The 142,106-nt window shown below is 50.8% G+C and overlaps 1 protein-coding gene and 3 long non-coding RNA genes across 21 annotated transcripts in view; 2 read left to right on the forward strand and 2 right to left on the reverse strand.

Annotated features, from left to right (window-relative positions):
• Positions 1-27,187: 27,187 nt before the first annotated feature.
• Positions 27,188-48,797, reverse strand: Gm30015. Of its 8 annotated transcripts, none has more exons than XR_001779140.2 (6): positions 47,231-48,797; positions 44,341-44,433; positions 33,959-34,171; positions 28,641-28,710; positions 27,480-27,574; positions 27,188-27,371 (listed from the first exon to the last, which is right to left on the reverse strand). It is a non-coding gene; the product is annotated as a predicted gene, 30015 (long non-coding RNA). The 8 variants fall into 8 exon arrangements; XR_001779139.2 differs by lacking the exon at positions 27,480-27,574 and adding an exon at positions 31,230-31,412; XR_379325.4 differs by lacking the exon at positions 27,480-27,574.
• On the forward strand, positions 47,422-117,808 carry Nectin1 (nectin cell adhesion molecule 1). 3 transcript variants are annotated; one of them, XM_030244477.1, is made up of 9 exons: positions 47,422-47,480; positions 48,378-48,425; positions 52,760-52,935; positions 53,381-55,069; positions 101,384-101,734; positions 102,224-102,526; positions 102,795-102,912; positions 104,437-104,588; positions 113,819-117,808. In XM_030244477.1, the coding sequence occupies exons 4-9, from the start codon at positions 54,991-54,993 to the stop codon at positions 114,361-114,363; spliced, it is 1,548 nt and encodes a 515-aa protein (XP_030100337.1). In that variant the 5' UTR covers positions 47,422-47,480; positions 48,378-48,425; positions 52,760-52,935; positions 53,381-54,990; the 3' UTR covers positions 114,364-117,808. The 3 variants fall into 3 exon arrangements, with proteins under 3 accessions (XP_030100337.1, XP_030100338.1, NP_067399.2); XM_030244478.1 differs by lacking the exon at positions 48,378-48,425 and having other exon boundaries at positions 47,459-47,480; NM_021424.3 differs by lacking the exons at positions 47,422-47,480; positions 48,378-48,425; positions 52,760-52,935 and having other exon boundaries at positions 54,301-55,069.
• Positions 49,206-101,342, reverse strand: Gm46108. 9 transcript variants are annotated; one of them, XR_001779136.2, is made up of 4 exons: positions 94,520-101,342; positions 89,086-89,166; positions 55,663-88,039; positions 49,206-50,005 (listed from the first exon to the last, which is right to left on the reverse strand). It is a non-coding gene; the product is annotated as a predicted gene, 46108 (long non-coding RNA). The 9 variants fall into 9 exon arrangements; XR_003948147.1 differs by having other exon boundaries at positions 55,663-87,105; positions 87,699-89,166; XR_003948146.1 differs by having other exon boundaries at positions 55,663-87,109; positions 87,699-89,166.
• A 22,509-nt stretch (positions 117,809-140,317) lies between the features above and the next one.
• Positions 140,318-142,106, forward strand: part of Gm3898 — a 2,699-nt gene continuing 910 nt past the window's right edge. The window contains exons 1-2 of the long non-coding RNA XR_001779344.1: positions 140,318-140,455; positions 141,716-141,791. This is a non-coding gene — a long non-coding RNA (predicted gene 3898). The remainder of the gene's footprint in view (positions 140,456-141,715; positions 141,792-142,106) is intronic.

Consider the following 142,106-nt stretch of genomic DNA (forward strand, 5'->3'; position numbering starts at 1 on the left):
TTCTGTAATCCCAGCACTTGGTAAGTGGAGGCAGGGAGAATCAGAGGTTCAAGGTTATCCGCAGTCAAGTTCTAAGCCACCTTGAACTACATGAGACCCTGTCTCAAGAGAAAAACAAACCAAACCAAAACAAAACAAAACACAGGGCTTGGGGCTGGGGTGATGGCTCAGGTGTAAAGTGTCTGGTGCATAAATGTGAGTTTGGATCCACAGCACCACATAAAAAGCCAAGCATACCTGTGATCCCTACGCTGGGAAGGAAGAAACAGGGAATGCTGAAGCCTGCTGGCCAGCCATTCTAGCCAAATCAGTGAGCTCTAGGATCAGTGAGAGAAATCATCTCAAAAAGCAAGGTAGATAACAACAGGGGAAACCCATAATGTCAGCCTCTCCCATGTACACACTCACATTAGATAGATCAAACAGACAGTCAGACAGTCAGATAGATACATAGATACATACATCGATAGATAGGTTGACTGGTAGATAGATACATCGATAGATAGATAGATAGATAGATAGATAGATAGATAGATAGATAGATAGATAGATACATACATACATACATACATACATACATACATACATACGTAGGTAGGTACATAGATAGATAGATAGATAGATAGATAGATAGATAGATAGATAGATAGATAGATAGATAGATAGATAGATACATAGTGTACTGGCTAGTTTTGTGGCTGGAGTTATCACAGAGAAAGGAGCTTCAGTTGGGAGAAATGCCTCTACAAAATCCAGCTGTAAGGCATTTTCTCAATTAGTGATCAAGGGGGGAAGGGCCCCTTGTGGGTGGGACCATCACTAGGCCGGTAGTCTTGGGTTCTATAAGAGAGCAGGCTGAGCAAGCCAGTGGAAGCAAGCCAGTAAAGAACATCTCTCCATGGCCTCTGTAGCAGTTCCTTCTTCCTGACCTGCTTGAGTTCCAGGCCTGACTTCCTTAGTGATGAACAGCAATGTGGAAATGTAAGCTGAATAAACCCTTTCCTCCCAACTGCTTCTTGGTCATGATGTTTGTGCAGGAATAGAAACCCTGACCAAGACACATAGATACATAGGTACATAGTTGCATAGATACATACATACATAGATACATAGATAGATACATAGAAAGATACATAGATAGATACATATATAGTTTGGTTTTTTTTTTTTTTTAAGAAATAGAAGCCTTCAGAAAATAGGGCCTTTAGAAAGACCCTTGTGCCATCAAATCCCCAAATACGTGGACAGCCCTTCTGCTTTTGCCCTTGCTGCTTGCAAAGAGCATTGACATAATGGGTTTACCTTCTCCCTAGCCTCCAGGGTCCCCCAACCCACTCTGCAGGAAGGCAGCAAAGAGCAGAGGGTCTGGGTGAAGGGGAGGCCGAGCCCTAGGCTCTCATCAGATGCCTTTCTAGTATTTTTAGCACTGCAATCAAAAGCTGGGTCCGCCTCTGGATCAACTCAGGCATCCTAGGCTGAGCAGGGCTGTTAAAAATGGAATGAATGGGGCACACTGCAATCAGCGGTGGCAGTCCCGGCAGGGCAGCAGCTGTGGCACTGGAAGCTCTTGGCCCTTGAGTCAGGCAAGGGAAGAGGTGCAGTCTCTTCAGAGGGCACTGGCCTCTGAACTTGGCTGTCCCCACACCCACAGCGTGTCCAGGCACAGAACCTATGCTCCAACAGCACCTGCACCCTGCTGCCTCCCTGGAGACTGCTGTGGTGGTCATCTCTGGGCATTTGGCATAAGGTGATGGCAGAGGTTGGCACTACCACAGCTGGGGCAAGTGGATAGAATGGGACTTGTCTTGCCCATTTGAAAAAGGAACTGCCTCTCAGCCCCTCCACCGTCCCCATTCTTCTATTCTAGAAGGGAACAATGTTCTATTGAGTACATCCTGAAGGACTGGGTAAGGAGGCACAAAGTATGCCAAGGGCCAGCTTGCCATGTTGAGACCCAGGAGTCTCAGGGTAAAGCCATTTCTGCCACTCTGTGACAGCTTTGGAGCCGCGGGCAAATCACTCTCCTACTCTGGCCTCCGTGGCTTTCTCTGAAAAATGACAAGGCCAGACTGGAGTACAGACATGACAGATTCTCTAAGTCAGCAGGAGGCTGAGGTTAGAGTGACGGATGCTTGTGGTTGGGGCGGGGGACAGTCCCAGGTCAGAACCCTGCCAGCATTGTCGGGATTGAGCATGGCCTTCAAGAGTAACGGCCCTAGGTGGCCACTCTCAAAGCAGGAGGCTATGATCAGAGGATGGTTTGCCAGCCAGGAGGCAAAACGGCTTGGTGGAGTGAGGGAGGACAAGAAGATAGACAAGGGGCACAGGCCTGTGGAGTCGGCTAAGCAGAAAATACACCAAGGGCCCAGCTTCATTTCAGAAATGTTGGAACAGAAAGTGATCAGATACTGGGCACCAGGTGACCCAGCCAGACTTATGAGTCCAGGCCTGTATCCTTGGCTCTGCTCTGTATTCCAGCTCATTCTAGTGATGCCCTGGTTACCCAGATGGGCCCTCCATCTCACAGACAGTCTGTCAGACTCTGCAGCCACCCACCACACTGCCTGAAAGAGGCAGTCACTAGTGGAATGTGTAGAATTCATGTATGAGCATAAATCTGCATCACCCTGCCTCAGCACAGGGCTCAGCCTGCTGGAATGATCCCTTAAGCATCCTGCTTTGCTGTCTGTCCAAGAACTGTCGGTGCTTCCAGCAGGGTAGCTGTAGGTCTGACCAGATGGACACCTGGGAAGTCTCCTTAAAGGGTTATTCCTCTTGCCCAGCCTCCCTGAACCCTCTGCACCCATGCCAACCTAGTGTCTTCCTAACTATATTGTCTCAGACGAGGGTGCCCCATGTCTGATCGGCCCTGCAGATGTTCAGCAGCTGGTAGAGTCCCGGCCAAGCACGTGAAGACCCTGCTGCCTTCCTTGTCGGGGAGGAGCACTCAGCTCACACTGACTGTCTAGCCGCCCTGCAGGCACCACAATCATCCACCTAGAACACTGAGGAGGAGCCACATTGGCACCCACACCCACACGTGCAATGCTGGCATATGGCAGCGGCATGCACGTCACGGCAGGTGGGTAGGTGATGCAGCTAGAGTTTCCTCAACACCTCAGAAGGTGGGTTGCAAACTGCTGTCTGACAGTGATGGGCCTCACAGTCTGCTGCACGCAAGGAGCCTTATCCAGTTCTGTAGAGGGCTGGGCTAAGCTGGCCGAGGAGACAGACACCATAGCTTCTCAGCCTGGGAAACCTGGCCATGCTTCTGGATCTAACAGCTGAACTCAACTCTCTCATGACAGTGGGTCTGTTAGTGTGGCCATAGGCATGGCTCACTCTGACTTTGGATGGCTTTGTTTTAACATGCAAAGCTTTCCAAAAAGCTGCTATCAGGAGAAGACCCAGAGAGTCAGGTTGGGATATCTGAGAGTGAAGAGGAGGGTGTATAAAAAAAGAGAGCGAGGCCCTATCCAAAAAGAAGGCAACATTCAACAGGAAGAAGTCTACACCCCATGCCAGGGAAGTACTTCAAAGCAAAAGGCAGGACATGGACAGTCCCAGGGGGATAGATGTCAAGGGGTGGCAGGACAAGAACACTAGCAGGAAAGAGGGGTACTGAGTATTTACTCTCACCTGCTAAGACCTGAGGGGGGCCCCCAGGTTCCTCAGAATCAGATTTCCAGTGGGATGGGATTAGAACCTGAGGCCTTTGGAAGATGGCTCAGTCATGAGTGTGTGCTTTCATAGACAGGATTGCATCAGTGTCCTTATAAAAACCACAGTAGAGCTGCCAAGGTGGCTCAGTGGGCAAGGGTGTTTGCTGCACAACCTTGTGATCCAAGTTCGACTCCCCAGACCCACATAAAGGTAGAAAGAGAGAACTAAGTCCATAGAGTTGTTCTCTAACGTCCAGCCACACTTGTATCTTGACATGTACACACACACACACACACACACACACACAAACCCGCACATGTTCACGCACTCACATGCACACATGCATGCACACCCGTGCGCATGTACATACATCACCATAACCACCACCACTGCCATCACCACCAGTAGCAGCAGCACTAATAATAATACTAATTAAAAACAAAAAAACTATAGAGCTGCCTACCCTTTCACCATGCGATCCTATAGCAAGGTAATGGCTATCTGGAACCTCTGGAATGAGCCTTCGTCATATGTTAAACTTACTGGTACCTTGAACTTGTGCTTGGCAGCCTCAAGGATTGTAAGAAGTAAACCTCTGCTGTTGGCAAGCTTCTTTGCCTCGGGTATTTTGCTATATCAGCCTGAGGGGGAGAGAACTGCCATCCCCCTTCCCAGATTAGACAACTGAGACTCAGGGAAATTGAGTAATGGAAGTCAGATTCCCATGTATCCACTAAGAGCAAACACAAAGACAGCCCCCCTCAGACAACCCCAAAGAGCTGGCAGGCAGACACGTGTGGTTCTATATGTTGAGAGTTGTTCCACCTGGGCTACCCTTCTCGGATGTGAAATACCTGTAAAGTGGCCATGCCTTAGGCAACTAGCCCCTGGTGTAGAAGCATCTTCCAAAACTGTAGTACTACCACAATTAGAGTGTCCTAGACCCTGAAGTTTATACAAGGTCCATGCATCATGCCTGGTCTACTCAGGATAATGCCAGTGGAACACCCAGCTATGTGGGTGAACACCTCCCCAATGTCTAGTTTCTTTTTGTTTAAATCTGTATTTATTTTTATGTATATGGCTGTTTGCCTGCATATATGCATGTATACTACGTGCATGCAGTGCTCAAAGAGGCCAGAAGGGGGCATTAGATTCCCTAAAACTGGAGTTACGGGTGGTAGAGTGGAAGAGGGTACTGAGAACTGAATGTGGGTCTTCTGGAAGAACACTGAAAGCTCTTAATCCCTGAGCTTGCGAGTTTGTGAGCTTGCTCACTCGCTCACTCTCTGTGTCTTTGTCTCTCGCTCTCTCTGTCTCTCTCTGTATGTGTCTCTGTCTCTGTGTCTCTGTCTCTCTCTCTCTGTCTCTCTGTCTCTCTCTACCACTCTGTCTCTGTCTCTGTGTGTCTCTCTGTCTCTCTCTCTCCAGCCCCAAGTCCCAGCTTCTTACCTACAAAGGGAAGAGATTGGGCTCGGTGGTTCCTCAACCTGCCCACTTCTGATTCTAAGATTCCAGAAAGGATGAAACTCTGGTCAGCAGCTCCACCTCTGACTTCAGTCTCAGCTGTTTTCATGGTCATCTTAGTGTCCCCCAGTGCTTCAAGGGGGTTGGTGTGTCTGTTCCTCCCTGGTGGTATCACTCTAGCTGAACTGCAGTATCAGGAGACATTCCACAGACCTGAGTCAGGTGGGGGGAGGCCCATGGCTCAGAGCATGAACCTAGGTAGTCTCTAGATTAAGCAGGGCTACTGTGGTTCTCAGAAGCCAGGGTGAGAGACTGCCTGCATCTGGGGAAGGCTCACTGTAATGCTGGAAGCCACAGCCTCGCAGATAGCAAGAAGGAAGAACATGTTTGCTGTGAACCCAGAGGACAGGTCCAGCATTTGGGACAGGAGAAGGTAGTCAAACAGGCAGGTCACATGGACATCCCATCATATAGACTCATAGGGGACAGAGGCACAAATAATGACCCACAAGCACTGAAAGACCTTCTAGTCAAGGCAAAGGAAAGCTGCAAACCTTCAAGGCTAAAAACAAAATCCAAAAGCTGATCCAGCTCCTTGCCATGTCTGAGTCAAGAGGCCATGGCCAGCCTAGTGAAGTCTACAGTAGCCTCTTATACAGTAGCCCATGGCCACACCTGCAGAAGGTACTAAGCAGAGAGAGCATCCTACACTAACATGAAAACCCAGAACCTCCAAAAGACCTGGGCAATGGGGCTCTCCCATCATAGCAGACAGAGAGGAAGAGACAATGCCATTCCAAGTCTGATTTCAACTGCATGGGTACAGAAAAGAGCAGAACTCGCCTCTCGGAGACATGTGGAAAATAGATTCAGGATGTTACTAAAAACCAACCTGACCTAAAGAGCTAATGAGGCCGCCGGTGACAAGACAGGGGTACCCAGGCCTGGGCAGTACCCACAGAGGAAGAGTGTCCCAGTGGAGGAGGTCAAAGCCTCAAGCTCTGAAGCTTTCTGCTCGGTCCTGGGTCTGCCATCATAAAATAGATAATGACAAGCAAGACGGCCGGCTGCTCAGGAAAACCGTTGGAGCCTCTGGGGAGGCACTGAAGGTGCTGCACGCAAGCATTTACTACTGCAAACACATTTGCGGCTGTGTCCCCAGCCTCCAGCATGGCTACTCTCATACTCCATCCTCTTGATGATGCCGACACTGTCATCAGCCCCCTGAGACGTAGGTAGTAACAGGATTATCAAGACGCAGAAGCTTAAAGGTCTTATTCAAGGTCGTCCTACTAACAAGCTGTGCAGCAGTGTCCATGTCCCCCTCTGTGGTGCTGTTTGCAGAGTTCTCTAGTCTCCCACTTTCTACACCCCTCCTCTGTATCCTATTGCATTTGTTCTAACCCTTAATTCTTTTCAGAAATTTCCTCTGTGCCTATTTGCATTTCCCCCAATCAACCTATGTCTTCTTCAACAAGAGAGTGAGAGCCTTCTATGTGTCTTCAGACTCTCCCAATCTACTTAGCCTGTTGGTACTGGACTGAATTAAGGGATAAAACTGCATGATGGGAAAAGACATCCTTTTAAAAAAGAAAACAAGCTTCAGGTTCAAGGAGAGACCCTGCCCCAAAAGAAATAAGGCAGATATTGGTAGAAAAAGATACCCAAAACTCTCCTGAGGCCTCTGCACATACAAGTACAGGTGCATGTACCTGCATACATGCATGTATATATCATACATACATACACCACACACACAGGAATATATGAGCCCTTGTTACCCCCAACAATGGAGAACTCAGTAGTATTGCAAGTGCCCTTTCTATCTGTGAGTAGGCAGTTCTATTGGAATGAGAGCTTCCCAACAGCGTAGGGCACGCTGTGGGAGCAGGGAGAGGGAGGCGTGATACAAGGCAAGTGTTGGCCATATAGGCTGAGATCTGTTATGCAAAAGAAATATAGCACCTTCTATTTGTGGGAAAGCTGAGATAACAGGTTAGAGCCTTCTGTGTTATAGAGAGGAAGCAAAAGTAACCCCCACCTCCTTAGGGGAGCAGGCACCAGAAGCACTGAGCACCAGTCCAGCTGGTGGGATCACTCCATCCCAGGGAAGCCCAGGAGGGATGGAGCACGAGTCTGGATGTTGGTTCGCTGGGCTCTCTTACCTAGTGACACAGCACTGGGGCATGCAATGACACTTTCTGTCACATGTATTCACCGGCTGCTGTACTCTGCCTTGTGTTAGTGGGACAGATGCCTTGCATGGCATGGCGCTCTCCCGATGGTGCTGCTGATGACTGGGGATCATATTTGCTCAATACTAAAGCAGTTTAAATGCACTGTGCAGCCCACACAGACACCTGGGGCACTACCAAAGGAGAGGAGCTGTCACGTGTGTATCATAGGTATGGCAAGAATGCAAATGTCTTATTCAAACTTTTAAATATTTATCATACATTGACTAATTTTAATATTTTGGGCTAAGTAAAATATACTATAAAGGTTTGTAGGAATCTTTAAAGTATGGTGTGTCGGTCAGTGTTCTGTTGTGACGTAATACCCGAGAGTAGCAAAGTTAAAGGCAGAAAAGCTGCCTTGAGCTCACAACTTTGGAGGTCTTACTCCCTGGTTTCCTCAGTTACCCAGAAGTCATTGCTTCTGGGCCTCCTAATGGTGAGGCAGGACATCACATCCATCACATCGACAGCCTGTGGTAGGGCATTCCAGTGGACATGAGAGGGAAGAAGGGAGAGAAAAAGAGATGAGTTGAGCCAGAGGAAGGGAGGGAAGGGGAAGGAAAATGGGGAAGAGGAAAAGATCCTTCAAGGGCACATCCCAAAGATCCACCCCCACCCCCAGCATCCTTCACCACCTCCTATAATTTCCAGTGTCTCCCCATTGTCCATTCAACTTGGGAGCCATCAGTGTATTAATCTATTGATGAAGCCAGAGGCTTCATGATCTCATCACTTCCCCCAAAGTCCCACCTCTGGGCACTGCTGCACTGTGTGCCAAGCCTTTGACAGGTGAGTCTCTGATGGACTATTCAGATCCATAGCAGAATACAAGGCCCCCAACATAGAACCGAGACACACATACATCCACCAAACAATGCCCCTAAGTATGGGGTCCAGGCAGTCAGCACCCTGGGAATTTAGGACAGTAGGAAACAGGGAAATGGCCGTGGGAAAGCCTTGAAGAATGGACCAGGGGAAATCAAGAAAAGAGCACATATGATGTGGGGTAGGGGTGAGGTACATTAAGGATGCTGGGGAAGGTGGTTCCTGTAAGAACAGGGTGGAAGGGGGAGAGGTACCACAGAGGCCCCGGCTTTATCCCAACTAGTTCCTAATCCAAACTTCCCTCTCAGTGGCAGTCTCCTCAGCCCTAATCAATAATTAACTATTGAGAACATTCACCCAGGGCCAGGCATTGTCGTATTTGTTGAGGACACAGTAGTGAATAAGAATGCCCCAGTTCCTGTCCTCAAGAAACTCACAGCAGGGAAGACCAGACAGCAGAAACTCACAGCGGGCAGAAGATCAGAGCAGGACTCATAGACCACAGGCAGTCCCCGCTACTGCTGTCCAGGGGTCCTTCCTGAAGGACACTCTGATCCCAGGACGCTTCCTGTTTACTGATCAGTCACAGGAAGTCAAGACTTCTCCCTCTGCTAAATTCCAGTCTACCAGGGAGCCTGGGGCCCATCCCCTTAAATACCTCCCATCATGCCTCAGAGTTTCTGAGCAGCTCTGAGCTTTGCACTGGTGTGGGCCTAGTGGTGGCACCAATGAGCATCACGGGCCTCCCTCCCTTCCCAGGCCTGGGCTGGACTCTGTCCGTGGTGCTGAAATTGCTGCTTTGTCTGCCTAGGAAAAGAGCAGATTTCTTGTTGGTACCCAGCTTTAAACTCGATGTGGCCATGATATTTCTCTGCATTCTCAGACCTACCTGACTCTCTGAAGGACCAAGTTGTAGAGAACAGAAAAATTGGAGCTGTGACAGCCCCTTCTCAACCTTCCATCCTGGGCTGGAGTCAGTCATCGGAGGCAGAAAAATAACCCTGAGGCCCCTGATTCAGACTGTCACCCACTTACATGACTCTTAGGTGACCGGGCAATCTGAGAGCAGATGAAGAGCCTGAGCTGTGTACCACAGGTCAGAAATTGGGCACCATTAGCATGACAGCCAGGCTCATTCTGCAGTCCTCCCTGACCCCACCCACATACACACACGTACAGGACACAATGAAACGAGTGCACGTTGTGTAGAGTCGCCTCAGTGTCCGAAGCTCTGCCACACAGTGGCCCTGGCCATTCTAGTCACCGGGAACTACAGGCTCAGTCTCTCTCAGTGGGGAGGCTGGGCAGAGCTGCTCAGAAGTGCGTGATGGGAAAGACCATCCTCGTGGTTGAAGCTTCTTCTTCCCTAGAGAGCTGACCTGCCGCCATGACAGCAAGGGACCAGCAGCTGGGTATGAGAGGCCTCAAGGAAGAAGCTGGAGAGGCTACCTCTGTGTGACCTTGAGGAAGTCATTTCCAGAGAGGTCCTCACACTTCCAGTTAAGTGAGAGATGGTGAAGGACTCCGACACTCCTCTTTATGAGCTAAGCATGCAGACAGCGTACACATTGGAAGCACAGGAGCCACATGTGTGTCTGGCTACAGGAAACCAGCCTGGCACTGCCCTCTATGGGGACATGGGAAGAACACAGTCCAGTTCCCCCTGCATCCAAGCACACCCTACAGCCTCTTTCTATATGTGCTGGCAAATGAGAATAAATAAAAGAGCCTGGCACAGTGCCTGGTCCACAGCAGCTACCCCACAGGGCCCGATTCCTCCCCTCCCCCTTGCCCTTGAACGTTTATCTCTCTCCTTAGGGAATGGTGGAGACAAGCAAGCAAGCAAGCCGGAAGAGGAGGGGCAGAACAAGGTCAGGAAGGCTGGGAGAGCGTGAGGGACCACAGCTGCCATCATTAATCACCTTCCCTGGAAACCTACATCTTGTGAATCCGCATCTGTGATACTGATAAAGGATGCTGGAGGGATGGAGATGGCACAGTCCTGGCTAGGATGGATGGGAGGGGGAAGGAGTGGGCAAGGGAAAGTCCTGCAATCAGGACTAATCTCAGTTGTATACACACACTCATACACACTCGTACACATACACACTTACACATGGGCAGACACACCAACGTTGCCATGGTGCAGATTGTGGAGCCCCCTCCTCCTGCTGTCACCCCATCTGTGTTCACACCGCATCCCCCTCTGTCTCATCCCCAGAGCCAACCAGGACAGGCAAGGCAACTGCTGATTAATAATTTACACATTAAGAGTGCAGTGAAGCCGGTCCCGTTAGAGGGGCGGGGACTCTGTAATGAGGCAAACTGGTATTGCAGAAAGTGCCTGAAATGGGCTAGGTTACATCTGCCCCTCCCAGTCCTCATCCGAGACCTGCTTGCAGGCAGTGGGCTGGTTTTAGTAAACCTTGCTACCAACCAACTGTGTGACCTTGCATAGCTCCCATGCCCTCTCTGAGTCTCAGATCTGTCATCTGTGCAGTGCCTGGATTAGATTACAGTATCCCCAAAGCCCCTTCTGGCTCCAAAAGTCTGTGGCTTTCTGGTTCTATAAGCTATTTGCATGTCCCAGCAGATGGCTAACAGCAACAGTCATTGGCTGAGCGGGTTCCCACCAATTCTCTGTAAGAAATGAGCATATACAGCAAATGCTCTTTTTGGTTCGGATCCATGCTACAGTCACTGTTTATAATGAAAACTCTGAATTAGCAACTGTTGTCATTATAAGGAAGGAAAGGAGAGTAGGGCAGAACAGAATCACAGGTGGCTCTTCATAATCCTGGTTCCACTAATAGGAAATAGGAACTAGCACCCACCACTAAACACTCTAGCCTCTCTCTCTCTCTCTCTCTCTCTCTCTCTCTCTCTCTCTCTCCCTCCCTTCGCCCCTTCCCCCTCTCTGCATGAAGTTAAATATTGTGAAATCAGAACTCTGAGACAGCCCCCAAGTTCTCTGTTCTCTCATTTCTGTAAATACATACAAATAATACTGGTATATGTTATATATAATATTATTATCTTCCTTGTATAAAATGCAGGAAAAGAATTATGAATATTATAGGGTCAAATTTGAGGTCTCAAATCAATTGACTTTGAGTTCCTTAAGGACGTTTGATTGACATTTACTCTGGGTGGGCCTGTTTAAATAGGCGATGGCTTCTAAAACCGGAACTGAACCTTCTTGACAGTGGAGCCAGGTTCTCCCGGCCACCGGGATGAAATGAGCTGCCACAGGAGAGTTCCTGTGGTTGCTGAGCAGCAGGAAGTTGTGATCACCACTGGGGCTGAGAAAGGCCCTGGGATGGCAGCCTTCAAGAGAGGAAGACTTCCATCCTTGACAATAGGACCTGAATCCTGCCAACAGCTACATATGCGCTTGGTAAGACTCTGAGCAGACATCCTCGCTGAATTAAGCTCAGACTCATGAGTAGCTGCTTTGGGATGGTAACATACTTACTTGTTGGTTTTAGCTGCTATATTCCTTTGTGGTCACTTGTGACTTAGTACTAGAAACACAAATATAGCTACCAGCCAAATAAAAATGGCACACAAAGAACATCTTCTAATAAAAACGTGCCTGAGTCCTTCTCTGAAGCCACAAACAAGTAGCCTGCCCCCTCTACCATTGGGGAGTTACCCTCCCCTTAAGCCCATCATGAAAACCATGGCACAAAACAAGGAGCCACTGTACTGAGGAGAATCTCCTCTTTTGACTTGAGGGCAGTGACATCTGTCCAGCCCACAACCAAAACAGGATGGCAGAGACTACCCCAGGAGATAAGTGCCCTTCCATTTGCCCTGGCCAATGTGGTAATGACAGACAAGTTGACTCTATCAGCTTCCAGGCCAATTGACAGTCAAGCCATGAAATATGTCACTGGGAAAGTGCCCCACCCCTGGCCCCACAGCAGTGCACCTTGGCACCTGGTTCAGAAATCCCACACCCTCTCTCCTCCCATGCTCTTCTTCCTGCCCTCCCTCTCTGCCTGGGTACCAGTCCTCTCTTCTGTGCTGCCACATCCTCCTTACTACAGCAGAAGCTTCATCCAGCATGACACTGTGGGCAGAGAGGGCAGCCACCAGCTGAGGCTTTGGAACTCACAGTACCAGTCCCCTGGGGACAAAAAAGAGCTGAGCCCTGTGTCTTTTACTCCAATGCCACCCCCCCACACACACACACACACAGACACACTGCCTCCCAGCCCCATCCAGGCATCCCAGCCTCCTCTCAGGCACCCCAGCTCTTTCCTAGCTCCTTCCCTGATTTGCACAAGCTGTGAGTGAGCAGAGACTGCTTCCACAGAGGACTATATCCAATGGCAATCTCCTGGGCCTCAAGACTCTCTGCCCTTATCCTCTGAATATGCTAAAAGGGCTGCTATGCCCAATTCCTGGGAGACACAGACATGCCTTTACCCTGGAAATAACCCAACCTCCCTCCTTTCCTGTTTCTGGTACATTTGCTTTCCCAACTTCTCAAAGAACCAGGCAGGAAAAAAGGAATGGAGCTAGTAAGGTTTCTAGGACCTTCTCCAAGGGCATCCTCTGCAGTGTGTGTGTCTTAAGAACTGAGGAACTCTACTTGCCACTTGAGAAAGCAGCACCAAAGGTAGGCGAGTGTGCATAAGCCACTGACCTTATGCACAGCTTGCCCTGGGGATTCTTGGCTTTGTTTGTGCTTGCCTGCAAGTGGTCCATCCTTGGGGCTGGGGGGGTCTGAATACTCAGGTCTCACCCCTGCCTCCAGTGTTTCTAGGTCCATTCATCCCAGACATCACCTTCCTATGTTCACACAGACTGAGTCAGTCATCTCCAGAAACCTCAGGAAGATACTCATCAAAAGCACCCAAGGAGCTTGGGAAGGGTGAGGAGTCTGGGCTTCTTTGGTAAGTTCTTCAAGTGAGTGTCATTCACGCTCAGTTTTGAGAACCCTGACTAGTTCCTCTGCTGCATTATTTTTTTTTTTTACTGTCCTATCAAGTAAACACTAACCCCAGAAAACCTGTGTAAGGGGCTGGAGAAATGGTTCAGTTGGTAAAGTGCCCTCTGAGGTCCTGAGTCTTAATCCCTAAGCTCCCCGGTCAAAGCTAGCATTGCATTTGTAACCTCAGAGCCAGAGAGTGGAGATAAGAGGAGCTCATTTGGCTGAATTGGTGAGCTTCAGTTTCAATGAGAGACTCTGTCTCAATAGAGAAATAAAGGAAGACATCTGATGTCAACATTTGCAGGAGCACATAGGTGCACACTCGAGTATGCTTATACACTGTGGTGGTTTGAATAGGCTTGGCCCCCGTAGATTCATGTGCATTAGTACTCTGCCATAGGAAATGGCACTATTAGGAGGTGTGGTCTTGTTGGAGTGGGTGTGGCCTTATTGGAGTGGGTGTGGCCTTGTTAGAGTGGGTAGGGACTTGTTGGAGTAGGTGTGGTCTTGTTGGAGCAAATATATCACTACCGGGGTGGGCTTTGAGGTCTCATATGTAAGCTCAAGCAAGCTCTGCCCAGTGCAGAAGGTAATCTCCTAGCTGCCTGCAAAAGACAGTCTTTTCCTAGCTGCCTTCAGATCAAGATATAGAACTTTCGACTCCTCCAGCACCATGTCTGCCTACACGCTGCTATGCTTCCTGCTATGATGATAATGGACTGAACATCTGAAATTGTAAGCCAGCCCCAATTAAATGTTTGCCTTTAAGAGTTTCGTGGTTGGGTGGGCAGGGGAGTGGGGGTGGGTGGATATGGGGGACTTTTGGTATAGCATTAGAAATGTAAATGAGTTAAATACCTAATAAAAAATGGAAAAAAAAAAAAAGAGTTTCGTGGTCATGGTGTCTTTTCACAGCAATAAAACCTGAACTAAGACATGCACATACACACACAAAGAAAATTATGTAGGAATTATTGCATCATGTACTTGACCCACCTACTAGATTATGAAGTACTGAGAGGTTTGCTTCATCTCTCTGAGCCTCAGTTTCCACAGGTATAAAATGGGAACTTTATGTCACAGTATTCTTTATGGTTGTTTTTTGGTTTTGGGGGGTTGTTTTGGTTTGTTTTGATTTGTCTGTTTGAGGTAGAACCTTCCTATGTAGTCCAGTCTAGCTTCAAGAAACAATGTTCCTGCCTCACTCTCCTAGGTACTTGGATTACAGCTATGCAACACCATGTCCAGCATGTTGTAATATTCTTGTAAAGATTAAGATAACATCCAAGGTCAAGGATTTGCTCAGATGCAGTGCCATTATTAACAACACCATATTTAATGATGAAATTCTGACCGATCTTCACCTCTGCTCTCATCACCTCTGTCCGACATCATCCCTGGAAGTTCAAACCAATGCAATAAAGCACGAAAAAAGGAGAGAAAGGTACTTGAGAGTGGGAAACATGAAGCAAGCTCACATTTATTCATAAATGAGAGAATCTTATACACACACACTCTAATAGAATCTACAAAATGAATAAGCAAGCCAGGTAAGGTTATGGGCTACAAGCTGAGAATAGAGATCAAATGCATTTTGCTATCAACCAGTTGGAAATTTAAACCTTAAAAAGTAATATATTTTGCAATGTATGAAATATTAATTAGGGATAAATCTGACCCATGGTATACAATAAGGATGCAGGGGAGAGCTACAAATATTAGTAGAAGAAATGAAAGAAAGGGCTGGAGAGATGGCTCAGTGGTTAAGAGCACTGACTGCTTTTCCAGAGGTCCTCAATTCAAATCCCAGCAGCCACATGGTGGCTCACAACCATCTGTAATGGGATCTGACACCTCTTCGGGTGTATGAGAAGACAGCTATGGTGTACTTACATACATAAAATAAATACATCTTTAAAAAGGGAAAAAAGAGAAATGGAAGAAGATGTAAATAACTTGGAGATATGTGTCAATGAACCAAAAGGCTCATTATGACTAGGATGTCAATTCTATCTACATTGATCAACCAATTCAATGCCATCCTGATTGAGACACCAACAGTCTTGTTTTTTAAGTCAAAATCATCATGCATATTCTAAGATTTATTTGGAAATACAAAAGCTTTAGGCAAACCAAAAAGTTTGAAAATGAATAAAACTGAAGTACTCTCATGATCTGATTTAAGGCTTATCATAAAGCCACAGGTGTTGTGATATTGCCGTTCCAGTAGCAAGAAAAATAAATAGGTCACCAAACAGAACACACAGAACAGGATGCCCATGACTGGTCAGCTGCGATTTTTTTATAGGTTTAAAAGAGTGGGGAGGACGCCTATCCATATTACAAACCATACACTCAAAATACAAAATTATGTTAATAACCAGATGAAAAACAACAATCCAGCTTGAAATGCACAGTGAACTTCGATGTAAGATTATACAGTTCTTGGGGGAAAACACTCACGACCAATGGATTAGGCAAACATTTCTTAGATATAACACCGAGGACATAGTCATGAAAGAAGAAATCGATCAGTTAGGCCTCAAGAAAATTTAGAATTTCCAGAGTTGGAAAGACGCATGTGAAGAGAGTGCTAAGGCGACCAGACACTGGAAGGAAGCATTCGCAAATCACAAAGCTGATAAAGGACTTGTATTCAGAACATAAACAAGCACTCGGTGGTAAGAAAATAACCCAATTAAGACGGAAGACACAAAATATTTGAACAGCTCACCAAAGAAGCTATATGGCAAAAAAAAAAAAAAAAAAAAAAAAAAGAACATGAAAAGATCCTTAGCATTATTAGTCACCAGGGGACTGCAAATTAAAATCATAATGAGGGACTGTGACACAGTTATTAGAATCACTAAAACTAAAAAGACTGACTATGTTGATTCTAATGGAGGCTGTGGAGGAACAGGACTTATCCAGACATAGTGAGCTGGGAGCATACAGTAATACAGTCACTAGGAAGAGAATCCAAGCTGTTTCTTTTTCTGTGTTGCTGGAGGTTTCGGGGAGTCTCACTATGTAGACCAGGCTGGTCTTGAAATAACAAAGATTTGCTTCCTGAGTGAGCTGAGCGTGGGGATTAAAGGCATGTACCAACACACCTAGGAGGGGAAAGGTTTGGTTTTGTGTGTTTGCCTTTGTTTCTGAGCTGGGGATTGAATCCAGGGTCTCACATATGCTAGACCAGTGCTCAACTACAGGGTGCTCGAAGGGACAAAAGGATCCAGAGAGATGTAGGATGGTTGGTTGTTGTTTGTTTTCTGTTTGTTTGCTGGGGGTTGGGGGAAAGGCAGCGTGTGTGCGTGCTGGGCTAAAACCTAAGGCTGCATGCTCAGGAGGCAAGCGCCCTACCACTGAGCTGACCCCTAGCCTCTTCGTACACTGCCTTGATCGGAGTATGTTTCACAGAGTCAAAACACATCCAAATGAACAGGTGACGTGTATGTGGTTTCTAATGTCAGTTACATCTTAGCAAAGCTATGCCTGCTCAGTATCATGATTGAATAAGTGTCTCAAGGCTACTCCATGTTAGCCACCAGGGAAGGCCACTCTGAGGAAGCAGAGTCACTTAAATCACACACACACACACACACACACACACACACACACACACACACACACACACTATTGCTTGTGTTTTAAATGCTCTGTTCCTAGTTTGCAGAGCCATTTTGAAGGCTACAGATCTTTTAGGAGGTGATGTCTACCTGGAAGAAGCAGGTTGCTAGGGTCTAGCTTTAAGATTCCACTCACCCCTGGTTCCTACCTAGTCTTCTGTCTCCAGTTCACCAAGAGATGAGGCACCTCCACTGCATACTGCTGCCGCTATGAACCTGCTCGACCTATGTATTCCCTGCTCTGATGGACTAAAATCCCCCCCAAAACTGTGAACCAAAATGACCGTTCTTTCCTTTCGGCTGCTTCTCGCAGGAATTTTGTCAGAGCAATCAGGAAAAAAAAAAAAAGCTAATATCATGATGTTAAGCCCGTCTGATTGACAGGAAGCCACTCAAGAGAAGTCTGGGAATAGCATCCCAAGCAGAATCAACCATAAATACAGGGCCTCACTAAGAGGCATGTTGTACTGGGAGAGTTGTTGTGGGTCACAGAGGCCACGGAGGCAGAGTGGCTCCAGGTCAGGGAAGGATCTGCAGGCCTGGCAGGGAGTCTGGGCTTTACTCCAGGTAAGTGGGTAGGTATCATCCAACAGAGAGGCACAATCTGATTCCTGTTGATTTGTTGCTTCTAATCATCCAACGCTGTGCCAAGGGCATGCATTATCTGTTAGGAATAAAATGTATATTGAAAACAAGATTAGCTTCACTGTCATGTGGAGACTGGGTTGCAAATGAGTAAGAGTGGAAGCTTGAAGCCCCGAGATAACTATAGCTGGTACAACACTAAAAAGGCTTAGGAAGGAAACCATCAGGTCAAGGCTAGATGGGCTTCAAAGGGGCCTAAGAAGACTGAGATGGGGAAGACCAAGAGGGGATGGGAGGGAAGAACAGAGCAGAGATGATGACTAAAGACTGGGCAGAACTCCTGCCTAGCAAGCCTAAGGGCCTGGGTCTGATGCCTAATGTGAAGTCAGGGACTTGGTTATCCCTGGGAATGACACTGGGACCACAAAGGCAGCAGTGAAATGGAAAGGTGCCTTTAAGACTGATGTAGAGGTGGGGTCCAGACTACACACTATCGATGGATGCTGGTGGGTAGAAACAGGCTCCAAAGCTGGCTGTTGAGTTTATCCAAGCACCTGGCCCTCAGGACATGCAGTCCACTGACGTCCCTAGACTCTCTCATTGCTCCCTCCTCAGGGTATCTAGAGCACCCAGTCACTCCCTGGAGTCGCTTTGGCTTGTGTCACTATGGTTGGCTATGTCTCAGGCTCCGTCTCTAGGCTGAAGATCTCTTCTTCCTACTCTGGTGCCTTGAAGCCGAGCAGCTGCTCTGCCAGTTGTGGTGACTCACACCTTTTATCCCAGCATTGTGAAGGCAGGGGCAGGCACAACTCTGTAAACTTGAGGCCAGCTGCTCATGTAGTGAGTTCCAGGACAGCCAGGGCTATGTAGAGAGGCATTGTTTCATGAAACAAGGAGAAAAAAAAATGATGTCTGGGGAGATAGTTGTCAGTAAAGCTTCTGCCACACAGCATGAGGACCTGAACTCATAGCCCTGGAGCCCAGGGAAAAGCCACGGGTGGGAATGAGCATTTAGAATGTGGGTTGGGGAGGCAGAGGAAGCTGTGACTGGAGCTCACTGATCAATCAAGCCTGTCAACTCAGTAAGAGACCTGTCTCAAAGAATAAGGTCTCAGGGAGCGATAAAGAAAGACATCCCTGAGCCAGGCGTGGTGGTGCACGTACAGAATGAGTTCCAGCACAGCCAGGGCTATACAGAGAAACCCTGTCTCGAAAAAAAAGCCACCCCCACCCCCAGAAAAAGAAAAGAGAAGAAAAGAAAAGAAAGATATCCCTGGCTTCCACATGCATGAATACACGCACACACATGTGCATGAACATCACACACACACATACACACACATATACACCCACATATTTACATACTCACATACACACATGTGCATGAGCACCAGCATGTCCACACATATATACAGACTCACCCATACATACATACTCATGTGCATGAACACCATCATATCAATACACACATGTGCATGACCACCTGCGTGTTCATATACATACACACACATATACACACATGTACGTGAGCACTAGCATGTCCACAATATACACACATATGCACACTCACACATTCATATACACTCACACACACATACACATTCACACACACACATGTCATGAGAACTAGCATGTCCATACACATACACGCACACGCACACACACACATGCACACACAATGAATAGCTGAGTACACAGCTCACAAGCACTGGACAAAGAAGCCTCTTCGCTTGCCTTGGCCGTGGCATCAGGTCTTCTGCACCACCCTACATCACCCTCCCCTTCACTACTATGCCCCACTGTAGCAGGCTCCAGCTGTCACCACCAAAAACTGCAACTACATGGCCAGCATGCTGGCCAGTCAGCACTAGCTGCCCCTGCCAGCAGGCCCTGACCTAGTTTGGTGCTGGCAGAGGCTGATGATGTCATCAGTGAAGCTCCAGGCTGGGGCTTGTGGGTTAGACTTTGAGGCTGGCTTTAATTCTGAATGCCAACAACCTGGGCAGAGTGCTACCCAGGGATGTCACAGAGAGATGAGGACAGAGGTCAGCACTGGGAGTGGAGATAACAGCTCTCTGGAGGCCCTATTCTCCTGTTGGGAGGGTCAGTATCAGTTTTTAAACACCCTTGAGGCATCTGGACTATATGGTCTAAACCCCAAATTCCGCATCATACAGGAGCTGGGGGGTAGGAACAGGATACAAGGATTTCCAAGGCATGTCTCCAATGTCCCTGGTCTTTAATGAGTGTGTTAATTCAGCAGTTTCGGCCATGCTGGCACGGAGCTGCTGCTGCTGAGGGTACAGGTGATTAAGATATTGTCTCAACGCTCAGTGGCTCCCTGTCAGGAGTCTGAGAGAAACATCAAGCGTCCAAAACACTATGAATAATTGTGAACATGGAAACACAGCTGTGACCAATTGTGTGGCAAGCTCACTGGGCTCAGAGACCAGCGGAGGTTTCACAGAGGGGTGTATCTTGAGAGATGAAGCATGAAGCACGGTGGGGAGGACTTTCCAAGTGCAAACAGGTTGCCATCAGTGGTGTCAGTGCAGACCAAGACTGTGTCTGGTGTCTGAGGCTGCTGGATCCACAGACACGAGAGTGTGGGGGAGGGGAAGGCAGGCACAGAGAACAAAACTGAACTTGACCCGCATGGGTGGCAGTGCTACGCTCACAGGCTAAGATGACATCCTATCAGTGGTGAGGACCTAGTGAGGAATTGGAAGCCAGGAAAGGTTTGGACAGCTTGGAGTTTAGGCACCCTGGTAGGTTTAATGGCAGTGAGGAAGGTCAGATTGCAGACACACAGTCATTGGAAACCTGTTGGTGACAGTGATGGTGTCTGGGGTCCTTGCCAGGCAGGTGGGAAGGCCTCATGAGGAGGGTGGGTGCAGCTATCAGATGACAGCAAAGGCTATTTGCCCCCACTCCTCATGCCTCTGCTTCTACTGCCAGCCTCTCCAAACCACCATCACCACCAATGGCTTTTATCCCAATGTATGGCTCTGTGTATCTGTGTATCTCTCCTCTCACCCTGGCATTCCCACCTAACACTAGGGAGATACAGATGGGCTGCCGGTGAATGAGGCAGAGGGACATAAGGGACACAGGCAGTCTCCACTTTAGCCAGGAGAGCCTAAAGCTTTCACCCACTCTTCAACCGCCCTTCCATTGGACGGCATCTGTGAGATGAGCCCAATGGGAGAAGGATCAAGTCCCTAAGCCCTGAGCTCTTCACCAACCACAAAGTGATAGCCTGCTCCCTGAGAAGCCAGATAAGACTGGCGAGGGATCAAGATGTCCCCAAGTTGGGCACTCAGCTGCTATTAAGTGGCCTTAACTGTCTCCCCAGGGTCAAGAGTGGCACTGAGCACTCTTGAACGGGATTGAACGGGACAAGGGAAGGGCTGACCAGCTGATCTCCTGGCTGGAGGGAGAAGGCCCTCAGTGCCATTTAATGCAGTGTGACACCAGGGCCCCCTGGCAGCACAATATTCCATGTCATGGAAATCAAGTCTGACATCTCCTCCCTGCTGCCCCAGCGTGTGTCTTCCCAACCATGTCTACTCCAGAACCTCAGGGGTCAGGGTCAAACAAGGGAGGGACTCAAAGCCCCACCCTTGTCACCATGGGCTATATAGCAGGAGCCAGCTGCACTGTAGTGGCTCTGGTGGGCAGAAGGGCAGCCCTGGAAGGGCAAGAAGGAGACAGCTCCATGGGGAAACCAGAAACAAAGACAGACAGTTGGACACCTACAGAAAACCTAGTGGTAAAGAGATCAGAGCCTAGCTGGGCATGGCAACTCTGGAAGGCTAAGGCAGGAGGATTGCCATGAGTTTGAAGCCAGCCTGGTCTACAGATCAAGACCTTTTGGGAGGGGGGTAGGTATGCTGGAACAGTCCCTTTGAGTAAGTCACTTCATCTCTCCAAAAGTCAATATCTACATCTAAAAAAGTCTGGGGAGGGTGTTAGTATTCCTATCAATATAGTATTTGTTTAGTTTTTGCTGTTGGTTTTTGTCTTGTGTTGTTTAGGAAAAGAGGGCATTTGTTGAAAAGAAAATCCAAACAAAGACCAGGTTCTGGCAAGATGAAGCCAGATCTTATATCAGTACAAGCTACTAGGGAATGGGAGGGTAGTGGAGCTAAGCAGCAAAGCTCGACCTCCCTTCCAGTGGGCAGAGGCGATGGTGAAGGCCTGGCCTGGCTTATCCTGTCTTCAGGGAGTATTTGGGGATCAGAACTCTGCCGGTGCACCCACTCAATCCTTATGAACTTGCCTTTGCCATCTTGTTCAGGCCTCTTAACCAAAGAAGACAGAAAATAGTGAGTGGTTACCCTAGGGCCACAAAACACCCATTGACCCCACGGACCACTTTGACCTGTATGGGAACTGCCTTGCAAGCTACATTGTATCAGTGGAACTAATGGCAAAACAGCTCCCTTGTCTCCCCCAGGAACAGCACCTGCAGGTCCCAGCCTCACAACGCTACTCGGGTTAATGACCTCCTTTAGTTCTCCCCAGGACCCAGTGCTGGAGGTACCGAACCACGCTCCATGTGTCAGGTGCAGAAACAAAGACTCCGAGCCTTCAGCTACTTTAAAAATTCATGCAGCCCTGTGGGAGCAGAGCTCTGAGCACTGGCTGGTCCTCCAGACCCTTGAAGGTCCTCACAGCCGTGCGTATGCCTCAATGTTACAGGCCAAAAAACCATGAGGATGGTGGAGCAGGAACAGAGGGGGTCTTCAGGAATGAGTATCAGCTGGCTGTTGTCTGCTGGGATCAATGATGACCACAACCTGACACTGACAGTCAGCATCTCATGAGCACCTGCTGTATACATCTCCTGAGCACCTGCTCTATACACGGGGGCCAGGGGTGCTGATGCTGGAGGAAAGGCACACTGAGAGCCTCAAGGTGAAGACAGAATTGCACTTTTGTCACCATTGTAGTGTATCAAATTCAGGTACTGTTTCACAGGTGAGGAAGCTGAGCTTCAAAGAGGATTTTAGAGCAGAGGAGGCAGTTTTCTGTGATGTCTTAAGCCTCATAGTCCATGTCTGTGTTTATATATAGTGTGCTGCCAGTCGATAGTTGTTGGGTTTTTTTTTTAAGGATTTCTTTTTTTTAACATTTTGTTTATTTGGGGGACCTTGGAGTTCATTTGGAGAGAAGAGGGTGACTTGTAAGAGTTGGTTCTCTCCTTCTACCACGTGGGGTCTGGGGATCAATCTAAGCCAACCGGGGTAGGGGCTGCAGCAAGTACCTTCACCTGCTAAGGGATCTTGCTGGCCCTCTTTCTTTCTTTTATTCTCCACTGCAGTTCTTAAAAAAAAAAAAAAAAAAAAAAAGACACAATGGATGCATGTATCAAAACATCACGTTGTACCCCTGCATATGTACAATTATTACCTGTCAATTAAGAGCTCATTTTACATGAAGCTGGGAAGAGAACTCAATAAAGAACTCAATCTGAGTACTTTAAACGCAAGAAAGCCAGGTGTAGCTGTGTGTTTATAATCGCAGTACAGGGCTGCAGGAGGTCATGGACAGGCAGACCCCTGAGCTTTGCTGGACAGACATTCTGGCCTACTTGGGAAGTCCTATAATAAGGTGGGTAACACCTGAGGAATGACAGCTAGGGTTGTCCTCTGGCCTCCACACGGGCGTGCATACATGTGCACATGCACCTGCTCACACACAAGTGTATACACACACACACACACAAAGAATTTAACTATTCTCAGTTTGAGGGTCACATAAGACAGGCTGTCAATAGGTGGAATTTGGTCCACAGCTACAGTTTGTCGGCCTCGGTTCTGGTGAGTCAAGCAACCAATTGCTTCCTGAGCTGATGTTCATCCAACTAACCAATTGAGACTCCAAGCCTGCTCTGTTAGGAGTCTGTGTTGAGACCTGGAGGTACTTACTATATAGTTCATGTCCTGGGGGCGGGGGTGCCTACAGCACTGGGGAAAACTGACAGGTAAGGACATACTCAGTGCATGCTGGGAAGTGATTCAGGACAGGGTGACCAGAGGCAGAAAGGGTTTGTTGTTGTTGTTGTTGTTGTTGTTGTTGTTGTTGTTGTTTTGGTTTGTTGGTTGGTTGGCTGGTTTTGGTTTTGGTTTTGATTTTGGTTTTGGTTTTTTGTGTGTGTGTGTGTGCATCTCCTATGTGCCCCAGGCTGAGGATGAAGATGGGCATTTGAATCTCTCCCTACTTGCTTACATCTGCCCCCTCCCACGATGAGTGTGCTTCATAAGGATAATAACCTGTAACCCTTTTAGATCATTCCACACAGGTACCCACAATGCCTCGCAAGAACAAGTGCAATCACACTGGAGGTGGGGCAGCTGGTGAGAGCTGCTGAGGGACCTGTGGTGCCCTGGCAATTGCCACCCAACCCCCTCACCCTCACTCTTACCCTCACCCTCATCCCCACCCTGGCTACTCTACTGATTCACCCAGCGCCAGATAATCACACCCCAGTTGAGCACGCTTAATTGAGCCCCAGCTAGCCACATCCTCTGAGTGAGAGGAAAAGTCAAGACTCTAGTTGCATTCAGAGCCAGAAGGAGCTGAGTGGCCCTCTGCTCTGCAAGGAGACATGCCCTGGGCACCAGCTGGGAACCTTCCAGAAAGAAGAAAAACAGGTTTTCAGACCTCACACAGGCCCTGCTTGGAGAGTTTTGCTTATCATCTTAAATCTCCGGGTACCAAACATTCTGCTACCTCCCCTTTGAAAATGAGGAAACCAAGGTCACACAGCTAAGGAGAGGAATTGAAGGACTCTCCTTTTTCTATTTTGCATTGCCATCAAGAAGGAGTGCTCAAGCCAGGCAGTGGTGGTGCACGCCTTTAATCCCAGCACTTGGGAGGGAGGCAGAGGCAGGCAGATTTCTGAGATCAAGGCCAGCCTGATCTACAGAGTGAGTTCCAGGACAGCCAGGGCTACAAAGAGAAACCCTGTCTCGAAACCACCCTCCCCAAAAAAAGAAGGAGTGCTCAGAGAAGGGAAAGGTAGTGTGTCCTGAGCTCCCTGCCCAGTAACCTGGGCTCATCTAGGTAGCAAGTCCCATCCTCACTCACACCCAGAGGTACCACAGCATTTTCATGGCATTTCATCTTCATATTGTATCCCTATATGCCAGGCCCTGAAGACATGAGTCAGAGAGAGCCCCTTCCTCCCACAGGGAACTGAGAAATCAGGAAACAAAGGAACACATACTCTAGACTGTTAAGACACACTGGTACCCTGGAGAAGCAGAAGGTATGATGTATCTACGTGTACCAGCTGCCAGGGCTTCCTGCCCTGGGCTTCCCCTTCGGTCTATAATCCTGTGCTTGTTGTTATGGTTATGACAGCTCATCACACACTAGACTGTGCACTCCACAGTGTCACTAAGCAGATATGAAACCTGGTATAAGCTAGTGCCTAAGCAGTAATCTGAAGTGAGTGAGTGAGTGAGTGAGTGAGTGAGTGAGTGAGTGAGTGAATGGCTGAACCATAATTCCCACCCCCCAGGAGCCTGACATTTAGGAGGAAAAATTGAGATATGCATAAACTCTTACAATCTGTGTGTTGAATGCCACAAGAACAAAGAAGTAGATGGTGCGTAGGGGAAGAGAAAGGGGCCCATTCCCTCCCAGGGAAGTTGGGCCAGGCATCTTGGAGAGGGAGATGCTGTGGCCATACCTTGAGAGCATCCTATGGCCATGAGGAATGGGGATCCATGAGCTGATAGAACAACCCTCACAAAGATAAGGATATATGACTTCACCTCTGAGCTCTGTCAAAGAGACTCTGTATGACTTTATGAGGCTGGATTACAGGCCAGGGTGTGAAGGGGAAGCAAGGAGCCACAGCTAGAGATGGTGGAGGAGAGGATCTGGGACCGTTCACAGATCTTCCTGCTATGACAGAGGACAGACCTGACTCCCAGACAACTGGAATTCCTGGAGGGATTTAAGCAAAGAGATACATTTCTTCTCTGTGTTAGAAAATGGCCCTGCAGGGATGAGAAAGAAGGGCTGGGAGAAGAGAAGCTCTGGCAGCAGGGCCATTAGGAGAGCCAGAGGCGAACAGAGAGGTGTAGGAGTGGGGACCGTGGAGATCAGCGAGTACCAGAGGCAGGCCAAGAGTGAGAGGAGAGGGACCGAAGCAAGTGACCGTTGGCTGTGAATGAGGAAAGAGGTCACGAAAGCTCTCAGAGCCTCAGTCCATTCTATTAAAACGAGGATAAGATGAACTACCCAGCAGTGTCATTGTGAGCATTAATGGAGGGAGACTAAAAGGCCAGAACAGGATCTGGCAGGCAGAGACAGCTTTTCCTCTCTGCACCTTGCTGTGTCTTTGTGCCACATCTTAGACTACTGGGCTTTTAATATATATGTATTACTATATATGCTATATCACAAGAATACACAGGACGTACAACTTACCACCACAGAGTGCACAGCTCCACAAGACTCAATGCCCGAGGTTGTGCAGACATCACCATCCGTCTCCAAAATCATGTTCATACTGCAAACCGAAAATCTGTACCTGGTGACTCCAATATTTCCCTTTTCCCCAGCTCTGACGCTGTGATTTTTGTTTTTTGTGTTGTTGTTTGTTTGTTTGTTTGTTTGTTTTTGGTTTTTCGAGACAGAGTTTCTCTGTATAGCCCTGGCTGTCCTGGAACTCACTCTGTAGACCAGGCTGGCCTCGAACTCAGAAATCCACCTGCCTCTGCCTCCCGAGTGCTGGGATTAAAGGCATACGCCACCACGCCCGGCTGACGCTGTGATTTTTAAGTCCTGAAGTATTTCACATGAGTGGAATCGTACAGAATTTGTCCTTCCATGCCTGGCTTATTTTACTTAGCAAATCCTCCTGAAGCTTATGCCTATTGTAGCCTATGCCATACTCCCATTCCTTGACATGTATGGTGGCTCATATCTTAGGAGGTTGAGACTGGAGAATTGCCATAACTACCAGGCCAGCTTGGGCTTCAGAGTATCCTGTCTCAGATAGATAGATAGATAGATAGATAGATAGATAGATAGATAGATAGATAGATAGATGGATGGATGGATGGATGGATGGATGGGTGGGTGGGTGGGTGGGTGGGTGGGTGGGTGGTGGATGGATGCATGGATGGATGCATGGATGGATGCATGGATGGATGCATGGATGGATGGACAGACAGACAAACAGACAGAGACTTTTAGAAGTGTGGATAGAATTCCTTTGGTTGTTCCCACATCCCATATTTTACATGTCTATTTATCTCATAGTAGTCAGGTGAAATATGGATTACTTCCACACGTTAGCTACTATTTCCACTAAGGACATGAGTGTACAGTAAGTTTTGATGACTCTGTTTTCTGTTTTTAAAAATATATACCCAGAAGTGGAATTGCAAGATCATGTGATGGTTCTATGTTTAACTTCGTGCGGTGCCACCACAGTGCTTTCCAGCTGCACCATTTCCCATCCCCACTACCAGCTATGTAAGGGCTTCATTAACACTTACTGTGGTCTGACCTTTGCTAGGAAGTTATCCTAGGGCATGTGAGATGGGCCAGCTTACAGTTTTCCAGCAGGGAGCAGGGCCAGGCTCACAGGGAATGAATGAGCTGTCCCAAGATGGGAAGGCAGGGTCTGGAGGCCTGTGAGGGCTCCTACCAGGGGCAGGCGGCCGCATCAGAGGGGCTAGGGGTCCCCAGCAGATCGAGCCCACTCAAAGCTGAAAGTTCACGTACAATCTGTTTCTGAAGGGGTCACACAGCATGTATACTTATTTACCCCACCCCCAAGGCCACTGACAAATCAGAAACCACTCAAAGCATTTCAAGCAGATGGATTTAATTGGTGGACTCAATTCTGTCTGATGACAGAGAGGTAGGGAGCCCATATTAGCCACATAGAAAACTGTTTCCTTCCTGGGGCTGGAACTGGGGAATGTTGTAAGTAGAGCTCAACACAGAGATGACCAGGAAGAACATGGAGCCACTGTAGTCAACCAGGGAGAACTGGAATATGAGAGGAGGGGCTTATTGGCAGAAGCCAAGGAGGAGAGGCAGATGCTGTAGAAATACAGCCCCATGGAGACAAAGATCTAGGCTTCTCTCTCTACCCACCTTCTTCCAGTGCCTTTAACTGACTGGACTCATCCAGAAGCCAGAAGGTAAGAGAGTCTGGGGAGTGAAGCTTCCTTGGGTCATACAAACCAGAGCTGGGAAGAGCAGGATATGATCAGGAAGCAGATGATGGGCACATTCATTCATCCTTCCATCCATGCTCCCATTTGCTGACCATCAACAAGCAGTGGGATTTAAATGCAGAAGGATGCCGGATCCTGCCCTCAGAGAGCTTGGGATCCAGCAGAACTAGGACTGTATCTCTCTCACATCATTCACTCACAGCTGGCCAGAGGCATCTGTTCACCCAGCCTGGAGGCAGGAACCCCGTGGAGCTATGGAGTAGCAGGTAGGGCAGGGGCTGGAAGCTTGCAGGGTACCAAGAGGCTGGGGAATTGGGAAGGGCAAGCTGCTCAGCTGCTGAGCCTCCTCCCCAGGTGAAAGCCCGGCTCAGAATGTAATGACTCTAAAAAGGAAAGAAACCCCCGAAATCCCACTGTTTGTCTTTGGAACCTGGGAAGTGCTGGGGTAATGAACATGAAACGCAGAGGCTGCTCAGAAGCTGCCTTTGAAACCTTGCAGGCAGGCTTTGGCTTTGTCAGGGAGCAGCCTTCCTTTTCAAAGCCTCCTGGCTCCAAGCTACCCTCTCCTCCCTCATCCCTAGCCGGCACTGGCTAATTAACTGGAGATGTTAAATGTTTCCTGGCTCTATGAGAGAGAAGTCCGTGTTTTTCTGTGGGCCTGGTAGCAGGGCCTCTACTACCACTGTACCCCAAGAACACTCCCCTCTTCACTGTGCTCAGACTAAGTCCCTCCCTGTGCCCAGCTGTTCCCCAGTGTACCCTCTTACCGACTGTACTGAAACACGCTTCTGTTCTCCTAAATGTGCCCCTTCCCAGAAGCCAGACTTATCATATGTGACACATATGTATCATATGTGACTCGATGAGGAGTCACAGTCTAAGTCTCCACTCCAACTGAGCTCTTGTGCACAGCCATCCTTGAATGACCGGGCCTGGAAGTATCCCTCAGCATAACTGAAGCAAAACATCTCCAAACATACCCACCGCTGAATTCTCTTACTGACTCGGGGAGCAGAGAGGTGTGTGACAACCCCACCCCCACCCCAGCCTTGCCTCTCCCGTATCACAGGTGGGCTACCTGGCATTGCAGCTTGTCCATGATGCCACATGATAACCTTGAGCTTTGCTCTCTAGGCGTCAGGTGTCATCTGTAAAGAGAAGCCGGAGAACTGTACCAACCAAGCCCATTGGCTCTCAAATGGGCCTTACCCCCACCATTCTGACTCAGTAGGTCTGAAAGAAATCCCTTAAGTCTCACTGTTTGTCTTCGGAACCTGGAAAGTCTAGTGTAATGAACATGAAATCTGCATTCCGTCCCCAGTTCACTACGTAGTCCTGGCTGGCCTTGAACTTCTGCCTGTCTCCCGAGTCCTGGGATCACAGCTTTCCATCTTTTACGCTATCATGTCTGGCCTAAGAATCTGCATTTCTAATATGGCACCTGGTGCTGAGGCTTCTGCTGAGGAAACTATGATAAAGAGCTTGTGAGAGGGGAGAATGGTGAGGGTTGGTAGGTGGGTTTGAGTTGTTTTGTCAGAATAAGGTGTGTTTACAGGAAGCTCAAGCAGGAGCTTGTAGCTATGTAGCTGGCAGAGACTGGGCAGGGCTCACCTTGCCATCATTGTCATGGCTTTTGTGGGTTTGCTTGCCTTCATGTCTAAGCAAGACTTAATCACCATCGAGTGTCCAAGCTGGAAGAAGTTTGGAAACCGATCAACCCCAAGAAAGGTCAGGTAAGTCCCTTACTGGTGAGCCCCCTCCAGAAACATCCCGGGGTCCAGCTGGGCTAGGCAGTGCCCTGTCTACATGCAAGGGAGGAAATATATAAACATGTGTGACGTCTGTGTGTACAAGAAAGTCACTGAGAGAGTTTTGATCAGAATGACCAGGGCAAATTGAATGACAGACGAATTTGAATAAAAGAAGTCTTCTCACGGCTAAATACAGTGGATCACACCCTTAATCCCAGGGCTATACAGAGAAACCCTGTCTCGAAAAACCAAAGAAGAGGAAGAGGAAGAGGAAGAGGAAGAGGAAGAGGAAGAGGAAGAGGAAGTCATTTCCCCAACCCTCAAAGTTTCATAGTTCTGGACCCTCAGTTCCAAGCCCCAAACTCTAGGGCCTAAAGGATCTAATAAAAAGGCAGGGATTCCTCTACTACTAGAACCAGGGTTTCCTGCTGCCTGGGTCAGGATCTGCCTCAGCTCTACACAGATGTCAAAGGCGCTCCCACACACCACAGTGACATCAGCTGAAATGAATGGAGCATCGTGGCAAAGAGACAAAAATTTCACAGAAAAGAATCCAAAGCAGACAAATCCCTTCCAGCCATGCTGTCCCCACCCACGTCGCCATACCCTGTCCAGCTGCTCCTAGGGATGCCACTTCTGGGACAGAGCCTGCCCTACTTGCAGTCAGGCTTGAGAGTGGCCCAAGAGTCACAGGGATTTCAAGGTCAATACCAGACCTGACAAGCCTCCTCAGCAGTCTGAGCCCACTGGGAAATCTGGAGGCAGGAGGCAAGAGAGAGAGACAACAGAGAACACACCCAGGCCCTTAAGATGATAAGGTTCTCCAGAGCCAAGAACTCTGTGGACTAGATGGAAAGACCAGCAAACAGCAGCCAAGAAGTTGTGTGTGTGTGTGTGTGTGTGTGTGTGTGTGTGTGTGTGCTTATCAAACTGTATGAAAATATTTGTGGGAACCCAAGAAAGGCTAGCAGAGAATTCCACAGGCCAAGGAAAATACACACAGACTAGGTATGCACATACATGTGTTCACGCATGTGTACAAATACATGGACAATCACACACATGGACATACAGATACACATATGTATTCATGAGCACACACACACACAAACACACACAGGCTGTGCTGTGTAGGTGGTACCAGGAACAAGAAAAGCAAGTAAAAAGCCAAGAGTTGAACTGCTGTCAGAGTGAGCCAAGAACAGACTTGTTTGTGTCTGTGACAGCAGGCTGTGACAGCAGAGGACAGAGCATGCCTGTGCATGTGGACCACATGGGTATGTGCCTCAGGAACCTGTGGCTGCCCCTGCAGGCAGTAGCCTACAGTGTACTCTGACACTTGTGAGGGTCAGACACTTGCAGCCAGAGTCTCCTTCACTGGGGACCTAACTCACAGCCCCTGTCAGTGACTACTCAACCCAGGGTGCTCCTTACCCCTCGACTTCTTCCTCCTTAGGCACTAATATGACCATCCCCAACTCTGGGACAAGTCTCTCTGTTCTGGGGGACAGCCATGGCATCCAATCCAGTACAATAACCACTAAACCAAATGCATGTCCTGATCCCATCAGCCTCATGTGACTAAATTCAAATAATAATATTTGTATCCCTCTCCCCTACTCCTCCTTCTCTTGTTCCTCTTCTTCTCCTTCCTCATCCACTCCTTCTCTCCTCTCCTCCTCCTTCTTTTTAAAAGATGAATAGATATTTTTTGTAGGAGATTAAATGAGATAATGAGATAAAGAATGTGAAGCCCCTGGCATTGCACCAACTACAAAGCAAACACTTCCTCTTCGGCCTCTAATTCACTCTCCCAGGAGTAAATTGGTCAAAACTCCCAGGGACTTCCCAAGTCACACCACCTGCCTGAAACTGGAGGTGACCTTAGAAGCCATGTGTTCTAGGTCCCACCTCACCAAGTTGTAAATGTAGACTCTCATTCCTGGAGAGGCCTGTGCATTGACACTGGAGCAGAGATCAGCATACAGACTGCTGCCTCATCTTGAGGTCAGTCTTAGCATTCGGCCTTCAGCCAGCAAAAGGTCAGAGCAGGGAGCTTCCAAGGTTGGCTCCCTTTGGCTTGGAGATGACAGTGAACTCTGGAGATGGAAGTGAGGGGTCAGAGATCAGAAAAAAAAAGAAAAAAAAAAAAAAGACTCTGTGGGATAAAGCCCTGCCCCTCTCAGGAGTCAGTCAGCTCTGCACTGGTCCAGGTCCCCTCCATCTCCTGCCCCTACCTTGCTCCCCACCACAGCTGTGACCCACAGGACCCACACAGTGCTAAGGCTAGCAGGTCTGTGCTGGGACTTGTCCTTCCCTTGAGCAAGCGTCCCAGGAAAGAGAAGAAGGAACGCTGGGAAGTTAGCAGAGATCTTGTTTCTTCTTGTGTCTGCCACACCCTGTATGGGAGGTTTCTGAGAGGAATAGGTACACAAGCCAGGAGCGATGAGGCTGGCCCCTCGCTCCACACTGGCCTAGAACTCACTATGTAGTGCAGGCTGGCATCAAACATGCAGCAATCCTCCTGCCTCAGCCTCCCAAGTACAGGGATTATAGCCATAAACCGTCACATATTGTGGCATGAGGTTAAATTTGATAGAGACCTGTGAAGTGCTTAGAGTATCAGATGGTGCAAAACAAAAGTTAGGTAAGTACTAGCTGCGAGTGTTATTTATTCAGTTATCAAACAAACAAACAAAAGTCCTGGGTTCATCTGCCAGGTGTGCTGCCATGGGAAGGATGCTGGAGAGGAAAGCCAGGGCCTCTAGCATGCCAAGGAAACACTCTACACTGACCTCCATCCCAACTCAGTCTCTCAGTAATCATGTAAAAACTGCATAGATAACAAATCGAGATGCAGATAAAGAACAGAGCAAAAAAATTTTTAAAGTAAAATAATTAATTTTTTTAATTTAAAAAATAAAAATAAAATAAAACAAAATAAAAGGGGCTGGAGAGATGGCTCAGTGGTTAAGAGCACTGACTGCTCTTCCAGAGGTCCTGAGTTCAATTCCCAGCAACCACATGGTGGCTCACAACCATCTGTAATGGGTTGTGATGCCCTCTTCTGGTGTGTCTGAAGACAGCTACAGTGTACTCATATACATAAAATAAATGAATAATTCTTTTTTGTTTGTTTGTTTGTTTGTTTTGTTTTTCGAAACAGGGTTTCTCTGTATAGCTCCGGCTGTCCTGGAACTCACTTTGTAGACCAGGCTGGCCTCGAACTCAGAAATCTGCCTGCCTCTGCCTCCAGAGTGCTGGGATTAAAGGCGTGCACCACCATGTCTGGCTCAAATGAATAATTCTAAAAAAGAAGGAGGAGGGGGGAGGGTGAGGGGGAAGGGGGAGGAAGAGGAGGGGGAGGAGGAGGAAGAGGAGGAGGAGGAGGAGGAGGAGAAGAAGAAGAAGAAGAAGAAGAAGAACAACAACAACAACAACAACAACAACACAACAACAAAGCACTTTCAGGGCCTTTAACAGGACACCAGATGAGCCCACAAAGTCAGACCAGGCTCTCTAGAAGGGACAAGTCCCACACATCTCCACTGAGTCTGCACATCTGTGTGCTTATCAGAATCCACAGGACATAAGGTGGTCAAACCCCAGCTATGACCTGCTGATCTAGCCAAGGCCCATGCAACTCAATGAACTGAGATCTCACCTCAGCTGCTACTACTACACTTTGGAGTCCCAGGGCAGCAGAGCTGGTGGTTTTGGGCAGAGTGGAGGAGTGGGGGCTTGGGGGAGATGTGAGGCAGAACCAGGCAAGCTTCCTGCTTCCAGGATTCCCCTTGTCCAGTTGTAAGAGGGTCCTCTTCCTGCGGACTTCCTGTACCAACTGACCTCCTTGTGAGTCAGGGCTGTTTATCTCCCACTGTCCCAGGCCAATGCCCCATCAGGAGGAAAAAAATCAGTGTGTTCTGCAAGGTGTGTTACTGTTTCTCATTACAGTTACTGTCTCCACGTTGTCAATGAAAAAATGGGCTCAGAAAAGTGTAATCACTTTGCCAAGGTCACAGCTGAGACAGGAATCCTCTAGGTATACAACAAACCCTGCAATCTTCTTTCCTTTTAAAAAAAATTGCTTAAAATATATTCTTTGACAATTTTGTACATGGACATAATTCATTTTGATCATATCCTTTCCTGTATCTCCTCCTCCAGACTTTGCCACCTTAAGCCAATATAATATGGTTTTCTCTTTTCTTTTTCAAATATAATTTGTGTGCGCATGAACGTACCACAGCAGGTGTGTGTGTATCAGAAGACAGCTTTGGGGAGTCCATTCTCTGCCTCCACTGTGGGTTCCAAGGGTTGAACTCAGGTTGTCAGGCTTGCAAGGCAAAGAGCCTTTACCCACTGAGCCATCTCCCTGGCTGATAATATGGTCTTTTAAATAGTATGAGTAATACTAATTATTATAGCTAGTACTTACATAGCACTTCCCTTTCTACATGTTGTGCATTCTTAAAATTATTTCATCGCCATCGTAACCCATGCCACCTACGCAAGGTCAACAATCTTCCTGCTCAAAATCAGACTGGAAAAAATCGGAGCTTTAGCAAACCCTAGACCTCAGAAGCAGGAGAGATAAGTCCAGGAGTGGGTGGGGCCGTTATACCCAGAGCCCATCCTGCCCTACCATAATCTGCCTCGACCAGGTATCTCCAAGAATCCAAGGGTTCTTGCTTCCTCTCAGACTTAGCCCTTTCTCTTCCCCTCTGGTTCTCCCAGGCTCATGATGGCTGGGGTACTGCCTTGCTCAGCTCCGTCGTCCACCAGCTTGGCCAGAATTCCAGGGCTCTTCTGTTGCTGGTGATGAGGAAGAATCAGCTGAAGATCTGCTCAGAGGCCTCTGAAAGATGGTAGCGAACACTGAAACTCCCTCTTACCAGCCTGCTTGGGTTTATCTCTTCAGAAGACAACCTCAATCCAGCACTAGGGGCTTGACCCAGAACCCAGAACCTAGGACAGAGATAGCATAGTGCCCCGTACACAGAGAATGTGGCCAATACCCAGCTCAACTTTATCCCACAGGCTCTGTAGAGGACTCTGGAACCAGGAGGATTAACTTGGATTTTGTTGATTGGCCTCTGGCACTGTCTTGCCACAGGTGCCCAAATGCAAAGGGTCCCCACCCCTCCTTTCTCCTGGGAAAATAAAAGCAGACAACCAGTTTGTCCCAGAGTCAGACCCACAGGGAAGTAAAAAGAGCTCTCTAGCTGGTGTGGGGATGAGCACACAGGGAGGCAGAAGCAGAGATAAGCCCGACTGAGCCTCAAGGCGATTGACAGGCTCACACCTTCCCCCCACCCCCCACTCCTCGGTCCTCAGGCTCAACCCTCCAGAGGTCTATGCAAAGGACAGAGCGGGTATGGAGAGAAAGAAGCCTGTAGCAAGAGGCTAAGAGGAAGCTCCATAGAATGAAGGCTGATATTAGAGGTTCCTGTGAATATTCAAAAGAGACAGCAAGTGGAAACTGGATCCTGTTGAAAGGATACCCACCCCTGTCTCACACAGAGCATCTGAATGTGGCCTTGTGCTGAGCTGGCATGTTTCTGCCTCCCAGTTGGACCACAAAATGGGAGGGAGCGTCCATAAAGCTCCGGAGTTGCCTCTGTGGCCCTAAGCTCCACCATGGACTGCTGCTTCACCCCTTTAATTGGCCATAATTTCTGTGATTTGCAGGTCCCAAGCTTGCCCAAGGCCCATTTTCTGTCATGATGGATGGCCAGAAGCAGTAAGCCATCCCCATTAGCCCAGAGCTGACCCAGCCTGGCCACTTGGAGCTGATAGAGCAGGGTCCCCTGGGAAACAAGACACCCAGCTCTTGCCTCTTTTGATCAGAGCCTAACCTAGACCCTGGAGCCCAGAAACAGGTTTTATCCAAGAGGATCTTGTATCAGATTTCTAACCCTGGGCAGGACTGTAAGAGAAGAACTGGGTATTGCTGTAAGCTCCTGAGTTTGAGCCATTTGTTACAGCATTGGTAGGAAGCGCATACCCATGCTGAACACTTTGGGAGTGTCTGGCACACAGCAAGAGCTCAACAGACATCATCTCATTATCACTTCCGTTATCTTTATGGTTGGACTGGATGGAAGCTGCACAGTGGCTTCCTATGTGAACTGTGCAGAACGCGTGTCTCACTCTTCTGGGGACTGAAGACTGAATGTACCGCTGCCAGTGGGTAGGGAGAGCCACAAAGAAAAATGTCACTTGGCACGTTACACTTGGTAAATATAAGACAGACGATCAGCATCCCTGCTGTCCCTTTCTTTTACAGAGCAGGAGTGGTGGGCACCCGGGAGAGAGGGGTGGGCCCATCTAGCACAGTCATAAAGATGGTCCTATCTTCGCCTCTACAGAGATGACAGCTGGGAGCTTAATTGTACCTCATCTTACAATGATACTGCCAGGGAGACGGGGTGGCTGGGAAAGGCTTGGCCCTTGGCATCAAACCTTGCACCCACTGTGCAATGTGCAAAAGAACAAGATGCACCTTAGGAAGGCGCTTGGAGTGAGACAAAAGGAGGAGTTCTCTGGTGCCCAGATAATGTAGGACTTACTCTGAAGCCCTGAGTAAGTGAGAAGGTTAATTATTCTTCTGTCCTATTGTCAGCTAAAGGCAGGAGTGGGGAAGGAGATGAGATGGCCCCCTGAACCTCAGTCTGGCTAGCCAATTATGGGTCACTCCACCCACAGAATTCACCTCCCCAACACCCCCTCCTCAGTTACTAGTCTCACCAGCGAAAGGGACGCTTTCCCAGGGCCTCCAGCCTGGCACACTTTCTCCTGCAGGAGCTTTAGATCCCAGCTTTCTTTCCCCTCAGTAACTTCACAGCCTCCCTAGAGAGGAAAGAGCTGTGGACATCTGCCCCCTGTGGATCTTCTACTTGGTAGCCTTTCATAGACTGAGCCCAGAGTAGATACCAGAATGGTCTGGTGCTCATTAGATGTCCCTGGGACAGGGACACTTCCTGTCAGACCACAGCACACTAAGTGGTATGCGCTTGCTGCTGGCAAGGTCCGTGGCTGGTTATTTACCACAGGATCCCCAGAGGGACTGAATTTCTTTTAAAAGATTTATTTATTTATTATATGTAAGTACACTGTAGCCGTCTTCAGACACACCAGAAGAGGGCATCTGATCACATTACAGATGGTTGTGAGCCACCATGTGGTTGCTGGGATTTGAACTCGGGAAATCTAGAAGAGCAGTCAGTGCTCTTAACCACTGAGCCATCTCTCTAGCCCCCTGAATCCATTGTTTTGTTTTGTTTGAGATAGAGTCTCACTCTGTAGCTCTGACTATCCTGGAACTCACAATGTGGACCAAACTAGCCTTAAACTCACGGAGATCCACCTGCCTCTGCCTCCCAGGAGCTGGATTTGAAACTTGGTAACTATGCCCACCTGGGACTGAATTTGAAATAGTCTAGAAGACACATTTCTGGGCATGTCTGTAAGAGTGTTTCCAGAGCCGTTGACTGAGGAAAGGAGACTTACCCAGAAAGGATGTGGTTAACACTATCCCATAAGCTGGGTTCTGAACTGAATTTAAAAGCTAGAAGTGGGAAAAGCTGAGCGTTCGTCTCTCTCTGCTTCCTGACTGGGGATGCAACATGACCAACTTCCTCAGCTCCTGCTGGCACAGCTACGGGGATCAGAATACGCCTCAAGCTCAAAGCAGAATAAGGCAGCAGCACCCACACAGTGCTGGGTTTGCAGGCGTGTAAAATACAAGGGTTACAAGATCATGAGTGATTTGCACCAAGGTTTCAGAAAGCTACTGAGACCATGTGCTGCATAGCAGGGTTGGATTTTCAGGCAAGGGAGGCCTGAGAGGCAATGGCAGGAGACTACAGAGATGAACCTAAGGTTGCAGTGAGGATCCCTGGTTTTGGGGAATTCCAAGGGTAGGACGTCTACTGAGGGAAGCTATAGGAACTAGGTGGCACCAAGCTGAGAGAGTAGCTACGTGTGATGCATGCAACAGAATTAAAGAAGCAGGCTGCACACAGGGAGCCCAACTGATGTCACCATAACCCCAGAAGTTGTGTATCTGTGGGTTTCAGTGTTTGAACTGCTGGATCGCAGTCTTGCTTTGGTCCAGGCTCTCCTCGGTATACTTCCGAGTCTCTTTTTTTGGAAACAGGAATGTTGATTCTGTGTCACTGTGTGTTGGAAGTATATTAACTTTTTTTTTTTTTTTTATTTCACAGGAGCTCACAGTTAAGAGATTGCCTTGAGTCTCGGAGGATGCTTTGAACAATTTATTATGAGATTCCCATGAAGCTTTGAGGACCAGGGGTGGAATGTTATGATTTTTAAAATGATATATTTGAGCATCAAGTTGACAAGGGGTGGGTTTGCAATGGTTAATCTTCATTGTCAACTTGACTAGGTTTAAAATCACCTAGGAAACATTTGGGAGTATCTGTAAGGGCATTTCCAGAGAGGTTTTACTGAGGATAAAGGACCCACCCTGAACGTAGGTAGCAGCATCCAATGTACTGGGGTCCCAAATGGAATAAAAAAAGGCAAAGAGAGGAAGCCAGATGAACACCAACATTCACATCTCTCTGTGTCTACTGACTGTGGACTCAATACGACCAACTCTGCCATCACGGCAGACTGCACTCTCAAGTCGTGAGCCTAAACAGATACTTTCTTCCTTATTGCTTTTGTATGGTACTTTTTTGTAGGAAGGAGAACAGGAATTAATATAGGCCCCAAATCCAGGGGCTTAGAGGAGGAGATGTCCTTTAAAGAGTAACCCCAGGATCCTGAGGGCTCCTCCAGCAGAGAGCTCAGTGGAAAGCTACTCTTGCTAGAGCAAATCCCTGTGAGATCAGAGCAGGAAACCCCTGCTCCAAGAGGCACAAGGATCTATCAAAGGACCCATGCAGGAGACACTGGCAGCCTGGGTGGCCTCACTATCCCAAGTTTCCTTACCTCTGAAGTTCAGCTCCAAGCTAACATATTCCCACTGGCCTTGATCTGCCCCTGCCACCCCTATCTCACCTGGAAAGCCCTCCCTAGGGCACTCCCATTCCACCAGCAGGAGGCCAAGCTGAGAGAGGATTCTGCAAGGTCACTACTTGCCCATTTAGCACCTCTAGGTGAATTAGAAAAGGTGTTCCCTTTGCCAAGTGGATGCAGGCCCACTTGGGCACATAGATTGATGAGCTCACAGACTAGATTCCGCTCCTGTCTACTCTTTGGCTGGGTATCTTTGCACACTATACAGCCTGCCTATCTGCACACAGTGATCCCATTTGGCAGACTTCAGGGGGCATACCCACCCGAAGAACCAGCTTTCCCCTTTAGGCTGCAAATGAGGAAGTGAAGAGCCAAAGGGAGGATGATTTATCCAAGGTCATGTGGCTATCTGGTGACAAAAATCAAGGCTGAAAAAACATGTACAGATCCTGACTACAATTTCATTGTTGGTTCTCTTGCCCCAAGTCTTGCTCTTGGGGACAGATGGGAACGCCAGGACAGCAGGAGACATCCCGAAAGCAGCATCCGGGGAAGCCTTCCTGCTCCAATTAGAGGAGAGGTGATAACCTCATCCCAAACGCTGTCTAGACATAAAATTGGACATAAAGCTCCCTGAACCGTGCACAGCCGAACTTGTGGCTGGCACGGAACATAAATACAGAGCCCCTATTTATTTCCTATCTACCAACCACATTCCGTCTACACCACCTCAGCGAGCACGCATGTAATGTCTGGGTAGTGACTCTGCTTGGCCTGGCAGCTCCCAGGTAGAGTTAGTTACTGGGCTTGGGAAAACCTCGTGCTAAAAAGGTTTTCAATTTAGCTAGGCATGGTGGTGCATGCCTACAATCCCAGCAGAGGCAGAAGGATTACTGTGAGTTTGAAGTCAACCTGGGCTACATATTGAGTTCTGGACTAGCTTACGCTACAGAGGAAGATATTTTTTAAATTGGCTTGGTTTGGGTTTGTTTTTTCAAAGATGAAGATGACAATGATGGAGGTAGGTGGAGAGGGGTACAAGAAGGGACAAAGAGGAGAGAGGTCTGGCTGGAGCATTCGGAGGCAGAGCATTGGCTTCCCATGTGTGAAGCCCTGGGTTCATCCCTGAACAAGGGTGAATGAAACAAGAGGAGATGGAGAAAAGGATGGGAGGAGGAGAAGGCAATTCCTGACAAGGTTCCTTATCTGGGATTCCTAGGAACCCACTAAGGTCGACTTCTTACAAACAGTGTTGAAAATAAACATACATGTGTGGGTGCCTGCCTACTCTTTCTCTGGATGTCACTCATTCTCTGAACATGAGTATCCTGTCTGCCCCTCAGTCCATATACATATATACATACATATAGCATATATAGTATAATACATATAACACATATATACGGTATATATGTGATATATACATATGTGTGTGTATACACACACACACACACACATATATGATTAAACATAGACAGAGCCACACTTCTTTCTAGCTTTGACTTGAAGCATAGCTGCTTCCTGGCTATGAGACTTCAGATAAGCACCTTCACTTCTCTGGGCCCCTCCACACTGCCTGTGAATAACAGGAAGATACATTATAAACTCTGCCAGCCAGCACCCCGCCCTCCCTTCCCCCTAGCCAACTCCTGTGTACACATGAGTGGCAGGTGGCCAGTAGGAGCTGAGGGAGGGACCAAGGACCAAGTCCAGGAGCCTGTTTCCTACCACTCCCACAGCTCGTCACACCCTTATCAGCTGCCTGCCCCCACCCCGACCCCCAGATGCCCAGCTGGAGGCCTTGGGGGCAGGGTCCAAGAACCAGGCCTGCTCTTTGAATATGTAGATGTAACGATAGGAAACCCAGCCCAGAAGGTGGATGATTTGCTATCCCAGCGGGAATCACAAAGCCCTTTGTGGATGGGTCAGAAAGCACCCCAAACAGACACAAATCCAGTGCCATCCTTAGGCCCTGGCAGTTTTCCAATTAAAGAGATAGACAAGACATCAAGGAGGAGCTGCCCCAGCTCTCCCCCTCTCTTCCCCTCTCCTCCCCTGCCACACCATCTGGGCTTCCCAGGGGAGGGCCAGGTGAGCCACAGCAGCCAATGTGCTTTGCTGCAACGTATTTGTCTTTGCAGCCGCTGCACATAGCAGTTCCTCTTTCCCAAAGGTATGGGCTTCGCCTGGTATTAAAAAGGGCTCCTAAGTGCCACTGAAAAGCTTTGCAGGGAGTGGAGAGCCCGCGAGGGAGGGGTGGGATGGGGGTGGCTAGCTGGTCAGAATGGAGGTTTAGTGCTAAGGATGCATCCAAAGACGCTTACAAAAATGAGTCGTGGAGGGTGAGGAACGGGAAACCTGCTATCACGAGGCAGAGCTCTTTCTTCACACCAAGTTCCCACTCTGTCCTGTCCTGCTGCAGAGTGATGGGGCTGCAAAGAGGCATTGTGCGTGTGTAGCACGTGAATGTGAATGTGTGTGTGTGTGTGTGTGTAGTTGCACGAGGGCACGCGTGCCTGTTCCCTCGGCTTCCCTACCATAGCCCGGCTACTCTTGCCAATCAATGGCCTCTTTGTGGCACAGAGAAGAGGGGAGTAGGACTTGCAGTGTTGGGGGAGGGGTACAGGCTGCCTCTGGGACACCAGGGTGCGGGACTCGGGCCTACTGCCCTCGAAGTGTCCCTCAACTCGGAAAGAGTTCTCTGCAGGAACATCTGTACACTCAATCAGCGCAAAGAACAGAAGGTCAATATAGGCAGTGGCCAAAGTATCCCTCCCCTCCCCCGCCCCCCCCATCAAGCAGTGGTGTACAGTCCTGGGTCCCATACACTGGGAAAGACTCGGACGTGCAGTCCCCGTGACCCCATATCCGCTAGATGGCGCTGACCCCACTGTGCTCATCCCACTTGGGGCAAGCCCAGCAGCTTGAGGAGGCATTTGAGCATCTGGAAATGGTGGCCACAGAAGAATGAGAGGGACATTGGAAGCCAGAGTTACCAAGTCACTCGTTCTAGTTGGCACAAGTCTACATTGGAAAGAGATTCAGTCACACTTCCTTGAAGATCTCAAAGCCTTTGTCCTCAAGAAAGTCACAACTTCAGAGACTAGAGCTGCACACAGGAAACAATCACTCAAGGTCCTGTGGGAAAGCTAGGGATTCGGTCCCAGAGAGGGATGAGTCCTTCCTAAACTACAAAGAGTTATCCTGTCCTTTCTACCCTGAGCTAAGCTCTGTGACCTGACAGTCTGTGCTCTGGAACCCAAGTGCTCATCTCCAGGGACAATAACCACGATGTTCAACCTAGGGTACATGTTGCAGTCCTAGCCATGGTTGGAAGGAGAGGAGTCTGTATCAGGAAGAAGAACAGCCATGCCTCTCTTAGGTCAAGGCAGTGGTAAGAAAGGTTGCCAGACATCTAGACTGAGGCGGCTGTCTTCGTAAGCTGGAACAAGAAGTACAGAACCTGACTCCATGTGCAGGGCATAGTGGATAGCTTCTTCTTTAGCCTTTCCTCCACTCTAGTGTGGATGTTAAGACCACAACAGAGACGTCTGAGTCTCAGGGAGGTTTAAGGCATTGGTCCAGAATACCACTAGGCAAACTGTTGCAGAAGAAGGACTGGGATCTATGACAGACTGAGTCCCACCCCTCTTCTGCTGTAGGTGCTGTCTAATTCTGGGCCAAGACTAGATGGTTTGCTCCTGAGGACCAGAACATCAGAGGAGGGGAGAAATCAAGAGATCAGGGCCAGCTAGGCTAAGATGGCTCCAGACAGGGTGCTTAGCATCTCCTATTGCTCTTCCAAGTCAGCCCTTTCTCCGCATCTCCTGACCATGCCACCATCCGCTTAGCATTCCGCTCAGTTCCCTCTGCTCTGACTCCAAATGTTTATCAACACATGCTGTAATGTAATCAGCTCCTGGGAAAATACACACCAGGTAACGGATGCTGACAAGAGTGTCAAACAGATGTCTCCTCCCTGCCCCTCCTTCCTCCCTCCTTGCCACCCTCACCGGGCCAGGCACACCCAGGAGGCTGGTTGGTGATATGCTTCTCTCCAGGCCGCCTCCCAGCGCTGTCAGTGAAGGCATTCACCAGGAAGCTGGCAACACAGAGGGCAGGGCTGACTCAGTATGGTTCACCAGCATGCCAGGCGCCCTCTCAGGCTCTGCATGCCTCATCTCATGCGGCCCTCAAGGCCACATGTTGCAGAAACCAAGGTCCAAGGTGGTGACCAAGCATGGTGAAGAGCAGTGGCAGCCACTCTCCAGGCCCCATCATTAGGCCACCTCCCTACTGCATATATATTGCATATGCTTTGAAAGGAGCTGCCCTCAGGGCCTCTTAATGGGTCTGAGAGAACATGACAGGCAGGTGTTTGGGGACTTGCAATCTCTTCTTCATTTTAGCCAAAGCAAGTATAACATTCAAGTGGATTCTGAGGGAGAGAATGTCCCTTCTTTGTCCTTTTATCCTCTCTTCCCTTGAACCAGAGCCTCCAGAGTCACAGAGAACCTGGACAGAAGGGCAAGAAAGCATGCAGAGCAGGAGGGAGCCAAGGGAGGACAGATACACACACACACACACACACACACACACACACACACCACCCATCACACATATCACAAACCACACACATACACACACACACCACAACACCACACACACACCATACACACACACACACCACAAATACACACACCACACACTCATACCACACCACACACACACACACACACACACATGCCCTTTTGGAGCCTCTGGATCAGCTGTGTGAGGCTGGGCGTCCTAAAGGAAATTGGTATTTGCTTTTCCCTCCAACACATTCAATTGTTCCTTTCATCTGACAGGGATTGTAAATGAGACTTTATGGGATTTCTAATGATGGCGGTTTCCCTTTATCAGCCTCCAATTCCCACTTCTCCGCTGGCCCTGGCTGACTCTGGAAAACGTTTTGACCGGGAATCAAGACTCCAGCAGGCGCTGCTGCCCATGGCCACCGCTTTCCATAATGAGGGATGGAAGTCATCAAACCAGCATCCAAGGACCATAGGAAGCTCACTACCACGAAGTTCACCATCTGACTGCTGACTGCCTCCCAGATGAGGAACTTCAACTCCCTTGTTCTGGTTCATCAGCCATAAATGTAGAGCGATGATGCCTGCTGATCCCACCCACCCCAAGAGCCGCTGCAAGGCCCCAGTGAGGTCCCATGCCTGGAAGGCCTTGGGAATATAGAAAGCAGTCACCTAACCTGAGTTTGCTATGACTATTGTTGCTGACAAGATGGCTGGCAGGGTTAGGGTGAGCTTGTTGGTGTAAATAGAAGTGTACCCACCTGTTCTGGGGAAGGGTGGAGTTCTCATATTTGCACCTGTCTCGGAAGGCAATAGATGAAGCAATACGCCGCATGTGTCTATGAGTATGTGTGCACACACTAAAGTGTCTCAATTGTAGATAATAGTATTGTATTAAAATACAAAACGCCTACGTGCCAGGCATGGATGTGGATGCTCCTTTTAACCTTTGTGATGCATCTCTGAGGACATGAGAAGACCAACATATTACACAAGCATCTACTGAGGCTGTATAATAGTGCTTTCATCATAGGTATGTCTGTGTTGGAAGAGGAATGTCGTAGATGAATCTAATGTAATTTAGAGTCTACTCCCCTCACCCAAAATAGCAGGCAGGGAGAGTTTCCATGTGCTTGCCTGAGTGTCAGTGCACATATGAGGATAAATGCCATGCAGACTAAATGTACATGTATGCATGTGTGTGTGTGCTATGCACACGTAAGTGGATGAACACTCACCTGCCCCACTCCTGGGTTGATTAGCATAACTGTTCCTTGTCTATCAGCGGCCGGGTCTGAGTGCCTGGCAGGCTCTGAGCACTATTGCTGTGAGCCACACAGCCCACGCAGACACAATGAGGTGACAGCAGTATGTGGGGGGAGGGGTAAAAACTCAGCATTCTGGAGTCACCGGCTGCGAAGGTGGTAGGACCCCTACCCAGGGAAGGCATAGATTGACATACCACATCAGGAGCTACAGCGGTTTGTGCAGCAGGCGGGTAAGGCTCAAAAGCCTTCAGAACAAGACAGAGCCAGCACTGCCATGTTCAAAGGGTCTGGAGATGACAGGATAAAGCAATGTCAGAACCGTCGTGGGGTGAGGGGCTGCTGAGTGGACAGGCCTTACCGCAGCTCCCGGCTGCCCTGAGAAACTCACCACCCTCCTCCCGTGAGGCACCCGTGTATCTCATCAGCCCCTCCCTCATGCTCTCCTCTTGCTCAAGCCCCAACCCCACATACACAGCCCACCTCTGCCAGGCACCCAGCTTGTAGGTTTCCTGCCTTTCCTCAGCCCACTTTGGCTCCCAGTTCATATGCCCGACCTCAGAGGGTTTGTAAGACACTTCCCAGCCTTTCCCAATCTCCTGGACTAACAACATGTCCCTACACACGACACTCCCACAGATTCCTAATTTTCCTAGGATCCTACTTCCTTACTGACCCCTGCCTGCCCTATTAGACTTTGCTCCCAGAAGGAAGGGGGCACAGCACCTGGTTGTAACTGTTTCTTTTTCTGGATTCTAGGACTAAACCCTCACAGGCTAGGCAGATCTCTAGGTCTCTAACGCTGAGCTGCCTCTTTGGTTCCCATAAATATAAACTCTCCACATGTAGACTGTGGGGCTAATCCAGACAAGCTTTTGAGCTTTGAGGTCTTAAAGCCATGGAGAACCACCCTTCCCCCATTCCCTTCTCCTGAATCCACCCCCACCTAAGCAGTGACCATCATCCCCACCAAGTAGGACGAAGTGGAGTTTGCAGCACACTTACAAAGATTCTCAGAGCCATCCGCAGCATCTCAGAAGTGAGGATACGGAACAGTCCAGCAGCTCATTAAGAGCTGGACGACTTGTCCAAGTTTGTCTAAGACCTTCCTAGTTTTAACAAAGGGAAGACTCGTGTCCTGAGATCCCCTCAATCCTACACAAACCAGTACAGCAGGTCATTCTTGCTGTCCCAGGCCTCACAATGGCTGATCCAGGACCCTAGCCCAGTTCTCTGGACTTCATAGCATACCCTCACTCCTTAGCTAGGCCACCTCCCAAGCAATAGAGCAACACACAATCTCTGTTCCTTTCAAACTCAATTACCTGCAGGGGCACTGTCTACCCTTTGGCTACCACCCAAGCCACTTGCCACCTTCCTAAAGCACCTCTTCTCAGAGGCTCAAGGAGTACAGGGCATTGATATTAACCTAAATCAAATATAATTCAGAGCTCATTTTTGCAGGAAAAGCACTTTTCATAATACAGGAAAAATTTTAAATTATTATTAAAGTAACTTCATAATGATATTAAAGTTAAAATTTAAATAAAATTAAAATAAAAAAATACTCACCCACAAATTATTTTCATTTCTCCACACTGCCTTCCTAATAGCTGCCTAGTTTTGAGGACTATAAAATGGTGCATGAACCCTGCTTGATTATTCCTGTTTCACACCATAAAAATATGATATGAATTTCCTTCTTGCCAGAGTCTCTGGGTCACTAACATTAGGTCAGGTGACAGGGAGCCTGAACACAGGGCAGCAATTCTGGAAAGGACTTCCTCCCTGAGCAGGACTATCTTGCCACACAGCGTCCTTGCACAGATGTGTGGGCTCCCAGGCAGAGGTTATAGCTTTCCTCCATCTTTCCTGAGAAAGGTTGTGGCCAACAAGTCTGAAAGGCCTAACTCTTAGGCCAGCATTAGCTCGGTATGCCCAGGACGAATGTCCACAGTGTGCCCTCTTCTGCTGGACAGGAACTGATCTGGAGACTCTTCTCTACACTTAAGACTTCTGTTGCTTAGCTTCACATGGCTCTTGAAAAGCCTGCGGCCCCCACCCCCCAACTGAGAGGACACACCTCTTTTTTTTTTTTTTTTTTCAAGACAGGGTTTCTCTGTGTAGCCCTGGCTGTCCTGGAACTCACTCTGTAGACCAGGCTGGTCTCAAACTCAGAAATCTGCCTGCCTCTGCCTTCTGAGTGCTGGGATTAAAGGCGTGTGCCACCATGCCCGCGGCAGGAAGACACCCTCTTATAATTTCCTTGGTTCCTCTATGAAAGGGAGATGAAATGTCCACTTCTTAAAATCTTTTGTCTCTCAATCCTTGTCACCAAAGCTCTGCCTAGTCCTTCCTGACCTTATGACCTAAGCTCGCTGGTCTATGCAGCTCCTCACCCAACACTATGGTAGAGTTTAAGAGCCCCCACCCAAGGCAGGCATGGCACTTCCAGTCACATGCAGAATTCCCTGGGATTTAGAGTGGTGAGTGGCAGGACTGTTAGGAGGAGCTCTTGACCAGAAGCAAGGAGAGCACTTACTTTATCTCAGACTTCTTTTTTTTTTTTTTTTTTTTTTTTTTTTTCCCTTTCAAGACAGGGTTTCTCTGTGTAGTCCTGGCTGTCCTGAAACTCACTCCGTAGACCAGGCTGACCTTGAACTCAGAAATCCGCCTGCCTCTGCCTCCCGAGTGCTGGACTAAAGGCGTGCGCCACCGTGCCCAGCGATCCCAGACTTCTTTCTGGAGAACTGGATGGTTCAAGATGGGGCAGGATGGAGCTCAGTTGTTAGAGAGCTTGCCTAGCAAGCATGAAGTCCTGGGTTCAATCCCCAGCAACAAAGAGGCCAGGAATGGTGGCACACACCTATAATCTCAGCATTTGTCCGGTAGAGGCAGGAGGAAGGAAGCTTAAAGTAAGACTTGGCTACAAAGTAAATTTGAGGCCAGTGTTGATGAGCTTGTCTCAAAAGTAACAACAGAAAAGTAACAGAACCCTTGGACTTCAGTTCCACCAGCCATTAAGGGCCCTGGAACATCTCTCGAGGTTGCCCTTCTGCTAAGCATCTTGGTTCCCTTTGGACACACCTGATCACCAGCGCTGGGGTGGGGTGCCCGTTGTATTCAGCTGGTCCCAAGAGCAACGGCAGCCTTGGCAAGGGGGAAGCTCTGCAGTGATCTCTCTAGGAATAACAATAATTAAATGCTGCTAAGCACTGTGGGATACAGAAGTACCATCATAATCACCACAGCTACCATGGTGATGATAACAGTAATTAGAAACTGTGGTTTCCAGCTCCCCCCAGGAGCACAGCCTAGGGTGATGTTGGTCTGTCAGGTGAGGAAAGGGGGTACCTATAAGCAGGCGGGGCATCTCTGGGATTGGCTGGAGATTTGGACATGCTTTCTTCGTAGGGTCCCATCTTCTGACCCTGACTGTGCTCTTCCTCTTCCTCTCCCACCATCTTCTTTTTTCCTCTCCTCGCACCTCAGCCTCAACTGACCTTACCCCGAGGTTTGGGGACCCCGGAGCAGGGTAACCTTTTATTCAGGGTAGCACTTCCAATGTTTCTTCTCCTGCCAACAGGTTTCAGGGTTTGGGGGGATTTCATAAGGTTCTCCTCACATCAAAGTAAGCTTTATTAGCTAATTACTGAATGACACAGAGGGGCCTGGGAGATGGCCGGGAGGGGGAAGTCATTATTGTGTTGACTTTGGGCCTTTTCCAAGACCAACAGCTGCCTCTCTGAAAGGGCCTGTGGAAGCCGAGAGAGTGCCTCAGAGAGAATTTCCTAGGAGGGCTCTTTTCTTCTGGCTACTCGCTGCCAGATCAGTTGCCACCTTTTCTATGGTATCTCTGGACTAGGTAGGAAAGGAAAGAGCAGCTGCCTGGTTTTGGAGTGGCCTGACACACTGAGGCACATCAGGCCCCAGAGAGAGGGGTGTTGGAGGGTGTGTGTGTTAGGACCCACAAGTGCCCAAGCTAAAACAACCTCCACGAGGAACATTCCTTACGAGGGGATTTCTTATCAGTGAGAAGAAGACCTGGAGCTCTTTCCCGCAGCCCTCAACTAGAATCTCTAAATGGTCCTTGACAGATTAAGCTGGATCCGACTCTGCTTAAACAGAAGCCCTGGGTCCTGACTCCCCTGGAAAGACACGCCCATCACGTGTACTCTTTTCCCGTGGTGGCGCGGGGAGACTGCTAATCACACCTCCCTTCCACTCCCCACAGCCCTCCCACTTGTGAAATCTGAAGCCGCCTTCCAACCTCCCTCTGCAGGTAACTCCAGCCCTCACTTCCCTGCAGTGACCCTATTATTCATCCTTCCGGTGTTCTGTCCTAAAAAATTCTCTTCACCTCTGCCCTCTTCAGCTCCTCCTCCGGGCTCAGAATTCCGAGCATCAGCTCTTTCCCACCTTGCCCCGCCCCCTTCCAGGGCTTGCTCTCATTTTTTCCACTTGCTCGCCCAGCCCCCCACTGCCCACAGCTCTTCCTTCTGGGATGCTAAGAAGCTTGGTAGCCTTTGATTTCGCACCCAAAAGGAGGCACTAAACCCCGTTACCTGTCTGGCTAACTCTCTAACTTTCTGATCATCTTGCTTACTCCTCACACCTACTACTCCCCCTTGCTGTTCCCCAGACCCCCACCTCCCACCCCCACCCCCACCCCCACCCGGATCTGGGCTTTGCTCCTATTGGAGGTCAACACCATTCTCTCAGAGGTCCCTGGTGTTTCAGCCACTATTTCCAAGAGCCATCTGATTCCTGCCGGCACCTGCAGAATAACTCACTATTTAGGTAGTGGCTTTCCTCTACCCCAGTCCCCTCTCCCCTTCCTCTTCTTCAGCTAAATCCCCTCCTCTTCTTACTTGCTTCCATGACAACCCACCCTCTCTGCTCCCCTCCTCCTTCACTGACCAATCATCATCTGTCTGTCCTACCCACACGGTTGCCAGATTCATCTCCTGAAAGCCCAGCCCCCAATAAGCACTTCTCTGTTCAGAAATCTTCAATGGCCCACTATTGACAAAAAAAAAAAAAAGATTTAAACCAACCACCATGCAATTGTGAAACCGTGCAGCACCTTTATGCAATCATCACATATAACGCAATAATCAGCCCGGGATCTCAAACTTTTTTGAACAGCCAAATCTTCAAACTCCATTAAGAGAAATACTTTTCAGAACGGTCAGTGTTTACAGTGTATGAAAACAACATGCTGTGTAAACATGGCTCTCATTAAAGCTGGGAGTTAGGACCCAAAGATGTTGTAGGGCTCTCAAAATGCAATTTGAAAGCCAGTGGGCACATCAGCCTCCTCGGTCTGCAGATGAGGAGAAATGAGACCCAGGGTGGTTATGTGATCGGCGAAAGGGGACAGAGGACACAGGTGAGAAGACAGCCCATTTCCATTCAGTGTTCAGTGGGTATGAGGTGTGCTTTAGGTCCCAGGGATAAGAAAGAGAATAAGATGGTACTGTCCCTGTCCTGGAGTAGATCAAGCATTGGAAGTAATCATCAGTAAGGCTGCAGGGATGGAAAGGGGGCTGTGGGGAAGGCAGAGGAGACGTAAGTAAACTGAGGCCAAAGAGAAGGTGGCTGACCAAAAGGACCGTGAGAGAGTTGCACAGGAAATAAATTCTATGACCAGCAGCCCAGGACCCTATAGTATCTCAGACTCAAAGCTCTAGGGCAGAGGGCCGTAAGGCTCCAGAAGCAGGCTAGATCCAACAGGCATGGCAGAGGCCGTGACAATGGCCTCAGTCTGGCAGGCCAGGGAAGGGTTCTCATGCATACAGCCTGTCATTGGTATTAGAAGGCCACTTGCATTAAATGCCACGTGGTGTCCCGATTTGGATCCTAGAGGAGAAAATAAACACAAGTGAGAAACTTGAGAGAATCCACATAAATTCTGCCGTTCATGTACTAGTGATATAGGAATGCTGACTTCTTAGTTTTGCTACAGGTATCACACATGAGCCATTAACTTCTGGGAACGTAAGTGGAGGGCAAATGAAAGCCACACGATCGTTTTTTGATTTTTAAGGATTTTTTTTAATTATGCTTATGTGTGTGCACATGTGTTTGTGCACTCAGAAAAGCAGAAAGGTGTATCAGGTCTCTTGGAGCTGGGGTTCCAGGTGCTTGTGAACCACCTGATCTGAACTCTGGGAACGGAACCCAGGTCCTTTGGAAAAGCAGCAAAGACTCTTAACCACGGAGCTATTTCTGCAGCCTTTTTATACCTTTTTTTTTTTTTTTTTTTTTTGTAAATCTAAACCTATCTCAAAATAATCTACACTTGAAATGTACAAAATGGGAATGCAATGTCTGTATCAAGTGTATACCCCTCCAGCAGGGAAGAACAAAACTGTACGTGGGGACACAGATTACAGGATCTATGAAGACCAACATGGGCACAGTTTTCTTTGTACACTAGGCATCGTCCCAAGTGCGTCCCATGTCTAAGCCTCACAATCCTTGGGCTGGCATGTGGTCTACTCCTATTTTACAGGTAAAGGAGCCAAGGACACAGAATTAAAGTTAGGCTGATGGTTTATTGCAGCCCTGAAGGATGAATTAGATTGGAACCAAAGGCAAGGGAAAGAGAAAATTATGGGCAAATGGGACCAGCATATGCAAGTGTATAGACTGAGCTTGTCTAAAGACCCATAGTGACTGAATGCTATTGCTGGAAGACGATTACTGAAAAGAGCTGGCATTTAAGAATTTGGATCCAGGGCTGAAGAGGTGGTTCAGCATTAAGAGAGCGAATATTGTTTTCCCAGAAGACCTGAGTTCAGTTCCCAGCATCCACTTGTAACATCTCTAAGAGCTCGGATGTCTCCGGACACTTTGGACACTGTACTTCCATGCACATACACACAGTTAAAAATAATAAAATAATAAAAGCACTTGAATCCAGAGCTGGCCATGGTGAGACACAGCTATAAGCCTAGCCCTAGCGAGACGGAGACAAGAGAGTAAAATATCAACTTCATTTACATAGCAAGTTCAAGGCTAGCCAAGGTCACAAGGAGATCCTGTCTCAAAAAACAAAACCACAGTGTGGTGGGCCAGGCCAGTACTCACAGTACTCAGGAAGCAGAGGCTGGTGTATTTCTGTGAGTTTAAGGCCTTCTGGTATACATAGCAAGTTCAAGGACAGTGAGGACTACGTAAAGAGACTTTATCTCAAACACAAAACAAACTAACAAACAAGAATGGAATCTTTTGGATTGGAGAGCAAAAGAAAAAACAAAAAACAAACAAACAAACAGAAAAACCCAACCGCCCGCCTCTTAAGCCAGGTGTAGTGGCCCAGACCTTTATACTGTGAGTTCAAGGACAGCTTGGTCTACATAGTGAGTTCCAGGAGAGTCAGGGCTTCAGGGCTACCTAAAGAAACCCTGTTGAGAAAGAGAGACCCCGTTGAGAGAGGAGAAGAGGGGAGGGGAAGGGAAGAGGTAGGAGGAGGAGGAAGGGAGGAGGATGAGGAGGAAGAAGAGGAGGAAGAAGAGGAGGAGGAAGAGGAGGGAAAGAGAGAGAGTTGAATCAAGGAATTCAAGCATCAAAGTCCCATGTACTTGGTCAATATATTTTCCTCTTTGTCCTCAGTGTGAGGACCACATGGAAATTATGAGTACAGGGTCGAGGTGGACAAAAGCAGAAGTGAGATGATAGTGCCATCATGCAGGAATTGAGATAGTGCTATCACACACAGGGCACAGAAACAGCAGAGCCATCAAGTTCTTTTTGTCGTTTTCTTTTCTTTTCTTGGTTGGTTGGTTGGTTTGGGTTTGGTTTGGTTTGTTGGTTGGTTGTTCTTTTTGAGACAGGGCTTCTCTGTGTAGCCCAGGCTGTCTTGGAACTCACTCTGCAGACCATCTGCCTCCTGAGTGCTGGGACTAAAGGTGTGCGCCACTGCCCAGCAGAGCCATGTGGTTTGCTTTCAAGCTGGAACAAGACAGCTAAGCTAGAAGAAGCAGACATGGCACTGGGGCCCCTAGCTGAAAGACTGGGACCACAGAGAGTTGTCAGTTAGAAAGATTTCCTTTGCTGATAGGAAGGAAAATAAGACCAGGCATCAGGAGACACAGGCTGTGGTTCCCCACCCCCCAACCCCCGCCCCATGGCCTTTCTGTGTAGCTCTGGCTCTCCTGGAACTCACTTTATAGACCCTTGGCTTCGAACTCAGAGATCTTCCTGCCTCTGCCTCAAAGGGCTTTGGATGCCCTTGTACTAACAGATCCAGGAATGAACACTCAGCAAGTGTGGAGAAGGTAAGAGACCACAGCACTGACAGAACTTGGTGTGTCTGGAGTTAGTGCACAAGTGTTCAGCTCCTATGACGTGTTAGCCACAAGCAAAAAACAAATTCCTTTTGGCTTGGGCAAGTTTAAAAGCACTTGCAAGCCAGATGGGAGATTCCTGGCTGCCAGCCTGGCCACCAACCTGCTTAATTTGACAGGGCATCCTCTGGATTAAGACCCTCCCGTGGCTACCTGGCATGAGTCTGATTTCAGGCTTGACCTTACCGCAAGCTCAGGCAGGGTTAGAACCAATTATTTATTAGGCCGTTTCCTAATACCCAGCTGTTGCTCTCTTTCACAGTTTTCCCTGTGCTGACCTCTACTTTAAATCCAGTATCTTGAAGGATGGTCTGTGCCTGACAGACACCTCCAGTCAGCCCCTGTTGCGCCCCTTACCACAGAAGCCTTTCAGGTCCCTCCCAGCCCAGGCTAACGTAGATGTCCTGAATCTGAAAACCCCCACAATGCCGTGCTGCGGTGAGTGATTCTATAGAACTTCTGTTTCTGTGTCTCCCCCCCCCCCCCATCCCCACTAGACCCCGCTCCTGTGGGGCAAGGACCAACTATGAGACCACACAATGCATTCCCAAGTCAGGCGGTAGTGTGGTAGACAGTTTGTCCTGAGTTACACGGGTGAAGCATAAAAGGATACAGAGAGCATTCCTTTTGAGTGGAGTGACTTCTTTAGCAGGCTGAGCCCGTGGGCCCAAGAGTGGGAAACTGTCCCTCTCTTCCATTGTCCTGCCCCTCCCATTCTCCGAAAGGAAAATTTACATTTTATCAGAATTTGGCGCTACCCCAAGCCTCTGTGCCCTTGGGGCTGGGCTAAGGGCAAAGGGCAAAGTGGGTGTGGTCTGCTCAGCCCCGAACGAGGGAGTTCTGTTCTCTTGACTGGGAAACCCTGTCTGTCTGCCTCTCCTAGTCCAAGGATGGGGACAGAAGGTCCAGGCTTCAGGCTGCTAAGGGCCCCTCGGGCTCAGTCACCTTGGCAAGAAGCCACCCGGATGTGGTGGGTGGCGAACAGGATGGGGCGGAGAGTCCTGGCCGTTCTGGGACACCGACTGGATGGGCCACTTTCGCGGGAATCCCGCAAACCACTCAGAAACGAGGTGAAGGCAATGGGAGCCCACTTGGTTTGTCGCTCTTTGGGGAAAGCAGAATGCTTCGATTTCGGGACAAGGACCCCCTGAAGGCAATAAGGATTAAAGAAGACCCACTAGAAACCTGAGTGCCCTGATCTCTCACCCACTAATGTCTTGTCTTGCCTCAACTCTTCACAGCTTTCGCGGTTGGTCCTCCGCAAAGCTGTTTCCGTCTGGTGTCCAGATCTTGGGGAGCAGAAGCTTTGGCAACAGTTCTAGCCTGTGCTCTGCTTCTTTCTGCCACTCTCCATGCCCTCCTCTGGGCCTTTGTTTCCTCATCTGCGAAATGGTCCCAGGGTCGGACCAGAGAGTCAGAAAAGCCCTCGGAGCTCGGACAATGCCAGATCCAGCGTTCACACGGATCCCTACGGCAGCCCCCCTCCTCATCTTAACTCCACCCCTACCGAGCAGCTTCTCCCCCTTGCCGGCCGCTAGGGGTCACTGCCTCCCTTTGTCAGCGACCGAGGAGGGCAGCCCGCCCTCCGGCCCTTTCCACGACCGAACGGCGACCCAAGGGGCATCTTGCTAGCTTGGGGCCCTGAGCCGAACCCCACGGCCACGCTCGCAGCCACAGCTGCTTAGGACTGGGAGGTGCGGCCGCGCGGGCGGAGGCCGGGCCAGGGCTGGGCCGGGCGCGTGGGAGCCAGGAGGGGGTTAATGCTAACCCCTCCCCCCGGGCTGACATCACGGGAGAGCGGGTGAGAGGCTGGATCGGCGAGTGAGAGAAAGAGAGGGAGAGGAGAGAGCGCGGCTCGCCTCGGCACCGGGGCAGCTCCACATTGTTGCGGATCGCCCGCACCGAGCGCAGCGGCCGCGGTGGGGACCCGTGGCGCACCCGGCTCGCTCCCCTCGGTCCTCCGAGACCGTGCAGCCCCGAGCCCCGCGGGCAGCTGGCCGCCCTAGCCGCACACCACCGCCTGGGCCCCGAGCCCTCCGCACCGCCCGGCCACCCTCGGAGAACAGCCGGCCATGGACGCCTGCAAGTTGGAGCCGAGCGGGAGGGTGTGAGCGCGCCCAGGGCCGGGAGCCTGCGCCGCGCTAGCCCGGTAGCCGGGCGCGCCGGGGGTGGGTCCCTCTCCCCAGCCGGGCTTTGCGTGGAAGAAGAGGGCGGGGACCGGGGCGAGGAGAAGAGCGGAGGAGGCGAAGGGGGCATGACTCGTGCAACTTACTGCGGGCATCTGCCGAGGCTCTGAGCCGGCGGCAGCCGGGGACCGGATTGCGGCCGCGCGGATCCCACCCAGCCCACCCCGCCCCGACCGACGGCTGCGGCTGACCTGGATCCTCCGAGCGCCCGCCAACCGCCAGCGATCCGCCCTCGTCTTCCAGACTGGTTTCTGGAGCGCGAGGAGCGCCCTCCTGGCAGCCCCTTTCGCCGGACCCCCACCCCCCGATGGCTCGGATGGGGCTTGCGGGCGCCGCTGGACGCTGGTGGGGACTCGCTCTCGGCTTGACCGCCTTCTTCCTCCCAGGTAAGGCGATTGCCTCTGCCTCCCTCCATAGCCCCCCACCCAACCAGAACCTCCCCGGGACTTGGAGCTGGATGATGGGCAAGGCTACGGGTTGTAGGGAGCGAACGGAGCCAGAAAAGTTGGGTCACGCTTGGATAAGGGGGGGCAGGAGGTGGCACCGTGGAGAAAGGGGTTGAGAAGCCCAACAGCCTGCCCTGCAGGGTAGCAATCGGATGCACGTCTCTATGTAGCAAGAAAGCACTTTCTCCGCTCAGTTCTTCACAAAAATAATAATATGTAATAGGGTTCTATTTATTTAATAACCAGTTCTCAGCTCGAGAAGCAGTTTGGAAACACTGCGTGTTACATAAATGCAAAATAATCACCGTAATCACGGGCTTGGGGTATGAGACAACAGCCCCAGGGGGAGGGCGTCAGTCTCCTAGCTGGTGGGCTGTGGGCTAGGAGAGTGGCGGGGGTTGGGGGCGACTTCATTTCTTTTGGCGGCCTCTTGTCAGATGGTTTCGGGCTCATGGGGGCCCCCTCCTGCCCCACATCGCCCCACAGCGGGCGATCGGAACCTGCTCCTGCGGCACAGGCAGCTTCTTACTCACCTGCGGTTCCTTTTCTGGAGGGTGAGGTCGGGCCGCCTAGGGATCGCAAACTCCGGGCCTTGCGCGGGGCTGGGCTCCGTCTCGGAACTCCACTTCTAAAGCGGAGGGCTCTCCCAGGAGGAAGCTCCACGGGCTTCATGCCAGCCAGGTGGCCGCATGACCCACTTTCCCGGGAGGCCCCGAGGGTGTCCCGCGTGTCTTTCCTCGAGGTGTGAGCTGCCGGCAGAAGAGGGGTTAACTCCGCGCCCGACCCTGGGGTGGCCCATATTGGCCTATTCTGACGGATGGGGTGGGGGCGGGCGGAGGCTAGGACGGCCCAGGCATATTGTGCTGGGGAATGAACTGGAAAATGCGTTTAGGAGGCAAATCCTACCGAGTCCCCTCGCCTGGGTTTAACCCCTTGGGTCCCTGGGGAAGCAACTAGGCTGCCAGCAGGACACTAATTCGGGTCAAAGTGGGGAGAGTATCTCGCTAGCCAACTCCCCCGTCCCCCGTAAAGAAACCTGAGACAAGCTCTTGAGATAAGATGGGGTCTTGGAAGGCTTGTTTCGTGGTCGTCAACTCGGGGTGGCAAAATAGGGGGCTGGAATGCAGACAGAGACTTCTGGATTATTAAGAATATTGGATTCCCGGCCACTGTGATTCTGCAGGCTTGCCAGGCAGTTTGGTAAGGAGAGGTAGGCCTGCCTGTCCAGGTGTAGCTTGGACTCTCTCCTGGATGGCAAGAGCCTGGCCTCCTCTGCTTCCCTTACTGCCTCCTCCTCCTCCTGCTGCCGGCCTTCTCCGTGCTGGGGCGCTGCACCTCTCCAGCAGTGGTGGATGTCAGGAAAGCAGTTTGGGAAAGCCAGTACCTAGGCCAGTGTGGAGTGCTCCCCTCTTGGGTGTCCCAGGAAGGGACATTCCACATCCCTTTCCACTTCACAGGGGCATGCTGAACCCGTGGGGGCATGCTGAACCCGCCGCCACTGTGGTCTGGGTGAGAGTGACAGCCAGTCGGCTACTTTCTTGCTGATAGTGTTAAGTGCGGTGCACACAGAAACTCAGCCTCTGAATTTACATGGTCAGCATAGGCTGAACTTCAGAACGCCTTTTAATTCCCTAACTCTTCCTGGAACCCAGAGTAAGCCACTTGCCAAGAGCCCCTAAGGATTCCTAGCACACTAGGGGTTAACCTAATCCGGGGATGGACAAAGGGCCAGAGGGTTTGCGGAGGGATAAGCTCAGCACATTGTATCTGGTGCTTGGTTCCCCAGTTTTGGGTTGGAGCAGGTTAATTCCATTGGCGGGAGGTGGGGGTTGGGGTGGAAGGGGGGGTTGGGGTGGAGGGGGGGCGGGTTAGAGACCCATTGTACTCCACCCACACAAGAGGTGGAGACAGAGGTGACACTCACCTGGCTCAAAGCAGATACTCCCCACCAAAAACCCAACCGAGAGGCTAGGATGCCCAGAATGGAGTCACAGCCAAGAGATATTTAATAAGTGCTCTGCCGCTGACCATGACCGGTGGACGGGTACAGCTGAGGCAGCCAAAGTTCGCCAAGCTCTTAGATGGAACCTGCTTCCGTGTACCTGCTGCCTCCTCTACTTGCTTTCTGAGGTCCACGGTGGCCAAGAGCAGGTGGATCCTTGGACTGAGGAAGCTAGGAGACCCCCATTGGCAACTGGTCCTCACTGTGTCCGCCCCTCTCCAGTCCTCTGCCTTTCTCTGGGGATTTGCCAGTCTGCTGCTCTCACCTGGGTTCTCAGAGCTGTGACAGGGAGCATTGGGGAAGTGGGGAGGCAGGAGCCCCCAGCGTGTGTGGTGGCTCCTGACTTTATAACACGGCCAACCCGGTTCTCAAAGTACATTTCTGTATGGCAGACGGTGCAGGCAGAATAGGAAGGGCCCGGGAGCTTCGTCTTTGTTTCCTGGGATGACAGATGACTCCTTCCAGGGCGCTCACTTAGAGTAGAGGGTCAGTGCTACCCACAGAGGGCTGGAAGCCTGAAGAGGAAGGGGTGGAGAAGCTGTCTGGGAAGTAAGTGTCCCATCTTTGCCACACCCTCTCTAATTGGCTTCCCCACACCTTTGGTCTAGAAAGAAACCCCACACCCTAGGTGTCAAGCTCACCATGCAAAAGCCTGCCAGGCCACAGAGTCACAGGCTATAGGCCACAGCGCTCATCCCTTTCGAGCTACCTGTGCACAGCACCAATTCCTGGTGCTTTCCTTTGAAGCCCCCAGAGCCAAGCTATTGGGTTCTTTTTCTCTTCCCTGTTTCTCACAGACATGGTGGGCTTGGGCTTACTGGGCCAGGCATTGTGGCTGAATCCGTTCTTTTGACCTGGGGCTTGCACTGTAAAAAACACAACCATCTCCAGGCCTATGAGTCGGGAAGCCTTCCGGAGAGCATCTTCTGAGTCAGATCCAAGGCCTAACTGTCAAGGCCGGACAGAGAGCTACACACTACAGAGTTTGGGCTCAGCAGGCCTGGCTTAGTGGCCCAGAGGGGGGCTTCTGAACCTAGTCAAGTCCGCCCGTGGGACATGTAGTCAGTGGCTTCCCTGATACAAGCTGGGACCATCTGTAGGCTGCAGGTTCCTTCCTCGGCCACTTGGCTCTGCACAGTGAGTCCTCCTAGGAGATCGCCTGGGCCGCCTGGCCTGTGGACCCAGTTGTCGGCTGCCAGCATGGCTGTGACCACAGCTGAGCCAGTGGGTCGGGAGGGAGGGCCAGAGGGTCGGCTCCCATCTCTGCATCTATGATGCTGCCATTGTTTAGCAGCTGACTAATGTTCATTGTTCAGCACAAATAGAAAACACCCAAGGGAGGTGTGACTATAGCTTAGACTCTTCTGATTGTATCTTTCCTGGTTAACTTAGCATATTGAACACCTCCTCACTGAAGAAGGGGCAGAGAGGTAGCTACAAAGTCACCTGTTGGGCTTTTGTTCCCTTTCCTTTCCTTTTTTCTTTTTTTTTTTTTTTTTCTTTTTAACTTTGAACGTTTAGCCGGGGCTCCAGGTGAGAATGGGCAGTAGGCAGCTGTGGGACTTAGCCTCTAACACTTCTGGCAGGCTCTCCTTTGGTCTAGCGTGGGTGTATTACGCATGTGCACAGGGCTTTGTGTGATGGTGTTGGTCATCTACAATTTCACTGTTACAAGTACAGATCTGCAGGAACTAGAATTAGGGAGTGTATATACTCATGTTTGCAGATTACCATGGACCTGGAGCTGTAAGTACCAAATGCTTGTTCACACATAACTGATTTTTTACGGCATTCAGAAGGGTTGCACGGGTGGTTCTGAGCCATGAGGACGCCTGTGACGATGTCAGTGACTTGAGGGTGATTTGGGGAGGAGACCCAGGATTTGCTTAAGAGCTAGCAAGGCCAGCCCACTCCAGTGAAAACTGCTGGATCCTAGTCCTTTGGGGCATAGGAGACCTTGAGTCTGCTCCCTGCTTCTCTGTCCTTGGCCTTCTACTAAATCCTTGCTGGGAGGAGCACAAGACCTTGACAACACCTGGAAAGGCTCCCTCTCTGTCTTCTGTTGTCTCCTTGGCCAGCGGAGCAATGCTGGAGTCTGCTCCATAGGCTCTCAAGATCCTGGAAAGTCTGGTGGGACCAAGGGACATAGGTTTTCAGTTCTTCAGGCGCCTTTGCTTCCTGCACGAGCACTTAGGAAAAGGAATTTTGGAAATTAGGTACCACACTATTCTCCCCCCCCCCCCCATAAGAAGCCTGCAGAGCCAAGAGGGTGGCCAGGTCATCAATATGAATGCACCTGATAGGCTTGGGCAGCAGGAGAGAGCCTGCTCGTTAGAAAAGGAGGTGGCAGCGAGGGACATAGCACAGGGAAGCAGCAGTCTCAGGAGCTTAGACTCCTCGCCTAAACCTAGCAGGCATGTATCCCCATGTGCTGCCAACACCACTCCATAGAGAGCAGGCCTGCAGAGCCAACAGCAGATGTGCTGCCTGGTGCAGGGGGTAACTTAAGATCCAAGCGGATCACCTTGCAGAGGGAATGCCCTGAGCTGGAGATAACACCCCTGCATCCAGTTAACCCTCTAAGCTCCACGCACCTGGTGGAGCTGGAAGGAGAGGAAAAGGAAGAAACATGAAGCTGTCAGAAAAGCTGTCGGAACACTGAACCTTCGCCACATAGAGGCAAACCCAGTATAAGAGAAGAGACCCAAGCAGACACAGATTTTGTGATAGCAGATATAGGGTCTTGAGGGCAATAGTCCCCGTCCTGGAAAGTGCAGAAGGGGAGCTTAGAGGTGTATTCTTCAGGGGTAGGGCACGGGGAAGCTGGGCCTTTCTCTGTCTCTCTAAGTAGAGGGCAGAGAAGCCAGTCGCTTAGCTGTCCTCCTGTAACCAGTTCTTCGCCTCATCTTGGTGGCCCAGCCTAGTAAAACTGGCTGAGCTAGGTTGGAATCCCAGCTCTGCGGATGACTGGTTGAGAAACCTTAGCAGAGCTGCGGCATGAGCCTCAGTTTTCCTATCTGCGAGATGGAATCCCGGTGGTGCGCTATCCCAGATTTCAAGATGAGATGGGGAATGATGACAGAAAAAGCTCTTGACTCAAGGCTAGCATGTGATACCACGAAACAAATGGAGGACCTGGGCTCTTACCCTGTGTCTTTCCTCTGAATGACCCTGCCTCTCATTGGCTAGCACTACCTTTATGCTCTTTTGAGAAAGCCACTTAGCCGCCTGCTCATTGCCAGCCTTACTTCCTTTTTCTCCAACCTGGTACTATGGGAGTAAGTCCCTGCCCCTATTTGGACATGATGCTCCAGCCACCTGGGAGCCGCTGGCATGGTGGGAGGACTCGTGTGGCCTGACCGGCTGAAGCTACCTGCCCAGGCCAGTCCTGTGGAGGCCTGTGCTGCACCGGCAGCAGGTGCCAGGCAGCCTTTGTTCTGCAGCTTGTCACTCAGGGCTCTCCAGGCACCCGAGTTGCTCCCTGGATGCAGCCCAGCTGGGGCGCCCGCCATTGCCCATCTGGAGCCTTTGCTGAGGCAGCCACCAGGGGCTGATGGGGAGAGCCTGGGACTCTGCCCCTGCTTTTCTTCAAATGTCTACCTACATCTGAGAGGAGGGGAGGCAGCGGCTTCTGTTGAGGTGATAGAGGCCAGGTAAAGAGAGTCCGTCCTGGGGTTGCCCTACTTCTCTTCCTGGTCTCCTGTTGCCAGGTGAACACTTCCACTAAATTGTCATGAAAACAATGCAGATGGAACCAGAGGCCAGCACCACTCTCCGCTCAGAGTTTCAGCCAGAACTCATGTGAGTTGTGTTTAGGATTAATATCATTCCCCTTTTACAGATGAGGAAAACAAATCTTAGTTAATCTTAGTGGCCAAACTAGACACCAGGCCTTCTGAGGGTAAATGCTTTAGACCAGACAGGAGAAACTAGCCAGGATGGGTGCACACAGAAGAGTTGAGCCAGGCCATCATCATTGTGTGAGTGATACAAACATTGTCAGCCCCCACCATCTTCCACTCTCCCTGTCTTGCAGCTCCTGGGGGAGGTAAGGGGTGCTGGAGATGCCCACAGAGCTCAGGCTGGCCCAACGTATGCCCAACAGTGGAGCAGTGAAGAAACAGGGGAGAATGCTCCCCTGGGAATGTGGGCTGAGACAAGGGCAGGGCCCTGAGGTGTGAGCGTGGAGCCCCAGGGCATGGGCACGCCAGGACAGGGTGTGGGCTTGGCTCAGGCAGAGAGCAGGAGCCCAGGAAGCATGGAGTGGATGGAGCACCCAAGAGGGCTTCGGAGATACAATTTGGCACCTTGAGTCAGCTCCCTCGCCCAGGAATCTCTGCCACCTCTGCCACCTTGAGTCTGCACAGACCCCAAATCACTCCTAGTTTATGAGGAGTCTCATTACCCAGCCACACACAATAAAACCCGCCTGACCACTCTGGCCCGAATCTCATTAGAGGACATTAGTTCCGCTGGCTCGTGGCTCCTTTGGGACTCAGCTGCAGGCGTGGTCCAGGAGGCGAAATGGGCCATTGGCCATGGGCACAAGACTGTCCCATTGAGAGGCTGAGGTCAATCGATGAACTTAAATGGAGGCCATCCGTCCAGAGTTCTGGAATGCATGCACCTCAAAGCTGGAGACAAGCCACTCTCAGTTTGCCCCTGCCCACAGTGGAGTAGACCCAGCTCCTTTCCAAGCCTCTCTGAGAGGAGTTGAGTATAGGCCCCAGCCATCATCATTGCATGGGGGCGGCCCTTAGGGACAGGGACATACAAGGGGAGTTAGAACCAGGAGTCCTCAGTGGCCTTGTCCTAAATCTTGGCCTGTCTTCCATCTAAAAAAAGCAGAGGATAGAGATTGAGAGACCCTGTAGCTAAAGCATTTTCCCTATCTCTAACTGGAGTTTCATTCAGGCCAGAACGAAAGAGCTAGCTGCTACCAAGAACCACCTAGTAGCCTTGGCAGGGCTTTGTGTGGCACCTCCTCCCTAGATTTGGGTACCGTGATCATAGTAACTGGTAGGGACCCATAGTCCACCTTGGAGTTCTTGCCCCCAAAGATGGGGTTGTTTCACAGCAGACTCTAGCACCTGGTCCAGCCTTTGTTCTGCCCGTAGCCTCTGCTGCTGTGTTAGACTTCTTGCCTGAAACCCAGCATACCAGAACACCAGCATGGCTCCGTGGATGTCACAAGGAAAAACAAACAGGACACTTCTCAGTGCCTCAGGCTCATTGGGAAAATGCAGGCCAGACTTCAATAACTGGTATGAACACACTCAGGCTCCCTGATCTGCCCTGCACCAATAAGGGGGTCATGCAGGGGAGCCCACGCTCTGGCAGGTGAACTGGTATGGCCGCCCAGTGAGTCACTGGAGCTTGATCTATTTGGGCAAACGCAGTCAACTCTGCACTGAGGAAAGTGGGGTTCCAGGGCATTCCTTGTGAGTCCCTTCAAGTCACCTCTGGTTTATAAATGATAGGGATAGGGAGTTGGTTCCCTTCTCTGTCTCTGAGCTACACCTCAGGTGTTGCCCCCTCCCAATCAACTGCTTAGATGAGAGTTAGAGAAGGTGCCTCAGAGCCAGGCCAGCCCTACATACACTGTGGTGGGCTCTGATGACAGTATCTCCTTGCTGAGGCTGCTACTGTAGCTCCTAGCTTGTATCTGGCTCCGGTGTGTCCACACTCCCAGGATCCACCTGAGAAGGATGCTCACAAGCCCAGGAGCATATGATAGCTGCTCCCTCCCTGCCATCTTTCCCTGCCCTTGCCCGCACACACCGCACACTCCTCAGTTTGTACCAAGTGTCTTTGCCCCTCCAGTGCCTTTGCACATGCTGTTCCTGCACACTGCCCACTATTTCCTTGAAATGTCAATTCTAAACACTAGATCTGAGCCAACAGCACTATGAAACCTTCGTAGTCTGCCCTCTGGCTGAAGATAACTTTTCTTGAAGCCTTCCTATGCCTCATTGGTAGTTCTTTGAGCCTGGGATTTATCTTCTTCACAGGGCTGAGAATACCATTCCTGATAGGGCTTGGTTAGCCCATGGCCTAACACAGAGCCAGCCTCATACATGCTACATGGATGTCTAGGTGCATGGATAATAATGACGGTGAAAGCAAACTTGCATTCAGAGATCTTGGGTGCCAGACTGTTGGCAGCGTCATTTAATAACTTAATGACCATCACGGATCACGTGGGATGTTCACGATAGATGTGGTTTGCCTGTTTTTATATATGGAAAGACGAGGCCCAGACAGGTTAGGTGACTTGCTTGTGGCCATGAGTGGCAGAGCCAGAGTTCAGGTCTAGGAAGTTAGACCCAGTGTTTCCACTTGGCTAAGCTTCTCTTCCAGGGTGTTGTGGGCAAAGGATGGAGAAGCCTGTTTGCTAAGCCTGGAGTACTCACAAGACAGCACATTAAGATCAGTTCAACCCCTGTGCATAGCACTATACTGCTTACATCTGTGTCCATTTGAGGATCCCCTCATAGCCTGGTGCTGTGGTTGTAAGGCCTGGATGCATCACATCCTCAAGAGTCCTAGTGCTGCCGGGCGTGGTGGCACATGCCTTTAATCCCAGCACTTGGGAGGCAGAGGCAGGCGGATTTCTGAGTTCGAGGCCAGCCTGGTCTACAGAGTGAGTTCCAGGACAGCCAGGGCTATACAGAGAAACCCTGTCTCGAAAAAAAAACTAAAAAAAAAAAGAGTCCTGGTGCTATTCCTGTAACATCGTCCTTTTGCTACATTAGAGTTCTAGAAATTCAGTTATTGCATTCCTGCCCCTCCTGCCCCTGCTCGTGTCCCTACCCATCCTGGGCCTCAAGAGTGTTCATTGGCTGGGCTGGAATGGAATAGATACGATGTTATCATTCTTTCATCCTGAGTCTACACATTACTCGTGGCATCGGCCTCCTGCCTTGCTCCATGCAGACACAAGCAGGTCAGTTGGCTTCTCTAGAGAACTTGCCAAAAGCTACTCCCAAATGGAATCAAGGTTTCTGGGTTGGGTACTGATCATGAGTGAGTCCGGAGCTCAGCCCAGACTTCTGGAAGGTTATGATCTCTCTTGCTGTCTCCTAGAGATCCCAAAAGATGGAAAGGGAGGGGCCTTTGCTGGGGTGGATCTAGGGTGTTCACCTGTGTAGGAAGCTTTGATCCCTTGGGATGAAAGGGCCAGGGCTTCCTCTGCCCGAGGGTGACTGGGGACCGGGAGCTGGAGTGGAGGCAGTGTGCTCCTGAGGCCTGGGATTCTCAGCCATGCGGCAGTGTGCCCGCAGTAGGGTAGAGAATGAGCCCAGCAGAGACAATTTCAGGCGCAGAAAAAAATCAGACCTTTCCCTGTATTATGGCTAGGGACTAACCATGGGTTCTGCAAAGAGTATGAACGTATTACCCTCTCAGGGCTACACAGAGTTAGAGCTTTTCCTGGCACCCATGACCCTACAGGTCACCCAGTGGACTCTGGCCTCATAGCTCCACTGGCTTAATTAGGAAGCTAGCTGGGCTGAAACACAGTCATCTGATCAGCTTCGAAGCCAAAGAGAAATTCCTCCCAGACCCTCTGATTGTCCATGCTCCATTAGCTTGAATCACGATGTGGCCCCTGTGGCCCAGACACCAGCCGGAGCCATGCTCTGGATTCCCTAGACTGGAATCTGCTTGAAATCCCCTAGAAGAAGCAAGCTTAGGACCTGTTTGGATCCTCCCTAAACCCAAGGATTGCCCAGTGATCACAAAGGCCCACCCATCCACCCACCCAGAGCTTGCTAGGGGTTTGCATGGCTGAATTCTGCAGCATCCCGAAACCTCAGTTGGAGCACACGCAGGGACAGGCATCTCCCACGTGTAAATAAGATACTGACGGAGGAGCCACACCATGCACGAGATGATTTTATTATTACTGCCCGCCACCCCCGCCCCGAAGCATCGCCATCTCATTGGCCTAGATTGCTGCATCTCTCAGAATGATGGATGGGCCTTCTCTCCCTTCCCAGGCCGGGCAGCAGCCCTGCTACCCAGATACCTCCTACACAGCCCCTTCCTAAATTTATTCTTTGTGTCTGTGGTGCCCAGAGAGTCATCAGTGTCCTGAACCAGCTGAGCACTGATTATCTCCGATGGCTTGATGGATGGGCCTTTAGGGGAACTTAGGCGACAGACCCTACCCCCTGCTCCCTCCTCTGTCCCTGCTACAGCACCCTTCCCAGCCCTCCCAGGAGGCAGATAATGGGCCTGTGTCTGTGCTGAGGAGAAGCAGGGGTGATAAAGGAGAAGAGGCGGTGACAGTCCTTGGCGCCCACCTCACAGTGCTACTGCCGCAGAGATAGCTGGGAAGTCTCCATACCCACCCCGCCCCGAGCTCTGCATGGACGCATCTTTCCAGGCAGTGTCTCCTATTACCCTGCCTGCCCCCATCACTCCATTATCCTGTCCCCTCAGCACTGTGGACGCGGTTTGCACCGTGGTAATAATCTGTGTGGTTCACGCGAGTTCTTCACTAGTGTTTTTATGTCCTCTGAGTGTGTACTAGGGAGGTTTATGGCTGTGTGTGCGCGTGCGCGCATGCATGCGTGCTCCTGACTAGATGCTTGCCTTCTTCATGGAGCAGGGCCTCTCACTCAGCGCCTGCTGCTGCTGCAGAGCCCGGCTACTGGAGGCAAGGTGGCCAGACTGGCTGATGCTGAGCCAGGATCTGCCCTCCCCACAGTGTCACAGACACGCAGAGGTCACTTTCATAATTGTTTTGTCTATAGGATCACAAACAACTTGTTTCCCTGTTTTTCCTCTCAACACTGAACCCGCAGGTTATCTTGGTCTCAGGATTTTATGAGTGACCTGTGTTGGCCTGTGGATCGATGCCAGATGATATCTAAACATGGCTTCCCTTAACTGCTAAGTTGGGGATGGAGAGTTTGAAAGGGGAAGCAACTGAGAGCTGAGTCATATCATATCACGGCTGTTTGTTACTAGCTCTTTACCTAAGGACTCTCAGTCTAGAGAGGAAGGTTCAGGCTCCAAAGAAAGACACTCCCCCTAACCCCCATAGCAGCAATGATACACTGTCTTGTCAAGAGATTCCTCCACCAAGCTGGGAGCAGATGTGTGTCCTTAGAGGTTTTTCCACACCTCAGATGGTCACCTGGTGGCTCTTTGGGACCATTTGGTCTCCTTTCTTAAGAGGTAGTTGGAAGCCAGGATTAAATGGCTCAGACTCCCCCCCACATACTTCTGACCATCCTTGCACAATTGTGGTGGTGAGCAAGGTTCATCCCTACAGCCAAGGACACAGCAGCAAACATAATGTCCTGGCCAGCAGTGGATGGCATCTGCCCTCTGCCCTCTCATACAGCATGTGACATCTCAGGGTGCTGACTCCTTTAAGCAAGAATGTCCACAGCACAGATGCCTGGAAGGCAGTATAGACAGAGGGTTGCGGCCTGGTGGGTCATGTCCACGCTGACCTCCCTGAATCTTCCCTGTATAGAAATTAAGGAGAGCAGGGTTAGACTAGGTACTGTGTTTTCCCTTCCCTTTCAAGGAGAGCCCCTGCTTCCCCAGCAGACCCAGGTCTAGGGAGAGCCTCCCAGTAGACCCACAATTTAGGGAGTTTCCCTGCAGCAGAGGGCAGAGCAGATTGGTCCGAATCCTGGAGTCTCAGCATTGGAGGCAAAAATTAAATAAAGTACTGCCACAATGACATCCTGAACCCCTTACCCAAACTCCTACCATCTGGTGCAGCTTCCAGCCACAGTGTGAGCCCCTCTAGTGACAGGGAGCTCACCTCTCTCCTTGGAAGCCCCACACTCTCCATGCAAGGATGCCAAGATCTGTGTCCTGACACCCCACTCCCAACCCCAGCTCTGTTTCTGCCCCTTGGAATTGCCTGGGGCACATTGGATGCCCTTGTGATAATCTGCTTCAGAAAGCCCTGAAGCCTGGCTCTTCCCAGAGTGCGTGTGCTTCCGTGGCCCAGGGTCACACACTTCCCCATCGTGGGTGCTTTTTTGGGGAGCGAACCGTCCAGATATCTATTAGCAGAAGTAACCACCCCAAATGGGACCCAGTGCAGCTGAGGTGGACTGACTGAGCAGCCTGGGATTGTAGCCTCAATTCCCAACTGCCTGTGAGAGATCTAAGAGGAGGCGGAGTGGGGCAGGCTGGCTTCACACCTCCCGCCACCCTCACCCCTTCCTCTCCCAGCCCTCACCCCTTCCCACCCCTGTTTTCTTTTGGATTAACTATAAATTGCAGTGGAAGATCGGCTTATCTCCAGTGGGAATTAAGGAATTAAGTTAGTGGTGGGAGAGAGGGATGGTAGAGGGAGCATATTGCGGAGGATTGGTGGGGGGGGGGGGGCAGGGGGCAGCCAGAGTGATGGGATAGGACCCTGTCTGCCTGTATCTGTTACCTGAGGTGTGTGGGGGAGTTGGGGTGCGTAACTTGGGCTCCCGGGACCAGACTCATGACTGCCTGCCTTAGAGAGTGTGATGACTCCATGGGGAGGGGTGGCAGGCACATGGGGTACCACTGGTGGACCGATCTCCTAGTAGCCTCTTCTTTCCTTTTCTGGTGTCTCATGATCCAGTACAGCAGCTCTGTGGCATGTCACAGCATAGGACAGGCCAGCCCCAGCATGTGGCAGGGTGGGGCACTCTACTTCTCGACGCTACAGTGCCCAAGCAAATTCTGCAGTCAGAAGTTCAGGGGCAGGAGTGGGTCAGACAGAACCGGCCTGTCTTTGAAGCGAGTCCAGGCGAGCCTCATTGCCTGCCTTGGGGGTCCTTACTGGACGATGCCCAGGAGTTGCGCTGAAACCCACACACCCACCAGCCTCTCAGGTCCCCAAGGCTGGGGGGGGGAAGAATCAGCTTCCTCTACTTGCAGAGCCACCCAGAAGCCTTTGTGAATGCCAAGTGAGAGGTGGGGGGGGGGGGGTCACACAGGATCTGCTTACCTGTCGCCACCTTACCCGGTCCCTGCTCCCCGCTCCCCTGAGGCAGGCCTGTATAGAGCCCATACATGCCCCAGGCATCCTGCCTGGCATCAGTATGTCTAAAACAGAGATGGTGTTTTATAGGGTGTCTCTCCTCTCCTTCATTCAGACTCCTAGCCTGAGCCAAGCCAGTCACAGGAGAGGCTGGAAATGAAGAAGAAGTGACAAGGCTAAGGACCTCCCTGTTGGCTCAGACAAGCTGGGGGACCTGTCCCAAAACAACTGTCAATCCTGGTTGTAGGGGTCACTGAAGAGTGGCCGCCATCAGGGCACCAGAAGACAAGATCCAGACCAGAAGTGGCTGGGAGAGGGGGTGGTACTTAACTCTGATGACAGAGGAAGCCAACCAGCCCAAAGGTCCAGGCATTTGGTGGGTTAATCATTGGTGACTCTGGTTAATAAATCATTGGCAGTTTTGTCCCCAAATTTCAGCCCCTGCCAACCCTAAAGGTCTTTCTGGCTATGTCCTGGGACCTTTCACTTCCAAAGCAAGAGCCTCTCATCATGTGTCGCCCACCCCTAAGCTGGTCTCTGGCATCCAGAGTCAGCCTGCTGTGTAATCTCCAAGAGAGATTAGTGGCCTGCCTTCCCTGCCCTCCCCCCACAGGCTGTGGATGCCCCTAGATACTTCCTGCTGGGAGGGTAGGCCACCCACAGAGGGTCTCCAGGTGCCCTAGTGAGCAGGGCCCCCTTGTATGTAGGCCCTTTCTGAAGCTCTATGGTGCTGTGAGAGGAATGAGCCAACAGATTCTCTTGAGATAGCTCCTTTTTTGTGCCAGGTACTCCTAGCACAAATGCTCTTTTAGCAACCTGAAACAAACAAGCTTAGAGACTTTGTTCAGTGGGTACATGCTGGGGGCACCTGAAACCACTATCACCGGGCCCTACATTTAGGATAAAATGAGGCAGGAGTCACACACTCTGAGGTTTTAGCATTTTCTTCCTCTGCCTGCTGGGGCACTTGCTGGTTGGAGGTTGGCCAGGTTTCCCGCCTCTGACTTATGATCTTGGGCAATAATCCTGTCCTGGTGGCCATTAGAACAGTTTTCCTAGCTGGTTTTTACAAGCCTGTTATCAAGGGACAGAGTGACAGAAAGGAAGCGAAAGAAAGGCCTCTCCTTTCTGAATCCAGAGTACCAGGGTGGGCTCTTCTAGTCTCCCCCCTCCTTCACATCCCCTGGAGCCAAGCACTCAGTGCTGGGCTGACCTCAACAGTTGGGTTCCTGGCCCCTGGGAATGGTGCTACAGGGCATCCTACCTGCTTGCTTGAGTGGTTGAAGAATGCAGAGGTTGGGGTGGAGATGCAGGAGCTGGCCTTTGTGAGGGTGGGTTCCAGAGGCTGGAGACATCAGGACCACCCCAAGTGGAAGACCCATGCCTTCAGGGGGTCTGTGGATGGTGGTGGGCATGAGGCCTTGGGGAGCCCCCTTGGAGAAGGGGGAGGGCTAAAGAGAAGCAAACCCACCCTATTTCAGCCTGACCTGTGTGCAGTCTCATACCCCAAGATCTGCAAACCTCCCCCCCTTCTCAAGCTACAGCTCACCCTGGACTCTTCCCATTTGTGCTGGTGGAACCCCCAGGTTCTGTTTGGTGTCCTCCATTCTTTCCCTCTTTGCTGCTGTAAGACCTGGGTGTCCTTGGGACACCTCTGAGCTTGGAACTGTTATTCTTCCTCAGGGACTCTCCCCATTCCTGAGCAGCCACTCATCAAGGCAGAATGATGAGAAGTTTGAGCGTATCATACTCTGAAGCCCTCGCGAGCTCCTCATGGCTGCTGATCTCAGCTCATGCTCCGTGACCTAGGCCAGGCCCTACAGCCTTAGCCCTGCTCTCTCGGAGCAAGACGAGCCTTGGAGCGTGCCATCCTGCACACCATAGCATGGTTAGCAATGGTCCTAGCCTCTACTCGCTAGAGGCTCATAGCATCCACTTCTACCCCCCAGCCCCCATCCATGTACTATGACAATAGATATCTTCAAGCTAGACATGGTGGTGATACCTGCCTGTAATTCCAGAACGCAGAAGGTAGAGGCAGGCAGATCACTGTGGGTTTAAGGCCAGTCTGGGCTACAGGGTAAGAAGATGTCGTCTCAGACAAACAAACAACCAAAATGAAGCAAACCACCAAAAACATTGCTGCAGCTCCCACCCAGGCTGCCTATTCAGCATCACTGGTCTAGCCTGCTGCAGCCAGACCTCTTTTTTTTCAAAGCTACCTCCCATGTTGTTCCCTGAGCATAAAGTCAGCCACTCCAACTTCTGTTCCTGGGCTGATACTGAGCCCTTGCACATCTGCCCCTGAAACACCCCGTTTGCTCTGTATGACTTTTCTCCTCCAGATCCTTGGCTTCTTCGGGAGGGTAGATCAGTGCCTTTGTAAGCAGCAGGTGCCTCATGAATGTATGATAATGTGACAGAAGCCAGCTGGCTCTTGGAGCACCCCCTCTTTGCCGTTCCTGGCACCCTTTCTCACCCCGTAGCCAAGAGAGAGCTTCGGATGCTCCGTTTTTCCTGACACCTCTATATCCACCTCACTTTTTTTTTTCACACACAGCAAACAAAAATCATCTTTTTTTTCCCATTTGCTAAGCACAGGGGTACCGTGGTTGCGTGTGCAAAGCTGTGTGTGGCTGGGCGGCTTTGCAGGCAGGAACCGAGTGATGGCATGTTTCTGTGTGTCGGGTATCGGTGTCTGCGTCAGAAATGATGCCATCTGTGCCAGGCCTTGTCTAGGGGTCTTCTCGCCCACTAGTTGCTCCACACTCCCAATTCCACCCAGATGGGTTCAGTCCCCTGCAAGCTATGCTCTTTCCCAGCTTTGTTCTGGCCGGCTTCTCTGTTGGGAGAACCCTGCCTCACTGCCGGGAAAACTCCTACTCACCCTTCAAAACCCTTTCATCTCCAACCGCCTTCCCCCAAGTGAATCAATCATTCTCTGTGGCCACAGTGCTATGCGAACAGTCTGATCCAAGCAATGCTCGTATTATTAGGTCATTTGTCCAGTGTCTTTGAGTTTATAGCCATATTTTCAGGCTCTCCATAAGAGTCTTCCAAGATGTTAAATAAATGGGAATAAATTGCTTATTTTGTTCCCAAAGCAAATTTTTTTTTGTACCGTGTTAAAAGTGTGTCTCTGTAATGACTTTGTTTAACCTTTCTGCACTGTTAACTGCATGTGTCTGTCCATGTGGATGTGTTTCAGTACACAAGTGTGCTTGGGTATGTGCGTGTGCGTGTGTGCGTACGTGTGCACACGCACGTGTGTGCTTCCATTTTGATGCTCTGAATTTAGAGGTGAATCCCCCGGTGCTGCTCCCCACGGCTGGCATTTCCTCAACCTCTTTGCCCCACATCTTTAAGAACTGAAGGCATGAGGACAGGGGTGTCTGGCGGTGAGACTATCCCCCCAAGCCTTCCGTCCATTGTAGGGGAGCCCTGGGTATGTGTGGGGTGGGTTTTGGGGGGAAGAGCCCTTCATGGCCCCATCAGATCACACCCCCTTCCCTATCTATCTCTGCCCTGTTTAATTGGAATTTGGCTAGTGGAGACCATCTGTTCTATTCCATCCTGTTTCCATGACAACCAAGTGGCTTGAGACTGAGGTTTGTGGTGAAAGAAGTGGCCTGGGGGATGCTGGGAAAAAATAGCTAGGTCCTCCCCCTCAACCTGCTCTGTCTCCTCCTCTTGTCTTTGCCATGCCTTCACCTCCAAACTGGGTGAGACATAAAAGCCACCCCTGCCCCAGAGCTGGAGTTCCCTGCCACATTCTGTCATCTCCCCGGCCCTTTCCCAGGCAGGCACCTTTTGGCCTCCCACACACACTGTTCCCCCTCCCTCCACTTCCATTCATAAGTACTTTCCATGTGTGGATGCGGGCATGCAGGATCACCCTCATCCTGTGCCCCAGCAGATGGAGAGACTGAGTCTTCTGCCGCTTTCTTCCTGGTACCTTTCTGTCTCCCTGCCCACCCAATTCAAAGCATCCAAAGTTTCCCCGTGGTGTTCCCCACACTGCAGCTAGTGTGAGGGGAACCCCAACTCCCACAGATGAACCAGCTAAGGGGTAGGGCCTTCTCTGTCCCCCATGGGGAAGTGAGTGTCTTCAGAACCTGGAACTTGTGACTCAGTGTCCTACAACAAGGACCATCTTGAGAAGGGGGTCCCAGCTTCTTCTGAATCCTTTATCCTCCTGCCTCAGGGAACACATTAGGTCCTGCAGGTACAGTAGCAGAGAACACTCTAACTCCAGGGAGACTGTGGCAGTCTGAAGTCAGATGACCCTTGGTCTCCCAGGAGCTCTGACAGGTCTGATACACTGGGCTGTGAGGGGGTGGGGTCCGTCTCATATCCAACAGCTAGTTCTGCTTTCATGATGTTATTTTCTGCCCTAATTTCCTCATCTCTAGCAAAGCCTTTCCGTGCCTGCTCTATTCCCAGGGGACCCGCCTGTCTTCAAAAATAAGTGGGGTGGCCTGTCAGGTGACCTGTTTGTTATGCTGGGCCCAGACATCATGTGTGGGACATGCATGAAACATTTTACTATATAGCAGGGGGCTGTGGGTATGCCTGGTGGGGTCCTAGAACCCTTGCAGTGCCCACCCCTGCCAGCAGAATCAGCCCTGGGCTGGGGAGGGAAGATGGGATTTCAGATCTTTGTAGAGACACCCCCTCATGGCTGGCTTTCTTTGAATAGAGTACCCCACCATCTAACCTCCTTGTACTTTTTTTATTATTATTATTACAATATAATTGACATACCATAAAAGTCACCCTTCTAAAGTATGCAAGCCAGTGGCTTTTTATTCTACTCACTGAGCTGAGAAGCTATCAGCATTTAAAATATCTGCGCCACCCCAGAGAAAAACTCTAGACCTGTCACCCCCTTCCCATCTCCTGCCTGTGTGTCCACTCATCCACTCTGCTTCCTATTTAAGCACATCCGATAAATAAGCCCATAAGTGAGACTATTCAGTGTCTAGCCTCTTTCACTTAGCACTCCACAAGCCTCCTCAAGTGACCATGTCACGTCTCTGCCCAGAAGGCAATAATGGCACCCGAATGGCTCATAGGTCAGGTTTAATAGTCCTTGTCTAATACAAGGACTATTTATTTATTTGCTTTCTTCCTTACTTATTTGTTTTGGTTTTGAGACAGTCTCATGTAGACCAGGCTGGCCTCCAGTACACTATGAAGCAGAGGCTGTCTATGGACTCCTATCTCCCTGTCTTCATCTCCCAACGTAACAGTTGAGCAAGTAGTGTCATTTGGTACTGGGGATTCAAGTGTACAGACTACCCAAGACTCCTAAATTTAGCTCTTACCTCCCTTGCCTCCTGGCTACCACTCTCCCCTCTGCCACAGATCCCGACACACACACACACACACACACACACACACACACACACACACATTTTCAAAAGCACGATTTCTCTCCTGTCCCCTCTCGTCTTCCTCTCTGAGAGACTCCCATGAGACCCAACTAAAAGCCTCTTTTTGCTTGTACCTCATCACTCTCTGGTAACATTCTCCCTCATTGGAAACTCCCTCAATTTTGGTTCATACTTCACAAAACAAATAAAAGCCAGCGCTTGGCATATCATAATTGTTTGCTTTCATGTCCTGGGCTCTTGTTAGCCTGAGTGTCTAAAGAAAAAGAAACTATCTCTGCCTTCCTCGGTCTTCTGTCTTCTTATGGTCATCTCCACCTGTGACAAGCTGACATAGTGTTCAGCATTAGTGTAATGTCTTATGAGAAACAGCGGGGATCAAAGGATATGGGTAAGGGGAGTGTCATGTCCTAAGTGAGGTGACTTCTGTAATATGGACAGGTGGTCAGTAGAGGCATGGGAGATGGGTTTGGAGAATTTGGCAGAGGTGGGAGCAGAATAGGGTTTGATGATAAAAGATGGTGTAATGTGACCTTCGGCCAGAAAGTGGAAGTGGTGGATGAAGGGGAAGGCACTTCCTGCAGACAGGGAATCTGTGCAGAGGCCCAGGGGGAGGAGAGAGCCAGGGCCTACAATACGATGGCGTAGAGCCCAGCATTTAGGCAGGTAGAGTGCCGGGGGCAGCTGCCCTTCGCACCTGCATCTGATGGGAACCGCCCTGTGTGACTTCTCAGTCACACAGAATACCAGGCAGACAAGGGAAGAAGACGAGCTTATTCTGGCTCACAGTTCGTGGGGATACAGTCCACCCTAGAAGGAAAGGTGTAAGTGCAGGAGGAGATGGTGGCGGAGTACATTATAGCCACAGCTGCCTTCAGGAAGGAGACAGACAGACAGACAGATACTGTCTGGAACACCGCTTGCCTCCTTTTTATTCACTCTTAGGCCCTAGTCCATAATTTGCGTGGGTTTTCTTACGTCAGTTAACCTAATTTAGAGATTCCACCACAGACATGCCTAGAGGTTTATCTCCTAGGTGATTTTAAATCCTGTCCGATTGATTGACAATCGATATTACCCATCATGCCCTTCATCCTTCAAGGTCATTTAAAGATGGATTGCTGAGCGGAGCCTACTAGAATGCAAATGGCAGATGCTCTGCCTATCCTTCCTCACCTCTCATAGCCCTGTGCAGAAGAGTTAAGGGGCTAAAGGGCTAGAGAGCTGACTCAGCAGCTGCCTTTCTGTTCTTGCAGAGGCCCCAAGTTCAGTTCCCAGCAGCCATGTCGGGCGATTCATAACTGCTGTAGCTCTTCTTTCCTTGAGAGTCGTGTCACTCCAGAGGATCCAGTGATCTCTTCTGACCTCCATGCCATATGTACTCAGATGCACATAGCCACACACATACACATAATTAAAAATAAATCTTAAAAAAAGAATCGACGGACAAGGGTAGATCTGGGGGTCGGTCCCTGGCATCTGCTAGCCTATGCCCTTGGACTTTATGGCAGACCCCTGGCCCCTGGTTTCTCCTTCTGAAGTACTGACTAGTTTCCCATAGTGATGCATGCCTGTCACCCCAGCACTGGGGGCAGGAAGATCAGTTATTCAGGGCTACCCTGAGCTACATCACAAGATCCTCTCATCTCACCTGCAAATAAATAAAAGCAAGTATCATTGCCACCAACTAACTCCAAGGATTTTCGTGAGAGCTGAAAGAGATGGCAGACACCAATGGTCTGGAAGGGTGTGCCAGTGTTTGCTGCTCTCAGGTGTGCTGTGGACACCATTAACCAAACAGATAAAGGGCACACCTAAGCCTCTGATGCCCTCTGTGCCATCTCCAAGGGTTTAAAAGCCCTAATAGTGACAGTTCTAGACCGTGTATTTGAAACAGACTAGAAAGCAGCCCACACTGTGATTTCTGGGCATGGAAGGGAATGAATGGGTTTTTCTGCTACCTCTGCTCAGAAGGGATAGATGAGCAGAGAGGGGAGCAGGGCCCTGGTTTGCAGGATCTTCCTGAGTTGTGCAGAGGCCTAGAGGCAGGAGTTCTCAAAGCATAGGGGACCGGCCTTTCCCTGTTCCTTGAAGCTGAGGTAGGTAGGGGGTTGGCTCAAGGCCCAGGTCACTGCCTTACAGAGGGGATTCAGTTCCCAAGAAAGGCATCAAACAGACCTCCTGCCCTAACAGAAGGCAAGCCACTGAATTGCCTTTTAATCTGAGTGGGGTCCTGCTCACTCAGTGCTGAGTAGAAAAGAGACCATCCGTCCCCTTGAGTGAAAGTTATTTGATCGCTGAGTGTCTGGGGAAAGTATGAGGAGAAGGGAGGAGCGGGCCAGACTCTAGATAGACCCTGGGGAGGCCACCCCAGAAGGCTCTATTCTCTGTGTGACAGCTGACCCAAGGCCATTGTTATGCAGTGTGCCCCCATCCCTACCCTGTTCCTCCTCCCTCAGGCCAGGATGAGTAAGACAGCTTGTCTGCAGGGAGAGGGAGTGGGGCTGCCAGCTGTCACCTGCACAGGTGGGAGAGGTGGGCTATGGAGAGCTAGAGGTCTCCCCATGCCTTGCTCCAGCGTCAGGCTGGAGAGTGTGTCCATGATGCTCTGTAAGCCACTGAAATGTCCTAGTTGGTACCGTCTAGCGTGCAGTCTAGCGTAGCTCTCTGCCTCCATTCCCTATAGGTTTAGTCCCAGCAGTTATCTGCGATCTCGTGAAAACAAGCCAGATCAGGTGCCTCCTCTGCTCATCCTCCGCTGCTGCCTCCCATCTCACTCAGAGGAACTGTCTAGGCCCCGTGTCACGTGACTGCTGTGTTTCTCACTTCAGCAACACAGGCCAGAAATTCCAGACCTCTCCCCTCCGGGCCCTTGCACCTTCTGCTCTCTCTACTGGAATGCTGCTCTCTCCCATCCTCTGTGTTCATCGGTGTTTTGCTCAGAGGTCTTTTCTCTGTCATCCCAGCTCCCCACCCCTCCACTCTGATAGCCTATCCACACTTCCTCTCATTTCTTTTCTTTTTCCATCATTATTAGCATCCGGACTTGTCAGGAACAGAAGATTTGTTTGTGTTTTGTCTGGTGCTAGATCCCTGGACCTGATAGGAACCCTGTGATACCAGTAATATTTTAATGAGTGGACGCTCCAGAGGGAAGCCACCGCCGCTACCCTTGCACACACTCATGCAGGCTCATGTTGCACATGCGGACACACATCTCTTGATCACCTGGGCTGGCTCCAGAACACTGCCCCTGGTATCCATGTGACCACAGTGAACATCCCTGCCTTTTCTGAATCTTCCTTCTGCCCCAGAGTCTCTCAAGGTACTTTGTGGGTAGAGGAGTCTCTACTCCTCTAAGACCTGAGCCCTTCTCCAAGGAGGAGGGAGCTCACTCTGAGCCATCCTGACACTTAGCCAACCAATTACAGATGGATACAGGACCTGGAAGGGTCTAGGGATCTCTCCCTATGCTTGCGCCAAGGAATTTAGTTCACAGTCTGATTCCATCATCCTCCCTCCTGAAGTCCTTCCTCCTCTCTGGCTGTTGCTTCTATGTCTTAGGGAACACTGAGGGGTGCCCCAGAAGGCCAGAGGAAGGAGGAAGGCAGCCCAAAATCTCAGGTGATTGTACAGGAAAATAGCATAGTGGTCTCAGTGAGCTGTCTTCCAGAGGTGGTTCCTTACAGCCTGGAGAACCATATCCCTTGGATGCTTGAGCCAGGAACCTTCAGAAGAGGTTCCATCGTGGAGAACTAACTTGCAGAGAGGGAAACACAGTGCGTGCATGATTTGAGCCTGCTTGAAAAGACAGGTCTGATGAAGGTGGATTGCCTCTTCACGACGTGACAGGCATGTTCCACTCACTTGTCAGGAAGCTGCCTTGCAGGTTCCATGGTCCGTCATCCTTTCAGGATCTTAGCGTTTGAGGACAAGGGGTACTTTCAGGATAACCAGGTGATGGGCATCCAGGGTGGGACTCTTACAGGAAGTGGTTTGCTAACTTAGGCTAAGCATGCTCACGTGGGAAGAGCATCGGTTTGGAGGTGAGACGCTCCCCCTCAGTCACCAAGCACCTCATAACCCTGGTTAGTCTCTGGCCTCGGGGCTTCTAAGAAGCCCTTGGGATCTTCTGTCCTGTGCTCTGTGCTCAGAGAGTCCATGTTAGCCTATCACCTTGCTTTCCTACCTCTTATCAAGGTCAAAGCCTTGAAACCCTAGCAAGCACGTTACCCAAGAGTGAGGAGCTGAGACTCCTGCAACCTCTGACGATAAATCGATGTCTTCCGCCTCTGTGGAAGACCTTTACTTTTTGTCCCTTTGGTGTGCCCAGGAGCCCTTCATAACAGCTGGGGCCTTCAGACTGTGGACTCCAGAGCGTGAGACAAGAGAAACCTGAAGGCAAAGCTCTTCTCAAATTAAGCCCCAGGCCTTTCCATGGGGCTGGAGAAGCTTTAGGAGGCCCCTGGCCTCCTGGTTTATGTCGGCTTGCCACTGGTGGCCTCCCATGTGAACATCCTGGCAGGCTCTAAGCATCCGCTCTTAGCAAGGCAGGGCCATGCGTGTTCTTGAAACCCGTGGCCATTATTTACCACTTGCTTTGAGCCAGGGTCAGTTTCTTGGACTCAGCTTAGAGAAAGTCATTGATTTGGAGCCAGCAAGATGGTTAATTGTTCTTTGACCTCCCTATGTGCCATGGCACACACACCTACCCACCCAGACATGTACTCAAAATAGATAAATGTACTTAGGATGTTTTTGTTTTTAGTCGTTTGACCTTTCCAATAGCTAATCAACGAATAAGGAAATAACAATCTTCTCTCCTCCTCATCTTTCTCCTCTTTTCTTCTACCACCACTACTTCTTCTTCTCCTCCTCCTCCTCTCCCTCCTCCTCCTCCTTCTTCTTCTTTTCCCTCTCCTCCTCCTTCTCCTTCTCCTCCTCCTTCTTCTCCTTCTTCTTCTTCCTCCTCCTCTTCTTCCCCCTCCTTCTCTTTTTTCTTCTCCTCCTCCCCCTCCCTTCTCCTTTCTTTCTCCCTCCCTCTCTCCCTTTTGCAGTAAGTAAGATTTTTGCTAGGTAGCACAGGGTAGCTTAAAGGCATGGTCCTGCCTGCTTCAGCATCTCCGGTACTGGGATTTCAGGTGTGTGCTGCCATACTGTGGTTTCTTTTCATTGTCATAAATGGGGACACAGGTGTCAGAAGTGTAAAGTCACACAAGCTAGCAATTAGAGAGGTGGGCTTTGGATTGCATGAGTGAAAACAGAGGACTCTCTGCTAACACAGTGAGACAGAAGAGTCCCTGGTTTGGCGGAACAAGAAGGCAGCATGAGGCAGGGACCTGACCCTTCCCAGAACAAAAGGGAATCCCCCACTATTTTAGGACCAGACGTGACTGGACAGTGCATGGACAGTATCTATCTCTAGCCTTAGCCTGGGTGGTGTCTGGCAGTAATAGATCCATTCACTCCTGGGCTCAGTATCAAAAAGCATGGGGAAACGGACTTTCCCTTCAGCAAAAAGGATGGAGATTAAACAGCAGGAAGAACTTCCCAGCTGTCAGGACCATACGCTTTTAAAACAGGCATCCCAGGAAGGTGGAGGCCCATGCAGAGAAGGTTAATGCTGTTGCTGCTCAGAGCCGTTGGAGAGGTAATGTGAAGAAGGGTATGCAGCTGACCCCTCCAGGGTCAGACCAAAGATGCTGTCCCCCAGGAAAAGGAGACCATTGGCTATCCCTACGTTGGTACCACCCTCTTCCTAGGACCCCATCTGCCCCAGCCCTGCCATTGGACTTCATTAAATTGCATTTTCCCAGAGCAGGGCAGGCTGGTGACAGAATGAGTCAACACCAGCTTGCTACAACTGTCGCCCCTGGAGCCTGCGGGCATAGAGGGAGATAATTGGGAGCAGTTTGACAGCTTAATGTCTGGGGCTGGCTTCCTGGAGCAGTGCAGGGTGGGGTGGGGGTGGGGCAGGAGCCAGAAATGGGGTGGGGGATAGATTGGGTTGTCTTCAGACCACCACCATCACCACCACAGCTGCCGCCGCCGCCGCCTTTCCCCTCCGTTTCCCCAGCACCAGCTTGTTGGGCAGGAAAATAAAACACAGAAAAGGAAATTAGATACGGAAAATAAATAAGGGTTTCTTTATTAATTTGTCAGAACTAATTAACATCTCCCTGAGATTTGTCTCCTCTCCAGATACCCTCAGAGCAGGAAGGAGGGAAGTCTGGCAGAGGTCAGGCTTGGGCTTCAGGGTCCCTGTCCCAACCACTCCTAACAGCGCCTGCCCCTAGAGGAGAGGGCAGAAGATGGGTCACTCAAAGGGAAGCCCCCCGGGGTCCAGCTGAGAGAGACCCTAGACCCTTGTCCACTTCTCTGGGCGCTCTTGTCACCATGCTGTGGTTGCTCTCCTGACTTCGTTCACATCACATTCCCCGCTGAAGCAGAGCTACTGCCTGACTGGTTCGAGGCAGTGGGGACAGTGTCTAGTGTCAAGTACCATAGCGGGCATGGTCAGGACTTGCTGTTGCTTGGGAGACAGAGATTAGGAGAAATACTGAAGCTTCTACAGAATTCTTCATCCCAAGCCTCTTGGTAATGTTCACCTATAATCCCAGCACTCAGGAGACTGAGACAGGAGGATTGTTGGTAGTTCAGTGCTACCTGGGCTAGCTATATAGAGAGACCCTGTCTTTTTTTTTTTTTTTTTAAGGTATCTACCTACCCTCAAAGTCTTTAGGGTTTCACATGTGCAGTAGTCTCCAGAATACAGAGTAAGTGGCTAAATGTGCCTTAGAGGCTGGAGAGAGACAGAGTTCCCAAGAACTCGCTGGCTGTTCCTTCTGAGCCCTGTCTGCCCATCTCACTCACCACAGGGCCTGACTTAACTTCCAGGAGTCTCCCTAACAGTTGTCTCACTTCCTGGTTGTGAATGCAAGTTCTCCCGGCCAGGAAGCCACCCCAGCTGCCACCCCAGCTGCCCCTGGATTTGGGCGAGAGCCTGGTTTTGTTTCCCAGAGTCAGGCCCAACCCTGCTTTGTCAGAGGGCTTCTCTGAGAAACCTCTCCACAGCCACACCTTGTAGTAGACACTGCCTTGGAAGGTTGCAAAATCCAGTCTGTTCTGTGGGTCCCACTGTACTGACAGCATCTCGAGGTGTTCCACTGACACCGACCAAAAAGATTCCGGAGGAGATGAAACTCTGTCTCCTCTCCCAGGTCCGTCACCCCCCGGAGTTGGCTGAAGGCCTCACAGAGCTGAGGTCCCCAGACTGTTGAACCAGAAGAAGCTAAAGGGAGAGAGGGCTAAATGGCCAGCCTCCTCCTGCAGCTCAGATGAGGACCCGAAGGCCTGGAAAAAGAGCCACAGCTTACTGGGTCAAGGTAGCCCCAGCTTTAGCACTTGAGTCTGCTGACTCCCTGGCCATGCCTCTCACGAACAGGTGTCAGGGCTTTACAAATGGCATAGGAAGTAAATTAGTTTGTCACACCAGGCACTCTCAGAACCAAGAAAACCTCTGGGGAATGTGGTGGGCATGTGCTCAATGGGGTCAGACTACAAAGTTATTGTCCAGGGGTCAGGTCACCGTCCCACCCACTATGGACATATGCTCTTGATGTCCCCTTTGACTTTGGGGACATTTAGGGCCCTGCCACATCTCTGCATCAGTAGTAAGCAGTATCTAAAGTCGGCAGACCTGGGTTTGCATCCTGGCTCTGCTATAACTGTGACCTTGGCTATCCTTGAGTGCAGCTGAGCCTTAGTTTTCTGGCTGTCTTAGAATACCTGCTTTGAAATATAAGGACTCCATGAGCTGTGGGTATGATGCTGTAGGGATAGGGTCAGTGTCCAGTGGTCTCCAGAGTGTCTTGCAAAAGGCTCCTCCCCACCTCCTGCCACTTTCCCTCCACACTGGGCAGAAATGGAATGGAGTCTTTTCTGCCACCCTGTGGTTTTAACTCAGGCTGCCTGGCTCCTTGCTGCACGCATGCCCAGAATAGGTGCTGGAGAGCAGCACAGGCAGCTAGAATAGGGGCCTCTGTTCTCCAGGTCTCAAAGGTAGGCAAGAGGACTTTGGGTGGTGACTGGGGATGGGGATAGAGAGGGCCTGGTAAGATTGGTCTGTGTCTGTGGGCTGGGCATGGAAGGGAGTCTCAGAGGCCACTTGGAACTTGGGGAACTTGTCTTGGACTTGGGGAACTTGGAGAAGGAACTAAGAGGCCTCTTAGCCCTGTGAAGCCACACCATACTTCTTACCACTCCCCTGCACCTTGGCCAGGAAAAACACAGGGTCACTTGCACTTGCATCTCTGCAGGAATGACACCCAATGCCGTGTGTGGCTCTTCTAGGTTCCTGTCCCCCAGGCTATGGGACCTCAAGACCTGGCCCAACTTCTGTAGTCAAAGTGGGGGTGCTGATTTGATGGGGGAGGCAGGTGAGCTGCCCAACTGTGGGGCTTCTACAAGACAGCTTAGAGAATCCAGACAAATGAACATAGATGCTGTGACCTTAGGGAGCTGGAAAAGGCCAAGGCTGGTGTCAGGTTGTGGCTCTAGCCCTGATCCCACAGAAGCTTTATCGAGCTCCCCGTCCTGAATGTCCTGAACAATTCATTGGCCAGGCAACTGCGTGTTGCTCTATCTCAGCCATTTTAACAAAAGATGTCAAGTCCACTTGCTGGGTAAGGAAACTGGGGCTCCTGGGTTTGAGGCAACTTGCCAGTGAATAGAAGAGCTCAGCCTGAGCTCTGCCTCCCAAGCTCTCTCCCTACACCCTGAGTCCCCTCCTTAGGAGGAAGAGCTTACTGAACCCTGCCTTGCTGGCTGGTCAAACAAGTCTCAGCACAGGGTACGCTACCACTGCAGCAGGCGGATGAGGACAGGCATCCTCAGGAGGGAAAGGATAAGGATTGCTTGCTGGCCAGTCTCCCAGGGGCAGTGGTGAGGTGCCCCACTCTGGAGACATGGACAGGAAAAGAGGAACTTATTTACTGATTGGGTGAGAGGCTGGGAGGCCAGGCTTGCCAGGCATGGTGGGTGGTGTATGACAGCTTCTCTCGAACCCTTCCCTTGGGAAGTTTCAGAAAGCAAGAAAAGCTTGACTTCTGTCTGCTGCCTCCTGGCCAAGAGAGTCAGATCTGAGTGCCATTTTCCCAAAGACTTCTGTTCCCATCTACTGGGACAGCACATCAGGCTGGGCAGGTGTGGCCCAGCTACCTATCTGAGTTCTAGCTGACTCCCATCCAAGTCCTACTTGCTTTCTTCCTTCCCTGTCCCTGAAAGGGGCCAAAGGGACTCCAGGCTGGGTCTGCCACTGAGGGCTTCAGCCAATGATGTTCTTGTTCTCTTAGGAAAGAGACTTACAGACTTCGCTTTAACAACAGGGTGTTGGGAGGACTCCAGGCTCTCACCCAGGACACGGCTTAGACGGAAAATTAGGTTCTGCTTCCACTGCCCCAGCTCTGTAGCTTGGTGGAGTCCTCACCAAACCCCAGGCCACAGTTTCCTCCTCTGTAAAATGGGTGTGTCTCGAGCCTTGTTCCAGAACACGGCAGTGAAAGTGGAAGATTCCAGAAGCACTTTTGAGCGCCCAGTACATTAAAAAAAAAAAGAAGAAGAAGAAGTGGAACAATTGGCTCTCCAATTCCAAGGTCCAGAAGCACAAACTCTGCCTACCAGCATTTATTTTTAGGGTTCAGAGAGCCTCCAATGATGGGGTGGGGAGGACAAGCTTTCTCAATCTGTGTCTCAGAAAGAAAGAGTTGCTGAGAACTGTTGGCCGCTGTAATGGAGCCAGAGCTGGAGCAAAGACGAGGGTCTAAAGTCAGATGTGTGTCTTTAATTGCTTGAGTTCACATCTCATAAAAGAGAGAGAAATAATAACAATAATAATAATAATAAGGCAGGAGCCCTGCCATTCCCCACCCCCTTTCTCTGCCATGAGTCAAGAACCAGTTCCCACCAGTCTTCCTGGGGTTCAAAGCGTCTCCCCGCCCTAATCCTCACTTGGACCTCCCCGCCCCCACCACTCCTGTGGGCAAGAGACTTTTCTCTGGGGGTGGGGGTGGGGGTGGGGGTGTGGGCTCTGACACTCCTAAGGCCAGACCGTGGCAACATGGTGGGCAGTGCCTGAGGTACTGGCAAAGAGGGGACACTCTGCCAGGCTTCCTGTTGACTGAAGCACACCATAAGGGGACAGGCTCAACTCTAGCTTTTATCTAGCCCAGACCTGATTTCTCCCTGTTCAATGGTGGCCAGAAGGTTCCCCCTCCTAGCCCCTATCTACCAGAGGCAGCCTTGCTTTAACAACAACTAGGGAGGCAGAGGTCTGGGATGAGGCCCTGAACCTATAGGCTCCCTTCCCACCTGGGGAAGCCACCTTGGCCTGCTGCCTGCCTGCCTGCCTGCACCTTGATTCTCTAAGGTGGACAGACCTCCAGCCCCCCCCCAACCCCCTCCATCTCCCTTTACCCCACCTCAAAGCCCTGACTCACTCCCTCTCTTCCCTCTCAAGCTGTGTCTCCAGGACGTGTCAGGACAGCGTGCTGGGTTCTGGTCCTACAGGCTTGGCTGTGCTGCTCTCACTGGGGGTGGGGCAATGGGGAGACTTAGCTTTGACCTGCTTCTTCAAACCTCCTTCCCCCCCTCTTACCCTGGGTGGGGGTGGGGGGGGTGCAGACAGAACTGAACTCTAGAGCACCTCCTCTTTGCACCCACAAGAGGCTCTGCCTGGGAGGCAGCTGTAGCCTAGGGGTGGCAGGGATGGGACACCACATTTCTTCACCCTAATCCTGCCGTTCTGGGTCTTTCGGCTGTGTGCATGCAATGCCACTTGGCCTCCCAGAGACCCTTACCCAGAAGCCTTCACTCTCAGAAGGCTGTTTGTCATCCAGTGGCTGCCGCCGCTTCCCCATTATTCTGCCGTCAATGGAAAGGAAAGGGTCTTGGTCTCTCCTTGTTTTTTCCGTTGCTTATTGTATAATTGTAAGTCACTTCACTCTACTGAGTAGTCTCCATCCTCCTCAAATTGGTCAGCGCTATCCCCTTGATTGCTTCAGGATTCTGGATGCCCAAAGTCAATGAGACTGGAGGAAGGTGTGCTAGGATTGCATGCCCCCACCCCACAGTCAGCCTAGCCAGCAGAGGGTGAGAGAGGTATGCCTGTGTCTCACTGAGATCATTGAGAGTGAATGACCCCGCACCCCTGTGGCTCCCAGCCTCCTCTCTCTCATAGAGAAACTTCTCTGGGGAAGTAAGCATGGCCTTTGCCAGGGAGCCAGGTCTTCTTTGATCTGCTAGCTTCCTAAGAAGTCTTGATTAAAAGCTCTCAGTGACCTGGGAAGTCAGTGGGGAACCATGTTGATGAGTCTGTTCCCCAGAGTTCGGGGTTCATTATGGAGATCAGATGGAGCCTGTTGCCAGTACAGGCATCAGGTAGGTACCAAGCTGGCCGGGGATTCAGGTTCCAGCCTAGCCAACCGTGGAGGGCCCAGGGATTGCTATTTGAGCAAGGTGGAGGTAGAGGCTGTTGGGGATATGAGAACAGAGCCAGGCGATTCTGTGGGACCTGAGTGTTGAAGTAGGAGTTTTCCACTTTGGGGAGGTGTGGCGGGTGGGGATGTGGGAGGGGGAGGAGAGGAAGCTGGGAATTTAAGCAGGGGTAGATTGAAGGTCTGATACTGGTTTAGCTCTGCCCCAAGGCTGCGGAGCGGGCAGGAGGCTGTGTCATAAGATCTAATTTGTATTCAGATCCACCTGTTAGCAGTGTCTATTGAATAAATCACTGTGCCAGCCTGAGCCTCAGTTTCCCAGGACAAGAGTGGCATCTGCCTCAACGGGGTGTTTGTGAGATTTGTTGCCTAGTCTCACATAATGAGATGTGGGTGCCTCTCAGGAAAAGTTCACTGTCGTCAGAGTTGCCTACGAGTTTGTAAAGAAAAGGAAGCTCAAACCGTGTCTAGAAACTCCCAAAGAGTAAGGCTAAACCGCTATCCCGCAGTGACTAAGGAATGAGTTTTGTAGATGGTGAGGAAGTGGTTGGCAGGCAACATGCTCTGTAGTGTTTATTTTTATTTCATGTACATTAGACTCGGTCAGAGAGAGAGGTTTGGGCATCATGTGCATGATGGTGCCCTTGAAGGCCAAAAGAGGGCACATTAGATCCCCTGGAACTGGAGTTGCAGGCCATTGAGAGCCACCATGTGGGTGCTGGGAGGTGGCCTTAGACCCTCTGTGAGGGCAGTCTGTGCTCACTCTTAACTCTTGACCCATCTCTTCTTCAGCTTCTGTTTGGAGTTGTTTTGTCACTTTAGCATTTGAGACAAGGTCTTGCTAAATTGCCCAGGCTGGTCTTCAACTCCCCGTCCTACTTCAGCCTCTCTGAGCTGACCCAGCTACTGTCCAGCTACCCTCTATCTCTCTGATTCCTCCCCCATCTGCTGCCTCCCGGTGTAGTAGAAAGTCCTCATGTACCAATAAAGATCCAAGAGCAGATGCTTTGCGCCCCCCACCCCACCCCAGTTCTCTTGAACGCCTGTAACTTCATACTGTAGCCGGGCAAAGTAAGCCAAGCATGAAAGAAATGGGCAGTCAGAAACATTTGAACCTGGAGAAAAGAGGCCAAAGGGGGAGAGATGTATGGTTGGGGGTTATGGCCTCCTAGCGGAAACACCCTCTGCTCTTCTGCTCTTCTGGCTTCTTAGGTGAGCTATTTGCTTATCTTGTGACCCAGAGGCAAGGTCTCTGTAGCCACAACAAGAGAAACAAGCATACCACAGTCCTAAGGTCTTGTGGCTGGCTGATAAGTCTTTCCCAGGTGCTGTCATGGCCACTGTCATTGAGCCATCTCAGGCCAAGTCATAACTTCCTACCCCCTTCTTCAGCTAGCTCCTCAGTTCCAAGCCCTACCAACTTCCTTACATTAGTTGAACCAGTTCATTCCTCTGTGATTTTTTTTTCTTCATGGACAAATGGGGAGCCAGTCCCAGCTGGTCCCCTACTAAGGAGCCCTTTGAAGGATCCGAAGCCTGCTTCTCCCCCACCCTAGATGGTCCTTGGATCCCAGTCTGAGTCCACTGTCCCTTTGACTTTTCTATTTATGTACCAGAACTCACCCACCACATTTCAGTTTCCCAATCAAATCATTAATTACCCCAGTAATTAAATCCAATTAGCAGTTGTAGGGGCCTTTCTGAGTGAGGAACCATTAGCCAGGGTGAAAATGCCTGGGAGAGGGAGAGAGAGCGAAAAACTCACCCCTTCCCAGCTTTCAAAGTGAAAACAGGAGTCAGCAGTGCAAGGCCAGGGCCCCCAATTAAAGTTGGGGCCTCACTCATTAAGCTAATTTGGCATGCTATCCCAGCAGCCTCTGGTGGGAAGGCCAGCAATGGAGCCGGCCAACATTTGGTGGTGGTGGAGGTGGGACGAGCCCTGCTCACCTTGAGGGCTGAGCTGGAGATCCAGGCTTACTCAGGGAAGGGCTGGGGTCTCGTGAGTACCACTTGCTTCTGGCTTCCTTGGCTTTGGAGCTGATGAGGGTAGGGTGGGCTGAGGTGAGGTGAGACAGGAAATCCCAACCTTCTGCTGCCTGTCTGGGGAAGAGACAGCTTAGCAGTCACTTATCTTTCTAGGTCTAAGGCTGAGGGGAGCTCCCGTCCCAGGATGGCTGTGAAGAACACACACACACACACACACACACACACACACACACACACACACACACACTCACACACTCACTCTCGTCTCTGAAGCTCCTGGGTGCCTGGTAGCCACCCTTGCCCCCGACTCCATGATTCCTGAAAGTAGCCTAGCATTTTCCCTCCATTCCCCTACAGCTCGCACCACACAGTTCCCAGGTTGAGAAGCTGAGAGCCAGAAAGATAAAAATCTAAGACAGAGTCAGGCTTGGAAGAATGAAGATGAGGTATGTTCAGAGTCCTCAGTCAGGTCTCCTTGTGGCTCAGCTGGCCTGCAGCCCTGACTGGAGCAGAGCTGGGGGCCAGGGTGACAGACTCAGCCTTTTCCCAGAGCCAGGGGTGACAGGCAGAGGGGATGATGCTCGCACTTCTTAGATAGTAGGGACTCCTCGCCCATCCTGCATCAGACAGGTTCCATGTGTCTGTCATGAAGCTGTAGACCACTGCTTAACCTCCCAAAGGGGAAGGAGCAAGACATACATACCACGAGGCTCAGTAATAGAAGGCACAGCCTCTGGAGACAGGCTGTTCTTGTGTGATCATCTGGCCTTGGAATTTGGCCTCTCTGAATTCCTCATTTCCAAGACGAGAATGGTAATGAAACCTAGCACCCAGGAGTTTTGAGAATGAAACAAATTAGCCTCCATGAGCATTCAGACTTTGGACTGGCACAGTGTCTAACACACACATGCTAACTGTACTTGCCATCTCCAGGAGAGGCCCAGCAGGAAACATGTCCCTCTTGTGTCCTCTCAGGGACACACAGGCTTCTGTTGCTCAGGTTGTTGCCCAACCTTAGGGTGTTCAGAGGGGGACAGGGCCGCTCTGCGCAGGGTCAGAAGGACAAGGGGATGGGAAGGAGAGTTAGTCAAGGGAAGCAGGTGGCCGCAGAAGCCGGCTACATCTCCGCAGCTGGGCGCCATGCCCCGTGCCTACGTGCTGGCTCCCTCTGTGAGGCAGGATGGAGAACAGGCCCTGGCATGCCAGCCCCTACCAGTGACTCCTGAAACCTTGACAAGTCTGAGCTAGAAGCAGGCCTGGGCGAGGCTCCTGATAGACTCATGTTGGGCAGAGGGATGGTCGGTGTGGGAAAGACCCCACACTTGAAACTGTGACGCTGCTGGGAGAACCGGAAGGAAGCCCGGGAGGATGCTGGGTGGTGGCTGGGCTCAGAGCCTTTTCTGACTCTCTGGTCTCCTCACTCCCATGTGTCCCTGCCAGGCAGGACAGGAAGAAGTCAGGCTACAGAGGCAGCAGGGAGGGGTGCCCTCAGCATTTTGCCAAGTGTAAGGTGATGGTTTGAGTGGTGTGGAGAGAGAAGAAGGGAGCAGTGACAACCGTGTGCCAGAAACAGAGGAAGCTGCCCAGTCCTGGGGAAGTGACCTCACCCCAGCTGAGTGAGCTGGGTATGCCAGGACTTAGTGTATAGGCAGGAAGGCTAGCTTTGGGGATGGGCATGAGACTTGGCCACGGGCACTGACACTGGAAGTCACTGAAGCAGTCTAGATCAGCTAGGAAAACCTGTATTAACTACCATTTTTAGCCTCTTGGGTGCTGGAGGGAAAGACCACCCAGGGACAATTGTACAGAATCTGGACATAGCCTCAGGCCTGCACAAGGTGGGGGCAGGGTGTTCCAGTGAGCACACTCCCTCTCCCTGACCCACCATGTCAGGACCCTCTGAAGAGCTTGTCTTCACACCACACAAAGGCTGCTAGGTTAAAATCAACAACAACAACAAAGCGAGTCATAAGTGCCCTGCTTCCCTGTGACAAGTAAGCTTGGCTGAATTTAGACCTGAAGTTCCACAAAAGTTGAAAGGCAGCCAGCAAGGGGTTACCCACCTGTAGTCCCAGCAAGGGGGCACCCACCTGTAGTTCCAGCTCCACTTTTCAGAAGGCTGAGGTAAGAGACTCTCCAAAGCCCTCCATTCCAGGCCCAGCCTGGGAAACCTGTATCCCGAAAGGAGAGAGATTGGGACTGTCACCACAGGGCTGGAATGCTCACCCCATCCCCTGCTGGAGGTGTTCTGTGATTACAGCCCAGAAGAGGTCAGCACTCAGGTTGGAGTCGTGACCCTGGTTTGCTGTAGTCTGGGTTCACACGAATCTAGGCTAGAACTTCGACTGTGAGGGTTTGTGTTGAGGAGGTGGGGGAGGGTGGTTTGGAGGTTACTGTGGGTGTGTATAGGGAGTTGGGCTATGACCCCTAAAGCTAATATTGAAAGGGCATCCATGCCATATACAAGAGGTTGGGGTCACTGCAGTTCTGAGCTACAAAGCATCACTCAAGTTATGCCTTTGTAACTGATAAGACAGTTGGCCAGAGCAGGAGCAAAGCCTGCTCTGTCCCAGCATCCCTCAGGGCCCTGGCCCTGGTCTCTCTCACTCCCACTGCCCACTTGGATCATGGGAACTCAGCCTCCTGTGCCATTGAGTTTCCCATATTGCATGGTCCCTGTCCCTCTGCTTGAGGGGCAGGCCCTCTCTTAGAAGTCTGGGATACTCCTCTGACCCTTAGCATTGCCCGTAAGGTAGACCCAAAAGTGGTGTGGGGCCAAAGGAGAGCTGCCAGCCACGTGCAGGTGCCTGGGGGTATAGACAAAGGGCCAGGAGGGACAAATGCCAGTCCTCGGTGGGACAGACATCGAGGATGGGGCAATGGAATCTGGGTGTCACAGAGTGTGCACATGCATGCTCTCGTGCATGTGTGCATGGCTATGTGTGTTTGAAGGACTCTCTCCTTAGCCCACCAGACTGGAGAGACCTGGGTATCTCTAGTCAGGCCTTCCCACATTCAAGCAAAGGCAGGAGAGCCATGCCCAGGGTGAGGAGAGCAAACAGCAAAACTTAATGACTTTAATATGAAAGAATTTGCCACTAATTAAGCACAAACACTCCACTAATGCAGAGAACACATGTTGTGGATTTCACTTAAGCAGGAACCAAATGAGGTGAAAATCCTTCCAAAATGATAGCAGTTCACCGGCAGAGGAAGACGCTGCCTCTCCTTGGTCCTGTCGGGCATCGCTATGAGCAGATCCCGGCCTTCTACCAGCACAGCCTCCTACCCTCCCTGACTAAAGGTCCTGGCCATGCTCCCTCGACCTGTCTTCCTGCTGGCATCCCTTCCCCTGGCTGTCCTTCCCTGAGTTCTTCCATCCTCTGGAGACACAAAAACCTCTCCATGGCCTGTGTCTGTCCAACAGCAACTCCTGAGCCCAGCATTCTGACCACCTGTCTCCCTAAGCACAGCTCAGCTCTGCCCTTCAGACACGAAGGCCTGCCTTCCTCTTCTTTCCCAGGACATACATGGAAGGTTTCTCCATCGGCTGGCACCTCTCACTCCCTCTACACCCAGCTTGCCACTGCTGGCCCTACACACCCATCATGCATTTCGTCTCCCCTACCTGAGCTCATCGTCCCCTCCCTAGTCCCTTGGTCTTCATTAAGGCAATTTTATTCCTTTGGGGGCATGAGACGGTGTCTGAATATGATTTAATTGTCACACGTGAAGGTGCTGTTCTTCATATCTAGTGTGTAGAAGCAAGGGGTACTGCTAAGTGTCTTACAGGGTCCAAGACTGACCCCACCAGAGGGGACTGTCTGGCCCAAATGTCAGCAGTTATCTAGGTGCCCTTGCTGGGGAAACCGGCTCACCTGCATCGAGGCAGGTCTTTCCTCATGTGTTACCAGTAACAGCACTTAGGTAGCTTCTCTATGTGTCTGCCATGCTAGGGACACATAGGAATGGGCTCATTGCCCTCTTATATCAGCCCTAGCAATCAGCACTGTCATGATCCCCACTTTATACGTGGGGGAATTGACACCCAGAGCGATCCATGCAACTTAAAGTTGTCCAGTTCGTAATTAGTGCTCACGAACTAATTACTTCATGTACCCCAATGATCTCCATAGACCTCACTCTATGTCTCTCAACCCCTTCTCCCAACCTCTTGGGTGTCTTACCTCTCACCCAAACCCTTTCTCTTAGAATGAGCCTTCCCTGCAGGCAGGCAGGCAGGCTGGTATACCTGCCCAATAGACTCCCCTTCCTACCTCCATCTCTGCAAGGCAGAGCCTTTGCAGAGCTGGGTGCTGGACTGGCCCACCTTGCCTTCCCTGATACAAGGCAGACCCAAGAGCCCTGCACTGCCAAGCAGGCGCTAAGCCTCGCTGTAGTTTGGAACCGTGATCACTGAGGCGAGGAAGGCACATGCGGGTCCTGAGCCTTGTAAAGGCTCCCCAGGGGAAACCTGGGGAACTCTTCCCTCTGCCTTCTCAACAGCCCCCAGCCTCTCCCTCCTCTATGCCAGTCTCCCAAAAGGGCTGCTGCTGCACTTCCCCAGTGTGTCAGTAGCAGTGCATGCAGGCTCACGGGGAAGCCCCGGCTGTGTCTGCGACAGTAGTGTTCACTGCAGCGTCAGCCACCCTCATGTCGCCCTACCTTTCTGAATCTTGGTCTTAGAGCCAGAGGCTTCAGTGCCTGCAAGTCAAGAATGGCCAGGTCAGGCAGAAGCAGCCCAGGGCTGTGGAGGGAGGAGGGTGGAGCCGGAGAACACAGAGACGTAAACAGGCTTAGATGGCAGGCTGGGAGCAAGGCCCCTCTGCAGCAGCTCGCTTAGGTGAGAAAACTATTTTTCACCTTATGCTCTGGTGTGAGGAAGGAAGGGAGATGGGGTACTAGGAACTGGGACAGAAGAGAGAGAAAGGGAATCAAGCCTGACAGCTGGGAAGCGAGCAGGAAGATACAGGATTGAAAAGGTGGGCGAGGGATCAAACCTCGGGGTTTCCCATTCTCAGGCACGGGAGAGTCAGACCCGAAGCTGTGTCCCCTTAATACAGGTGAGGTCCCAGCTTCTCCTCCTGCTCCTTGGCTAATGCACTTCCCAGGAGCTGCCACTGGACCTGGGACAACGGTTAGCCTTGGCTCAGGACCACAAATGGCTCACAGACTTCGCCACCAACCAGTGGGGGTGCCCTGTGAGGTCTGAGTGTCAGGCTTTGGGCTGACATGCTCTAACAAGTGCATGCCCATGTGTGCACCCTGAGCACACAGTACCACCTAACCCATGATAGGGGCAAGAAGAGGGGGCTCCCGGAAGCTGCCTCCCTAGAGGGGATTCAGGAAGAACAGAAGTCACAGTATATGTTTAACAGAAGGGGCAGCAAGCCAGATCTCCAGCAGTCTTTTCATAGCCTCATTTTCTCACTGTTCTTAGTCTGGGACTCCTTGTTCAGTGCCTTCCCTTGGGGCGTGGTGGCTCACACTTATAATCCCAGCACACAAGAGGTTGAGGCAGGAGGATTGCCACAAGTTCGAAGCTCACTTAGGCAACCTTCGGCTTGATCTTGGGGAGTTCAGGAAGTTTACTCTACCTCATGGGCGCTCCAGCCAGGACTGTCCACTCAGCATCGTCCTGCGATGGACCAATGACAGGGGTCTAGGCCACTCAGGGTCAAGGCTTGAGCAGGAGGAAAGCATAGGGCATGGGTGTTGGAGTTACAAAGAAAGGGGTTGTGCGTGGGGGCCCAGCCCAGGCGTGTTGAGAATGTGAAGTGAGAGACCACTGGGGATGAGGGTGCTGATGGTGGGAGGAGCTTAGGCGGAGTTTAGATTTGGACCAGTTCGTCCTAGGGTCAAAGCTGTTTAGGAACTACTGTGGGCTGGACCGGGTGACTGTTTGGCTCTGGAAGAACCTCCTGTACCCCAGCTTTGCTGTGGTACAGTGTGGATTTGATCTGGGAGGAATTCCAGGAGAAGTTGGCCAGCATACAAAGACAGAGAACCAACTGGTCATTTCACAGTGAATCCAGAGGAGGGCCACAGTTGTGGCAGAATGACCTGAGCAGATCCCTCTGGGATCCTCAGGCCTACCACTCCCTACTCAAGCCCCGGAGACAAGAGTGACCAAGTGGCAGGGACCAGAGCCTGCCTGCTCGTTTCCTGCATGTAGCCTTCCTCTCACCACTGCCCAGAGGAAAGGCGTCAAGTCTACCAGGGGACATAGAATGGGCTGAGACCTAACCCCGTGAAGACTAGAGATGGAGACAGGTAGAGCCAGGAGTGAGGCACTGTTCCTGGTGTGCCAAAGTAGAGTTCCTGCTTGCCAGAGCCTCAAGGGATGGGTGACAACAGAAAGTGAGCCTGCAAGACAGTGGTCCAAAATCCCCAACCCTTTCCGTGTTCCTTGATGGGAGAACCAAAGTCCAACCTCCCTGACTCATCTCGGTCCCCCAACCCGCCCTGCCAAGTTTCAGGGAGAGATAGAGCTTGTCAGGGCACCCCCCGCCCCATGGCTACTGTCACCCTCGGGGCTTCTGTATTGCCAGGGCAGTGGGGCTGGCCCAGTCTGTCTGGAAGATCCTGCACCCTGGCTCCTTCTAGGTCCTTTCCCAGGCTGCCGCTCCCCCTCTTCTCCCACGCACTGGGTTCCCCCACCCAAGGCAACTGGGCGCCAGCCCCACAGCCCCATCATTAACCAACTCCATGTGGGGAGTCGGGGGGAGCATTCAGCCAAGAGGAAAACATGGGCAGTTTCTGTGACCCCAGAGCTGGGGGTGGAGGCGCCTGGGCTCAGACAGTAGCAATTAGCCCCTGACTGTGGGATCACAGGACATGATCACTACTGTGAGTGGCTGATAGTGAGTGGAAGGATACAGAGCCCCTGGAGCCATCCCAGAAACTCTGTCCCCAAGAGAATTCCCCAAGGTCTTCTCACCAGCAGAGGTCCCTGAACTGCAGAAAGTAGTAGGCTAACCAGTGTGCCTGACCAGGGCAGGCACTACCATGCCTTCTTGCTATGCCTCCCCAGGGAGGGCTGGCTGGACACTGGGACAAGGAGTGGGTCAGCCGCTGTCTCTGTCTGCTCCTGGTGCCCTCTAATTCCGGGTCACTGTGTCCCCATCCCGGGTGTGAAGGGGAGTTTGGAAGCAGGTGTTGCAGCCTGAGAGCCAAGCAGCTCCTGAATTAATGGGGAACCATGCCTGGGGCATAGATGCGAGAAAGGACAAGTTCAAAGGGCTTCAGCGAGCTCCCTACCCTTATGGGTTCTTCCTGGCAGAATGATCAGGTCCAGATGACAGGTTGGCAAAGCCTTTCAAGAGGAGGGTGACCCCAGAAAGGGAGTTCCCTCCTGATTCCTTTTCTTCCTTGGCAGCCTAAATGCTTCCTGCTCAAACTTCCAGAGAGTTGACATTTGAGAAAGAAGCTGGGCTAAGGGGAGGGTCCTAAAGCTTTTTCGCTGACTCAGGGTTTCAGGGACCCCCCCCTCCCCCACAGTGAGTCATTCTCACTTGCATTTACCTGTTTCTCACCACCACCGGAAGGAAGTCCTGTCCTTGTCTGCCAGTTCCTGGAGGGGAGGGAGGGAGCATGCCTAGAAAGCCCTAGAAGCAAAGGATATTGGTTTCAACTGGGGTTGTACTTTGTTGGTAGGGCACTTTACTTAGCGAGCATGTGCAAAGCCCTGGGTTGGATTTCCAGTACAGTTACACACACATACACACACACACACACACACACACACAGAGAGAGAGAGAGAGAGAGAGAGAGAGAGAGAGAGAGAGAGAGAGAGAGAGAGAGAGAGTTAGAGGGAAACAGGGTTGATTTTCTTCTAGCCAGATGTCACATGTAACTAATGTAGCTCTCACATTGTAATGAATCCCATTAGTCAGGAAGCTTAGTCAAGAGATTAAGGCAGGAGACCTGCTATGAGTTTGAGGCCAGCCTAGGCTACATAGTCTTGTTCTAGGGCAGCTTAGGCTACAGTGTGCAATGTTTGTCTCGCAACAAAGTAAAACAAAAGAAAAACAAAAAAACAATGTTGCTTTGGCACAGAGTCTTGTCAGAGAGCCTAGCACCCTACACCTATGCACACAGACTTCTCTCTTGGACACTAACACTCTGCTCAAGCGACTGCTGGAGACACTGAGGCCACGTTTCTGGAAATGAAGGCCTGGAGAAGATCACCACAGCCAGGCCAGGGCATAGTGGTCCTCCCAGAAGTGCCCCCTTTACACACCCACCTGCCGAGCCAGACCCAGCTTGCCTAGCCAGGACAGGAGTTCTAAAGTCAAAAGGGGCAGGAAGAGAAACTGCTCGTGTGGCCACGCCCGATGCGTGGGAACTCTCACCATCCCGCTGCAGATTACCTCTACGGCAAGCAGGGCAGGGCCTTGGGGAGCAGGTTCGTCCGCCACAACTGAAGAGCCTTTGTGTTTTCTTGCTGAGCTTGGGCTTTCTCAGGCCTGTGACGTTGGGGGCGGGGGGGGGGGGTGCTGGCCTGATGCTTGCCTTGCTGGGTCAGCACTTCTGAGAAGCCAGGTCGCCCCAACTGCCTAGCCTGTGTGCTCTGTTAAGGAAACCGAGGCACCAGGGCACCAAGCCTCAGGGACCAGTGTCTTGGACCTTGACTGTATGGGGTGGTCAGGGAAAGACTCATTGCTTGTACCCTCTGATGTAAGAACTCCTCCTGCAGACGCAGGTCTCACGTCTCTGTCCCCTGTCCCCTTACTCATCCAGCTCTGAACATAGCAGCTTTCTCTGTAGGTGCTCCAGTCTGAGTTCCCCAGACTCTGTGTCTGACCCACAGTGACAGGATCCCAGCACAGGGTACTTATGAGTATTGTGACTGAGTACTGTGATTGTCATTGGTGTCATTTTCAAAGTACTGTGGGGTTTCTGAAGGACACCACCCAGAGCAAAGCCCTAGAGAGACAGACTGAGCAAGACACAGGGTTAGGATGGGAATTGCAGTAGGCCAGGGGACTACTCTCCTGTGTCCCTGGGCAGGTGACCCAATCCTCCCTGACCTGGCTGGTGAGAGGTTTCCTGGTCCATTGAACTCTTTTTTTTTTTTTTTAAAGATTTTTTTTTTAAAGATTTATTTATTTATTTATTATATGTAAGTACACTGTAGCTGTCTTCAGACACTCCAGAAGAGGGAGTCAGATCTCGTGATTGGATGGTTGTGAGCCACCATGTGGTTGCTGGGATTTGAACTCCTGACCTTCGGAAGAGCAGTCGGGTGCTCTTACCCACTGAGCCATCTCACCAGCCCTCCATTGAACTCTTGTGTGCTACCATGTCACAAAGCTCCAGGCTATGGTCTGTGGGGAAAGGGGACTTTCCTATTGGGTAACCAGAGAGTCGGCAGGTTCCCCGTGCTTGGGCAAAATGTGGTCAACACAGCTCAGGGTCAAGTATGTCCCTGCTTTCCCCATGGTAGCTAGACAGCTGTGAGTGACAGGATACAGACTCTGCACAAGGGCAGGAAATAGTAATGGGTACAGTTGCCCGTTATATGACATTGGGGTCCTAGTGGAAGTGCCCACAGAGAGTCAGGAACAAGAACCTCATGGTGTCCCAGAAGAGGGGTGTGGGGCTGTACAGTGCCTACTGCCAGGTAGGAAACATTTGTTGATTAAAGTTCTAGAGAGGGAGACCTATGGCTTTGCAGATGGTGGAGATGGTGAGGATGCAGATGGTGGAGATGGTGAGGATGCTGATGCTGATTATGGTGATGATAATGGCAGCAGCCATCGCTGACCGAGCGCTTATTTTGTGCTAATGCTGCCTTCTGAGTTTCCCATGTGCTCCTTCATTTCATCCTCACAACAGTTTTATAGGGCAGGCCTTAGCTATTGGAAGCTCCCCTTTGCAGATGTGCACCCTCGGTGTAAACTGAGTCATTGAAAGGCTAAGTCATTGGCCACTGGGTGGCACCGAGGCAGAATGCAGACTCTTCCCGGCCTCATTGTGCACCTCCATAGAGGATGCCAGAAAGATTCCACTGAGCTTGGGAGCCACCCCCACCATTTCCCACATTAGGAAGCTGAAGCAGAAATGAAGAGAGATGAGCATACACTAAGGCCCTGCTTCCTTGAAAAAAAAGAAAAAAAAAAAAGAAAAGAAAAGAAAAAATTTTAAGCCGCCCAGTCTAAGAGCTGATACTTAGACCTGACTTGACATGCTTGGTCCAAGCCAGGGAGCCCCCATAGAAGCTTGGGAACCAGGTCCCTCAGGCTGCCATGTTGAAGAGGGACCCGACGTTGCTAATCTTTTGTCCCCTCTTTACTCTCAGTACTCCAGGAGCCCCACATGCCACCCCACGGGCTACCTCTCAGCCCTGTTAACAGCTGGCTATGGCAGAGGCCAAGAGTAAATGTGAACACACCCGTTACTGAGAAGTCCTCCGTGTCCCGACCCAGCCCATCACAGGGCCAGAAAGTGCCAGAAATGCCTTTGTGTATGATGAGGGGATGCCAGGAATGTTTCTCTCTGTACCACCATGAAGCTGCTTCTGGGAGAAGCCAGGGGAGAGACAAACAGGCTCTACCCAGCATAGACTTAGATAGGGAGGACACAGACATGCATGTGTGTGTGTGTCATGCACACACACACACACACACACACGCGCGCGCGCGCATGCACACGCACTTGCACACATGCACACCTGCTTTGGCACAGGAACCTCCTCAACCTCCATGGAGCATCATCAACAACCTCCCCTCTTGGCACTGCCTTATCCTTGAAGGGTGAAGTCATTGCTTAGGAAGTAGCCTGGGAATGTCAGCCTGTATACCAGCCCCCTGCCACCCCTGCCAGCCACACACCTGCAGAGGGACAAGAGGAGATGGGGTACTGGGGTCAGTGGGCCATGTGCCCCTCCAGGCCAACCACGCCTAGCACCGAGATGGTTCCTGGAGCCCGTGCCCCTTCCCCCAACTCTCACCTGTGGCCCAAGCCCTCCCAACTGGCTTTTCCAGTTCTCAGCTTTGTGTGGCGCAAGTTCCCCAATTATGCTCACATTATCACAGCTGCTGGGCAGCCTCCAGCCTGCCTGGGGAGCGGAGGCTAGAGGAGCAAGCATCAGGGAGCACCCACTTATCCTGTCAGGGAGGATGGAGGAATCAGTTGCTTGCCAGCTGACCAGTCAGCAAGAGTGCTAGACCATCTGACCCACTGACCTCCTCTCAGCACTGCTTCTGGGTGGGGCAAGGGCTGGGCTGCTGTAAGACAGAGCCAGAAGGAAATGGGAGACCCAGGGCAGCCAGCCTGCTCCTTTGACAAGGCTAGGGAAATGGCTGCCAGGGTCCCACGGGTAGGCGGAAACTCAACCCCCAGCTTGTGTCACACTTTGCTCCTCCCACCTCCTCCAGCCCCCCCAGTACCTCTGCGTGGGGTGCCTGGTGCTTCCAAGGGCCAGCTGGGGAGATGGGAACACTTGATGTGCTTGTAAAGCTGTATGAACAGTGAGAAGGATGGGGGTGTGTATAGAATTCTCAGTGTCAAGGGTATGGCTTCAGAAAGCCAAAACCAGATATTAGAAGGAATTCAGTAATCCCACACACACCTCTCTCTTTTTCTCTCTCTCTTCTTCCCTCCTTTCCCCTCCCTCCCCACTTCTTTCTTTCTTTTCTCTCCTTCCCCACATCTCTCCTTTTCTCCCTTCCTCCAACCACCCCCCTCCCTGTACACCTCAAGTCTTACTGTGTAGTCCAGGCTGGCCTTGAGCTTAATCATCCTTCTGACTTTGACTCTTGAATGCTAATATTACAGGCATGTCCCACCATGCCTAGCTTAGCGCGCATCTATCTCTTGAGAGCCTACTGTAGACTAAGCCACTGAGATCCCACTGTCACTGTGGTCTCTAGAGGAGAGGAATGGGGAACAGTGTGCTAAAGGGACTGTGGGCTTTAGGGCCTTCCCGGGGCCCCCACTTCTCTGTCACACAGAGGAGGCAAGGACCTGAGGCCTCTTGGAGCCATCCTTCTGCCTGTGGGTCAGTGGAGGGCCTGCTATTATTGATCAGTAAACTGGAGATGCAGAATAGGAAGTCCACAAATGTGGTCACTCATCAGTGACAGGAGCAATTCAGTCCTGTGACAAAGATGCCACCTTGGGGACATGACAGGCTCCCAGATGGAGAGAAGTGGAGGGCAGAGCCTGGTCTGGGGTGGTCACCCCAGACTGGCACCAAGCTCAAAGGAAAAGACTTTCTAGATGAGGAGGGGGAACTTAAGTCTCACCCAGCTGCCGGCTTCCTCCTAGGAATCCCCATTCTCTTGGCTGCCATGCAGTTTGCCCGGCGATAAATATTTGCTCCACTAGAGAAAAGGAAACACTGAAGCCTGCTGTGTAAGACAGATGCTGAGCTGGGCTAGGCTTTGAGAACTCAGGAAGGGGAAGAGTTCCCTGTAGGAGTCCATAGTACAGGATAGAAGTCAGAGGTATAAACAGCCATATTCTGAGACAGGGAGGGCAGTCCTGGGAGGAACCTGGAGGACCAGACTGGGCAGCTTCCTAACGGAAGGACTTAAGCAGGCCTTATGGGAGCTGAGGGGAGGGGCCCTCTTGCACCTTCTCCGGATTCCTGCCCTGTACCCCCATGTCCCCCATGTCCTTTCCTACCTGTATGCCATCTGGTTCCCCAGCAATGGGTAAGGTAAAGGACACTGGATAATCTGGCTCACTTGTCAGATGAGGGAACTAAGACCCAGGAAAACTAGCTAGGCACTTCTTGGAGAGTAGAACTTTCCACCCTCATACAAAATGACGGCATGCTAGGTAGGTATGGCTGCGGCGCCTGCAACCCCAGTATTCTGGAGGCTGAGGCAGGAAGATGTTCAGTTTCAAGATCAGACTTGACTATATAGATTAAAAGGCATTGTTGGGGGCAGGGCATGGGGAGGCAGAGTGTGGCTGTAGCTCAGTGGTGGAAAACTTGACAGGCACGAGCAAGGTCCTGGAGCTCCATCCACATCCAGACAAAAGGGAGAAAGTAGGATGCGGATGTGTGTGGAATACTGACCCATACCACGTACAGAAAAGCAGCATTTGGAACAATCTCTACAATACGATTCTGATTCTATTTGGTTTGGGAGCTTTTTTCTTTCCTCCTTTCTTTTTTTTTTTTTCTTTCTTTCTTTCTTTCTTTCTTTCTTTCTTTCTTTCTTTCTTTCTTTTTTCCTTGTTTGTTTGTTTGGTTTGGTTTTTGTTTGTTTGTTTCTTTGGGGGTCCTGGGTTTTGTTTTTGTTTTTTTAACTAATGTAGAGAGCTAAGGAGATGGCTCATTGGGTAAAATGCTTGCCACAAAGGCATGAGAACCATATTTAGGGTCCCCAGCACCCACACAAATAGCAAATGTTTGTAGTGGCCTGCCCAGGACACAAAGGTGGGATCCCTGGAGCAAGCTGGCTAGACAGACTAACCCCATCTGGGTACAACCGAGAGACCTTGCCTAAAAATATGAGACTGAGAAACTCATGCCTTCAACTCCAGTGCTGAGGGGGGCCGAGACAAGCAGATGTCTGCTAATGTGAAGCCAGTCTGCTTTACATAGCAAATTCTAAAGCAGCCAGGACTACATAGTAAGACCCCGCCATGAATAAATAAATAAACAAACAAGTAAGAAGAAAGAGACTATGTTGGAACTCACTTGAGGAAGATCTTTAACATCAACCTCAGACCCCCATGTGGCTGCGTAACACATACACATGCAAATACAGAGAGAGAGCAGTTGTAACCGGGCATGGTAGTGGTATTCGTGAAGCATGCCAGTGCTCAGGAAGCTGAAACGTTTGGGGATAATGAACTCAAGGCCATTCTGAGCTACAAGTGAATGATGTCATTGTCTTCTCAGCATTTTTCAGAATTATCCAGAGTGGGATTTTATTATTAAATTCATTTATTTATTTTGTATGTGTGTGCATAAGCCATTGTGGGTGTGTGGGGGTCAAGAGAACAATTACAGGACTCCCCTGTGGGTTTCTGGTATCAAATTTAGGTCATCGTGCTTGGGAGCCGATGTCTTTACCCACTGAGCCATCTTAACAGCCTCTAAGTGGTTTTTATATCAAGTAAGTAATTTATTTATTTGGGGATCCTGGGGAGGGGAGTTGTTGAAATGAGTTTCACATGTATCTCAGGCTGATGTTCTAGAACTTACTATGCAACCCAGGCTGACCCCAAAGTCCCATAGCAAACTTCCTGCTTTGCCTCCCAAGTGCGGGGGTTTGAGCCACAAGCCACCAGACCCAGTGATTATTTCCATAAGAAGAATTATAAATGTAATGGCTGCCGTAAAGGTCAAGGGCAGAGGACGGAGGATGAGGGCTGGGGAGTAGTGCCCGGGTGCTGACCACTTCCCATTATCCCCCCCGCCAGGCACTCACACGCAGGTGGTGCAGGTGAACGACTCCATGTATGGCTTCATCGGCACAGATGTGGTACTGCACTGTAGCTTTGCCAACCCACTGCCCAGTGTGAAAATCACCCAGGTCACATGGCAGAAGGCCTCCAATGGCTCCAAACAGAACATGGCCATCTACAACCCGACTATGGGTGTGTCCGTGCTGCCTCCCTACGAGAAACGAGTGGAGTTCCTGCGACCCTCCTTCATCGACGGCACCATCCGCCTCTCCGGTCTGGAGCTGGAGGACGAGGGCATGTACATCTGTGAATTTGCCACCTTCCCTACGGGCAACCGTGAAAGCCAGCTCAATCTCACTGTGATGGGTAAGCTGCCCTGGGCCTCTTTTTCTTGCCTGTCTAGATGGCTTGGCCATCCTTAACGTGTGCCACCATGGCCACAGACACCCCTGTTGTCATGGCATGCTCCCAGAAGTCCAGGCAGAGCGCCTCTGACTTGACGAGCGAGACTACCCAATTTCCCAAGGATCAGGGTGGGGCCTTAGCTTTGGACAAGGGACAGGCACTGTATTTAGTTTGGGGCTCCCACCAAGGGACATGTGTTGGAGAATAGGAAGCAGGCAGGTGCTTTAGACACTGTGATAAGGAAGGAAGATGAACACACCAAGACTCTTAGAAGCCTAAAACCAGGTCTGTTTGCACAGCAAGGAGGGTTTGCTGGCGCGTGAGGAACTTCCCAAGAGAAATTCTGGGAAGGGCTTCAGTGTAACACAGCTGGGAGGCAGAGGTGGCTAGGGTGGGTACCTAGCAGATGCCCAGGCCATTTCAACTAATGCCATCGTGTTGCCCCCGCAGCCAAACCCACCAACTGGATTGAGGGCACCCGGGCGGTGCTTCGAGCCAGGAAGGGACAGGATGACAAGGTTTTGGTGGCCACCTGCACCTCAGCCAATGGGAAGCCTCCCAGTGCGGTGTCCTGGGAAACACGGCTAAAGGGCGAGGCAGAGTACCAGGAAATTCGGAACCCCAATGGCACCGTGACAGTCATCAGCCGTTACCGTTTGGTGCCCAGCAGGGAAGCCCACCGGCAGTCGCTGGCCTGCATTGTCAACTATCACCTGGACCGCTTCAGGGAGAGCCTTACGCTCAACGTGCAGTGTGAGCCAGGGCCAGGGGCCCTTTCCCATCCATTGCCCCCTGCCTTTCTTGTCTGTATCCTAACCTCTCCCTACTACTTTCTCTTCCAAAATGCTGCAATCTCCCTGTCCCCTCCCTTGCAGCTTCCGCTGAGGTTCTGTGATAGATACCTACTTGTTCTAGGTGCTCTCATGTCCTCACCATCCTCCTTCCTTAACTCTTCCTTCTATCCCTTCCCTGGCTGTTCCCCTGACCTCACCCTCTTCCAACATCCTCCCTTGCCTCACAGATGAACCTGAGGTGACCATTGAGGGCTTTGATGGCAACTGGTACCTGCAGCGGACAGATGTGAAGCTCACGTGCAAAGCGGATGCTAACCCGCCAGCCACTGAGTACCACTGGACCACGTGAGTGCCGCGAGTTGGCCTGTCCCCTGAAAATACCCCCACAGAGGCCCAACCACCCACCTCTGGGGAGTAGGGAGGATTAGAATCTAAACTCGGATTTTTCCGTCGGGGTCGGTTTAAGAGACCGCCACATGCGCACACACACTATGGACACACACCGCAGCATTTGAGTGCTTAGGTTTGGAACTAATAATCCTGCCAGCAGGGGCTTCTCTCAACCCGCTTCCCTTCTCTCACTAATAGAGAGTTTTGTCATTTTCGTTTGGTGACTCAGGCTGAGTCACCCCACCCCAGTCCCCACTGCTTATTTTTATCAAGGTATCCCCTGGGAAGCTGGTGTTCTGGAACACCCCAGTCTCTCTTTGTTTCTAGCCCTCCAGTAACCCCAGGTTCTCTGAGTGGAGGCAGCAGCGGGTCCCCTTGTCCCACTGTCGCGTGCTTGGTTTTACAGTCTGGCTCTTGACCTTCAGAGAGAAACCAAACACAGCCCCTCTGGCCGACTTGAACATCTCAAGCGAGCGTTCTTTCCGCAGAGAGCTAGGTGGGACTCAGACAGGGTGTGTGGTAGAAGCTGAGAAAGTTGACATGGTGACCAACAGCTCAGAGTGAGTCTAGAGTTTTTTCCTAGGAAGTAGAGAGCCCTGACAGGCCCTCCCGGTTACCTTCCATTTTTTGGCACAAAACTGCTTCTGAAGATGAGGTGGGCAGGGCCTGCTTGCCCTGCCAGCCCTGTAGTTGGAGTGGCTGCTGGCTTAGCTGAAGAAGAGTGGACAAAAATGAAGGTCTTTCATATTTGACAAACTCTCAAGGTGGTCCCCACATGGAAACGTCTTAAGACACACCCAGCAATGGCTGGATCATCAGTGGGAAGGAGCTCAGCCATGCCTGCCTGTCCACTGGACTAGCTTCTTCAAATGCACTTGGCTCAACAGCCCCACTAGAAGAAAGCTAGCTAGGGGTCAGGACCCAGATATCTCTGTTGTCAACCCAAGGAGACAAAGGACAAACGAGGGCCCAGGAGCAGTGGAACTCTCCTGCAGCCTGCAGCCTGCAGCTCCAGCTGGCTCAGGCTCTGTTGCTTCCTAGCTGTGTGTGTGTGTCCTTGGCCTTGGATCTCGGCTTTCATCTGATATGTGGGAGTAGTACCCACCTGCCTTGAATATATTTCAATGGTTTGATGATCAGACGTGAACCACCAGGCATGGTGGCCCAGATCCTATAATTTCAGTACCACAGGAGCCCAGTCGGGGTTACTGCAAGTTCAGAACCAACCTGGGCTACATAACAAAGCCCTGTGTCAAAACAAAAAGACACAAAAACAAAACAACAACAAAAAAGTATTACTGAATAATAGAAAACTGTGAGATACAAGAGGTTATTATTGTTAACTTCTACCTTAAACATACTCTAACATACACCCTCAGCAAAAGGGCTGGCAGATAGCACTTAAGCCAAGTGGATGCTCTAGGAACTTATTGGGTCTGAAGAGTCATAACCCTTCACTGTGTCTCTGACTATCTACAGATTGAATGGCTCTCTCCCCAAGGGTGTAGAGGCCCAGAACAGGACCCTCTTCTTCCGGGGACCTATCACCTACAGCCTGGCAGGAACCTACATCTGTGAGGCCACCAACCCTATTGGCACCCGATCGGGCCAGGTGGAGGTCAATATCACAGGTAAGAATCTCAGCGTCCCTGAAGTGCCCCGTCCTCAGGTTCCTCCACGGCTGCACCCGCTCCGCTCATCGCATCGCGATGGGAAGTCTGCATCTTTTTCTCCCTTGCTTCTCTGGGGTTCAGGCCACAATTCTTTCTTTGCAGTTTTCTCTTTGCTTTACGTGGGGCTAAAGAGTACAGTCAGAGTGACGCTCAGCGAGAGAGGACAGCAAATGCTGTTTTCAGCAGTGGCATTTAGGGGAGTCATACTGGCTTGGTGGGGCAGGTCTGCAGGTGGAGCCCATGACCTCCAAGTTCTGCAGCTGGAGGTGAGGAAACCCGTAGGGCTGCAGGGTGAGGCTCGCCTCAAGCAGAACACAAGACAATGTCACCGGGGCTGGAGTGAGCAGCTCCCTGACAGCATTGGATACATATGTCTCCAGACCAAATTGCTCTTTTCCCAGATCTTTCTGTCATTACATGAGGGGGTCTGTCAGTCCGGGGAAATGAGCACTTTTGATGTTCTGCATGGAGACTTCCCCTGGGACATGACCTGAGCAGGCCTCAACTGTGTAATGGGGCCAGTGTGACCTGCCTTGAAGGAAGGGCTCCTGTCCAGTGACACAGAATGTAGGTCACATAACCTAGCACAACTCAGTCTGTCAGTAAATGGCCAGGGCTCTGTGATTATTGTCCTGACCTCCAGCATTAACATTGTCATTAGTGGGAGCATCAAAACAAAGGCACCAAGGACTAAATTGCCACCAGATGTCACAAGGGGGAGTGCCTGTAGTATCAAACCTAAGTTCCTTTGTCAGTTGAGAAAGTGTCACAAAGACCCTCTGAAAACAGGAAGGGACATCCCACTGCCACCAAAGGAGACAGGATGTAGCATGTGCAGAGTGACCTTGGGCTTCAGGAAGCTAGGTGATGGTCAGAGTTGTAGCTAGACACACATCTGGCATTGAGCCTCTATCTCAAGAGTAAGATATCAACCGTGGGTCCGCTCCAAACACCACAAAGCAGCTGGAGTTCTCCAGGCACTGCACTGACCTGTCCTTGGGGCTGTCTTGTCACCTAGGAACTACAGAGTGGTATAGTCACTTACAATTTTCTTCAACTCCCCGTCCCTGACTCTGAGACTTGTTTATAGGTGCAGAGGTACCAGGGCTGGAACCTGGTGACACCCAAGGTGACAGACAGGCCAGATAGGGTTTGGGAGTTCCTATAGAACAGCAGACATGCAGAAGAGAGCTGCCACACATTTCTTCCCTTCTGGCACAGTTTGGAGCCTCACAGGGGCCTGAGCTTTGGCTCTCAGACTGTAGGATTGGATGAGGAAAAGCCTAGCCACTTCATTTGAGGAGTCACCATAGCATGTGCGACCAGTATGTCATTCGAAGGACAGGAATGTGTTCCTATAAGGACCGTTCTTGGCTGTGTGGCCCCCAACAGGATCACCAACGTCACCACACCATCCCACTCTGCCACCCGGGCACTCTGGGAAAATAGCTGGGTGGAAATTTTGAGGAAGTAAGGAGCCCCAAAGCATCTTCTCACTGATGCTACTTCTCAGCATGAGAAGACTGACCAGAGATCCTGCTGGGGCAAGTGTGCCCAGCCTCAGAGCCACAGATAGCAGGAGAGTGATATCCTCCCTTCTCTGAAAGCCCAGGGACAAAGGCAATGGGCACGAGGAAGGGCTGCTCCTTGGAGGCTCAGGTCCAGGAGCAGAAAGGAGGAGAAGGAAGAGGAAATTAGCCATAAAGAAGAAGCTGCCATGGGTACCCAGTACCGGCTGTGGGACCTGTAGTCAGGTCTAGGTGGTGGTGTGTGATCTTCTGCATATAATTTCTGGTGGTCTAAAACCACCCAGAGCTCCAGTTAGAAAAGGGTCCGTCATACCAGGGCTCTGTTGTTGGCAAATCTAATGCCAGGAGCCAAGAGCCAAAAAAGCAAGGCAGTCCTTGAGCTCCTGATAAGAGCTGTAGGTCAGCCCTGCAGGGAGCAGCTTCCAGCCCTTCTAAGGGATTCAGCCAGATGTCCTAAGCTTTTCAGTGCTGTGCATTCTCTAGGTGGCCGACAACCTCACCGCCCTTTTCCCCACACCAGCAAGGGCCCTCTGAAATCTCTGGGGACCACCCCAAGGGGCACAGCTGGGCCCTGAGCTCCCAGCCCCACTGGTCTAAAGGCAATGCATGAGTGAGAAGGGTAAGTGGAAATTTAATATTTCATTCTGACCATCCTGTCAGGTAATAGCTTTGCCCTGGGTCCATCTGGAGAGAGGAATAGTGAGCAGCTGGGGTGGGGTAGGCAGGGAGAGCATGTAAGGTGAGAAGCTGGAACAGCAATGATGGGCACAGAAGAAGGGCCTTGCGAACCTCCGGGAGACTCTCAGTGAAGCAGCCTAGCAGTGTGTGTGTGTGTGTGTGTGTGTGTGTGTGTGTGTGTGTGGTGGGGGGGGGGGAGTTTGACCAGGACATCAGTTAAGTGCCATCACAGAGAATGACCCCTAGTGTGAAGTAGACCCATGCTGTGGCCAAGGGGAGGAGAAAGCTGAGCGGACAAGCCAGTAGAATTTGTGGATACAGTTAACAACATCTGGCCACTCAAAGAAGCCCATTTGCCAGGCCCTTGTGCTGAGAAGCAGTTTCAGAGTCCGGGTCAGCGGTCCCGGGTCAGTGGTCCCACAGTGTAGTAGATAGAACCCTTCTTCCACAAGGGCTAACAGTCAGTGTGCGGAGGGACCCAGGGTACGGCCTTGACCAAATAGGAGTAGCTTCTGCCCTTAAGGGTGTTGGGAAGAAAGCCACAGGTTGGCCTCTTGCCACTCCCAAGAGCAGGGAGGGGAAGCCACTCAAGTTCACTGTGTCTGTCCCAACTCTTACTTCTGGTGATGTCTGGGCTCATCCCGTGGGCATGCCAGTCAGGCCAGTTCTTTGGACCAAGGTTTGTCGGCCTTCCCAGGGAGTGTCTCTTGCAAGTGTACGTGTCCAGACATGACTGTGGGTGTGTTCTCCTGTAAGCATGTGTGAGCCAGTGTGAGCAGGCAAGCCACTGTCTGCCTGCTGAGTGTGCAAACAGAAGCCTGGGGCTATGCTGAGGGCAAATGGGCAGCCTCCAAGCCAGCAAATGGCAGTATGTTTGGGAATCCGAGGATGCAGCTGCATCTGTACCTCTGGGAGTTCTTCCTCCAGCTTGCAGGAGCCCCTGTCAGACTTTATAGGAACTACACAGCTGCTTCAGCTAACAGAAGAGGATGGCAGGGCTTCCCAGAGTATGACCCCAGGCCTTCCCATCTTCCCTGTGGCTGGCCTCACTGCATGCTGGGAAATGTAGTTCTCACAACTTTCTGGCTTGATCTGATGTAGGTCATTTCCTGCCTGCCAAAATATCCGGCATTGGTTATGGAAGCAAGCCCAGACATTCCCTTTGACCCTCGATCCTAGCTCCAGACTATAAACCCTAAGTCTGGTTCACCTTAGGTCCATCCAAAGCCCCCTCACACTGGGCCACCCATCTTAGTCTCAGAACTGGGGACCCAGAATGAAAAGTTCCATTGCTCTGAGGTTCTGTCCATCCCAGGCCCCCAGAGAGAAGTCTGCAAACCTTTAGAAGCAGGGCCAAGTGGACCACTTTGTAGAAGGATGTGAGAGGGACCAGCTGGGCCCCCGACAGCAGGAGCAAATGTCCCCAGTGTGGCTCTTCCTTCTCCACCCAGCTGTGGCGCTTGTCGGTCTGCTTCTGGTGAGAAGCTGCTGGCTGACCACTGACAAGTGGAAGGGGAGAGGGGAGGGGCAGGATGCCCCCTTACCCCCTCTGAACATGAATTAAGTTCCCGTAACGATCCCTTCCCTCTGCCTCCCTTTGGCGCTTTTATTTTGACATCTCAGCCATCCCTCTGCTCCGCACAGACCTGACCTTAAAGTAGTTAAAATATCGTGGGTTCCCTTTGGTCCCTAAAGATCCCCCAGGCACAGTAAACCTCATTAGAGCTTAGGAAAAAAAGTAGAGGACTTGGGCAGGGGAGGTCAGAGGTAGAGAACCAAGCATAATCTGCCCCTAAGCTGCTGCTCCTCCTACCATGATTCTTATAAATGAGGTCCCCAATGTGTCCCAGGTCCACTTTATCTGTGGACTGAATGCTGGCCCCGCTAAGGCAGAGCCATGGCATGAGAGAATGTGTCCTTTTATCCAACAAGGATGTCTTTGCCGTGTAATCTAGGCACTTGGGATAAATCAGTGAGCAAAGCAGATCCAACTCCGTCCTTGGAAAGCTTATGGGGTCCTGAAGGGGAATAGGCAAAGGAACGGTGGGAAGGAGGCTGCCGTGCTGCCGACATTGCAATTATAAGTACGGTGGATGAGGAAAGTGGCCCTGGGGAGGTGGTGTTCAACCCAAGCCCTGAAGGGGATGATAGCATGAAGCTCCCGTCCATGACAATGATCCCTCAGCTTGCAGAAAAGCAGGACAAGATGGTGTAAGTGCTTGGCAGGGCGCCGGTCATGGAGAGCATTCTAGGCTCTGTAGCTTTGGCTTTCTCTGAGAGTAAAACAGAGTCAATGAGGGGCTGTGGGCAGGGTAGCGATGGGATGTGACTTACACGTTAATGGGATTTTACTGGCTGCTGTATCAAATACAGTCTATAGAAGCAAAGGGGAGAGAGCAGTTGGGTGTCGATAACCATAAATAATCCAGTTGAGAGATGGCGGTGTCTTGAATGAGGGTGGTGGGGATAGAATGGTGAAAAGCACCTAGATTCTAGATTTATTTCGAAATATAATTTACAGAGTAGTTTGGGACACCAACCATTCTCATCAGACAGATGATACAGCAAACCCTGTCATCCTGTGATTAGTGGGGTCAGAAAATCCAATCTAGCCGAGTTAAATGTAAGAGCGCGGTATTTTTCAATGGTTCTTCGCTGGGAGAGCAGGGAGGTAACCGCGGTGGAACTTACATGTGCATAGCGGCCGCGCTTCAGTGAGTCAGCGCCAAAGGACAGGCGGCCACTTCTCCCAGCTCTTCCCTTATTCCGACTGGAAGGAGAACCAGAACCCACTGTGATTAATCGTAACCTGCGCTTATTAGCAATGAGTTTGTAATTAATAGACTTGGATCTGACATCGTGTAAAATACAGCGAAGGATGCAAAGCCGTCGGTCCATAGGAAGTCTACAGAGGAAGAGTTAAACATGAACTACAGAACTGAAGCATGGTGGAGGCATTGCAGCAGGGCGTGTGGTGTGAACGAAGGCTTGTTTGTGCTTAGGGACTCACTCGAGGCTGGTTCTGTATTCCCAGCTATTTGGGAAGCTGAGGCCAAAGGATCACAGGTTCAAGGACAGCCTGAGAAACTTACCAAGACCCTATCTCAAAATATGAAGTAAAAAGTGGTTAAGAATATAGCCTGGTGGTAGAGTACTAGCTGGTGCCAGGCACTTTGTTAAATCCTTAGTATTGCATACACACCGCAAACTGGAACTCAGATAGCAAACATAATGTATTAATCAGCTTTCTGGTACCTGTCATAAAATACATGAGATAATCAATTTAAAAAGTGGAAAGGTTTGCATACCTTTAATCCCAGCACTTGGGAGGCAGAGACAGGCAGAGCTCTATGGGTTCAAGGCTAGCCTGGTCTACATAGTGAGTTTCAGGACAGCCAGGGTTATGTCATGAGATACTTGTCAGGTCAGGGGGTGCAGGGAGGTAGGTGGGGAGGGGAGGGGAGTACACTCTAGCTCACAGTTTCAAAAGTTGCAGTCTATGACTGATTGACCTGTTACATTAGGGCCTATGACGAGACAGTGTATCATAGAAAGAATGTGACTGTAGAATGACTCATTCACTCTGTGGAAGGCAGCAAGCAGACAAGAGACAGGGTCCCCATAGCCCTTTCACAGGTACACCCCCCAGTGACTGGACTTTCTACAGCTCTAAAGGTTCTACCACCTTCCAGTAGTGCCATGAACTAGCAACCAAGCCTTTTGCACTGGGGCCTTTGGTAAGGACAGTTATCCAAATCACAGCAGTCAGCAATGAAGGTGCATGAGAGGAGCTTGGCAGGCCAGGTTCTAAGACCCAGCAGGCAATGGGGACTCACTGCTGGTCTTTGAGACAGAGTGGTCATGTCTTTCCAATGGGAATTAATCTGCTGACTGGGTGGGGCAACCAAGAGTAGAGACTCAGTAAAGGTGAGAGGCCCACAAATGTTCTACCACAACAAAACCCAGAGAGGAACTCAGAGTGAACAAATGGTGGTGGTCGTGGGAGCCCAGGGGAAGCCCGGTAAATAGAGAGAATGAGAAAGGACAGCTAGCCATGTTAGAACAGGTGGGAATTTTGAGTTGGCAGTCCCAGAGGTTTCTTGACTCTATAATCTAACTGTTAGTTCTCCGGGATGGTCCTGTCTTCTGGAAGCTGGGAAACCCTCCATCCTGTGTGTGTATGTCATACTCCAGGGTATGGGGGAAGGTGAAGGGCTCCAGTGTGTCATCTAAGCCAATGTTTCTCAAAGTGTTTGTCCAGCTGTTTTTGCTGACCTCTGAGTAACGGCTCAAGGTTCCAGGAAGTACAGTTTGGAAAACTATCCCAGACACCTTCAGAGATAACAGTTCTGTGGCTGAGTGGGAGCTGTGTACTTGAGGTGGCTTGAGAAGCCAGGAGGATCTCAGTTGAGTCACAGAATGGAGCTGAGTTCTGTCCTGAGCAGAGACAGCAAGGCCCGTAGGTCCAAAGATAAAGCCTCCGCAGGGACAGCGGAGAAAGCTCACAGTGCAGGTGGTTACAGAGCATTGAAAGGAAAAGCCAAGGACTCAGGGCTCCTCACCTCTGCAGGCGAGGGGAGCATAGCAGTTCAGATGCAGCAGGCTGGTCCTTCCATCTAGATGCCTCGATTATTGTCTTAGCCTCTCTGAGCCCACACCATCATCCTTCAAGGCTGGACAAAGTCTAGCCTCCAAGAAACCTTTGTGAATTGCGTGCCTCAATGTTCTTATTCTCTTATTCCCTGAGCACTTCACTGTCAGCTCCTTCCATGTCTGCTTGCTGCAGTGATCCCAGGCATTCCTTTGGCTCTATAGCAATGCTATGACTAGAGAGAAAAAATAGTCGGTGGATATTTGCTAACTGAATAAGGAAGTAGACAGGTGAAGATTGGCCAGGAGTGTGGCTCAGAACCTCAACGCTCAGGAGGCTGAGCTAGGAAGGTCATAAGTTCAAAGCCAACATGGGTTAATGAGACCTTGTTTCAAACCAACCAAGCAAAGAAAGACACGGAGGCAGATGGAGAGGAGGACTTTATCTGAGGCCTGGAGCTGGGGAGGCAGGCTGAGAACACAGATTTCCTTTCTAAGGACAGTGGGACCCAGTAAACCATGATGAGCTCCCAGAGAGGGTTGCAAGAGAAGCAGTCAAAACAGCTCTCAGTAAACACTTAAACTCTCTCAGTAAACTCTGTGACCTGCACTGAGGACACAGTGGTGACTAGTGGGGACCCAAATCCTCTGGGCTTGTGCTTCTCTCAGACAGCTCCAGGCTCAGGAGCTTCTGGGCGGCCACAGCTCAGCCATGTGACCTCAGGCAAGTGTCCCGGACCCTGTCCCCTTTTGAGGCTCCTGTGTTTTCACTAGCCCTCCCAGCCTGAGCAACATGAAAACCTCTTCCCCCATCCAGGACCTCCGCCCTGCTCCTGCCTGCTTGCCAGTAGCACCCCACACACTCACATGGGGCCCATGGGAGGCGTGTGATTCCAATGGAGTGAGTGATGCTGAATCAGGGAGTGAGCTGGCTGCAGCAGGCTCCCAGGAGCAGACACATGGGCCCAGACAGTTCCTTGACCCTGGCCCTCCTGGGCCAGACCGGGAAGAGGCCTGGACAGCAGCCTTCCTTCCATGCTTGCCCTGGGTCTACACCCCAGCGCCTTCCTGAGGCCAGTCATGGTCTCCGGTGCCACCCTGTGGTGGTGCTGGGAACCGTCTCCCTGTGTCCTGCCCTAGGACCTCTTGGCCTCTGGCCTGGGCTGGCCTGGACTGACTTCATATTCACTCATCCACCTCCCAGGCCTCAGAGGGGGTGGAAAAAAGAGACAACAGGGTAGAAAAGAAGGCCACCATCCACCTCCCCCTTCCATCTTCTTCTGGTCTTTTTGTCTTTTCCTGCCTTTATTGCCTTTTAATTTCCACTCTGCATTATTGACTTTTCATTTTTCCTTTATATTTTTTTCTTTTTTTTTTTTTTAGACAGTCTTGATCTATAGCCCAGACTTCCCTTGAACTTATTGCAACCCCCCTATCTTAGTCTCTCACATCCTGAAGTTACAAGTATGAGCCATTATGCCTGGCTCAGACCGTCCACACTATCTGCATATCCTTCCGCATACATTTGTGCCTGGCAAAACCTGTGGGACATGGAACATGCTCTCACATATGTATGCTCCTGATGTGTGATACACATGTAGTCCTCTGTATCCCCTTTCTGCCTGTCCCTGCTCTGTGCCTACCATCTGTCACTTTGGGTGTTTCAACCCTGTAGCCCAAGCTAGCAATCCCAACAGGTCTCTACCTTGCCCTGCAGGGCCATACCACAACCAAAAAGTCACAGCGCTTGTTTGTAGCACACTGATAGGCAGTTGGCACTCACAGGACGTCGGCTGAGCCAAAACTTGGGAATCTACTTTCTATCTGTCCTGAAGACAAAAGGAATTAGTCTGGATTACCTACTAGGTTCCTGGTGTTGGGTCAGTCACTTCTACATGTCAGGCAAAGGGACACTGGTGGCACTTGCATAGGGTTGATATGAAAAAAAAAAAAAAAAAGGCAGGATGATTTCTAATTGGGCCTTTGGGTAAGTTAACCTCGCTAGCCATCTCCTGCATTGAATAGAAATGAACAGCAGACCTCCTTGGAGGGTAGTGACCGTGAGGGACACACAGTTGGGTGCATGTAGATGTGCCTCTGCACCAAGGTGGGATAGGACAGAACTAATGCCACCTCCAGGGATGGTCAGGATGGAAGGCTGGGCGCTCTGGGTACATCAGCTGCCTCTGCTCCTCTCGCCTGCCTGGCTCCCAGTGCTGCAGCTGACCTCAGGAAGGTGGGGTGCTAAGGGGCCTCTGGAATCAGAACTGCTCAAACTCGGGGTGTGGACATCCTGTCCTGGGCTTTTCCCTCCCCTGCCTCCCTACACCCCCGCTGACTTCTGAAGAGCAGACACTGACACAACCCCCTCCATCTCTTTTCCTCACCCAGAATTCCCCTACACCCCGACTCCTGAACACGGGCGGCGCGCCGGGCAGATGCCCACAGCCATCATTGGGGGCGTGGCAGGGAGTGTCCTGCTGGTGCTGATTGTGGTCGGAGGGATCATAGTGGCCCTGCGCAGGCGCCGGCACACCTTCAAGGGTGACTACAGCACCAAGAAGCACGTGTACGGCAACGGCTACAGCAAGGCAGGCATCCCGCAGCATCACCCGCCCATGGCACAGAACCTGCAGTACCCGGATGACTCGGATGATGAAAAGAAGGCCGGCCCATTGGGCGGGAGCAGCTATGAGGAGGAAGAGGAGGAGGAGGGCGGTGGAGGAGGCGAACGTAAGGTGGGCGGCCCCCACCCCAAATATGACGAGGACGCCAAACGGCCCTACTTCACTGTGGATGAGGCTGAGGCCCGTCAGGACGGCTATGGGGACCGGACTCTGGGCTACCAGTATGACCCTGAACAGCTGGACTTGGCTGAGAACATGGTTTCTCAGAACGACGGGTCTTTCATTTCCAAGAAAGAGTGGTATGTGTAGCCCCGCCTTCTGGAGCCTCTGTCTGTGCCCACTTCTCCCAGGCCCCTACCCGCACGCCCCCCTGCCCACCCCCACAGCCCACTGCCCTAAACCAGCCCCAAACTCCTGAGGAGCCAGAGGAGCTCAGGGCAGACCCCACTTGGCTTCGTTTTTTTGTTTTTTGTTTGTTTTTTGTTTTTTTTTTTTTAATTTCCTCCCTCACCCACCCTTCCCCCTGGTGTTGTGTTCGACCGTGGCTTTGGTGTTGCTGTACCTTTCCTTTAAGGACCCCTTCCACTGCCCTGTGTGTAGGGAGCCCTGTTCTTGTCTTGTGTACTTGGGCATCCCTCCAGGGTTTGGGGAGCCAGTCCTCTCCCACCCCCCCACCCCCATCCCCCAACACTGGAATTTGTTTGTGTTCTCTCCGTTGGGAATGGAGGGCAAAGGGAGCTTCGAGATGGAGAGCACCCTCACCCCCACCCGATATGCTGCTCCTCTTCTCAGAAAGATGTAACCCAAGCCCCCACTAAGCTGATGCAGTCAGTGCACCTAAGAGGTTTTAGAGGAGTTCTCCGTGGTACCCAGGGGAGTCTTGTGTGGGGAATAATGGAGCTGAGGGTTCTGCTGGGGTCCTGGGCAGTGTGTTTTCCTGGTGAGGGTGGTTTTATGTTTTCTTTTTTTTTTTCTTTCTGGCCCCCCAAATGGAGTTGGCGTAGCTCTCATATACCCCTCTCTGTTAACGCCCAGTCCGTTCTGTACACAGTGGGTGACCCCAGGTGGATTCTACCCACAGTTCCTATATGCCTCTGCCAACATATGCACACATATCCATGCACACATCCCTGGGCCTATGCCAACCTCTCACGCCCTGCCCAGGCTGAACACTGCCCGAGGCCCAACCCTCTGCTCCACCTCTTACCCGTTCCCAGCTCAGGAAGGGATCAGCCCACAGAAGCATTCAGAGTCAGCTAGGATGAACCTCCCGCACCCACCCACCCACCCCCAAAGCCACTCTACAATTTCAGTGTAGCTCCAACCTTTCCTGACAATGTACATGTTTCTCGGATTTCTCCTTATCTGTCAAGTGCTAGCAACACTTGACTCTTCTGGAAAGTCAGGGCTGGGATCCCAGGAAGGAATGCGAGGCACAGAATTATTGAGACGGAGAAGGCTGCTTTGTGGAAACTGCAAACACAATTGAAGGGGGACTGCTAGCGTCTCATATGGGAAGGCTGGCCTAGATGTGTCTCGGGTCTCAAAGAAAGTGCAGGGGCACCGGGGACCTGCTGCGTATCCACAGACTGACCCCTGCTCACTCTCTCCTGGTGCCAGACTGGCAAGATGGCCGTGTAGAAGGGCCTTTGCATGCAGTCTCCCTCTTTGAATGGGATTCTGGCTTTGTCAGCCGTTCGGGGCTGGGCCTTCCCTTGAGTGCATGGAAAAAGGTCTCCCCACCCCACCTCACCCCAGCCCTCTGTCCCCAAGCTCAAAGTGCCTCGGTTTCTCCATCTGTGCCCCCAGATTACCCTCATTCTAAATGGGCATTCCCAGGGCCTGCCTGTCAGGATCTCAGCCAACTCAGCCCTAAGTGACACTCGCTGAGGGATCACAAACATTGGGGAGAGGGAGGCAGACCATTCTGTGCCCTACGGGCACTGACCCACCCTGCCATAGGCTTCCTAAGGGAGCCCCAGCCCACACCCCACTCCTCCCTGGTGCTGCTATTGAGTTCCCAGTCCAAGCGCCATCTCTGGCACCCCTTACTCAGCCCACCAGCTGGGGCTCTTCTGCCAGGCCCTCACTGCCCTAGTCCCAGCCCAGGCCGCCCAGTAGCCACGTAGCAGAAGTCTGAAGCCATGCCAGCCCTGGGGCGGCTCTCCGTCTTGGCATTGGGGACACTGGATGGGGTGAAGTTTGGGGAAGAAAATTCTGGGGCCTTTCTAGCCACAGGGAGAAGGAAGATGGAGGAGCTGGGCTGCTTCTCCCAGAAGTATTAGTGTCCTTTCCATGTCACAGCTCATCCTGTTCCTCATACCACTCTGCCCCTCTCCTTGGTCCCCCTCCCCCACCCCCAAGGCAGGAGGCAGAACCCTGACTGCCCCAGAGTGGTATTTCTGTCCCTATGGGGCCATAAGACTGAAAGACTCACCCTCCCGAGTCTCTCGCACCTTTCACGGTCATCCCCTATCCCCTGTCTTGTGATGGATCGAGGAGGCCCTGGGCCTGGACAAAGCACCTAAGCTCCCTGTACAAACCTGCACGCCTTTCCCCGAAGCAAAGCACAATTTATAGGGTCCATGCAGCAGGATCTAGGATCCCCAGCCGTGGCACTGAGCGCTTCCAGGCGGCCGCCACCTGGGCTAAGAAAGGACAGGAGTCAGGGGTCGGTAGCTGGACCCAAGGAGAAGGGGCTTTTCTTGCCCTGTGTTTGCGGGACAGTGGACACAGCCAGCTGACAGTGTGACAGAGCGGAGGGCATTTTGCTTCACCTTCATGCCCCCCCCCCCCAGCACAGCTGAGCTTCTGCCAGACTGCGGAGAGTAAACTTGGTGTGTTACCTGCCCAGACCCCTCCGGATGTCGTCCCTAGCTGCCCTCCCCCTCCTGTCCCTCCCCTGCCCCTGGACCCCTGTTTCCCTACAGATTTTGGTATTGTTCTGGTGTGCAACAACCCTCTGAGTCTCTTTTACCAGAAGGACCTGAAATACAGCAACACACAATTAGTGAACACACGCCCAGCACACCAACACACGCCTTCCACAGACCAAGCACAGGTGTGTGTGTGTGTGTGTGCACAAGTACACACATAAACGAGAAACCTGTATTAATTAATGCTCGGGCCCCAAGCCCTGGGAAGGCGCACCCTCTGCCAGCCACCCCAGCGTGCCCCAGTCACTGGTGCAATAACCTTCCTGCCATCGTCCAGGTGGGAGAATCAGGACTCACGTCAGGTGGGTGAGGCCACCCCTCTGAGCCCAGCAGACACTGCATCCTTTCCTGGGAGGAGGGGGGTGCTCCCAGGCCTCTGGAGGAGTCCAGGTAGAGACTTCCCCAAGCCTAACTGCCAACTGAAACCCTCTCCTGGTGAGGGCAGGTGGCTCCAGCTGACCTGGGCCGGAGACACCGAGAGGTGAGGAACCAGCCTCGCTGATGCTGCTTTCTGACCCCAGCTGTGAAGAGTGGGCTGGGGGGAAGAGGGTGACTTTTTTTTTTTTTAACAAATGGAAACAAAATCCAGGAGAAGCTGCCACCCTCGCCTGAGTGTGACTAAGCTTCCTTTGCTTCAGTTTCTATGTCACTGTTTTCCTCTTTGGTCCTGGGGACAGCCCAGCAGATTCCCCTGGTCCTGACCTGGAGGGGGGGAGTGGTTGCCCCGCCCCCTTTTACTTGTATTAAAAAAAAAAGATGGGTTGAAAATGTACTGAGAAAAAAAATGTACTTTTTTATAAATAAAGTGTTTAAAACAAGCCCAAGTGCCTCTTGTCACTGCAGTGGGGTGTGAGCAAGAGAAGGAGACAGACAACCGGACAGCAGGGACGACAAAGGCCAGAGTATCTGATTCTATGATAGGGACTCATTGAGGGGCCACATGGCCACCTTGCGGGCTTCAATGGAGCTATCCCAGGAGACATGAGCTGCGCAGGGCACAGGGGGATGGATGGCTGGCATCTGCTGGCCAGGGCCAAGGCATGGGGGTGTGGGGCAAGAACTGGATGACAAAACTGCACAGCTGAGGAAGGAAGGGCTGCTCCGGCTAGAGTCACAGGCAGCCCCTGCTCCAGAGCTCTTATGTCAGTCACCACCCCTCCCTAGGTCGCTCTCCTCTCGCTCACTTCCTTAGAATTCTGTTCCTCCCTGCCAGGTCCCCTGTGGCTCTGAGGAGCCCCGCAGTGGAGCACCTGCTGTGTTCCATCCCTGGAGACAGAAGAGGGGGCTCCAGCCTTTCCTCTTATATTCTGAGGACACAGCCCAGTCTCCCAGCAGCTCCTCTAGGTCCTAGCCTTACTCTCTCTCTCCCAGGAGACTGGTTAGAAGGAGCTCCTCTCTTCCCTCCTCCTCCTCCTCCTCCTCCTCCTCCTCCTCCTCCTCCTCCTCCTCCTCCTCCTCCTTCTCTCCATACCAACACCATCTGCTTCCCATCCCCTGGGCTGGAATGCAGGACAAATCGACCCTGAGGGTGGGAGGGCAGGGGCTTCAGGGACTGCCCCCTCCTACTCACCCCTGGTGGCATCTCCTTTCACCAAGATCCACCCCATAGAGCTTTGGGCTCCTGGGAGTGGGGATGGGTTGAGGGGCAGGGACCACAGAAGCCAAGGGAGCTGCTTAGCAGAAAGATCTCAGGTTCGCGTGGGAACAAGGCCACCTCCTCCACACCTAAGACTTGGGCAGTACAGAAAGGCAGAATCCAGCATGGAAAAAGCGGAGCCCACAGCTGTCAGCAGCTGGCTGAGCCCCTCACTGGAAAGCTAAACCAAGGAGCCCAGGACAGAGCTGTGTTTAGGTTGTTGATATTCGAATGGGATGCAAATTGGTTGTCTGAGCGTTTATTTCCTCAGTTTTTCAGGCTGTCTGTTTAAGTTAATTTTTAATTTGTGCGAGCAATAAATGCTTAATTACATTATTAATATATTGGAAGAGAGCAGTGGACAGAACATCCTAATTGGCATTTAACTAGAGCGTTCCGGCAAATTAGCCAAGACTTTCTCCCGCTTCGAAGAAGGAGGGCAAGCCAATTAGTCTCAGACACAGCCTCTGTGGGCGGAGCTTGGCCCTGGAGAAGCCAGACCACACCTTCCCCAGGCCTGGAGCCTGATGTCTGACTGAAGAGAGCAGCATCCACACTCAGCTCCCTAGCTGAATCAGGGCTTAGGAGAACCTTCATGCTAGTTAGTTACACCATGGGTCCTCGTTCTGTCTACACCCAAAATCTTTGGCCAGTGCCCCAGACAGAGAGCAGGAAACCTAAGGCTGGATGGCCCAAAGCAGTCCCTGCATGCATAGGGCAAAGGATGTTTCCGGCATACCACCATTGCCCATGCCAAAGGCAATGGCAGAGCATTCTCTGAGCAAATCTCCTGTTTCAGTAACTACAGGAGTAAACTTGACCTTCAGGATTCCGATATTTGATAGTGCAGTCTTTCACATTTTGGGTAACTGGAGGCCAGGCCACTATGCTAGTCTGATTATCCCTGCTCCAAGAATTCAGGGCAAAGGACCCCTAGGTTCCAAATTAGTCATTGGCCTTCTGTGGCTACATAGGATGAGAATTACCAATTTTGTTTGAGAGGATGTGGCATGACCTTCTACCTTGACCTTGAATACATAGGGGCTGTGCAGATATTGGTGGGTCACAAGTACTCTGGGCAGACAGCAGACCTTAGCATCTTACATTATTTGTTACATCTCACGTTAGTACACATTGCTAGTTTAACCCCCTCACTCTGTGTGGAGTGCTGAAGTCTAGAGAGGAAACTAGGGGTGGATGAACCCAGACATACCCTCTAAGTGTATAATGAGCTCGCTCACAGGCAGGGCCACCTCTGAGAGCGGGGAATGGGAAGTGGGGTGTCAAGAAACTGGAGAAGGTGAAACAAGTTTCTGTTGACCAAAAAGCAATGCAAGCCCCCAGTGGAGCATAAGGTGGGCATGCAGGAGCTACACTGAGCATTGAGTAGAGGTGCCAGTCACATTAGACACATTGAAGAAAACTTGCTGGGAAAGATGTCAACGGATGGTTTAAAAGAATGAGAAGGTCAGGCGATGGTGGCACACACTATTAATCCCAGCACTTGGAAGACAGAGGCATGCAGGTCTCTGAGTTCAAGGCCAGCCTGGTCCACAAAGAGAAAACCATGCCATAAATAAAACACACACACACACACACACACACACACACACACACACACACACACACACACACAATGAGAGGGACGTGGATGGTGAGACAGTGGAGGAAGGCCTCTGTTGGCTGACTAAGCACCAGCTGGACTCTGCTTTTGGGAACAACGCTGTATCTGCCTCCGTGCCCAGCAGCTTCTAGGAAACAGTCCTCGGGTTTGACCTGGATGCTAACGTCTATGCTCCTCAAGCCCTATTATATTCCCCCCCTGCTCCAGAAGCTTCATGATGGCCACGCCCAGGTCTTTAGGAGGCTGCTGTCTTACTCCTGGTCTGTACGAACTCCTAGATGATAATCAGAGGCATTGACCCCTCTTTTTATCTCTCTGACAACAACTCCTTTCCAAGTACACAAACACACACACACATACTCCACACCCACTACCCCACCCCACCTCTGGCTTCATCATATCCAGTTCACCCTGAACTCCAGGCTAAGGCCAGCACAGAAGTTGTTATGTCTGCCTTGAGAAACAACCCAATAGCACCCTCTATGCATGCCACAAACTGCACTGAGCACAGATTACTTAACCCAGAATCATCCAATGCATTAATTACGTGCCTTGTTGCTATGACAAAATAGCTGACCAAAGCAATTTAAGGAAGAGTTTATTCTGATTCACTGTCTGACAGTGTGGTCCATTTCGGTGAAGGAGTCATAGCTTGAGGGCTGATGACATTGTATCCACAGTCGGGAAGCAGAGGGAATGAGTGCTGTTTTCAGTTCTTTTCTTTTCTTTTCTTTTCTTTCTTTTTTTTTTTTTTTTTTAATTTGAGCTGCAACCTGAGCCTAGGGAATGGTGCTGCCCACATTTAGGATGGATCTTCCCAACTCAATTAACCTAATCTAGATAATCTCTCAGAGGTACTTCAAGAGATGTGTTCCATAGTGATTCTAAATCTTATGAAGTTGACAATTAAGATTAACCCTTACAGTTGAGGTTTTAAAACTCCAAGCCTTGCCCCAGGCAGATATAGGCAGAACCTTAGAACTTGGGAGCTTTTAACATGCAACCCCGGGACAGTTTAAAAGACAGTGAGATCCAAAGCCTCCAACAGGAAGTTGTGAATGTTCTCAGGTGTCAATCATGATGAAGAGGAGGGTCCTGAGATAGGAGCATGATTAAGCCTGATGGTGCTTGTCTGTAAGTCTGTAATCCTAAAAATCAGGGAAGCTGGGGGAGGATTGTGAGTTTAAGGCAAGCCTTGGATAGAAAGCAAAACCCTAATGAAAGAGAGAGAGAGAGAGAGAGAGAGAGAGAGAGAGAGAGAGATCCATTGACTAATAACATGTGTTAATATCTTGAATAGCAAAGTAGATGGATAGTTGGGGGACATAGGAAAGTAGTGCTCATAGGGCTTAGGTACCAAATATGCCATTTATTATCATATGATCATTATTAATCCCCTTCATCACCATGCTCCAAGACATAATTTCCTGCCTGATGATGCCTGTTACAGAGACCACCACCTGGAGGCAAGTGGAGGGCCAGAGGATAGCCATAGCTGTAGGGAAGAAGTCTGATGTTACACCACTCCTGGATGTGGGGCTCTGGGCACTTTCCAGAAGAGAAAAGAGGTTCCATAGGCCTTCTGTGAACAAAGATTCCGGGTCCATGGGGCTGGAGGAAGTGAATGCGCTTCAAGAAGGAAATTGACAGTTCCCTTGGGGCCCAGTTAGGGACACGAGAAAGGGCGTGAATGATAGAAAAGGGGAAGAGAGCAATGCTTATATCCTTCGTGCCATTTTCCCTGACTAAGGACCAGCTCAAAGGTCCCGAAAAGGCATGTGTTCCACAATGAATGAAAACCTTTTTTTGTTTTGTTTTGTTTTGTTTTGTTTTGTTTTGAGAGGATGGCTGATTCAGACATCTGCAGGTCCCCCGACCTCCTCACGGCCAATTTCCTCTCAACCGGAGCATCTAGCCTATCTTGGTTAGCTTTCTTTCTATTGTTGGGGTAAAACACCAGACCCTAGTGCAACTTAGGGGAGAAAGGGTTTATTCATCCATATGTCCACATCACAGTCCATCAGCTAAGGAAGTCATGGCAAGAACTCAGGCAGGAACCTGGAGGCAGGAACTGAAGTAGAAGCCGTGAAGGAGTGCTACTTTCTGACTTCTTCCCCAAATCTTGCTCAGCCTGCTTTCTTAATATTCCAGGACCATCCACCCATGGGCGAACCACTCACAATAGGCCAGTCTTCTGGCATCAATCATTGATTAAGAAAATGCGCCACAGTGTTGCCCACAGGCCAATCTGATGGCTTCATTTTCTTTCTTTTTTTTTAAATTTATTTCTTTATTTTATGTATACGAGTACACGGTAGCTGTACAGATGGTTGTGAACCATATGATGATGTGGCTGCTGGACCTCTGCTTTGCTCTGGCCCCACTCACTTCTGCCCAAAGATTTATTATTATACGTAAGTACACTGTAGCTGACTTCAGACACACCAGAAGAGGACATCAGATCTCACTACAGATGGTTGTGAGCCACCATGTGGTTGCTGGGATTTGAACTCAGAACCTTCGGAAGAGCAGTCAGTGCTCTTAATCACTGAGCCATCTCTCCAGCCTGGGTTCATTTTCTTAATTGAAGTTTCCTCTTCCCGAATGACTCTAGCTTGTGTCAAGTTGACATAAAGCTAGCCAGCACATAAGCTCTTTTGCATTTCCTCAGCCTCAGGAGAACCTCTTAACCTGTAAGCCAAGGAGCAACAAGTGATGGAGCCACACAAGTTGCCTCCCTCACTGGACTGTCTATGACACAGGAGATGGAGAGGTTGTCTACCTCATCTCCAGTGCTAAGCAAAGAAGGACAGACAGTGGGTGCTCAGGAGAATTGAAGGCAAACTGAATTTGTAAAAGTGACAGTCAAAAGAGATCCTTGGGTCATTCAGGCCAACCTCTCCACAGGGGGAGCAGGGCTACCCCAAGCATCTTTTTTTTTTTAAAGATTTATTTTTGGGGGTGGGTGGGTAAGGGGGACTTTTGGTATAGCATTGGAAATGTAAATGAGCTAAATACCTAATAAAAAATGGGAAAAAAAAAGATTTATTTTATGTATATGAGTACAGTGTATCTGTCTTCAGACACACCAGAAGAGGGCACTGGATCCCATTACAGATGGCTGTGAGCCACCATGTGGTTGCTGGGATTTGAACTCAGGACCTCTGGAAGAGCAGTCAGTGCTCTTAACCACTGAGCCATTTCTCCAGCCCCCTACCCCAAGCATCTTATGTTACCTCTGTTAGCTCATGGGTGGCCCTGCCTTACCCAGGGCTGTTCTGACTTGCAGAAAAAAAATTCCTTCCCCAAGTCTCACTCACTGATCTGGGCACACAGGATAATAACTCAGCCTGCCTTCTAGGATAGCCCTTTGGATATTACAAAACTGTTTACCCAACTGCTTAGCCCTGACCTGATCATCAGACCACTGAGCCCCACAGCAATGAGGCACCTCCCCTTGGAAGTCAGGCAAGGCTGGGCAATTGGTCAGCAACTCTGGGAAAGCATGACCTCGAGGCCAGTACAGAGCCAATACTCAAGCTGGCATCTCCCAGCCCTGGTCCCCTCTGGACCGCAGTGACAATGATGTGTCAGTGTGGGTTCATCTACCATGGGACTGTTGAGTGTGGGAGGCTGTTTGTATATAAGGGCAGGGGTCTCTGAAATCTCTATGCCTTCCATTCAGTCTTACTGTGAACCTGAAATTACTCTAAAAAAAAATAGAGAGAGAGTCAATTCTTGACAAGCCCCCGTTGTTCCTGGGGGAATAAAACACCATCTCTCTCTCGTCCTCATTGGCACAGACAAAATACTGTTCGTCTGCAACTGTGTGACCAGGATGAGGTGACGGTCAGGGATGGGAAATTGTGTGCCCTCTCTGATGCTGACCTGCCTACTCTTGTGCGGTGGCCACAGCCAAAGCAGCTGAGTTCATAGGGATGGCATGGGGCACAGAAAGGCTCAATCCTGGTGGTTGAGTTTCTGAGGTAGATGGAGAAGGGGGGGGGGAAGGAAGATTGGAAGGAAAGGAAAGAAGGGAGTGAAGGGGGAGAGGGAGGGAGGGAAGATTAGAAGGGTAGGTGGGTGGATATGTAAATGGATAGGTAAGAACAGAGGAAGGGTGGGTGGGACAGATGGGTGGATGGGACAGGCAAAAGGATGGTTAGATGGCGTGAGTAAATGTATGGGTAGGTGTAAAAGCCCGGGTTCTTTATGCCCACCCTTACTCTGAAACAATGACGCCGAGACATGGTATATTTATTAATGAGCTTCTTGTGCTATGGCTGGGCAGGACTCTCATCCACCCTAGCCCAACCATGCTGCCTCCCACCCAGACACATAGCCCATTGCCTACATCTTGGTCTCCTCCTGGCTGTTCCTGCCCCATCTGTCCTCTCACAGTGACCTCCCTGGGGACCTCATGGAGAATTGCCTCTTTCCCTGGCACCTACCAAGAGACCCTCTCACTGGGATTGAAAGTCCTCCCTCCTCTCCTGCCCAGCTGTTGGCTGATCAGCTCTTTAATAACCAATCAGAAGGGATGGAAAACTGATTTTACACAACACTGAGACAGGAGATGGTTGACAATGCCTAGGTCGGACTACAACCAGATCTCTGGGCATGAAAATCAGCATCTGAATGCACGGTGCACAAAACCCTCCCCCAACAGGTAGGGAGGAAAGAAGAGCAAAGAATGGGTGAATGGATGGATTAGATGAATGGTGGATGGATGAGTATCAGGGAGTAAAAGGATGATGGATGGATGGGTGGGTAGATGGACAGACAGATGGATGAATCTTCATGTGTGCTTGCTCTAACATGGTCTCCCTTGACCTATTATACTAGGGCTGCCTATCTGCATCGCCTGTGGTGGTTTTCATGCAGCTCGGCTACATTTTATCTCAATGATCAGGGCCAGCACTTTACCCTATAGCCATCTTTTGGGGAGGTGATTTGCTCCTGGGTTCTGCTCGCCACACATGCTCACTGTGAACGTGTGCAAAATGCGGTGAAAAGCAGCAGACAGAACCAAGTGTCAGCGGTAGGGACCTATGCACACTGCTAGATGTCCTTGAGCTTTGTCTCAATCTATGTCCACAAGCTTGGAATGACTAAAGATGGTTCATAGAGCTAGCTGTTTGGCGAGCCGATCTGGGTGGTACCCACCACAGGTGGCTGTGTGGATCAATCTCCTTTCCCAGCATTCAACTTATATCCCTGGACTGATGGGATGCTCAGTCAGGCTTAGCCAAGATAATATCATTTCTTACCATAGCTTTTAGCTCTATTTGTCCCCCTAATTAGGACATTAGCTATTAGGACACTCATCAAAGGATGATGATTTATACTGTACTCTACATAGGACAAGCCGTGGTGACAACCACCCCCTTGATATTTTCATTCCAGCTTCCAGCTAGGTACAGTAGCTGGCATGTGTAGCCTCGGTAGCTAGGATCTGCGTACTGCTCCAACTTCATTAGTGCGGGGCTGGGACTAACTACAGAAAGAAAAGGCTATATTTACTTCAGAGCAAAGACTTCTGGGTGCTCCCCAAAGTTTCATCTGTACAAGTGGGGAACCTGGGGCTATAGCTCATGAAGGAACCTTTGCCTAGTATGGAAAAGGCCTAGGGTTTGACTCCCCTGCACTGCAAAAATTAATTTAAAAAAGAAATAGGAATTCAAAATATCCCAGGAGAACACGAGGATGGGTCTCTACTTCTGCTTTACTTTATCGGAACTCTTGAGTAAGAGTTAGTCCATTGTAATTCTTAAACTCCTGCATTTGCCAAGGGTAAAGTGCTCAGATCGTCTGTCAGGGTCAGCTCCACGTGCACACATGATCCCCACCAAGACAGAGGCTCACACATCACACCTTCAGGCAAGACCCTCCTCTGGAGCCATTGGCCCTTTTCTTACAGTTTTGAAAGATTTATTTTATTATTATTATTATTATTATTATTATTATTATTATTATTATTATTATTATGATGATGATTATGATTATGATGATGATGATGATGGTGTGTGTGTGTGTGTGTGTGTGTGTGTGTGTGTGTGTGTGCCTGCTCACAGGCTACAGTGTATTTATTCTGTGGACAGGGGCACCTGTCTGAGATGACCACACACCCAGTTGCTATACACATTGTATCTAACCTAACTATTGTGCCTGCTGCCACCGACTTGAGAGTGCACTGGAGACAGATGCAGCTCAGATGCAGCTGGGTTTGTCCTAGGGGAAGTCCTGGCAGCATCATATGCGGTCCAGTGGCTCTACTGCCTTGCTCACTTGTATGTGTTCCAGTGGCTCTACTGCCTTGCACATTTGCTATCATCTCTTTTCACTCTCAGTCATCTCGACAAGGACCTAGTGGATGGAGTTTTCTTGTGGCTTTAACCTGCATTTTTCTGATGACTAGTTATGTTTTGAGTGGTTTTTTCTTTTTTTCTTTTCATGACTATTAATGATTTGGGCTTTCAAAGGAGAGGTTGGTACCTGTATACCACAGTCTTCTTAGGGACATAGGAAGTACTGGGAACCAGAGGAGGATGGAGAGAGCAAGAAAGGGTGGGGGGAGGGGGATGACTAGTACCCTGGGGAAGGGGCTGTTCCAGAGAAGCAAGAAAACACCAACAGTAAGGAACCTGAGAGCTGGCATGGCTGGCTGCTTTACGGTGGTGTTAATAATGACACCTTGACCACAAAATGTGGAGTTTACTCAGAAACCTTCTTCTGTATGTCCTTCCCCCCCCCCCCCCGTGCCCCCCCGTGGTCGGTTCCTAAGTAACTCAGAGTTCCTTGGGGGTAGCAAAAGCAGTGGACATTTCTTCTCCAAATGACTATCAGGACTTGCAGGGGAAGAGCATCGGTTAGAACTGGGCCCCAGGCAGGAAACAGGGAAAGCCCTGGAGAAGGCTGGGCTGAATCCCAGGGCTGTCCCTCCCCCCACTGCAGTTGCAGACCAGATTCCTCTGCAAGCCTCTATCACTGTCACCCTAGGCACCTGGTCTCATCATCCACTGCAGTGGATGCAGAGGGCACGGAGTGGGGCGTGGCCATTTCATCACTGTGAAGCTTTGACGAGCTTGGGAACTTAGAGCCCTGCCCCTGAAGCTTTGTCTCCAGGAGCACCTCAGGGGAGGCCACCATGCTCCCATGTCCGCAGCTCTTTGTTCCACATGCAGAAAGAGCCCTGTTTGTTTCTGTCATGGAACCAGAGCTCACTTTGTGAGATGAGGCAGAGTAGGGAGGAGAGCCCAGGCCCACCTCACCTGTGACACTGCACGCACACGCACACACGTACGCACATGCACTCGCGTGCGCACACACACACCATCTTCTACTACAGAGAAGTGAGGCATCTTCTCTGGTAACAAAATTTATCCAAGCCCCCTCCACGACAAGATGAGCAGAGAAGCCCTCACTACAGGGAGAACTACAGCAGGAGTGACTTCCTATGACGTCGTGGAGGCAGAGAAAGATCCCCAAAAAGACTGACTTTACTCTGTCCCCAGAGGTTTCCTCTCTCTTTCCTGGAGGAAGAGGCTGGGTTTAAGTAATGAAAAGTGGATTCCCTTACATGACGTTCTTCTGGGAGACGTCCCCAATCCCTTGGTTTTAAGAGCACTCAACTGATTGGTATTGGCTCTTCTGGAGGCTCCAGGATCAAGATGGCATCAGAACCCAGCTAATTAGGAAGGCTCCCCCAGCCCTTCTTGGAGGTCAGAGGCTGGCCCCAAAGCCTAAGATGCTGGTGTTCTGCCCTGGGCCTATTCCTTTGTCCTCAAAACTCAACACATGGCAATCCCCAGCCAAAGATCTATGTCCAGTTTTTAGAAGGTCGGCCATACCTTGATCTCACTAGAGGATTAGATCCAGGGCTTCTGTCTACCCAAGTCCACAGATGTTCTGGCCTCCTATATAAAATGATGCAGCGTTCACACAGAGCCCATACAATCCTCCTGCATACCTCAAGACACCTTTAGAGTATTTGTAACACTGGTTATGGCTGGGTGGCAGGTAAAGAGCTGTCATGGTTCATTGTTTCAAGGGTGATGACAAGGAAGAGTCTGCGTGCGTTCAGTATAGAGGTCAACTTAGCTTTCTACTTCTGTGTGGGAGTACCTGAGAGAAATGTGATGGAAGGGAGGTTTCTGTGGCTCTCGGTTTCAGACTTTCACCTGCTCTGTCTCTAGGCCATCAGAGGGAACAAATGCCACATGGTGGGGGAAAAGCTGCTTCCTTACTGTCAGGAAGCCAGGGCTGTCACAGTGGGCCTTTCCAGAGCATAGCCCAGTGACCCACTTCCTCTAGCCAAGCCACAGCTCCTGACAGCCCATCAGCTGTGAACTTCTCAAAGATCAATCCTTTTTGAGGTTAGTGTACACTGGCCTTTCAATAGCCCCAGGGACCAGATCTCCAACACAAGTCCACAGAGGTCATGTCAGCTCCAAACCATAGCCAATACCTTGTTTTCTGTCTTAAGGCAGAGTTTCCCTACCCTTTACTCAGCAGGGAATTCCCCTGACTTAGTTACTAAAGTGTTGAGATTACATCCAAAAACAATTGCACTCAGCTACAATTATTTCTGAATATATTCCTTATTGTTTACATTTACATCTCTATTGTTGAGGTGGGGCAGCATATGTGTGAAGGTTAGAAGTCAGCATGCAAGACTCAGTTGCCTCCTTCCACCATGTGGGGTCCAGACAGCAGACTTGGGGTTCCATGCACAAGCACCTCTACCCATTGAATCATCTCACCAGCCTCCCTTGGTGATCACAGATATGGAGAGCTTATGGTGTAGAGCATTAGAACAGGTGGGACCTCAGCAATTATTTCTCCCACCCCCAAATGAGGAAACTGAGGCCTGGGCACCTAAATGTGGTGAGAACACCTTACACGTGTGTGCTGTTTGAAGTCACAAAGTAATTAGATACTTCGATGACAGCTTGACCTACAGCATCACCAAGGACCATGTCCTGCTCAGAACCCTTTACAAGGTCAGCCCTGGGAGGCATTAGTATTACAGCCATCACCCAGAGACACTGGAAAATGAAGAACAGACAAAGTTGTCCAAAGTCACAGCATCAGCTGGTTAGAAACTGGTCTTCTAACACCAGCCAGACTGCTTCAAAGGCCACGCACTCCTCTAACCTCTTGGCAGTCCTGCCCTTTGCTAGCCACTATCACCATAAAGACTAAAGACAGGCAGAGGTTCTTGTGCACGTAAGAGTTGGTAGAGTGCTTGCCCAGCCACGAAGTCTACGGTTCAATCCCCAGCACGGCATAAAACAGACATGATGCTACACAGCTAAACCCAAGATTCTAGTGCCTGAGAAGCAGAGGTGGAAAGATCAGAAGTTCAAGGCCATCCTCAGCTCAGCTACATCATATATTTGAGGACAGCCTGGGCTACATGAGCCATGAATGTGGAAAGGAGCCTGGAGGGAGGAGAGGAGGCTAACAGAGTCAGAGAGGTGAACAGTTATGATAGTCAGAATGTAGTTTCTGCGGGTATGAAATTGTCAAAGAACAAGGTCAATATAAGTAGGGGAGGAAGGCAAAGAATAAAGGGAAGATACAGTGAGTGATTCATGTCTATAGTCCTAGGACTGAGGAGGCTGAGGCAGGAGGATTGCCATGAGTTCAAGGCCAGCCTGGGCTATGTAGTGTGTTCAAAACCAGACTACTACCTAGGGAGACTCTGGGGGGGGGGGAGTGTGTGTGTGTGTCTGTGTCTGTGTGTCTGTGTGTATATCTGTGTGTATGTGTATCTGTGTGTTTATCTCTGTGTGTGTATCTCTGTGTGTACACACTAAGAATAGACATAGGGCATTACGTACCATACTCTTAGAAGGGAAATGAGGGCCCCATACATGTTTCTGTTACTGACAAAACGGTAAGTGCCCCAGGCAGGCAGATACAGCCTGAGCTCATGAGAACCATATTTAATATCAAATTGAGTTATGAGAAGCAGGCAGGGATGATGAAGAAAGATTTCTTGTAAAAGATGGTATCGGGTGATGTTGTGAAACAGAAGTGACCTGGGAAAATGGCAGCACTCACAGAGCTAGGGCAGAGCAAAGCCTACATGAGCATGTCAGACAGCAGGCAAGGACTTGAATGACAAGGTGCTCTGGACTTCTGAAATGGGACCTTGTGTCCTATAATCTCCATTGCCCCCTGGATAGGTAAGCAAGAGACAGAACCTGATTAACTGAAGACCATCCCAAGGGCGGGGATGTCTGACATCCTCTCCAAAGTTACATAGTGATGAGTGGCAGACACAGAGCTGGGACCCAGGCCTGTGGCTCCAAGCCAAGTGCTCCCCAAGCTGCACCCACTGAGCACACAAGAAAGAACAGGTATTCCCGAGAACTAGGGGATTTCATGGACGAACACACAAGGCAGGGTCTTAAAACAAATGTGTTCATTTGTTCATTCACTCATGCTTTCTGTAAATTATGCCACTCCCTCCTTCTCTCTATCCTTCATTCTTCCTTAGAAACACTCAATAAATATTTGAGGTAATCCAAGGATAATGGCTTATGCCTGTAACCCAACACTCAGACTGAAATGGTGGTGGTGGTGGTGGTGGTGGGGTGTTCTGTAAGTATGAGGCCAGCCTGAGTTTAAGAGTGAAAGAAAGAAAGAAAGAGAGAGAGAGAGAGAGAGAGAGAGAGAGAGAGAGAGAAGAAGAAGAAGAAGAAGAAGAAGAAGAAGAAGAAGAAGAAGAAGGGAGGGAGGGAGGGAGGGAGGGAGGGAGGGAGGGAGGGAGGAAGGAAGGAAGGAAGGAAGGAAGGAAGGAAGAAAGAAAGAAAGAAAGAAAGAAAGAAAGAAAGAAAGGAAGGAAGGAGAGAGAAGGGAAGGAAAAAAGAAGAAAGAAAGAGAAAGGAAGGAAGGAAGGAAGGAAGGAAGGAAGGAAGGAAGGAAAGAGAAGGAATAGAAAATGAAAAAAAGCTAAAACGGGGTTTGGCTCACGGGTTTTCATTGCCTCACAATTAGAGAGCCCATGTCTGAGGTGGTAGCCAAGAATCTCAAAGCACAGCCTAGACGCATGCGCACAGAGGTGAGGCCAGGTCTTGAGTCACTTGGAGTCATGAAGACTGCCTGGAGACGTGGAGCCAACAGAGTAAAGAAAAGACGCTGATGTCCACTTCCAGGGTTCCTGTGAGGTCACCTGAGTCATGGAAGAAGTGTCTTGTGCCCAGAATGTCATGGCGTTCCATCTCAAGATCCTACATGGTGAGAGGAAAAAAAAATCTATCCCCTAAAACTGTCCTCTGACCTTCACTGACGCACACTGTGACAGGCCAACACTCAAGGGCCTTTTGAAGTCCTTCTCCACCAAGGATACCTCAAGAGCTAATTAAGGTACATCACTGTCAGGAAGCCCACAGAATTGCCTCAGAGGAACCCAGGGCTTCGGCTGTGCTAGGCAAGCACTTTAACTGAGCGGCATCACAGCCAATCAGGGCTGACAATCTTAGTGATGTCATCACTCAACATTCTTAGCCCCCACCTCAGCCCTTAGCCCTCAGCCTCAGGAAGGTAGTGAGAATATGGGCCCTTATCAGGCTAGATCCTAGAGGAGCTTCCCTGGGGTTTTCTACCCGTGAGTTTCTGCTCAGTTCCACAGCTGAGGTGGGAAGGGATCCCTGACTCAAACCCAAAGCTTCTGGACCTAATTCCAGTGGTCTTAGCCAGGCCTGGGATGGGCCTTGAACCTGCCGTTTACGTTGCGCCCAGATGACCCCAATCCCATGCTGGTGAGGTTTAGTGTCTATGGGATCAGTCTTGGGCCCTTTGCTCCACCCAGCTTTCCTGCCAGGCTCTGGACAGTCGCTCCAGAATTCAGGATCCCTCCCCTGCCCCCACCACTTTTTTTTTTTTTTTTTTACTTTTTATTAGTTCTTTGCGAGTTTCACCTCATATAACCCAATCCCACTCATCTTCCTGTCCCCTCACCCTTGCAACCTCCCCACAAAAATAAAACACAAATACTACTACTACTACTACTACTACTACTAATAATAATAATAATAATAATAATTAAAGCATAGAAAACATCTCATCATGGGAGCTGTAGTGTGTCACAGTGTGTCCCTCTGAGTGCACATCTTCACTTGCAAATGGTCATTGCTATGAGTCATTGATCTCGTTCAAGATCCCTGGCTCCTGTGACCCCATCAATATTGGATCCTCATCAGAACTCCTCCCAGTTATCCTGGTGTTGCCCTGTGTCATGGAGATCTGCAGCTTTGGATCAGCAGGACACTTTCACTCTCGCAGCCATTAACAGATGATACAGGTTTTGGGGTAGGCCAACACATGCCCTGGATCTGGGCCTGGTGCCCCTGAGCTGGCTAATACACAGGCTCTCCTTTAACCACACCACCAAACTTTCCAGCACTTCTCTGGCTTGGCCACACAATACCACCATCAGCAGGAGACAGGGTCAGCTCTCCTGCTCCCGTGTCCTTGGGGCTGGCTCACCCTCACCCATGCCTCCAGAGTCAGCGCCACTGCACTGCCCCATCAACAGGCCTGCGCACTTCTCCCAAGTTCTGCAGCCTATGAGGAGCTGCTCCAGCTCAACCATTCTCAAACCCTCAAGACTTGCTCACACTCGCCCTCCCTGCGTTTGCCATCAGGGCCAGCTCCACCATGTTGGCCAGGTGAGGCCCTGCCCACCACTCTTATCCAGCAAATGTGAGAACTAGTATTTGACCCTGTTACAAATTTGTCCCTGCTCCCTCCCCAGATTACAGCAGCCGTCATGCCACACATCTGTTTCTTCTAGAGAGGCACAAACAGGCCACCGTCTCAGGCCAGTGAAGGCCACACTGCTAATAGTGGAGACTCAGGCCTCTCTGATTCTTCTCACTGCCCTTCTGCTTTTCCAGTTGGATCCTTGTTCCTGGTCAAACGGCTCTCTGAGACCAGCTGGGGAAGAAACAGGAGTTGACGGAGGAGGGGGACCCAGGTGCCCAGTAGGGTAAGGAATGGCCATGTGACACAAATGCCTCCCCCCCCCCCCTGCTGAGGCATACCCTGCCCTCCAAGAGGCTGAGGGTCAGGTCCCTGCAGAGCAAGGTCCCACCAGGAAGATAGTTTCTCCTCCCCCAGGAATGTGCATGAAATCCCAGTAACTCTCTCCAGCTGGGCTTGACATTGGAGGGGTTCAACTTAAGTTGCCTCTTCTTTTCTAATGACAACTCAAGGTGCAAAGGTTGGGTAGGAGGGGCTCGGAAGCCAGGGGAGAGCCTTCTAGGTTGGAGGAACATCATAGGCACCATGGAAAGTGTCTGTCCTCAACACACACACACACACACACACACACACACACACGCATGACACGTTTGTGTCACATGGCCATCCCTTACCCTACTGGGCACACACTGATAATGGTGTCTTTATGAGTGGATCATAATGGTGAGGAGACTAAGGAAAGCCAAAGGCAAGAGGAAGACTAGCAGGAATATTTCCTAGGGAGTCCCACAGGGGAAAAAAATGCTTGTAAATAGTGTGTCCAGGCATCTGTGCTAATGCTTCAAACCCACGTTACATGACTAACACCTGAAATGTATGTGCCAATTCTTCCCAGACGAGATGCTGGCACTTGGAGGTTTTCAGTGACTTGCTACGAAAGTGGGTAACTTATGGCTGATCTGCCTGTCTCCCTTGCAGAGACATTGAGAGGTAGAGGCAATTCCAAAGGGGGACTCAGGCGCGATCCTCTTTCATGCTACCCAGCGCACTATACTGAGAATCAGGACACCGAGGTTCCTCTTTCATCTCCACCAGCAATGTGACCTTTGGCCATGTCACAGACTTTCTCTGAGCCTCGGTTACTGACCTCTCTGTAGAGGTTAACCAGTAGAGATGTCAAATATGAACATTTAAGCAAATGTACATATAAGATACAACTGTTGTGATGCTTCATCGGCAAGTATGATTTAGCTGAGAGTGTCACTTCTGTCAAACTGTGTTTTCAAGCCAGGCATTGTGCTACACATGGGTAATTGGCATTTTGGAGTTAGAGGATGAGCAGGGCTTCAAGGACATCGTGAGCTCAAGACCAGCTTGGGTTTCATAAGACCCTGTCTCAAGACATCAGACAAGGAAGAGGAAGAAGATGAGGAGAAAGGGAGGGAGGGAAGGAGGAGGGAGAGGAGGAGCCATCTCTACCTAGCTTCCACAGAGGAGAGAAATGGTGCTAGCATGTCCTTTATCATCATCCGCGTCAGCACCACCACAGCTGGCAACAGCAGGAGCCTCATCCCAACCATCAGCAACTTCAGCCCCACCACTATCATTTTCTACTTATTGAATGGCTAATAACAAAAATAGTAACCATTTATTACATATCGACTATGTGCCAAGCACTGAGTTGAGCACTTTACATCATTGATGCCTGCCCCAGGCAAGCAAGACAGAAGCCAAGGGCAAGAGAGCAGAGAGGTGGGAACTGCAGAAGGTGACAGCAAAGTGCCCTCCAGCCAAGACTCACGCCAAAGCAATGTCTATGGCCAAGGAGAAAGGTCTTTTCACTGGAAGGACCACCAGGGCAGACACAGGAGCGACAGAGGCTCTAGAATTAGATGGTCGGAGGCTCTTAGCTGTCCCAGCTGAGGACCATGTTGGTGGCAGAACACAGGGCAGAAGGAAGAGAAGGAACGAGTAGAGCTTGTCTGTGTCTGACCCCTCTAGCCATTGGCTGCCCAGAACAAGAAAAGACATGGCTGCTCCTCCACATGCCTCTAGGTGGATTCTATACCAGCCTGGGTCAAAAGGAAGAGCCTGAGTTGGCTCCTACAGGCAGAGGGGAGATGTATTCATCCCTAGGCAGAAGAGGGGAGATTCCTACAACCCTCTGTGCTGATATAGCAGCTGGCTACCCTTGGGGACCTAGGAAGACAATTGAAATGGGACAGAGTTAGAGAGCCGGAACAAGCAACAAGCTGCAGGGCTGTGTGGGACATGGCCGGGCTCGGGCTAGGACGTTAGCCCATGGTCTTAGGTCTCTAGATGCCCATGAAGAGCTCAGTCCAGATGCCAAGGCCACAGACCTGTAGGGGCAGAGGCTTGGCTGATGCTCATTACTGAGTCACATCAGGACTCCTGATGCCTTGGGATGTTGCCTCGCCCAGTTTCACATCTGCTCTGACCTGCACCATAAGGAGCTTCCTGTCCCCATGGAACAGGTCATACAACGATGACATTAAAATGAATCATGAGTTAGATGCTCCTGATATAATTGGGAGGCTGAGGCAGGAGATTGCAGCAGTTAGTTCAAATCCAGCCTGGGCTGTATAGCAGAACCCTGTCTCAAAAGACCAAGAAAGAAAATAATCATGATATGCCTGCTCCACTGAGACCTAGAGATGACCCAGTGGAATGCTGGATTTTGCCCTCAGATCTGGAGTCAACCCAGAGCGCTCTCTCTCTAAGCAAAAGGCAGAGTCCACCTTTTATATCTGGGCTGGGGAAATGACCGTGTAACCCACTAGATGGGCCCTGAGCAGAGAACTCAGCCAGCCCTTGCTCCGTCCCTCCCACCCCAACCCCCAACCAACCAGCCTACCGAATGAAAGTTCTATCTTCCTCCTCTCCCACCAGGACAGCTACTTGCCTGTAGAATCCATAGACTGCCCTCAGACACACCCGATTGGCCTGCCCCACAGGAAGTGACCCACCCAGGATAGCCCTCTGAGTCTGAGGTGGCTACACTGGGAGAACCTGGTCAGTGCAGCTGCTCAGAAAGGCGGGGTCTCTGTCCCCAGGCAGGGGCAGCATGAGAGAGGTTGCAACTATTTAAACCTTTAAGCACGCTCTATCCCCACCCACCCCTGTCCCCACTACCAGCCTCCTGCCCCACCATGCCTAACTGGAGCCCCTTTCCCAACCATACTCAATAATGAGGCTTCTCGTACTCCCCACTCTTCATATGCTTGTCCCTGTAGCACAATCACCCCACTATCCTGCTGTCCCTTTTGACCTCTGGGAACTCTAATTAGGTTCTTAAATCCCTACAGCAAGGTTCACACTCTGCGAAACCTGAACTCCCAGGGCTAATATCTCTCTTCTCTATATTCATCCTGGGCTTTGTGAAGACACCCAAGGCAAGTATCTTAAAGTGAGGTACTTGCTGTGTCTGTGTCTGACCCCACCTTACCCAAGGAAAAGTCCCTGCCTCAGAGCCCAGCATCTAGAGCTGATGGTATGCTTGTGAGAGAGGCAGCAGGAGCAGGCAAGCAGGCTGGGAAGCAGGCTATAGCCCCCAGACATGAGCACAGTCACTGGGACAACACATGGGAGGGCAAGATCCTCAGCTCCCAGTGAGTCCCCAGGCTGGTGCATGAAGGAGCTTAGAGCCCTGTCTGTCTCTGTCCACAGCCTCCAGGCCTGAGCCCGAGCCTCTTTTGTGACTCGCTGGATTTCACGTGCTCAGTTTGCAGGATAGATAGAGCAGCTTGTTGACAGTAGGATCAGGAGTTTAAGGCCAGCCCAGGCTACATAGAAAGCCCAAGGACATCCCATGTTATATGAGACCAGAAAAGGAGCAGAGGAAAGGAGAAGGAAGAAGAGAGAAAAAAATCTCAGTAGAACAAGGGGCTCACAACCAGCCTCCTGAGACTAGCAAAGACTAGACCGGGCACACCATAGGTTCTTTGTGGAAGCCCTCGCTTTTCTTCCACATGTTTTCCCAGTTCTCTCTAGCTCTTAGTGGTTCTTCTCCCAGCCGTGTCCGGCTGCCTGCAGGTGACAGAGCCTGCTCTAAGCCCTGTGGAGCTGAGACTGGGGAACACATTTGTCACGGTGTAACCAGAGAGTGTCTAGGGGCTTGATGCCAGTGCTCCAGCTGGGGCCAGCGCCAGGCCCCCTCCTCACAGCTGTCAAGAGGAGGCTCAGAGACAAAGCAACCAGGGGCCCTCCCTAGGGGTGAAGGGGGGAACGGACAGGGGCTAGGTGGGGCCCTGTCTGCAAAGGGACAAGAAAGCCACATCAGGTCCAGGCTACATGTGGAAACCAGGATCCCTAAGAAAGCCCTGTAGCCTATGTCAGGGAGAGCCACACGCCAGTCTGCACCTGACCACCTGGAGAACTTTGAACAAATTACTTCACCTCTCTAATCTGGACTTTGCTCATCAAGAATAACATTATCTAATTCTGTAAGCTTAGAGATCAAACAAACCAGAAACCAGCCAAGACACTGGGCAGAATGCCTGGCAAGCCACAGACATAAGCCAGCTTCTTCTCTTGGCCTTCTTTCCTGATCTCCTTTCTCCCTTCTACTTGTACCTAGTCCACAAAGTGGGGAGGTGGGGGGAGTCCTCCAGGTCAGTGGGATGGGGCCAGGGGACAATGAAGCTAGCTACACTTTGAAAGGGTAAACCTAGAAGAAACAAAGTCAGAGGCCTTCACCCTGGCCCTGCACATGTGTGAACCCTTGCTCAGAGCCTGACGCCCTCTTTGAGCCTTGTTTCTCCTAAACCCCCAACCCTTGATGCATATACAAACCCTTCCTGGATATTTTTGTTTTGCTGTGTATTACATAGTTTGATACCAAGCCCTTTATTGAGACAGTTGCCATCTCCTTTGCTAACGTGGTCCCAGAGAGTGATGGTTTAAGGCTCAGGAAACAGGGCCTTAACCCATAGACAGAGAGTGCAAATGGGGCTGAGACTCTAGTCCTTGGCCCTAATGCTTTCTCTCGCTTATGCTATGTTGGGATAGCCGGTGCCCCACAGCTAAACTGGTAGAAGGGAAACCTGAGCTCTGAGCCAAACAGGGAATGTGTTCATTCCCCTGCCGCTCCACCTCCTCAGCACCTCCTGAATGCCAGCCTTCTTCAGCTGGGCCCAGGGTACCAGATATAGCTGGGTCTTGGCCAGGAAGAATGAAACAAAGGCGGCTCAGGACAAGAGCGCCCCCTGGTGGAAGGTGAGATTCTAGTGCTTGGGCCCACCCTCTCCCAGAACTGCCCCTGGGGACTGGCCAGCCAAGACCCACTAAAACTAACAGAGCCTGAGCAAGAAAACCATGTCAAACTAGTCACCCAGTCACTCACAGTCCATAGATAAGAGTGAGAAAGGGTGCCAGGAGGATAGCCACTGGGGTGGAAGAGATAGGAGGGCAGCAGATGCCAAGGTGACCTGGCAGAGAGAGGGGTGTGTTGGATTGGTCCCAGCAGAAAATAGCTTCCACAACACCTGAGCAAGTCACCCATGGGGTCTATAGTAAGGGCTAGCCTGAGCTACATGAGACTGTGTCTCAGAAAGGAAAAAAGGCAGGATGGAAGGAAGGAAGGAAATTATATCACTCAGGGTGGAAGGCGACAGGCGAACAGCTTCAAGGGGACAAGACTGGCTAGGCTGTGATGACAGCAGTATCCTATGATGACATGATAGTGGCTCTGGAGGGGGACAAGACTGGTGGATAGATGCTCCTACCTGTGTGCATCTGCTAACTCCAAGGAGGAAAGAGTGTAGAGAGGTGGGAGAAGGGAGGGAAGAACAGGAAGGCTGAGGATACCAAAGAGAAGACCTCATGCAAAGTTCCAGGCCTTAGAGGAACAGAGACCAACAAGGTTTGCTTATCTGGTTGTAGTAGCCCAATCCAAGATGTCTGTGAACAAAGGGTATCATGCTGCAGCAGAGGGTCTGCGGAGGAGCCCGAGGCATGGGAACCCCTGCGGATAGATGTACACACCATGTACACACACATGCAACCCAGCCCCAAGAGCCTCCCTTCAGCAGACACGGCCCTCCCGATGGAGCCATAGGCCAGTGGCTGTGTATGGATGGAGGGATGCTGAAGCTACATGGGGCTGGGTGGAGCTGTTGTGGAGAGACTGTCCTCTGAATACCAGAAGCTAAAACCCCAAAGAGGGGCCACAGATTCTACGACAGCCAAGCTGTGCCAGGGTACCTGCCAGGCAGCCTCGCTCCTCCTCTCCTTCACAGGATTGGGACTGGGGGCGGGGCAGAATGCTCGTCAAATCCACTTTAGGAAAATTGGCTACATGATGTTTATTGCAAACTGCAATTTAGCATCTCTATTCAGGTCCTCTCCATGTTTAATTACATATAATACGGTGGAGGGAAGGAAGCAGAGAAAGAACTCCGTATGACTCCTTCCTCGGTCTCTCCCTTCCAGAGTGTTAAGGAGAGCAGAGGTGAGACATGGAGCCCAGCAGAGGGAGGGACAAGGGCTTGGCACCTTTGGCGTCTTCACATGCCAAATCTGCAGAGCCAGAAAGCTGCCTGGACTCCTGGCTGCAGGATGGGCTGGTGGCTCAGCTCAGACTGGGACATAGCTCCCCACACCCCAATAAAATCCCGGGCCCTTTTCTTTCCAAGGCCCAGAGAGACAGCATACTCCATATAAAGTGGAGAGGGGCCACACCCCATCTCGGACAGGAGGCATATTCAGGCCCCTCACCTTAGACCTCAGGCCGCTGTGAATTTTAGTCCCTCCAGACTGAAGAGACGAGGATTCCTGCAGGAGCCTACCGACACCCCTTTTCCATCTAATCTCTTAGCCTTCTTCCCCTCAGGATCCCAGTCCTCTCTAGAGCTGTGAGGGCAGGGCTCCAATTAGCTCATTTGCTTGGTTAATTGGGTGGGGAGGGGAAGGAATTAAACTCCTCATCAGAGATCTCCCCTGCAGGGCCAGAAATGGAACGAGGGGGTGGGGACCCCATCTCTGAGCACCCTCAGTCAACTCTGGATCCCCCCATGCTTCTATGTCCCAGATATGGATGGAAACACGGGCCGGAGTGACAGTTCTGGGAGGGATTCTGGCTTCCTCATCTACCCAGGAAACCACCCTCCTACACTAGACTGCAGTGGGGTCAGAGAGCTCCTGCCTCCGGGTCTGACATCTGACTCTCTTCATTTCTTCATTTCTGGGTTTTGCCAGCCTTGCTAACTTTTCCTAGCTCATGAGTCTCTCTCTCTCTCTCTCTCTCTCTCTCTCTCTCTCTCTCTCTCTCTCTCTCTCTCTCTCTCTCTCCTTCCCTCTCTCTCCCTCTGGTCTCTTGGTTCCAGAAAAGCCCCTCCCCCAGGGGGGCCCAGGAAGTACAACCAGGCTCCTTGGGGGTGCATTGGCCATGGCCCTCGTTCTCGGCACGACTCTGGCTCTCTTCCTTCTGTACCGCTGGCAGCAGAAGAGCCAGTTAGGAATTGACATCAGTGGGTGAGTGTGGACAGGCCTCACTCACTCACTAACTCACCTCTATGGCTCTTAAACTCCCAGCAAGCACTTGCCCTTGCAGGCGTTCGGGCCATCAGGTCCGCTTTGACAGCCCAATTTGGAGATGCACAATTTGCAGGGAGGAAAACTATGGCCCAACGGAGCTACTATAGCTATTACAGTTTTACCTTCCCCTAGCCCAGTGGCTGCAACTCTTTATTATTTTTTTTTTCAATTTTTATTAGATATTTTCTTCGCTTACATTTCAAATGCTATCCTGAAAGTCCCCTATACCCTCCCTAGCTGCAACTCTTGAATACAGCTCCTCCCCAACTGTAAAATTATTTCATTGCTACTTCATAGCTGTAATATTGTTACTGCCACTAATTGCAATGCAAATATCTGATATGCAGGATATCTGATAAATGACCTCCCCCCAAAAGAGGTCACGACCCACAGGTTGAGAACACAGGAAGGACCTAGCTACTGACTAACTGGGGGCCAGAGACCATGGAGAGACATAAGGTGTATGAAAGAGCCCCAACCTCTAGTCATCACCATCAATGACATTTTAACTCGTTTCTTTCATCCGTTATGGCTAGCATTACTGCTTTTACACAGTGTCTCACTGTGTTTGTTGCTCAGGCTAGACTCAAAATTCTGGACCCAAACCATTCTCTTGTCTCAACCCTCATGCCAATCTTAGATACAATATTTTTTTTTGTTAATTAAAATCAGTGTAAAAAAAAATCTAGGATGAACAAAATATCCCTGTTTTAAATAGATACAGAATTAGAGTGACTGATTTCTTCCTTTGCCTCAGGCTCCAATATGGCTCAGCATGCTATTACTGATCCTCTCTTTACTTAAAATGTTATGTTGTTCATCATGGATTTCTGCATTAACTTTCATTTGAAAAAATATCGCACTAAATACGATTTATTGTGATGGTTGAGATGGTCCCACATTTTGTCCTGTGTTCTCCCTCCCCTAGCCCTGGGTGTGGCCTCTGGAGTTCTCACTGAGACTCACAGGATTCCTACCCTGTCCAAGGTAGACTGGGCTGGACCCTTGGGAAAGATGGGCTCCTCACCCTTAGTCTCAACTCACTGTGCTGAGCAGCCGCATCTCAGACTCTGGTCACCTGCGGCTGCCTAGGAGCAGAGCTCGGGGCTCTTGTGACAGTAGCGGTCAGATGTCCTGCCAGGGACAAAGGTCCCAATTTGAGCCTGTACTAAACTCACCTTCATTCTGTCCCTTCAGGATGGACCTGTCCCTCTCCCAGAAGCTGGAGCCAGCTCCGGACAGGCAGAGTCAACTTGCAACTGAGGAGATTCAGGTGGGCCTAGGGCAACACAGGACAAGATAGATCCCTGGCCTGGGGGATAATGGAGTCTTTTCAGTATCAGAGTCTCACTAAGTAAACTCAACCTTAGTGAGAGCTAACCTCAGGGAGGGACTCTTCTCTGAAGAGAGTGTGGTACCTTCATGAACCAGTCAGTCCTTCCAGGTTAGGTCAAAGCCTTCCCCTGCACCACTCTGAGAGAGGACAAACTTAGATTGTCCTAGCCAGAGAGTCCTCTTTCCCTGCCTCCAAACCATCCATGGGGATGTAGCTCAATTGGTAGAGGGTTTCCATTGCATGCAGGAAGCC

This window comes from Mus musculus, chromosome 9 (assembly GCF_000001635.26).
Source record: "Mus musculus strain C57BL/6J chromosome 9, GRCm38.p6 C57BL/6J".
Taxonomy (NCBI): Eukaryota; Metazoa; Chordata; class Mammalia; order Rodentia; family Muridae; genus Mus; species Mus musculus.

What these genes read in the sequence shown, in the direction of transcription:
- Nectin1 (XM_030244477.1), top strand. Translation starts at nt 54,991, where the DNA reads ATGGCTCGGATGGGGCTTGCGGGCGCCGCTGGACGCTGGTGGGGACTC. An exon ending in ACTGAGTACCACTGGACCAC is followed by an intron (nt 102,913 to 104,436) that starts GTGAGTGCCGCG and finishes GACTATCTACAG; the next exon opens with ATTGAATGGCTCTCTCCCCA. An exon ending in GGTGGAGGTCAATATCACAG is followed by an intron (nt 104,589 to 113,818) that starts GTAAGAATCTCA and finishes TTCCTCACCCAG; the next exon opens with AATTCCCCTACACCCCGACT.